Source organism: Onychostruthus taczanowskii, unplaced genomic scaffold (assembly GCF_017590055.1).
Source record: "Onychostruthus taczanowskii isolate IOZ18803 unplaced genomic scaffold, ASM1759005v1 scaffold43, whole genome shotgun sequence".
NCBI classification, from domain to species: Eukaryota; Metazoa; Chordata; class Aves; order Passeriformes; family Passeridae; genus Onychostruthus; species Onychostruthus taczanowskii.
The window spans coordinates 1,963,232-2,100,507 of record NW_024501792.1 but is presented as its reverse complement, the minus strand read 5'-3'; the positions used below and the strand labels follow the sequence as shown (position 1 = coordinate 2,100,507).

Sequence of the window (137,276 nt, the reverse complement as noted above, 5' to 3'; positions counted from 1 at the left end):
CCACGCTTTGCAAAGGGACAAGCTTTGCCTTCCACTTTCCCTGCAGGGAAAAAAGTGACTTGCATCACTTTTTTTCGCCCTTAAAGCACTGCAGAAGCCTCCTTTTCATGTCACAGCGGGATCCTGAGGAGTGGGAAGCCCCAGGGAACAGCAGTGGTTACCAAAACCACCATGGGATGGAGCAAGACCTGCCCAATCCTTCCCCTGAGGGCAGGCTCAGCTGGAGGATGAGGAGGGAAGCACATCCCTGGTCCCTGCCAGCCTCACTTTGGCACAGCCCTGCTCCCACCTGCTCAAGATGCAGATGCAGGAGGCTCTGGGGTATCTGTGCTGCTGGGATCCCTGAGAGGGAAAGGCACGGCAGAAAGGCAGGATATTCTTGTTCTGCCTGTACCTCATCTGCAGATTTGGCCTGGGAGGGGAGTGAAGAAGATGAGAGTGGAAGGGAGCAGATTCTGCAGGAAAATGGGGCGGGTGCATTCAGCTTTGAATGAATTGTGCAAAACCTCGTAATTTGGGATAAACCAGATTTATCACGAGGCGGCATGAAAGGCTCTGCCTGGGGTTGGCGATTTCACAGCGCTAGATTGGGAGTCAGGGAGTGATTAGAGATGGTAAACAGTGAGGGAGGGGGGAATGGGAGAAGTGCCAGGAGAAAATAAAAGAGGCAGGTGGAGGAGGAACCTCCAAGAGGGTGTGCAGGGCCGTGCGTGTGGACGTGTGCTGGCAGGGGACCAGGACACAGGGAGAGGCTGGGGCACGTCTGCAGGGTCAGGATACCTGCAGGAGGGAGCAGAGCTATGAATGAATCTGTGCTTTTAGGGTTGCAGGCTGTGGGAAAGCCAGCACAGCCCCAAAATGCCCAAGGACAGCGGTGTGGACACTTGAGGCTGCAGGGGTGGGTGTAGGGGTGTGGGGGCTGCCTGCAGTGCTTTTCTCTGAGCACTTTTGGGGTGAAAGTGAAGGTATCAAAGCAGGAGAGTGTTTCAGGTGTGTGGGTGAAGGCAGATGTGCTCTGCCGGTGCTTTTGTGCCAGGTGGATGCTCCGTGCGTGTGTGAGAGGCAGCAGGAGCCAGAGAGAGGTGGAGGCACGAGCCAGTGCAGGAGCAGAGCTGTGATTAGTGTCCGTGTCAGCAGGGCCCATTTGCACAGGTAGAAGGGGAAGTTTCATTGCTGCAGACAGCAAAATAATTTCTCTGGGTTTGCAGGGCAATTACCGGGGTGCCGACGGTGATGATTTACACCCAGCGCTTGCGTGAGGCAGTGCTGGGCCTTGTATACAAGGCACATTATTGATATTGTAATAAATTCTGCTCCAAACAGGCAGCAAGGAGCAGGAGCGAGCCCAGGAGTGGGAGAAAGGAAGGGAAATCCATGGAGAAATCACCTCCTGTGGGAAGGAAGCAGGAGAGGAGTGAGGCAAAGTAGACAGGATAGGAACGAGGAGGTAAAACTTAGTCTGGCTTCCTCCAGGAGCAGGGGAGGTGCTGAGACACAAAATTCAGGGGGAAAGAGCTCTGCAAGGTCTAGATTTAGGTCTAAGGCTGGAGCTGGCATTGCTAATTTTCCTAAATGTCCAAACTCCGGGTCCAGACACGAAGCAGAGGCTCCACAGGATGCGCTGCTTTCATGCCAACAACTCGCCACTGCCATCTGGCCACCGAGGGCAGGACAGAGGTGACCTCCAGCCCTCTGCTCCTCCAGCCCCCAGCTTTGCTGAGCACTGGAAATGCTGCTGCAGCCCCGTTGCCCTTCATTCCCCTGATCCCTGGGGCTGAGGGGCAGATCAGGGAGCCGAGCCCTGGCACAGGCCCGCGCAGCAGGCCGAGATAATCGCGGAGCGAACAAACCCTTCCAGCAACAGGCACTCAACCAGCTCATTACAGGGCCATAAACTTCTAAAAACGGCTCAGCCACAGCTGCTAGGTGGCTGAGGACACTTCCAAACAGAGAGGAGAGGAACACTTTCAAATTAAACACCTTTTGCACCACTGCCGTGCGGCGCAGCCATTTTGGAAAGGGGAGAGAGAGAGACTGGGGAGCTGTTTTGTTTGGAAGAGACACCTCTCTCCTCTCAGAGAGGCTCAGCAGATGCCTGGCTAATGCTGGCACTGAAAGCAGCCCCAAAAGTGAGGATTAAAGTAACTCCATGGGGCAAGGAGCCAGGATTCTCCTCACACCATGGCTGCTGGCACCTGGTGATCCTTATTCCCCCCTGAGCCACAAGCTCTGGGCTATCCTGCCTTCCAGGCTTCTCCCATTATCATCTGCATGAAAGATGCCTGGGTAGGAACGATCAGACAAATTGGATAATATTCCATTCATGCAGTCCTTGCTGATAAGCCTGCTTAGTGAAGGAATACCCATAAATATTTCCATGCCAAAGGAGAGGATGCCTTTAGCATCTCTTAGACCGTGTTACGATGACAAAATCGTGCTGCAGAGGTAATCTGCAGTGCCAAGCTGTGCAGCCAAGCCTCGTGTTAAACCAGGCTCTTCAGCACTCCACAGTCCCCACGTTGGGGCAGAACAACAGTGACATTCCCCTGTGGCCATGCCTTTGGAGTTTTGGCTTTAAAGCCATTCCTTCTGGGTATCTCCTTCCCAAAACCCCAAGTTTCAAACCAAGGATTTTCACTCGTGTTCCCCAAACCTGAGTTTGAAATGAATCCCAAACTCTTGGGTTAAAACAGCTCAGGTGCATTGTAAGGTTTGAACTCACTGACCCGACCCCAGCTAAGGGAAGTGCTGGTCCCAGAGGGGTTCGGTGGAAGATCAGAGCAGTGAGATGCTGCTGGGAGCAGCCCCAGTGAAAGGGGCAGTGCCTGGGAGTGCTGCCAGCCAGGGCTGGGTCACTCAGCTCTGCTTTTGGGGGAGCAGCGCCTTTGGGACTTTTGCTTTGATTTGGGATTTTACCTGACTGATTATTTCATTACCTCCCTACCTCCTTCTTTTTAACTGTTTTTTCTTACTCCCTCCCCGTTTTCTTACTCCCCACCTCCCTCCTCACCCTTTTCTTCTTTCTTCCCCCTTCACCCCCCGTGTCCCGTCTCACCCCTCACCATCTGCACGGACCCTCTGTCCTCACCCCGACTCCTCCCTCGTGTCCCCCCCACCGCCTTGCTGCTCTCTTCTCTCCAGAACCCTGGCAACAAGGACTGTGATGTCCAGTATGCAGAGCTGGACACGTCGGCTCTGGCCGCGTCACCCAGCCCTCGGAGCTCCATCCATGCTGGCGGAGACCTAGTCGAGTATGCAACCATCCAGCCCAACTTACGCTAGCGCATGTCACTCTAGGCCCTTTCCCCTCAGATTCTGGCCTCAAGGTACTCGCCACAGCACTCTGCCTTCCTCACTGCACCCCTCAAAGTCACCTCTGCCCCCTCCCTGCATCCCTGCCTCCCTCCAGAGCGCTGCCTCTGCCTCTGTCTGTCCCTCCCTGCCTGCTCTCTCTCTGTCTCTCTGCTGCCCTGTTTTGTTTGTTTTTTTTTTGGGGGGGTGCTGCCCAGAATGCTTTTGCCTTGCCTCTCTGCATGCTCTTTTTGCTGTGTTTCCCTTTGCTTCCTGCAGCCAGGCATGTGGGACGGGGGGAGAGGGTTCATGGCTTGGTGGCAGAGCAGGGGTTTGCCCCCCTGCTCCAGGTGGGTTTGAAGTTCCTGCTCTGGTTCAGGGGATTTCTGCAGCGCCTGTGAGGAATCAGAAGTCAGAGATGCTAAGAGGGCTTTTCCAGGCCAGGACAAGGAGGGGAGGGAAAGGAAAAGGCAATGATTGAAAGGGAAATTTAAAAAAGAAAGGCTGGTGTGCATGTGGAAGCAACTCTAGAGAAGATGGAGCATATGTGCATGTGTGAAAGAACAAGGTGGGAGAGGATGTGACAGAATATGGGAACACCTAAAGGTTCCCACGGCTGAAAGACTCCATGGATAAGAGACAGGCAGAGAGGGACTGTGCATGTGACAGTGACAGGGCTGGCGTGGCGTGGGGCTGGTGCAGGTGGCAAGTTTGGATGCCTGGGAGAGAGGGAGAGATTATTTTCCTTGGTGTTCTCCTTCTCAAAACTAGACACAGACTGAGCCCTGTTCTCTGGACTTTTTCAAGTGTCACCAAAGTCTTTCAAGCTCAGGTCCTGTGGCAGGGAGTGATTTGGACTCCATTGCTTGTTCTGGACCATCTCCAGTCTGAATGATGATTTTTTTAGTGTAAAAAACACTAAAACTGGGGTGACTTCAGCTCTTCCTGTGCTCCTTTGCCCCATAACCACAACTTTTTCTCAGTTATTAAAGCCACCTGAAAGGTCAGGTCCCTGAAAAGGAGAGATCTCTCCTTTCCCACCTTTGCTGGATGATTCCAAGAGTTTTTGGCCGAGGAAATGCCACTGGTGCCCCTCTCCTTGGCTCCAGCTCTCCCTCACTCCTGTGTATTCCTGAGTTTGTGGTGACTCCAGGTTCTGCCTCGCTCCTTCCCCTTTGTTTTGCTGCCTTTCCAGCAGCAGGAAGGATCTCTGGGTTTAAAGGAAGGGAAGGGAGAGGAGAAAAGGCAGACAGTGAATGGAGAGATGCTTTGCAGGTCTTTGAATCCCTCCTGGTCACCCCAGGCATGTCAGAGGAGACTCAAGAGGAGCAGGAGCTCGGGGCCAGAAAGGGATGGCTTGGAGGAGATGAAGGCCTTGGATCATTGGGAAGGAAGGAAGGAAAGGAGGATAAACAGGAGGAAAATGGGATTTTTATAAAGCCCCCCTGGACAATCCTGATCAGCCAAGGAGCTCCGTGGGTGAGGGTGCAGCACACGCTCCCGGGTGCGAGGTGTGCAGCGGCTGCTCCAGTTTGCTCTCTCCCTGTGCTCCCTGGTGTTCCCGTGCTGGAAGCAGCCCTGTAGCTCCCCTGGTGTAGCCAAAGCCCTCCTAGGTGAGTGTCTGCAGCAGCCTGGGCCGGAGCAGATCCGTAACCTCTCTCTCTTGCGGTGTCTCACCCACTCCTGCTCCCAGAATGAGGATCAAGGTCTTCGTAGACGTAACGAGCGAGAGTGGACAGTAAGTTTGGGTTTGGTTCTCCCTTTCCTCTGTCTCCTTGTGGGCATCTGTTTGTCACTGCGCCCCCAGGCACTTCCAGCATCCTCTCTGGGATGAGAATTCCAGCCCTGAGGAAGGGGTGGTTGAAACCAGCCACTCTCTGTCTTCGCCTCCCGTTCCCAACAGATTCTTGGGCTGCTCCCACTGCTCCCAACAAGGCAAGAGCTCCCTAATCCATCTTGGGAGGTCTCGCCTCGTCCTCCCCAGGGTGGGGAATTTTATTGTCAGCAAAAGGACAGTAATCCTCCAAATCCAAATTTGGAAATCCTCCCAGTCTCTCTGAAGTAAAAATAAAGCCAGTCATATGGTGCTTTGAAGGTGTAATCTCCCTGCTAAGACACACCACAGATCAGGGCAATTTAATTTTTTTATGCTTTTTTAATTATTTCCTCCCCCTTCACTTGCCCACACTCCAGCTCTCCATTTTGCTTGGGAATCTCTTGTCCCTGTTGCAGCAGGAATAGCTGGAAACCATCAGACTTGGAATCAAGAACACAACAAATCAGTGACCAGGGTTCAGATTCCCATTTCCAGATGGCAGGAGAAATAAAGCAAAGAGGTCACTCCTTATTAGCTTCCCATTTTTAAATGAGGATATCAGCCCTGCCTTGACTCCAGAAGGGTGGAGAGGAGGATTTGGGAGAGAAACAGCCAGGAGGGAAATGTTTGGGATGATTGATGGTGTGAGATGCTGTAGGAACATGGACCAGGTAGGTACCAGAGGCAGCAGGGGAAAAGCATGCTCGAGAAGGAATGCAACGTTCTGAGCAAGATTTCTGCATAATTAATATTTGCATGTGTCTGAATGCATCCCTCACCACAGGTTCTTGGTCTGTATTTTGGGAATTTCAGCTCAATCGTTTTATTTCCTGAACCCAGGGGTGAGTCCCTCTGTCCCACCTGCCCTCAGTTCTGTCCTCACAGGAGCCCAGGCCCAGGTTCCTGCTCATCCCTGACACATCAATGCTCATTCTTTACTCAGCACAGGGATTATCCAAGAACTCCATCACAGACAAAGCACCAAACAGAGCAGGAACCTGCCTAGAGATCCCTAAAATCACAGCCATGCTTGGAAGTGGAAAAATAACTCGAATACCCCGAGCAGGGAGTTCAGACCCAGGGGAGGAGAGGATGTGAGGCTCCCAACACCAGGAGGAAATAATTCTTTCTTTGGTTCCCAGTGTATTTTCTGTCCCCCAACACCCTCAGCCTCTGCCCTGGCTGGTGCACAGTGTGACAGCAGCTTTGTGCTGCTGCTGCTCCTTCCTGGCCATCAGCCTGTGCTGCATCCCAAAATTCCAAACCGACAGACGAGGGAATAGTCAGGGTAGTGGCAGCCCAAAATTTCAGGAGTTTTGAGCAGCAGGGGCTTTTTCCCAGCCAGGAAAACACAGGTGAACACATTCCATAAGTACAAAAATGTGCTTGTAGGGAATAGTCAGGGTAGTGGCAGCCCAAAATTTCAGGAGTTTTGAGCAGCAGGGGCTTTTTCCCAGCCAGGAAAACACATTCCATAAGTGCAAAAATGTGCTTGCCATGAGCTTGGCCAAGCAGACAAAACCATTACCCGTCCAACTCTCACCTGTAAAATCTTCAGATTTCCCAAAAACCGTAGCAGAGAAACCCTCAGGTCACTGAGAAGGAGTTTTTCACTTTCAGACCAGTAGGAACTCATTATTCCAAGATGATTAAAAGTACAGGACATGGTCAGCTGCCTCACACCTCCTGCTACCCAAAGAAATGTTCTGCAAATAGAAGAAAAGATGGAATTGGGTGTGGAGGGATGGAGAAGGGTTGAGTTAAAGTCATGGCAGAAATGAAAGCTTCCTAATTCAATCAAATAAAGCCTGTTTAAAGGTAATCTGCCAGGCTGTCTGAAATGGAGAGATTGCTGACATCCCCTTTAATCAAGCTCTTGGAAATAAAACTGAGAGGGGAGGATGTAACCCAGATAATGAAGAATTGCATGGAGTCATGCTGGAGACAAAGGCAAGTGGGAGAAGCCAGGTGGGGGAAGGTGGTAGAATCATGTGCCAGTTCAATTTAATTAGTTCATTATCCCTAATTTAATTTCAAACTTCGTTAAAGATAAATTAGATTGGGGAGAAGTCACAGTGGGACTGGGGAAGGAAGTCAAAGGGCACCGGCTGCGAGATGTGTTAAAAAACACCAGGCTGGTTTTGTTCTCCTCCCTTTTGCCACGCTGTAAATGAGATCAGGGAACAAAGCAGGAGCAAAGCAACTCCCAGCTCAGGTGCTGAGGAAAGCTAAAAGGAGACAGGGAATTCTCTTCCTTTGGCCCTGACATTCTCCAGCTGCCCTGCCCTGACCCCACCTATGAGGAGTGAGCACAAAAGAGGGGCCAGCAAGAAAAGAAGGATTTGTTTGCACTCACCTGTGCAAACAGAAGTGCTGACAAAACTGCACTGGGTGTCTCTGGCAATGCCTCAGGGGCGCCTGTCTCGCAGCCACATTAACTGGGAGATAAGCAGGAAGAAAAATGCCCTGCTGACCCCGTGTATTGTCACAGACAGCCTGTAAAAGAGTGTCTCACAGCCCCTTTTGCTGCCACCTGATCACACCCAGCTCAGCTTCCACTTAGGCTAACCGAGGATCTCTCCTAGGAGACCTTTCTGTCCATCAGACCTGCACACAGCACTAGCAAATCCTCTGCTTTTCTCAGAAAGCACAGAAACTTCCCCTCCCACTTAATTGATAACAAATTACAAGAAACTCCCTTGCTTGCTTTGTCTTACTAAATTTCTGTAATTAAGACAACTTCCCTTTCAGGTTAGCTTAACCCAGAAAATTAAAGCAGGAGGAGAGCATGGCTAAATAAAGATTTTTCCCCCTTCCAGGTGTGGAAAGGGATTGTATTGAGTGTGACAGTTCTTAAAAGTAGATTGTACAGGGAAAGGACTTTACATGTCCCATGATCCCTGTACGTGAGCCCCTTTTTACCTCTTTTTATCAGCAGAACAGCAAACATTTATTTAAGGTTAAGGTAGAGTTAGTGAGGCTTTTTCATGGCCCCTGGCTTGGGCTCCTCTGGTTAAAGAGCTCTAATGCTGCACTTATCCACATTTTTACTTGGCAATTAAAAGGCTTAAGTGGAAAAAAAATGTGGGAACGGCCCACCCAAATTTAGGATCCCAGCACAGCAACTCCACTGCTGGCTTTTAAAAGCTCAATCTGTTGGATAAACAGTTTTGCCAGTGGAAGAGAAATGAAAATGAGGTTGACCTCAGCACTGCTGCTGTTTTCCTGGGGCTCAGGCAAACTTTCCCTCACCGGGCTCAGCCAGACTGTTCCCAAAATTGCCTCTGTGCCTCTCCCAGCGGTATGAGCCATCATTAAATTATTGTCAACACCTTGTTTTCTATAGGATTTTGGTTTTTTAAAGCATCCTGGTGAAATATTCATCCAGGAGCTGGCAGCAGATGAGCCGTGAGTGGATTGTTCTGTTCCTTCAGGCGTTTTCTCCTGAGGGCCAAAGCCTTGTCCTTTCCACTAAACTGACTGTTCCTGGGATTTTGAAAGGGAACAAGGAAGGGCTACAAGGGCAAGTTGCTTGCTTCAAACCACAAGCATCAAAACGTTTTCCAGCGCTGCTTCCTCCCTCTTGGAGAAGAAATTATCTCCTGGTGAGCGTCCCTGAGCGCAGGCTGGTTTAAAAACAAATGTCCATCCTGCTTGGGTCATCCTGCAGGGTTTCCAAAGCAGGAAAGGGTCTGGGAGCAGGGAGGAATCCTTCCCATCTGCTGCCACCCTCTGGGGAGCCGCAGTCCTGGGATGTGGGAGAGATGCTCCCTTGACCCCAGCAGAGCAAAGCATCCACACCCAGAGGGAAAAGCACGGGGCCGACAGAGCAGGCTCGGGTTTGCAAGTGATTTTATGTTCTCTGTAGTTGATTTGACTCACAAAACCCACCCCGAGGCTTCCCGGGGAGCTGTTCACACAGGTAAAGCCCAGCACTCCTGTCTCACACATAAACAACAGGCACAGTAAGCTTATTCTGCATCCCAAGCCCCAGGTAGGACACACGTGCCCTTTAAATGGAAGAGCACAGGCCTGGCTTGGATTAATGATGTCTTCAAGCACTGCTTTTCCAAAACTCAGGTCAGAAAGCGTAGAAATAAACTGCCCTTCCTCTGGCTGGCTGCTTGTTTAGTCCAGAGAGCAGAGTATTTACAGACAAGGGACAAACCATGCCCAATCCATACATATTCATCAACGATCTGGGTATTTCAGGCAGAGAGACGGAAACTTTGCAGCGTGAGGATTTATCACCCGGGTTTCCATTTTCCTGAAGCAGCGAGCTCGGTAAACTAGTTAATATTCCATCCTGCTTGCTCTCTGTGTGTCTCAGCAAGGAGCTGAAGAGCTGTGTGTGTTTTCCGGCCGTGGATCCCGGAGTTTTCACCCGTTGACTTTTGTCTCTACTTGCAGAACTTTGGAAAGTGTCACTCAGAGATATCGAATGCGAGTGATTACCTGACCCGCTGTTACTCACATGAAGATCGATATCTGGAGAAGATCCCTCATGTCTATGCCCCCTTGTCAGACCTCCCACAAGATCTTTATCCTCACCATTCCGACATCTCCTTCTGCTGCCCACCTCCCGGCTCCCGGGCTCCTTACATCTGTCCTAAGGAACAGTATGTTTAAAGTGTCAACACTGAAAAAAAAAAAAAAAAAAAAAAAGAAGAAACTCATGGTTTTCACCTCTCCTGTCGCTCAACAACCAAGGCCTTCCAGCCCTCCCCTCCCTTTGCCATTGCTCATTTTATTGATTGGTTTTTAAACCCGGGTGCAATTGCCATGATTAGTTCCAAGTGTCTGCCTGGCTTGCTAACGCTCAAGGGAACACTCTGCCTTCTCCCACGTCCTCTCCAGTACCTGCATCTTTCTTTTCTCCTCCTGGCTCTGTGTGTGCATGTGTCTGTGGGTGACAGCTGCCCTGTGGTGGATGGGATGTGCCCAGCCCAGTCCAGTGTCCGTAGCTTTTCCCCTGTGTCGATTCCTGCGCTCTCCACACATGTGGATCATTCCCAGCCCTCGCTGCAGCTTCTGTGAGGTTTTACAGCACAGCCAGTGCTCAAAGATGAGCCTGTGGCTTTTTATGTCTTTTTTTATGGTTTTTTTTTTTCCCTGCTCCTTTTCCCCCTTGGAAGTGGGGATAGCAAATCCCCGTTTGTGAAGAGCTGAACAGCCAAGATTGCTGAACCAAATCATAAGATGCTTATAACGAAAGATGCTCAAAACCGACCTAAAAATAGAGATCAGGACTTGGTTTAGGCAGTTTGTTTCTGTCCTTTTCCCTTCCTGCTCCCACTCCCAATCTCTTGGATTGACTCTTTTAAAGGGGACATATTTTGGAGTCAACACATTTGGAGAAAGCATCCTTTAAATAACAGGTCTGATAACCTGAAACCCAAAGGAGAAAATAATTATAAAGGAAAACATTCTCTCTAATTTTCCTTCCAAAGCCTAACGTGGCCCCCCACGAGCTTTTCCCCCTTCTCTTCCTCGCATCTGTTGATTGGAATTTTAAAATTAACTCAGGCAGAATATAAAGAATAAATCAGGATTTCAGGTAATCTCCTTGCTCTTAATGAAGGATAAAAGCCAATAGAGGAATTTGGCCTTTTAACTTTTATAAAAGCATCTTAGTTTTGGGACTACACCTTTTTTTGATATTGGAATGTGTGTGGGTGTGTAAATCCAAATGTGTACATTCCTGTGACCACAAAGTGTTTTAGAGAAGGGAATTTATCTCCACATCACATTTGTGTTCACTTGTATTAGAGAAAAAAAAATAAATATCGTTATACACTTCAATGTATATAAAAGCAAAGAAGAGGAAGAGGAGGACAAGGAATGAACATCCTGCCTCGGAGCTTGGTTTCAGGGATAACTCCCACCTGTTTCACCCATGGCATGGAAGAGGTGAGGCTGGGATGGTTCTGAACAAAGGGATAAAGCTTTGTGGCCAGAGGGCATTTCCTTGGCTTTGGCTCAGGGAATTTCCTTTGCTTTGCGAATCTGGCATTCTGCAGACACTCTAATCCCTCTGGAAAACGTGAGGATGCTCGAGCTGAGGGCATGTGGGAGGGAGAGGTGGGCACCACACCCTTACCCTGCTGCCCAGGCACCCAAAACCTGCTGGGACAGGTGAGGAATGAAACTCCCAGCAGGTGACAGCTCCTGGCAGGGGACGTGTGACCACACAGGTGTCCCAGCCCAGCTCCTGCACCGAGCTTATCCCGTTTATCTTTGCCTAGCTGGATCTCAGCAGCTCTGCCTGTTCCCTGCCCTTGCTGTGTCCCTGTCACCTCGTCCTGCCTGTCCCTGCTGCTCCCCACATCTGGCTCACGCTGCTTCCCTGCAGGCTGGCAAACACCTCTGGGTGTGGGAGAGGGGGTTTACACCCTGCACAGCCCCGTGGGGGATGACACCACGTGCATGGAGCCCCCAGAACGGCAAAAAACACCCCCAGCTCTTCCCAGCCCTTCCCCAGTGCCGGCTGCCACTCTGTGCCCGAGCAGGACAAGGTTTGTGGGGGGAATTGCTGCTGCTGGAGAGGTGTTTTCCTGCTGGGAGGTGGCCTCACACTGAATGACAGGTGGGTGCATCAGCTGAGCCAGCTGGGGGTGCCTGGCTGGCTGAGGAGTGGATGAAGGGGAATTTTTGATGCATTTTTTGGCCAAGCTGGAATGGGCGGCAGCAGCTCTGCCACGTGCTGGTGCGTGGAGCACCCTCGTTCCCAAAGGATCAGGGGAGGATCACCAGGACACAGCCTTAGAGCACTCCACACAACTTTTCAATCCCATCCTGCCAGTCCTGACTGAGGCAAAGCTTTCTGGAATCATTTGTAGTCACATTTCCTCTGCCAGTCTCCAGAGGATTCAGCCGATCGTTCCCTCACACCAAAGGACTCCAGTGCTCCAGGTCTCTGTTCAGAAAATGCATTTTTCTCTCTGGTTTTCTCCCCAAGACACCTTGGGTTGCCACAGAGCTGGAAACTGGGTGTGCTCTGAACTGAAGGCACAGCCCCCACAATCACCCACGCTGAATCTGCCAAATCTGCCTTGGCTCCCTCTCTTTGGAAAGGTGAGGAGGTGCTGGAAGCCCCACGGGTCTCTGATGTCCTGGAATCAACCCAGCACCACTGACCATGAGGAAAAAGCAAGCAAAAATCCATTCCAAGCTTCCCTACCTGCATGCCTGGAACAGCAGAGCGCTGCCTGTACTGTGGTTTGATTTTCACCTGGTGTGGTTTCAGAAAGATCCAGGAATTTAAATGAGAGGTGGAATATGTTCAGGTCTTCAGATACAAGAGGAAAGAAGCCAGACAAAATGATTGCTTGCCAGAGGAGGCTGAGAACACGTTGCAGGTGGTTTTCTCTGCTGCCCATGTCTGGGACAAAGATGCTTTGATGAGCAAGGGGAAGGCAGGGATACAAACTGCAGCATTACAGAAAAACTCTGCTTGCCTTGAGCAGCTTTGAATCTGAGCTGCCCACAGAAGTCTGCCACAAAGGGTTTTACTGGGCTTGCAGCAAAGCAAAAGGATTTCAATCCTCCTTGAAAAGGTAAAAGGCAGGAGAAGCCTCAGTTCAAAGCACTAGTTTGACTTATGCCAGCACAGGTATTTAGTCTAGGAATGTCTTGGTTTTCTCTGCCTCTCCTGAAGAGCTGGTTTGATTTCAAAAAGTGGCAAGGGGGACTCGCCGCAGGACACCAAATTCCTCTGCGCCCTAGGAAAAGGGGGAAACCCTGAAGGACGACCCTGAAGTAAGAAATAGTGAGTCCACTGCTTTGGTTTTACAAATCTGTGCTCGGAAATGGTTCTGATTCAGGGCTCTTGTTCCTCTCTCCCTTTCCCTACTGTCACACAGTTTGCCCAGTGGCTCTTCCCAAACTTCCCTGCGCCTGCTGCCACGGGCTAAATCCTCACTTTGCTCCACGATAAGGCTGCCCATGCTTGGGGGGAGCTTGCAGGTGCTGGAATCAGGACCAGGGGGAGGTGTTCTCCTGCTGACACGGTGCCAATTGACTTTAAAGATCCCTGCTCTGGAGACTGAGCCGTCCAGCAGCGCTGCTGGGCGTGGATCACTGAACAAGTCCAGCTGTGGAAACTGCTGGAGTGGGATCCAGTGGGCTGGGAGGAACTGGTGTTGTAGGACAGAGAATCATTTAGGTTGGAAAGACCTCTAAGATGGAGCTGTTCTTCCTGTTACCGGGGTGAAATGTCGCGGGTTCTGTTCCGTGTGTTGGTGGCACTGACACCAGAGCTCTTGCAGATGGAAAAGACTGATCACAGAACTTAAATAAAAGTGAGCTGAAGAGTTACAGCAACTTCTGTCCTGCCTGTGGGGCCTGTGTGGGGTGTTTGGTGTCTGCCTTGCTCCCAGGGCTGCCTTCTTGCTGATTTGTCCTCCACATCCCTCACCCTTTGCACTGCACCCCCAAAATGCACCCACAGGCACTCCTGCCTTCTCCCAGGAGTTCCTGCCTGTTCCAGAGGCTCCTCAGGACTGGAATAACCCACTTTTCCTGCTGCATCCCTCCCGGCCTGCAGCACAGGACCCAAAGGTAAGCAGAGGAGCAGAGGTCAGTGACCTCCAGAGCGACGGCTGCTGCACTTCCCTGCCCTGGTTCTGCTCCCAGAGCAATCAGGCTGCCCAAGAAATGCCAGCCTCGCTTCACTTTGCTTGGGAATCCTCCTCCCAGCCTCCCCCTGCACGTGGGTGGGACAGATCCAGTCACAAACACCCAGTCCTCGGGGCCAGCAGCTATTTAGAGAAAGAAAAGGGGGGGTTCCTCCTCCTCCCCAGCCCACCTCTCATGCCACGCTGATTTCCTGGTGCAGGCACTCTGTGCTGGTTCCAGAGGCAGGGAGACAAACAGGGTGTGAGCCCAATCCAGCTGAGCACTCAGAACTTCCTCAGGAGGTTCCCTATCAGACACAGTTGATCAATAAACCGTTTATTGGTGGCATTTTTTTAGCACTAACTCTGAGAATGAAAAAGCCCCAGGATATTTCTTACCCACAAAGCTGCACTGCACAAGGATGGAGCCTCTGGGTAAAAGCCCTTTGGAACAATTTAGCCACAGATTTGGGGTTAAATTGAGGGATGGGGCATAGAGAGAGGGTGGAGGGTCTGAATGCACCTGCACCAGCAGCAGCCAAAGCTGGTCATGGCTGGGAAGGGTTTATTGGGCTGTGGGAGAGGAGCTGACACAACTCTGCTGAGAACTCCAGAGTTTCTCTGGGCTGCTTCTCAGAAATATCAAGGAGAGAGAACATTCTCCTCAGGACCAGGATATCACACAGGATGGTGGGAGCAGAGTGCTGGCAATGCTCTCCTCAGTCTGCACACAGACAGGTTTATCCTGCATTTCTGGATCCTGGCATCTCCCCCCAGGACTGTGTTTACTTCCCAGGAAGGGGAAAAGAATCTGGATTTACCTCCTGCATGGCAGTTTTTAAAACATTTGCCCACAGACTGCCACCAATGCCCATCTGAACGTGGTCCATGGAAGCTGAAAAGTCCCACCAAGACCCAGTGTGGCATCAGAAACACCTTGCATAGGTGAAAGCTGCCCACTCCAATGGGGCAGCTTTCCAACATCCATTCCAGCTCCTTTTTTATTTCCTCGTGGCTGGCAGGGTCAGCACTGAGTTTTGTGGTCCCTTTCTCCAGTGCTGAATGTATGATCAGTGCCACAGTCAGAACAGAAAACTTCCTGCTGGGCCATTTTATGGCTGTGTAGAAATTTATGCATCTATTCATATGTATAAAACTAAAATACAGCTCTTGGACTGCACTAAATATATCAAACCCATCAAAAAACTTACACAGGATAAGTAAATTGATACTTATGTAGTGTAAGGTGAAAAGCTGTTGTTTTACCATCTAATTACCTTGATAAAGATATTTTCTCCTAGAACTGTTGTTTTACCATCTAATTACCTTGATAAAGATATTTTCTCCTAGAACTAAAAAAAAAAAAAAAAAAAAAAGGCCCCATGGAGGGTGGAGAATATTCAAATTCAAGGAGGAGCTGCAAATCCAAGGCCAGCACAGGAAAGGGCTGCACTGAAGATTTCACATCCCTGCTGCAAACAGGGCAGGCTGAGCTCTTCTTTTTATTTTTTTAATTTTTTTTTTTTTTTCCTCTACTGTCATGGTCTATTTTCTTCCCCTTTATGGCAGATGGGAGGTGAGGTTTTAAAGGCTGCCAAGAATGCATCCAGCCCTGCTCCTCTGGCGGAACAGCACCATAGTGGGAATGAACTTTTTCTCCAAGCTTCCTCCCACCCCCAGCCTCCCCTCCCCCTCGTCATCCAGGCTGGAGTGCCATCATTTTCATATCAGTACTAATTACATTAATTATTCTCCTCAGCATAAAACTCATTACGCTGGAATTTGCGGTTCATTAAGTCAGAGGCAGGGCTCTTCCTCGGCGCGGTGTTGTGGGGTCAGGATTATTTCTGTCCTGGCTGGGGGCAGCTTCTAATCCGTGTCTCCCTTTAAAGTGTGACCAAAGCCGTGTGTGCCACCTCAGGGCTGTCACAGCGGGCTGGGGGTGGCTCTGAACCCCGGCAGGACTGGAAAGGTCAGCGGGGCTGGTGTGAAATGTGGTTTGTTCCAGCCCAGGTGAGGGGAGCAGAGCGGAGCAGCCGAGGGAGAGCTCGAGGCAGGGCGAGCCAAGGTGCAGCTTGGTGCTGTGGGAAGAGGTTTGTTCACCAGGAGATCCAGCTCCACACCTGCTGCAGAGCTGCCTCTGGAAGTTGCTCCCAGCACAGGGCACAGAGGATTTTCTGCCTGGGCTAAAGCAATGTGCTCAGGGGACTGAAATTGGAGTGAGATTTGAGGGTGCCACGGGCTGGAAAGGCCATGCAGGCCATGGGGTGACAGCAGTGCTGTGTGTTCCCCACGTCCCTTTGCCAGGCTGGAGGGTTTACCCAGCTCAGGGGTTTATCCACTGCACCCCCTGAGAGCTGGAGGTGACCAGCACTTCCACTCTCCTTGGGTGATGGTGTGGAAGTGCTCCACACCACCTGGATGTGGTGATGGTGTCACCTCCTGCCCTCCCAGGGACACCTCTCGAGTTACCCAGCACCTGCCCCTCTCCTGAAGAGCAGCCAGGAGAAAGGTTTCACTGATTTTGGAGAGTAAAACCCGATGGGAGGGGAGGAGGAACAAGGAGAAGCTGCAGATGCCCTGCTGAGGTTCCCCAGCCCAGGAGCTGGAGGGACGGGCAGCATCACTTCCTAAGGTACCTGACCCCAGGGAATCCTTTTCCTGAGTGCAATCCCTCCTTCCCACGCGGCACAGGTGCCTACCACGCTCCCTAATTACTGTAATTAAGCAGTCACGCTGAGTGATGTTAGACACAGGGTTCAGAGTGGTTACAGCCCTGCAGAAGATTAAACCACCCCCAGCTCCAGGGTCTGAGCTCTTCCCCGTGGTGGTGGTGATGGGTGAGAGCAGCAGGCTGTGCCATTTGTCACGGCTCTGGGGTCACAGCATCCTGTCACTGCCTGTGCCCTCCACATCCCTGCAGCTCCCAGAGGTGCAGGGCTGGCTGCCACAGTAGATGGGAAGCCCTGGAAGGGTAAACTCCCTGTGACTGGCACAGGGATGATGCCTGCGTGTCTATTTTGTCATCTGCCAAGAGTGAGGATGTAAATATGCAGCTGGATTTGTGCAAGTGCAAAGTGCTGTGAGCCCATTTTCACTTTATTTATCCAGTACTCACCATTTTCTCTCTCTTCTGGTCTCCTTTAGGAAACAATTCTGAGAGTAGGCAGTAACCAGGTATGAGCACGGAGCTCAAACCCATTTCCTCACGGTTTAACATCAGCCTGATTAGCTGGGAAATGGCCTTTCCTAAGGCACAATAGCAGGGCACTAAACCGGAGACAACCTTTTCAATCCCACATCTGCATTCCCTCCCTCCCCAGCCTCTCCTGTCCTGGGGGCACCCGGTGTTGGCAGTTCTGTTCTCCCAGTGCAGGAGACAGGGGCTCGGTTCGTACACAACTGGCACCTCATTCATTCCTCTGCGAATGTGAAAATCAATAGTGTTTATAGAACCCACGGAGGCCCTCCCATCGGTCACTGTCCTTGTTAGGTCCATTCCTGGCTGCCAAAAGATCCTTTCAGGAGGAGATTCCACGAGCTGAGGAAGGAAAATAATGATCCCCATGTCTTTAATGAAGCCTGAGAAGTCTCCAGGCCTCTGCTCTCGCCCAGAGCAGAGGGAAAGAGTTCCTTGGTAATTTTATGGGATGGACTGGTTTTTCTCAGAATTTTGCCTGGATAGTCAAATTCTGGTGCTTGGTTCAGCTCCAATTAAGCTCAAAGTGCCTTCTCACACATGCAAGGACGTGCATTTCTCCAGCAGATGTTCAATGGTTTCAGCCCTACTTGTGCTTGCAGATTTTGTGGGCACAACACTGAAAGCCAAGCTTGGGCTGTCCCACAGCACCAGAGCTCTACATCTTTTTTATAATTATTATTATTATTACTATTAATATTCTTTTTCTATTTCCTGTGCCTCTAATTTTATCTCTAGGAAGTATCCTCCAGCCAGTGTTGGATGTCTGTGTCGTGCCTGTGCTAGGAACAATTCCAGCCCCGTGGTCAGCTGCTCCAGCTGGGGATGTTCCAGGGGTTTGTACAGCTGTTGACTGCTCCCCTTTCCCATCTGTTTCTCTCCTCCCTGACTCATCTGTCCACTCCACCATTCCCAGCATGGCAGCACCACCTGGAGCTGTTGGAGAAGGGAGTTTAGCAGAGCAGGGAACCCAGGCTGAGCTCTCCAGTTTGCAACTGCTCTTTTTTTTATTTAAATATCTTTTTTTTTTTTTTTTTCAGTGTTTGCCTCCCGAATCCCACGGAATAGTTACTAATATTCCATCCCTGCTTATTGATGGGAAACCAGCTGGAGTGTGATTGCTTGTTATATCTCAGGGCCTGCTGATAAATGTTGCTGCTGAGCTGGCCATTTCCCAGCTGCCCAGGCCCCAGATCCAGAAAACTTCATTTTTCTTTTCCCTAAAAAACCCTAAATGGATGGACAGCGCATTCCTCTGGATTTACACCCATCCCGAATTGCCTCCTGTTCTGAAAGGGCTTTTAGGCACACAAAAAGCTGCACCTTGCTGGCTGTTCCAGGGCTTTTTCAGAGTAATTTCAGCTCTTCCACAGCTCCATCCCTCTCCCGAGGGCAGCAGCATCCTGACATATAAAGATAGCAAAAAACCCCCAGAATTAACCCTTTTTGGTAGCTTTTACCACTCTTCAAGGCACATTGAAGGCTTCAATGACACAGTTTTTAAGAATTAAATGCAATGTGGGATTTAATATGTAAGTTCTTTGTCCTTCAGCTTCTTCTCTCTCTTTCTATTGGGATTGGGTTGGGATAACCCTGGGGCAAGGAGCCCAAAAATGGCTTCAGACTCCCTGAAAAGAGGGAGCTGATCCTCCCCTGGGCAGGTTTAAAGATGTGACTTGGCTTTTCATCACCAGGACCATCCACTTTTTCCACCTGCTGATCCTCAGGGAGCAGCACAAGAGGTGAGCAATGCTCCGAGTCAAGCCCAAGGGTAGGAGAACCCCACAGGAATCAGCCTCTGTGCCACTCTCACTCATGGGGAGGAATTTATAAAGGCAGCAAAAAAACCCTTCGCAGCTCAAATTTATTCTTTTTCTTTCTTTTTTTTTTCCTCCCTTTTTGGAATCTTTTTCTCCAACATGATATGAATACAGTCACAGAGCTCCTCTGAATATTTAGATTTTTTGTTTGAGCACCGGATTCCTCTGTTCCCATTCGCTCAGCTAATTACCTTTTTCGCTTGCTTTTGCTCTATTTTCACAGATCTCCTGGTTTATTTATATCTACCTATCTATAATGATTTCAGAGCCATTACTCACAGCAGCACCAGGAAACATTACATTTCCCAATTTACAATTGCAATTATGATATCCGTCAGAAACAAATGCAGCTGCCTTTAATTTTAAGCAATATTTTGATCATTGTAATTAAAAAAAGAACTTATGGCACTGCACACATTAGAGAAATTAATGTAATTTCCTGGCTGCCTTAAAAGGCATGTAAATAGTGGTCGCTGGATGAGAGATTTAGGGGAGAATTAACCCTTTTTGGTTGCTTTTACCACTCTTCAAGGCCCATTGAAGGCCTTAATGATACGGTTTTTAAGACTTAAATTCAATGTAGGAATTAATATGTAAGTTCTTTGTCCTTCAACTTCTTCTTTCTCCTACTATTCTCTTTCTGAAATTGCTGGTTATTAAAGGATTTATGTGCAAACAAGACCATTTTCCTGTCACTGCTCATTTCAGCTCGCCTGTTTCAATGTGTGGGGACAGACGAAATCCAGTTGCTGATATTATAATCATCGCCACAATTGCATATTACAAACTCAATAACAAACTCTGGCAGATCCCAGGTCTGTGTCTCGCTGTGCTTTACAACAAGGAGGATTTACAGCCTGAATTTGGATTCATGGCACAAAAAAAGCGTCTCTGAGGGAAGCAGGATTCACATGAACAGGCACAGAACATCCTTTTCATGGAAGTTGAGGCTCATTCAATTAATTTTAATGTGCTGCTTTAGCCATGAAAGGTGCAAGTTTGACTTGTTGTTGTCTTAGCAGCAGGGGATTCATCAGTGCATTGCTTTTCTCCTTGTGTTATTTGCTGTCTCCTCTGTTCCTTTGGCCACTGGGTGCCTTTCCCAGCCTGGGGCTTGTTCTGCAGCAGTGAAATGTTAATAACAAGCACGTTATTGCCAAAGTGGGCAAACCTGGGGTTCTCCCAGCTTTCTGTCCTTTCTGAGAGTCTAAAATAAACGAGGAGGAGAGGTGACCACAGCTCTTGTAGTGGACAGGGTTTAATTGTTGTTCTTATCACTGCTTGTGTTGTGATTTTTCCCTGCAGAACCTGTCTGGCTGGTGCTGTACCAGTGGGAAATGTCCCTGTTTTGAAACTCCTAACGACAAAAATGTCAGGGAAAGGGACATTCCGTGGGATCAGCAAACACACAAACAGCCTGGGAAAGTGTGGGTGCTCCAGAATCACGCTGGATGAGCTGGGGGAGAGCAAAATGACACCAAACTAAATGATCTCATCACAATTCCCTCTGCTCTGCTTCTTATTTCTGCAATCTGGTAACTGGTCTGACCACAGATTTCTATCAAGTCCAAGATGATCTTGAGATAATTTGATGTCTGTCAGTAACAGGTCAGGAAGACAAAAACCCTTTTTTTTTCTCACTCTAGGCACCCAGAGCTGCAGAAGAGAGACAATCCTATTGCAAACAGAAAATTTAAGTGCGAGAAAGGAAAGACTGGCTCCTTTTAGGAATTTTCCTTCAGGTCAACACCTCATCAGGGTGATCACATTCTTAATTTCAGCCTGGAAAGATCAATCCAGTTGAAGGAAATCAAGCTGCAGTCAGTTGTCTGCACATCAGTGCTCTGAGCATGGAGCAATAATCACTCCCTGATCAGAACTGGCTTTGCCATTATCTGCCTGGTGCTGGGCTATGATATATGAAGCAATTTTGGCTGCGACAGTTTCTGTTTTGTGTGCAAGCAGATCCTGACTGGTAAAAACTATACAGAATTGTTTTGGGCTTTTTTTTCTTTTCCCCTTTGTGCTTTCTTTTTTGCCTTCTGAAGGAGTAATATTTTAAACTAAAAGGAGTTTTCAAACCACAGCGACTATCATTCATCTTTACAGTCCTGGGGTAGGAACAATCTCTTCATTAGACACTGGATTTTTCACCATTACAGCACTATCTGAATGCATTTATTCAGGCATTTATTAGAAGTTACTTGATGGGGTGCAGGGAAGGAGAGGACTAAATTAAAGCAAAAGGGCTGTGTGCGTAAACACGCCTGTATATTCTAAGTGGAGAAGTCCATAAAAATATTCCAACTTAATAACAGCCATAACTCTGGGGCTCACAGTGAAAACACCTCACTTGCTGCAGTGATAAAGGGAAAAAAGGGGGTTGGCCCATCCCCATCTGCCCAGTGGGTTTTTATCCAGCTGGGGCTGAGGAAAAGTGATTTCTCTTTAAGTGTTTAATCAGCATCCAACCCTTTGTTCAGGGACAGCCTCGTGTGTCTCAGGCCATGATTGTCTTGTTGGCTGCACTTTGTTTTGGGAGATCTGCAGGCAGCCAGGATTGAAGTGGAACAGGGTTTGATCAAGCCAGGCTTTTGCTTTTAGGATTCCCCAGGCCTGGGCTGTGCTTTGTGCTGCAGGGGTGCCTCGGGGCCAGCTGATCAGAGGCTGGATGTGGAAATTCAGCTCACACCGGGATTGTGGGCAGGTGGAACTGGCACCACCTCATCAGCATGGCAGGGTAAACCCCTCCTGAATCCAAGGCAGCAGAAGGGGCTCACTAATGGAACAGAATAAACCCCAGGAGATCCTGAACGGGGATGTGAGGCACCAAGCAATTAATGCTGGGAAATTCAGACTTTATGGGCAGGTCTTGTTGTTTTCTTTTTGTTCAGAAGCCGGGTGAGCTCACTTTACAAACCAGAATGTGCTGAAGATGGAGAACCTTGCTCTCCCACAAAAAAAACCTCCCTTCTGCACCCTGCTCATCTCCTCCAAGCCTGCTTTTCACCCACACTCCCCCTCCCACCCCTCTTGCTCCTTGTGTTTCTTCTCTTGGCTAAAGCTCTGTGCCAGCAGTGCCCATTTCCCCCAGAGTGCAGGAGCTCCTTCATGGGGTGCTGCAGGTTCCACTCCCAGGAGATCACACCTTTGACTGGAGTCAGAGCATTGCTTTCCCACCCAACATCGTGCTTGGAGCTTGGCTGAGGAGATCAAGAAGCCTCTCCCCCATTTCTGTGCATGTCACACCATCATTCCCAAGTTAGTTCTCCTAGGATGCCTGTGAGGCTGCTAATTTTAGAGGATCTATCACTGTTTCTGGGTTTATTTTGATTCCCCTTCTCACTTTTATTAAAACAGACAAGTCTTCCCTGCATATTCCAGAAGGCCGCTATGGTTCCTCAGTGGAGATTTGTAAAAACTAAAAACCAAAAAGGAGGACCATTTCCATCCAAATACTCTTAAAAATTTAACAAAGCAACACAACAGCTCACAGCTCAACAGGAGCATTTAGTCTTTTATGCTTAATTTCCACTGTGAATCTCTCCCTCAGAAGTGTGCTGATGTAGCCAACTGCACAGTGAAAATGCCAGACTGAAAAACAAATGCAGCGCAGGCATTTGGCCTCTCCAAAAGATAGCAGGACATAAAGCAGGATTATGATCCCAGGATGCAATAAAAAGAGATAAAAAATTCAGAAGAGATCAAAGTAATTTCGGAAGCAAATGAAACATTTACATGGGAATCAGACCTTATAAATGGGAAGGGAGCAAATGGGATCAGCTTGGATTAGAGTCAAGGAGGTCTAAGGGCAGATGTGTCTCAGGAACCTTTTTAGGTGTTTGGAGCATCCTCAGAGCAAAATCAGGGCCAGGAGGAGGAGGAGAGCTGAGCTGTGGAGGTCACTGAGGTGCCCAGGGAAGGGGGAATGGGCTGTGAGTGGGTGAATAACTAGGAAAGGTCAGGTTTGTGGGAATAGCAGGTATTTATCTGCAGTCACTTTGTAGATAAACAGCCATGAGGATACCTTTTGCAGCCTAAAACTTGACAGACACACCCAGAGGAGGGAGATTTTGAGCTGGTCCTGGCTGGAAATCCTTTGTAACCCCACCCCAGTCAGGTGCTTTATCTCACCCAGGAGATAAAGCAACACTTCTCTGCTGCAGCTCACACTGGAGAGGGACTGGGAGAAAACAAACGGATTTCACGGTGTAAATTAAGGAAACAGCTGTTCAAGTGACACGGGTGAGCAAAGCCGAGCAGTTGGAGATGAAAATATTATTGTAACCATCTTTCAGCCTTTCCTTTAGGAGCCCCAGGCAGATGGAAGGGTCAGCATTCCCCGTTTTAGAGGCGGCAAATTAATAGCTTGATCCTGAACCAGCAGCCAAGGGAAAGGAGGGACAGAGTCTGTGCCGAGAGAGGGAAGGAAAGCAAAACGAACACAAAGCAGGCACAAAAGCGAGAGGAAATGCAAGTCTTTGGAGGAAGAGCAGCTCTGTGTGAGGGGTGGCTGGTCCAGCAGGAGGTTCAGCAGCTCCTCAGCACTGTCTGTGCACAGATAGGGCTGCTCAGCATTGATGGATGGGGGGTGCTGGCAGCGGCAGCCCAGCCTCTGGAACAAAGCCCTTTGACAAAGTTGTTAATTAGATCCACACCTTATCACCAGCACGGACTCTCCATCTATTTCCCCGCATGAATTGGGATCATTCCCAGAAGAGACACAAAGGGGAGAGCAGAACCTCGCCCCCAAAGCCGGCTGTGATCAATTCTCATTTGCCTGGGACACGTTCCATGTTTTTGTCTCACCTGACAAGGGCTTGGAGAAGCAATTTTTAAATGTCACAGCTCATGACCTCCACCTCTCCTGCCTGCTTGCAGGATTCATCCTTGCTCAGGCTGGGGAGTGAGGAAGGTGCAGCAGCCCTTGGGAGAAGGTTTCAGTTTAATGCCCAGCATGTTCAGCTTTGGATCTTCTATTGAAATCAGGGAATTTGTTAAGCTGATGAGGGAAGGCTGCAGTAGAGAAACACAATAGCAGAGTGGGATTAGGCCTGGAGTAAGTGTCTGTACTTCTGAGGATTAATGAGAAAACTGCAATGGATTTTACATGGTGAAAAGGATTCGCTGAATGCTTTAGGTGAAATGAAATTAGTCCCACTCATGCTCTCTGAGCCTCCAAGCAGGAGAGGAGACTGGCACCCTCCCATCACGTGTAATAGCCAGATCCCCTCCAGCTGCTCTTCTTTATGGAAAATTCCACTACAACTCTGCTGGCCATTTATTTCCATTTAGGATGGCAAGCCATGCTCCATCTCTGGGCACAGAGAAATCCTCATGAAGCCAACTGTGTCCAGGCACTCCGAGGTTCCCTGAGGCTGATACATGGTGAAAAGGATTCGCTGAATGCTTTAGGTGAAATGAAATTAGTCCCACTCATGCTCTCTGAGCCTCCAAGCAGGAGAGGAGACTGGCACCCTCCCATCACGTGTAATAGCCAGATCCCCTCCAGCTGCTCTTCTTTATGGAAAATTCCACTACAACTCTGCTGGCCATTTATTTCCATTTAGGATGGCAAGCCATGCTCCATCTCTGGGCACAGAGAAATCCTCATGAAGCCAACTCTGTGTCCAGGGACTCCGAGGTTCCCTGAGGCTGCAAGTGAGGGGAAACACTTGCCTCAGACACTCCAGATGCTCCAAATCCTTGCAGGAGAGAAGGCTCAGAAGGACAGGCCCTGAAATGGAGAGGGAAGAAGGAACATGGGTTCTTCAACACATGGGGAAAGGTAGATGGAATAAATCAACATGTGGATGGATGAAATCATCCCAGGGTCATGCTGGCACAGGAGAGGTACCAGGGAGAGGCTTCCCAGACCCCTGATGGAGGGCACAGATGGGGAAAAAGAGACTTGCTGATGCTGGAGCATTTACACTGCCCGGAGCTGCTGCTCCTGGAAACAGAGGAAGCCACTGAGAGCATCTTGGACTGGCTCATGCCTCCTGTGTGTTGCCTTCCAGTCCATCATTCTGTCTAATTAGGCACCTCTGACACACAATTAATCCTATTTGCCTGCCGGCTTTTTTTATCTTTCCTTCTGCTTTTATCAGGCAGAGAATTAGACCCTGCTGGCATGCAAAGTGCACTGCACAGACCAGGCTTTTCAGGGGGATTTGGAGACTTTTCAGAAGGCAGAACCCATGATCTTAAAAGTTTGTTAGGAATAATTAATTTCTTTATCTTCTCTTCTTTTTCTAATCACTGAGTGTTGATTTCACCTCTGCTCAGTCAAGCAGAAAGGCAAAGATGTGAGGGTGGGTCAGAACTCAATTCAAGGCTGCAAAGTCCAATAAATCTCAGTTTTCAGCTGCTTCCTTCAACTTGTCCACTGTCCCCATCCCAGGCTTCACCTGGAAATTCCACAAACCTTTAGAGCTGCACTTTCAGGCCACAATTTCTCTTACCAGGAAAAGTGGTGGGGACTGAGATTTTCATGTCCCCTTCTCACCCTCTGAAAGGATTGGTCTCACCAACCTCCAAGAAAGAGAAGGAAAAAAGAAGTTAAAATTCTTAAACTCCCAGCACGATCACTTTGGCAATGAGACAAGTTAAATCTCACTCCTTCCTGGGATTTCCCCATGAAGTGCTTTCCCTTTAACTGGGAAAGAAGGAAAATCTGTCTGCAAGGTGAAGATGGACTGCAGATAAGGTCTGGTGACCACCAATCTTCTTCCATGCACAGGTCAGAGGCAGAACAAAGCTTCCAGAGAGCCCAGTGTCCTTACCCTGGGAACAGGGAATAGGGATACATTCCCTTTTCATAGATATTAAACTCCCTCCCAAATCCATCCTTCCAGGCCCCTCTCTCTACCAGCTTCATACATCTCCAAATGTGTATTTGAATATGTATTTAAATATGAGCTTCACCCTCAGCCATGTTTTTGTTCTCGCTGGGAGCAAGGCTGAGAAGGTTGCAATAATAAGAGTTCTACACTTGTTTAGGAAATGAAGAGGCAGGAAAAGGTCACGCTGCTCCCCCTCCCTGTTACCTGTTCAGCAAGAGCTGTCTTCCCCAGCCAGCCCCAATTCCAGCCCTGCTCACAGCCACCCTGGGGATCACTCCCTGTTAGTCCCTCTTTGTTCCAGCAGGTTTTTGATTCCTGTAAAACAATGATTAACAAGACACTTCTGACTGAGCAGGTACTGCAGAGAGCTGCACCTTCCCCACCAACTTCCTCTGCTGCCTTTTATATATCACACTGAAATGTAATTATCTTCACGGTGCAGGGTGTAAATCAGGGTGTGTGTCAAGACGATTTCCCTCAGGGTATTATTTTATTGCGTAATAATATTTGACACAGGGCTTAGAGGTGCTGTTACCTGCCTAATCGTGTGAAACAATTTCATGTGCAAACAGCTGGTAAGTGTGAAAACTACCATAAACCAGCTCCAGGAAATGCTCTGCTTCCCTTATCTATTCTTGGAGAATACCCCCTGGCACTGGTGTTTCCCCATCAGGCTGGGAGGAGCTGCTCTGCCCTCACACAGGAGAATCCAGCTCCATCCTCCCTCCTTGGTGTCCAGAGGGGAGCAGGGAATCGGGGTCTCCATCTGTGTCAAACCCCTCAGGCCAGAAGGGATGAAGTTAATTTGGAATAATTAATTGGTTGGGTGTGTTATGTCAGAGAGGAAACCCTCTGTATCAGGGATGTTGTCCCAGCCTAATCTCACAAATAATCTGGGAGGGAGAGGTTGGGGTCTCACCCTGCTCGGGTACAGAATTTTACACTCATTTTCCCTCAACATCCATCATTTGGGGTTGGTGTTTCACTGCTCTTTGTCCTAAAAGGGGACACGAAGGTCCCGAGAGCTGCAGGGACAGGTCAGGCACAGGGGGCACATGGAAAAGCTCTGGGAGTCCAGCTGGGCACCCAAAGTGGAGCTGAGGCTCTCAGTCCTTATTCACAAACCTGTGTTTTCCTGAAGGCTAAAATAAAATCCTCCTTCACCTGGGAGCACAGAGATGAACCCAACCCAGGCGTGACATCAACACGGGAAATTTAAAGGGGACAATTCATGCAGGAGGGAAGTGAAGATCTCCAAATCTGAAGTGAAGATCCCCAAATCTGAGCCCCCCCCCCCTTTCACTTCGGGAGCTTTGTGCTGCAGAAAAACCCAAGTGCACGGGCAGAAAAGCTCAGAGCAGAGAGGAGAGCTCAGAGCAGCCCTGCCCTGCTTCTCCTCAGCACAAATGGGAGACTCTGCCTCGGGGAGAGGACAAAGGAGAGGCAGAGATGGCAATCTCGGGACAATGGTGGTTATTTATAAGGCTTTTTTCGTGCATTGGAGATCATAGCCAAAAGGCATCTGCCTGAGGTCTGAATTAGTCAGAGTGAGGTTGGGAGGGGAGGTGGGCAGCTGCTTGAAATCACCAGCCTCCAAGTCACTATTTTTTTTCTCCTCAGGGTAGCTGGCATTGTCAATGATGGTTTAACCTACTTACGATAATAATCCCTGTAATAAAGGCATTTTTTTAAAAAATCCTTTAGCCCAAATTGTTGCATGGAGGGGCATGGGAGCTGCTGTGCAGGGAGGTTCTGTGTGGGGCTTGCCAGGGAAGAGTGGTGAGCCAGCTATGTTGTGTCAGTTTTTAATACACTCCCAGACCACCACCCCCTGCCAGGCAAGAAAATTCCTTTCCAGGAAAGGATCTGGCAGGGGCTGTCCCTTCCCCCCAAAAAACGACCTCCTCCCTGTGGATTAAGGCATTTCACATCTGGAGCAATATTAGATCATCGAGGTTTCTGATGCATCCTGAAAAACCCCTAATCCTGGCCACCATCTGGCCCCAAGCCCCTCTCCAGCTGGAGGGTCCCCTTTTGCACACCCAGCCACCTCGGTGCCAAAATGCGTGACCTGGTGGCAGCAGCAGCAGCGGCCTGTCCTGCTGCCTCAGGTGCCAAGGCAGGCAGGTGTGGTGCCAGGGGTCCAGTAAATCTCAGGCTCAGCTGCCTGATCCCGAGGCGGGCAGAGTTCCTGGATAAACCATTCTGATCCTGGGAGCAGCCCTCTGGGATGGCTCCATGGCTTTGTGGCCAAGGTCTCCCAGCTGTCTCAATTTCACAGAGACCTTCAGAGGCCACGGATAGAGCCAGCCTTGTTCTTTAGCTTTGTTTTGTTGCTAGTCCTCAATACAAAGCCCTTCTCTCTCTGCTCCCAAGACTTTTCCTTCTGCAGACCAGGGCTGTCCAGCAGCACCACCAGCACCATCAGACCTCCTAAATCCATTTAATGAGGTGCAGAACTCACTGCTTCCCTGACTCCCCCTTTAATAAGGTCCTGGCTAAACCCTTCCCTGCTCACCCACTCAGAACGCTGAGGAAACCTGAGCTGCTGAAGCAAGGCTGGGAGGAATGGACTGGAACCTGCTCTCTCCCAGAGCTTTCCCCCCAGCTCAGGGTAGCACAGGGACACAGGAGTGGTGGGTTTTTTGTGTGTATTTACCAGATATCTGGGTAGTGAGTCACAGGGAACAGCACGAGTTGCGCCGGACGTGTTGGGAACAGCGGCAGGGCTGGCAGGGAAAAATCCCCGGGCTGTGCCTGGCTGTGGGCAGGCAGCGAAGGTGGGCACTGGGGGCTGTGTTATCCCCTCCCTCTGCAGCCTGTCATGCGCCTGGACATGGCACACACGCTGCCCTGCATCCCTGTGGGCTGGGTGAAGCTTTTCCACGCCAATCCCGGGTGAGGGTGGCAGGGACACCAGGGGGATGCGGTGCTATCCCGGCAGGTTCCAGCTGGGCTGTGCCCGGTGCACTGCCTTACCCAGGATAGTCTCAGTGGAGGCTCAGACTTGGTCCGATCTCCCAAGCCATTCCCAGCTGCTGCAAGCCAAGCAAGCTCAAGTGATTTCAGCTCTTAGTGATTATCAGCTCGGTGTGATTATCAGCTCTTTTGCTTGCTTGTGGCCGTGGCAGCAGACGCAGGGAGAGAGAGGAGAAGCGCTGTATAACGTTCCGCAGGATTCTTTATTAGGGTGTCCCACGAAGGTTCTCAGTGACAGCTCTTCTCCCAAACCAGGCAGAATTAGGGGTTTTTATACCCTACAGAGGTTTTGAAAACTGTCCAATAGAAAGGGTCAGGGAAAAGTGACCTATAGGCTTACAGAGAGATAAGCAGGGTCCGAAAGGTGGAAGAGAGGGGCTTCTAAGGCCCAGTCATCGTGACTTGGCATTTCCTAGCTCAGGCTTCTGACCTCCAGGAGGCCTGGCAGGCCCTGGGCCTGCTACAGTGCACCCTGAGAGTGTCATCATCGTGACTTGGCATTTCCCAGCTCAGGCTTCTGGCCTCCAGGAGGCCTTGCAGGCCCTGTGCCTGCTGCATGGTGCCCTGAGAGTGTCATCATCGTGACTTGGCGTTTCGTGGCTCAGGCTCCTGACCTCCAAAGAGGCCTTGCAGGCCCTGGGCCTGCTGCATGGTGCCCTGAGAGTGTCATCATCGTGACTTGGCATTTCCCAGCTCAGGCTCCTGACCTCCAAGGAGGGCTTGGAGGCTCTGGGCCTGCTACACTGCACCCTGAGAGTGTCATCATCGTGACTTGGCATTTCCTAGCTCAGCATTCTGACCTCCAAGGAGGCCTTGCAGGCCCTGGGCCTGCTACACGGTGCCCTCAGCCAGTGACAGCAGAGGCAGCCCAGGGGCTGTGCCTGCTCCCCTGCCCAGGCAGATCATTTCCATACTGAGTGCTCTTATTCGTGAGGGTGCTCAGAGGCTTTTATGGAGCTGCAAATCCCAGCTGCTCCAAGCAGGAGTGAGCCAGCTGTGAGCCAGGGAGAGATTTCCCAGTGCTGGAGCAGAAATTTGCTGGGCTGCCATGGGATTAACACAGGCAAGATGACAGCAGCTGCATGGATGAGTCCTGGGAGGGAAGGAGAGGAGCCTGGAACATCCTGGGGCTTGTCCTGGTTATTTATCCTTCCATCAGAAAGGAGGGCTGAGGTGCAGGCTGGAAAATCCTCTGAGGGGTAAAGGATGATTTAGAGCTCATGCTGGAGGGACTCTGCAGCACCTGGCACACGGCACCTGGGGGGTGACACCACGAGGGATGAGGGACAGAGAGCAGGAGCCTTCATCTCCATCACTGGAGCAACAAATCAATTGTTTTCTCCCTTGGAGGGCCACTGAGGAAGATGATGGGCGTGGGAAGCAGCCGCCCTGGGCCAGGGGACAGGAGGCAGGGCACGGTGTGTGTGACAGGCAGTGGCTTTGAGAGCATTCTGGAGCCTGCTCAGGCTAATGCAGGGTTTTATTCTAAACCATCCATGAAACACAGCTCGAAAATTGCACTTGCTATTGCTACCTCAGCCACTACAATCAAAGCTGAAATGTGTGGCTCAGAGAGCTCTGAGAAACAGCCAAAAAAAAAAAAAAAAAAAAAAAAAAAGGCAAGGGAAAAGGGAAATGGAGGGAGAGCAGTGACTGCTGATGCCAGGGAGGGGGACAGGGGCTCCCCAGGTCTGGGGGGCTGCAGAGATCAAAGGAAATGAGATGTACAATCAATAATAAAATAAGAAGCAAGAGCAAATCTGCCTTTATTTGCATGGGGAGGGAACGATTTTGGGGGTCCTGTTAATTATGTATAAATCGTGTGAACACCAGCAAAATAGTTGGTGCTCCCTGTAAAAATGGCAGCATTTATTAAGTGCTGCAGTACAAGCAGCTGGGTCTCATCATTGTCCTTTTGCCCGGGATTTCAGAGGGGAAAGGAGCAGTGTTTGCTTTGAACATTACTGTCAAAAATGAACATTTGTACGTTATTTCACAAGGACACGACTGTGTCAAAAAAAGAGGTGGGATGTGGTGACCCCAGAAACGTCTGGAGCAGTAACAGGGTCTTCCCCTTGCTGTTGTCACCTGAATTCCTGGGAGCCAGGAGGGCTCACACCCAGGCTGTGCTCTCAGCTTTGCTGTGAGCTCATCCCCAGATCCAGGGCTGTGGGAAGGGCCAGGAACAGGGAACAGCCTGAGGGGACAAATTCAGTGTCCCTGCAGGAGCAGGGAGAGCTGGCAGGTTCAGCTTTGGAGCCAGCTGCTCAGACAGCTGCAGGATGGATTACTCCCAGCTCTGCCCTCAGTCTGGAGGCAGAGATAACAGACTGGTTTGATGTCACAGACCACAAGCCCTGCCTTTCCCATCCTCTGCATCCCCACATTCCTCTGACCTGCACACCCTCCCCGGCTGCCAGGCAGATCTGAGCTATTAAAAAGAGGATCCTAAAGAAATCTGGCAAAGAATTTGCTATCTCAGCCTCGCAGCAGAACAAGATCTGGAGCTGAGGGATCATCTATCAGAGCACCCAAAGCATCCCCCAAAGAGCAGCAGCCACCCTCTCCCGAGACTGATCTGAGGGGAAGTAAAACATCTGTGGCAAAGCAAGAATTTTGTGTCTTTCACTCACTTTCCACACGCTGGGATGGCCCAAGTGACAGCACAGAGCCACGAGGGCTTGAGAAAAATACATCTGAGCAGCTGTGGTGGTCATTTACCCCAGCAGCGACGGGGTATGGGCGTGATGGATGCTGCTGATCATCCTCTGCAACACTGAATTGCCTTTCTAGATGAGAGTTATCAATTTTGCTGCCATAGCAACCCCAAAAGTCACCTAGAGGGCTGCCTGGCTGGGAGAGCAGGGATGGTTTCTGTGTGAGATCAGGGAGAAGTCAGGATTTCTGGGGTTCTGGGCCCAGCTGGAGGGTGTGAGAGCCCAGGGACCAAGGCAGGACAGTGGGGGCACAGAAGAGAGGAACCAGCTCTGAAAATGGGTGCTGGTGTTTCACAAGCCAGCAGCTTCCCCAACATCTTCCCTTCATGGGTCCCTCTTGTGTAGAGGTTAATGACACTGAGAGCCCCTGTCCTTTTGCCACAGTTCAGTAAAATCTCTCCGAGGGTTCAGGAGCTGTAGAAGAGGACAAAAAAGCCTTTTCTCACTGATGCCATATGTGGTGTGATCCCATATCTCCATTTCCTTGGAAAATCAGGCGAGAACTGGCACACTCCAACCATTTCAGTGCTTTTCTGTGAATGTTTTCAAACCCTGAAGTTTAGCAAAACTACCCTTTTCAATGCAAATAGCTACAATTTAGCTAAATAGTGATTTTCCAACCAAAGATTTCACAGAAATTTTCCCAGACAGCTGTAAAGAACAGCTCAGAGAAACCAGGGTTTCTTTCCTTCATTCTGCCATTCATATATTGCACATTTTAAACATGTTCCTGTCTGTCTGTGAGCTGATGTCAGCTTCTCATTCCTACCAAGCGTTTGAAGTGTATTAATTTTATTGAAAGACCTTGTCAAAGCTGCCTCTGTGTCCCCATCTAGGATGCTGGCTCTGCAAAGCCGTTTTATTTTCAGTCTGACCCAGTGAGCACTGATTGCAAACAACGATTTCTTCTGCTTTCGCATCCTGTGCGTGCCGCCCTCCTTTTTGTTTGGAGTTTATGGTCACTGGCTCTGGGTTCTGTCATTATTTGTCTTTGTTCTGTGTTTTAACCTTTGTTAGAGACTCAGCCATTGTGCAATCCCTGTTCAGTGACCTATAATATCCTAATTTAGTTGGCATTTTGATCTGGGTGAACAATCCACTGTAAGGGAGGCTTCTTTCCTTTTCTGTTTCCCATTCCTTTCAAAAGGTCTTCTGTGTATTTCTTCACCCTCTTCACACCCCACTCTGTGTTTCCTTGGGTTGTCTTTCACCCTTTCTCTCTTTTTTTGTTCCAGATCAGCCTCAGCTCTCACCCCTGCTCCTCTCCCAGATCCTGCTCTGTGCTGTGGCACCAGGAGATGCAATCCAGTTCATCCTCTCAGGATCAGCCTGAAAAGGAAACTGCTCCTCTGCTGAGGCTGAAAATTTTGTCAGCTGGTGGTGGATGAAATAATGACACTAAAAACCTCTGGGGAGCAAAACCCACCCACGTCTAGGACCAGCAGCGAGTGCCTGTGGTGTTCACCATCACAAGACGGAGTTTGGAGAGTTTTTAACAAAACTGCTTGGTTTTGTTACGGGAGACTGAGACAAAGGAGAGGGACTCACAGGGTTCTGGACAGCTCCTGGCACTGCAGCCCTTCCCTGGATTGCCACAGGATAGCAGCACAGGGAGGAACCTGGCAGGATCCTGTCCCAGCTGTGCTCAGCTTTGTCACAGAGGGCCCCTAAGGACAAGGAGCTGGAGCTCTCTGCTCCTCTCCTGCCTCTCCCGGGATCCCCAGTGGCTGAGATCCACTGGGCTGCTCCTCAGCCTCCTCAGGGCAGGGCTGGTTTGGAGCCTGAGTGCTCAGAGCAGAATTTCTCCCACTCCTCCTGTCCCCACTGGCTTTGGGTTCCTCTCTGATGGATTCCTGTGCCAGGAGACCCCAGCTGGGAGCTGCTCCCAGGGGAAGGTGCTCACATTTCCCCTGGCCCTGGGGACATGAATATTGCAGGGCCCGGGAGCCAGCAGTGAGCCAGGGGGGCTGTCCCTGCTAATTCCCCCCCAACACAACATCCAGCACCTCATCACCACTGCAGACAGGCTGCTGGTCTTGGTGGAGACACCTCAGCCACAGGGCAGCAGCAGGGCAAGGTGGGGAGATGGGTGGAGAATCAGTGCCTGGTTCTCTCAGTCTGGCCAAAGCAAGAGGAGCCAGCATTGTTCATCTTCTCAATATGGCTGAGATAATCAGTTTGGGAAAGAGGTAAAATGGCTGAATAATTTAAATATGGGTGGAGTGCTGTAATTATGATGGCAGGCTGCTTGTCCTGTTAGGGCCATGTTTAGGGATCCTAAACTCCTGGTTCCTAAAGGAACAGCATCCCTGTGCTTGGTAGGTGTCAGTGCAGCCCTCTCCTTCCTCCCCTCCTTGCATCCTGCTAAAATAACAGCCCTGGGCAGCCACACTCAGCTCTGCTGCAAGCCTGGGGATGCTCCAGTGCACACACCCAGGAGGAGGAAAACACCCTTCTGGCAGCCCCTAAATCTCTGCTGTCCCATCTCTGCATCGTGGCATGGTGATGAGGACGTGAAAGAGGGAGATAACACTGAAAGGGAGGAAAACAAGGCCTGCTTTTCTCTCTCTCTGCTGTTTGGAAGGAAAGGCAGAGCGTGGCAGGACTATCAGATCTGTCAGCACGACAAGTGGCAAGGGGAGGGAAGGGAAATGCTATTGTACACCCCATCCTGGGGCTGGCTGGGGGAAGGAGAGGGAAAACAGAGGGAAAACAAGCCGGTGTGTTCGACAGGGAGCCAGCACGTTTGCTATCAAAATGGAAATGCAGCCTTTTGTTGATGGAGGTGTATCTGCTTCCCATTGTCTCCCGTGCCAGCCCTGTGAAAAGCTCCTTTGATGGCTCCGTGTTTGTGCAGGGGCTATGAAATTGCTTCGGAAGACAAAGGGAGTTGGTGCCGTGGGTAATGAAAAGGAGGCGAGGGCTCCGCTCCTCTCGCCCGGCAGCGCAATTTCCCCCGGAGCAGCTGTCAAAGGTTCGCTGAGAAAATTGGAAGGCTGAGGCAGGATGGGGGGCCAGTGATGAGCAGAGAGAGTGAGAGGCTCCTCTTTTGCAGGGCTAATGTGGCCATCTGCTCTGCTTCAGCTGGTCTGCTCCAGCCCAAGTGCTCCCAAGCCCTGCGGCCGCTCATTGCCCGCTCGCCCTGTGCTGTTCCCATCAGCAGTGAGGACGGGGCCAGGAGCTGTCTGCCACACGGTGCCACCACCTCAGACACTGCCAGCAGCTGGGATGGGACCTCCCCTGTCTGGGGAAAGGATGGGAATCCTATCTGGAAGAGCCCGAGGGCTGCGCATCTCACTCCTTTCCTCGCCCTGCTGATCACCAGTGGGGGCACCGGGGGTGGAGTTGCATGTAAACCAGCAGTGTCTGGGGAAAGGATGGGAATCCTATCTGGAAGAGCCCGAGGGCTGCGCATCTCACTCCTTTCCTCGCCCTGCTGATCACCAGTGGGGGCACCGGGGGTGGAGTTGCATGTAAAGCAGCAGCAAACTGAGAGAGAGCAAGTTTAGATGAGATATTAGGGGAAAATTCTTTATTGTGAGGGCAGCATGTAAACCAGCAGCAAACTGAGAGAGAGCAGGTTTAGATGAGATATTAGGGGAAATTCTTTATTGTGAGGGTGGCCAGGCATTGCCCCATCCCTGGAAGTGTCCAAGGCCAGGCTGCATGGGGCTTGGAGCAGCCTGGGACAGTGGAAGCTGTCCCAGGGAGTGGAAGGAGATGAGTTTAAGGTCCCTTCCAATCCAATCCCAATCTGTGCCGCAATTCTACAATTCTGTGATGAAAACTGCAGGGATAACACATGCAGGAAGCACACCAGGCATTGCAAAAACACCCAGCAAAGCTGAAAAAATGTTAGTACCCAAAGCACAGCCCAGCTCAGCTGGACACTCCACCAGGCAGCAGCACTGCATGGCCCAGTCCTCTGGCTCCTCACAGGCTCACTGGAATGTGCTTTTCACCTGGATTTCTCCCTATTTACCTGCTCCTCACCCTCAGTTCCTTGCACAACCTCTCTGAGGGGTCACACAGTGTCCCCCCCACCCCTCCTGCCTTTCCCCCACACCCTGCTCCACCCACACAGAACCTGGAGCCAGGTGTGCGTGTGGAAACCCTCTCTGATCACACACAAATTCTCATTAACTAATGGTGTTCCTAATAGGAATGGGTGTCTTTCTTCACCCCTCCTGCTCGGCTGCAGAGTTTAATGGCTCAGTCATGCTCAGCCGGCCTCGCTCCTTTATCTGCTCAATAAAGAAATGGTTTATGGCACATCCACGCCTCGGCCCGAGCTGGCAATTTCACACAGGCCTTATCAGCACTTGCACACGCTGTAAGGCCGCTGGAAATTAGACGTGGGATTCGCATGTCTAACAACCGGGGTTAAACGCTTTTTTTCCCTTTTTTTCCCTGCTTTTCCCCTCCGCTGCTCCTTCTTCTCCCCTCCCTCCCTTGTCTCACCGGTTACAGCTCTGACAATGGCTTTTAAAAGGATAGTCTTGCCTGGCTTCTGGTAAAAGATGTTAATTTATTGTAGTCGCTTCTTTATTTGATTATTGGTTTATTAAAACTGCCAGGGGTGAGAGCGTTTCTCCTCAACAAATCCTTTAATCTGTTACCAGCTCTGTGGGCAAGACAAACACGAGTGGCTGTGGCTTTTTGGGTGGGATTATGCTCCCTTTTCATCAGGAGGTGGGAGCACAGCGATGCAGCCAAGCCAGCGTCCCGTGCTGTGCACTCAGAAGAAGGGAAGGGCTGTCCCCAAAGGCAGCAGCCGTAGCTGTCACACTCTCCTCTCAGCCTGGACACACTGGATTTCCATTTGTTCAGCTCACCTGCATCCTGAAGAGCTCTTTGGCAGTGTGTGGTGACTCCCTGAAACTCTCTGTTTCAGCCTGCCTGGCAGGAACCCTCTGCCTTCTGCCCCCCAAAGGGCTCCTGCACCTCATTTTTTCACCCCCTGCTCCTGTCCCATACCTCCCCTAGAAAAGGGGACCCTGCTCTCCCCTGCTCATTCCTTCAGCCCTCAAACCCAAGTATCCCCCAGCTGCTTTTCCCCTCTTGCCCAGAATTTATCTGGATGTCACCGCAAGTGCCTGTGGTGCCTGCTGGGGACCGAGGTGACTCCTGCAGGTGAAGGTGGGGCTGGTTTTCCTCAGCCTGCCCACACAGCCACGAAGCCCATCAGCATTCACAGCCAGCCCTGCCGTGTTTGCACTCAGGGCTGGAGTTATTGCAGCAAATCCAGCCCTGCCTGGTGCATCCCGGCCCCAAGGATTCATCCAGCCTTGACTCTCCCCTTCAAGCATCCCCTTCATCCCTCTCCACTGCACATCCTGATTTTCCTTCTGCTCTGCCTTCCAGCTCAGCCCCAACAGGGATATTTTCCCTGTGCAGAGATGTTTTTTTTCCAGTGGCAGCAGCTTGTTCCAGGCTGCAGTTCCTGCCACATAAAAGTCAGCAGCAGCAGAGCAGAGCGATTAATGACAGTGGTTAAGGTTTTATACAGAGCCTTCCAGTCTAAGTGTTGCAGGGCACTTAGAGGGCTGCATCAAAACACAGCCCCAGGGTCCCTCCAGAGACAGGAAAAGAGTCCCCTGGGCAACCTGAGCTGCATTAGTGGCATGTGGGAAGCTTTGTCCAGGACCTGGGAGGGCAAGCAGAGGGGAAGGGTGACTCCCTTCCTTCTGAGCTGGAACAAGGCACTTCAAACAGCTTTAAAATCCTCACTTGCAGGTCTAAAAGTGACACAATTTCAGTGATTTGGGTTTTTTGTTGTTGGTTTTTGGTTTGCTTTTTTTTTTAAGGAATTGCTATTATTGTAATTCCTGGATTCTTTGGGGAAGGCTTGGGGCAGATTTAATTTGGCTGAGGGGGGAAACAGCCCCTAAAGAAATTGCTGGACCTGCAACTTGAACTCCAAGAACAGGAGAGAGGGGAAAACCTCCCAGCATGTGCTGAACTCCCTCCTGTTCTCTCCTTGCTGCTTTTCAACAGAAAGTCACCTTCAGCACTGATGGCTGGGACAGGACAAGGTGCTTGTGGCTGGAATTAAATCAGGTTTTATCCATCCTGGGGAATCTGCACATCACCAAGGCTCCCACGCTCAGTGATGCTTCTGAAATGTCTTCATCACAACTGTCTCAGCTGACCTGTAATTTAATTTTCTCCCTTTCTGTCTTAGACCTGTGCAGTTGCATCCCTCTGCCTTTCACTGGAGCAGAATCACAGACATCCAACACCTCCTGCCAGCCTCTGAGGGAGGGGATTCAATGACTCTCCTGGATAACTTGTTCCTCTCCCCTCTCATTAAAAACCTTTCCCTTTGACTTCACCTGGATTGTCTTGCTGCATTTTTCCTCTCCCATTCATTAAAAATAAATAAGTGATGAACCAAGCAGTTTTCCTGCCTCCCTTGCTCCATAAGAACTTTTGACATCGTCCACAGAAAATGAACCTCACCCAGAACTTAATTTTTTGTTCCCAAACAGGAGACACTTGAGATTAAGCCTGAGACCCAGGAAAAAAAATTGCTTTGCACATGTAAATAAGGGGCTTTTATGCAAGATGTTGATTATAAACCTGGATCTGTCCTCCCACAATGAAATGGTGCCTGAGGGCATTAAGCTCCTGCTCACATGTCAGTGTTAGGGCAGAGAGGGCTGAATAATTCATCAATAATCCTCAAATTTGGCTTCCCTGCCTGTCTGGGAGCTCTGTCTCTCCCAGAATCCGTTCATTAGGAGAGGTAACTCATAAAAATGGCAGAGGGACCCCAGGTGGGAAGCCCTGCTCGGAGTGGAAGTTTAGAATTTGCTTTGCTTTGCATCAGGAATTAGCTGGGACAACTCCAGCAGGGAAATGAGAGCTGTTTGGTGTTGGTTATGCTGCTCACATGGCTCTGGCTGTCTCCTGAGCAGCTCAACTCAACCCCTGGAATGAGTTTCCTGGGTGAATATCACACTGGATTTCCATAAATGTGCTAAAACATTGCTTAAAAATTTGCTTCTCTCAGTCAGGCTGATCTATCCCTGTGTCCATCTGTATAATTTTATTTCCACAGCACCCATCACTACTCACTCTTCCTCAATCTAATCTTCCTCATCTAATTATTAATTCTTCCACTGGAATGCTTGCTGCAAGTTCCCATCAAAAGCTTCAAGATGCAACTGGAGTAAATCAGTTGAAAAATGAAGTGAAACAGATATAGTCTGATTTTCCCTACACTTAATCCCAGTTTTCCAAGGCCTTTTAAACTTTTGACCAACATTTTCACATCCAGAAAGGGGTGGGAGACAGAGAAATGAAAATAAATGGGCATTTAAGTTCACTCAGACAAAATTCCACTAGAAATGGCAAAATCTGATGGAAAGGAGAATAATTTGGTGATGATCTTCAGAGCAGGAGAGTTTGTGAACCCCCCAGACAAATGTCAGGAGACTAATCCTGGAAGCAGCCAGGGAAAAGAGTGGAACAGTTCAACTCAGGAGGCAGGAGGTGTGATAATACCTGGGGACAAGGCACTGGAAAAAGAGAGAAATCATCTTGAGAAGGATGCAAGGAACCTGTGCAGGGAAAGGATCACTGGGATCATTCAGGGAATGACAAAATTACAAGACAAGGCATTGCTATTTTTGTCCAGGGGAGACTGAAAGGGCACCAGATGCAAAAGGAGCAGAGGGAAAAGGAGGAGGGAAAAGGAGAGGAAAGAACAGGAGGAAAAAGGAGAGGGAAAAGGAGGAGGAAAAAGGAGAGAAAAAAGGAATTTCAGCCCTCAGGACCAAGGAGGGGGCAGTGACAGGCAGGCAGCAGCCAGGAATTGTCTCCTTTTCCCCACCAGCCAGAGATTATCAGAAGTGGGAGATTCCAACATCATTCTCCATGGATTTTAAGCCTTGCCCAGCTAGAAGGGAGGGAAAAGCAAAGCCCATCTCTGTCGGAGACTTTGCAAGAATGAATCACTCTTCCCTCACCCCGAGCGCGCCGCTGTCTCCTCCAGGTGACAGCTCACGTGGGAGGATAAATACAAATAAAGAGAGGGAAGCTGCAGCATTTTGATGACTCATGTAATATTCATTTTGAATTAGTTTGTACATGACTCTATTAAAAAAAAAAAAAAATAAAACCCACGTGTGGCCATTTAAAAGGAAAAAAAAAAAAAAAAAAAGCAGACATTCCATAAGATTTTTAGTTTGTTGTTTTTGCTGTTTGTTTTTTTTTTGTTTTTTTTTTTTTTTTTTTTTGCACGCTCCAATTTGCTGCTGGCAAGGAGCAGCATTCGGGTCTTTTATGGGTATTAGTTCCATAGAGTATAGCAGGAGGCAGAGGAAGTTTAATTATGATTCACTGAGCCACATTGTGGGTATGTTTTAAAGCCACTTAATTAGTGTAGAAATATACAGCTGTAATTATCCTGAAATATGGCCTAATTAACCTATCGAAAACCCATGCACGTGGCTCAGGAAACTTGGAAGCATTAATAGTCTATTAATACACCGGGGCTGACAGCCCATCACGCTCACATTTGGGAACAGGAACCTCCTCCCGTGACCTCCCATTGAGCAGAGATTCCTGTGGCAGGTAAATCCTGCTCTTTCCTTGTGCTGGAGCTGCTCCTGCCACAATCTTTGCGTGTCAATTGGAATAAAGCTGCTGTGATCCTAAAGCTGCCGACCATCCAAACCTGTGTTCTGTCCACATCCTCAGTGCTGAAATTCATCTCCAGCCCTCAGCAGACATTCCTGCGGGCTCGGGGTGTCCCTTCAGCTCCGTCACTGTCCCCTCTCCGGAACCAGGAGCATTAGAGCTGCAGTGGGGCATTCCCTGCTGGATGGATTCCCAGCCCTGCAGCAGAAAGGAGATAATCAGGGAGATAGCTAAAGCACAGCCCAAGCAGAAAGGTGATGGCCAAAGGTCTTGTGTTCAGTGCTGGGTGTTAAAGCTGATAAAAGCCGGGAAAACCAATTATCACTCCAAAGGCACCGTGATATCCAAGGCCAGGGAATGCCCGAGGCCAGGTTGGACAGGGCTTGGAGCAGCCTGGGACAGTGGAAGGTTGGGATTTAAAGTTCCTTCTCACCAAAACCATCCTGTGATTCTACCACAGATCTTCCCAAACCATCTCAGAGACCCAAAGAATCAGGTATTTGCCCTTGGAATGCTGCTTACAGGAGTTTTTACAAAGCAAATTAATGCCCTGTCCCTTATTCCATCATTTTGTAGATGAGGAAACTAAGGCACAGGCTTGGAAATTTAATTCCCTGACTCTGCCTTCCTTAGGCCCTGCTCCAACAATCAGTCCACGCTGCTTCTTCACTGGGAAAACTGATTTTAACAGAGCTTCATCTTCCAGGAAGGAGCATTTATTGCTTCCACTTGAGCTGAAAAGACAGTCCCTGGATTGGCAGGGAGGGGTGGTGAGAGGGAGAGGGAAAGGCAGGGAGGAAGCAGAGGTTCTCCAGGCAGAGCACACCACCAAATATTCCAGCAGTGTCTTCATCCTCTTGGTGATCAAAGCAACCGAGATTGAATCCGGCTTGTAATCATCCACAGGGTAGTTTGCTTAAAATTCCCCTAATTATGGAAGTGCAGAAAATTACTGCTCCATGATGAACTGAAGAGGAAATTGAAGGCTCCCACAAGCCAACTGCTGCCACGGTGGCTTAAAGACAAAGCAGGAGGGAGGTTCAGAGGGAAGAGAGACAAAGAAATGCAGGTGGGAATGGGCAGGGAGAGGAGGGGAGGACCAAGGGAGGGAGGGAATTGTCTCTCTCTTACATCTCTCTGGGATGCCACCAGTTCTGGAGAGCTGAGAGAGGAAGAGGACACTGAAATGCAGCCTTGCTGAGCTGGCCCTGCCACTTCCCCAGCAATTGTGACACCTGACACTGCCACAGGCAGCGTTTAGACCAGAGCTTCTGGCTGAAACCCAGAGAACTCATCTGAGCACCATCCTGCCTGACATGCAGGAGTGGGGCATCTCTCTGGATAAATAATCTGTATTATTTTCTCTCAGAGTGCTCTTGCAGTGGCAATTCCTCATGAGAGGTGACAGCAGGTACCACGGAGGGCTCAGCTGAGTCACTTAGGGACAAGGGGCTGGAAGAGGCTGTTCTGTGTTAACAAGAGGTGTTCTCTTCCAAATTTACCTCCACTTTAGGGCAGCCCTGAGAGCAAGTCCTCTCCTTGTCCTCTTCAGACAAGCCGTGCCCGGGATCCTGATGGAGTTGTCTTGCTCTGGATGCTCTGTACTGAGCGTGAGGGGGAATTCTGCTGCCTCCATCTCTCTCAGGAGCACACACAGGCTGTGATTAAGCAGAGCACTTTGCTTACTTAATATCAGTGTCACTCCCAGAGCCCCGGAATGAATGAGCTCAGCAGTGCAGAGCAGAGCCTGAGCTTCCCTCAGTCACAGGCGGCTGCTTGGGCTCCATCCTCCTCATCCTCCTCCTCCTCCTTCCAGCACAACACATCAAAAGCTGCCTACAGGAGTCAAATCATCCTCCTGGGAATGCCACCCCCATCAGAAACCAGTGCTGGGGCGGGAAAACACCACAGACAAGTGTAATTCATCCCACCCGTGTGCTTCTACTCGAATAAACCCTGCGGTTCTTTTGAGATAAACAACCACAGACAATAAACACCGAGCCAAAAATGGGTATTTTTGCAGTGTGGCTCTTTTCAACAATCTCCAGCCACAGGGAGTACCTGTGTTGATTGGAGTTCAAGTGGGAAGGGACCCCAGGGCTGCTCTACCCAATCTTCTGCTCAAAGCTGTGTGGGGTCAGAGGAAGTCACCCAGGAGGAGGAATTTAGGTTGGATATCTGGAATAAATTCTCCCCTGAGAGGGTGGGCAGGCCCTGGCACAGGGTGCCCAGAGGAGCTGTGGCTGCCCCTGGATCCCTGGCAGTGCCCAAGGCTGGGCTGGAGCAGCCTGGGGCAGTGGGAAGTGTCCCTGTCCCTAGCATGGAGTGGGAAGGGGGGAATTGAAGGTTCCTCCCAACCCAAACCATCCTGGGATTTTAAGATTTGGTCCAGTTTGGTCCTGAAAACTTCCAAGGGTGGCAGTGAGCAGCGCCTCAGGGCAGTGGTGAGGAATTTATGGGCTCAGGAGGCACCAGTGGGAGAGGAGGAAACTGAGATTTGGTGAACGAGCAGCAGAGCAGCCAAGGGGGTTTTGCAGGAGAGTGTTTTGTTCTCCTCCACCATGAACACTGGCCCAGCCAGAGCCGCCCAGCAACAACACGAGGTCTGAGCCTTGCCCAGGCACCCTCTGCCCCACCCTGGCTTCCCTGGCACGGGGTGGCACAGGACATTTGGCTGCTGATGGCTTTGCCTAACGAGGGGATTGCAATTAGCACCTCGGTCCTGTCTCCTGTTTGAGCACTGCGTGAAATGGAGCAGGAAAATGATCCAGAGGAGTCATTTGTGCTGCTGTAGAGGGGCTGTGCTCCTGCAGAGCAGCGTCAGACTTCATCCACTTTTCAGAGCACAAAGTCTTCCATCCTCTCCTCACCTTCCCCTTCAGAGCTCTGCTGAAATCCTGCGTCATTCCTTTCACCTGAAAGGGTCTTCCTTCCCATCCCCTTTCCCTAATTCTAAGCAAAAAATGTAGTTTCCCACCGAAAAGTGGCTTTAATCTCTGCAACACCATTTTCATGTCCTCCAACACTTACAAAAAGGGAGTTAAGCACTGACCATGTGAGAAATTCTCTTTCTCAAGGAGGAGCAGTGGCTGGCCAGGATTTAAAGCTCTGCAGTGGAGCAGAGTCTGAGTGTTCAAATTAGCTCCTTCTTCCACTTCAGGTGTAACATTTCTCTTTTCTATCATATTTCATTGTAAATCCAGGTGAACACAGGGGGTTAAATATTTTCCTCACATGCAGTGGCACAGAACTATCCTTCTTTTTCCTTAATCCGGGTGCTTTTCTCCCCCCAGAGTTGTTTATTTCATAGTCAACTTCCAGTATAATTTGTACCTTGTTTTGCATCACTGTAAATCATTTCATTAATGAAAAAAAAAAAGAAAAACCCAAGTCATTATAAAGCAAATATACAAAATACGCAGAGCTAATCTCTCCCTTATATTGCAAGGATTAAATAAACAGAAATATCAGCAGAAAGTATTCCAGACACGTTGGGCTGCCATAAAATCTAGTAGGTGAACTGTTCATTTACATATTCCCCAAATACAATGGGATGACACTTTTGAAATTAAAAACTGATGATACAAATGGCATTTAAAGTTCATTTAATATTATTTGTTAAAATTTCACTGACAAATCTGTCATATGTGAGGCAGATCCTATTACTAGGAGGAGAAAAAAAAAAGCAATTGAAATCCAAACCAACCCCAACACTGAAGGGTCTATTAAGACAGTAGATGAGAATTTGCATTATCAAATAATCCTAACAGGAGAATTTATAAATGGAAATGTAAACTGTGCAGGGTTTTAAATGTTAATTCATCCCCATAACTAGTTTCATAAACAGCTTGAGTGTGTTTCTCCTGGAGACAACGCAGAGATGTTTCCCTGGGGGATTGGGAGTACCCAGACAGCAGCACTTGGGTTTGTGAATAACAGACCTGGAGGCACCTGGGATTTGGGCTGCAGGTGGATGAACCCTGGCTGTGCCTGGCTCCAGCCCCAGCCCTGGTGTGGGCATTTCTGTGTCCCTTTCCCACCCATTCCTGAGTATCACTCAGCATCACTCCCCAGATCCCAAACCCCTGAACTCCTACAGAGCACTGACCCCATCCCTTGGGCTGAAACTTGGAAAATGATCCCACCGCCCAAAAAGATCCAGAGGAAAACTCTTTCATCCTGTTTGAATGACAAGTGGCTCATGCACTGCTTAAAAGCAGCTAGATATTTGAATTTCTTTTTGTTTGTTTATTTATTTTCCCCTCTCATAAATGAGGAAGGGAAGCAGTGCAGGTGAAACGGTGCATGGAGATTAATGTGGTTCATAGCCCTCATAAATATTAACAGGCTGGTAAATGTGTAACCTTATTTCTTTGTCCCTCTGCTCTCATCTCTTCCAAGCTATCTATTTTCACCAGAGAAGGTTAAATAACTTGGTAAATGAGACCGTGGAAAAAGGGGAAGGTGTTGATGCAAAGCCAGTACACACAGAGGTGGGATCAAAGCCAGCCTTCCTTCCTTCCTTCCTTCCTTCCTTCCTTCCTTCCTTCCTTCCTTCCTTCCTTCCTTCCTTCCTTCCTTCCTTCCCAAACAGAATTTTTCTCTTCTCTCCCCTTCCAACAATTCTACCACACAAACTGGTGACTGGGAATGAATGGACTCTTTCATTTGCACTGTAATAAATGAATTGTGGGGAGAAACAGTGGAGGAAAAGCTTCAGGTCTTGTCCCTAAGGGATTTTCCTGGAGGATGGTGATCCCTGAGCGAGCTGGGAGCTTGGTGCCTCAGGAAGGACCTGAGTGAAAAGGGCATGAAGTGCACAAGGGGGTTTCTAACACCAGGATTTATCTGGGACTCCAAGCACTCACAAAATTACTGAAATAACTCTCAGAAAAGCAAATGGATGGAGCCACCAGGCCACAGAAGCCCTCAGAGTCTGGCTGCAGATTTAAAAGTGTTCATGGGTTCTGGAGGGAACCTGGGCGCTCTGAGTGGGGCTGGGGGAGATGGGGACAGGGAAAAGTCAGTGCTGCTCCCTGAGCAGGAGAGGAGGGGACAGCAGGGACGTTCTCCTTGCTGACACAAGGCTCTCCAGCCTGCAGGGGCTTGGGGGTGAGCATCACACCACAGGCTGCCTCCCGTCTCTCCACACTCCCTGCGCGAACCTCTTCTGCAAAAAAAAGGCTGCTGGGGCTGCAGAAACGTGCAGGGTTTGGTTGCACACCCATCTCCGGGGTCATGGGGGATGTTCTCCTCACGTGGTGCCGGTGGTGAGCAGGGAGGGGGATCCTCAGCACCCCAGAGGCAGCACAGGGGCTGGGGATGCTCACAGGCAGGATGGGACTGCAGAAAGCTCTGAAGCTGCAGCTTGGGTTGTGTCTCCTCTTCCCAATCCCTGTGGGGCTGGCCTCAAACCTTGGGCTGGAGTGTGAAAGGCAGAGAGACACAAACACAATTTAGGAAAGGACTGTTCCTCCAGTAATCAACATTCGTGTCCTGCTGGTTTTATTTCCTGTGTCCATGTTTTTCCATCCAGCAGCGCAAATGATGTGGGTTTCAAAGCAATCATGCCATTTTCTGTTAGCTGATCTTTTAATGCCTAGGATTTATGAAAGATGGCACCCTATATTTTTGTGTTTACATGGATCATTGCTGAATTGGAACTCATCCTGTTTCCATGAAAGGATTCCTCCCTTTTTGGCAGAGCAAACGAGTTTGTTTTCAAATCTAGCCTATGTGAAAGATCATGTGGCCATGAAGGAAATCTTGAATCTGTTCCAAGTGGTGAGTCCCACGAAGGCAGATCTGTACCAAAACCTCTAACACTTGCAGTTTCAGATATTTTCAGCAGGGAAAACCCTCAGCTTGGCGAAATCTCACAGAGGAGACATATTTCACTGACATGAGCTTTCCTGAAAGACAAAATTTTGAATTATATACAAAGGAAGGAAGGGGGGGAAAAAAGCAGCTGAGACTTTTTACAGCATTGCCATTGATCAGCTGCCCTGAAAAGCAGCCACTGCTGGGGAGAGCAGAGAGCCAAAAGTCTGCAGGGATGCATCAGGTGAGGATGCAGAAGGGGACTGGGAGAGGAACCCAAAATCAGGGGAGCAGAGAAAAATGGTGCAGGATTTGGACCGTGGCTCTGGGGTTTAACAGGAGCAATCAGATATTGGGTAGAACATCTGCACTCCTCTTCCTCAGTGGGGATGGACTGCTGTTGGTTTTCTTGGTTTTTACAGAGATGGGGTAACTGAGAGGTGTTTGAAAAGATTTTATTCTCTTATTAATCTTGATAAATACAACGATACAAGAAATGTCAAACTCAACACCATTCTATCAGAAACTAACCTATTTCTTAGTTATAATACCTTATAAATGTTTTTCAGCTTATTAACTTGTAATAATACAATAGCAATAACAATGCTACTATAACTATTTAACAATACTATTACTACTTCTAACATAATCACTTATATTTATATATTATATAGCTGAGACTTTGTACAGCATTGCCATTGATCAGCTGCCCTGAAAAGCAGCCACTGCTGGGGAGAGCAGAGAGCCAAAAGTCTGCAGGGATGCATCAGGTGAGGATGCAGAAGGGGACTGGGAGAGGAACCCAAAATCAGGGGAGCAGAGAAAAATGGTGCAGGATTTGGACCGTGGCTCTGGGGTTTAACAGGAGCAATCAGATATTGGGTAGAACATCTGCACTCCTCTTCCTCAGTGGGGATGGACTGCTGTTGGTTTTCTTGGTTTTTACAGAGATGGGGTAACTGAGAGGTGTTTGAAAAGATTTTATTCTCTTATTAATCTTGATAAATACAACAAATGTCAAACTCAACACCATTCTATCAGAAACGAACCTATTTCTTAGTTATAATACTTTATAACTGTTTTTCAGCTTATTAACTTTTAATAATACAATAGCAATAACAATGCTACTATAACTATTTAACAATACTATTACTACTTCTAACATAATCACTTATATTTATATATTATATATAATGCATCTTTCACAGCTCTAATTTTCTAAATTTTTTTATCTTTTTCTAAAACTATATTTTAAAACTTATTAAAACTTATTTCTAGTTCCATCTCTCTCTCAACAATATCATCTCTAGTCTATAACTTTCTCAAGTCAACACACCTTACCTCAGTATTTACATATAAACATACAAAACTATATAAGCTTTCTATCAAATGTTAAGAATTCTTTACAAATCCATTTCTCACAGATTGCACACCACAGCAGAGTCCTGTGCCCCTGCCCTGTGACACACCCTGGATTGATTCCCCTTAATCACTCCTGGGCAATCCATTCCTGGGGGCCTCTCCTGGAAAAATCCAGCGAAAATCCAGAGGCAAAGTGTCAGGGATCCAAATTCCTTCATGGAATTTCCCAGTCCATGTGAAAGTGAATAAGAAAAGGAAACAAGCAGGGAGCCAGGAGGATTTGGTGGTGCTGATGGCCCTCTGAGGGCTGTTTAAATATCCCCGTTCAGCTGCGGGGGTGTTGGCTGTGGCTGATCCGAGGAAGATGATGCTGCTGTGCCTCAGTGAAGTGTTTTATGAGCTCTGCTGGAAGATCAGCTCATGCCAGGCTCGTGTGGAGTGACACTGATTTGGTGGCACCCCGTTCTTGATGGAAAACCCCGTGTTTGTTCCACCTAGGAGGAAATGTTTCTCCAGCAGCCTGCAAAACAACTTCCCTCACCTCCTGGCTTTTGATACCCATCAGACAAAGTTCACAGACAGAGAAACACTCGCCAGCAGCTCTTGGAAGTGTTCAGAAACTGCTTCAGGAGGGGTCTTAGGGGTTGGGAGTGCAGCAGAGCCACCCTGCCTCTGCCAACTTGTAAGCATCTGAATTTCTGGCAAGAGCAGCAACAAAAAGAATAACAAAAGGGGCTGGGCAGGGGCTGTGAAGTGCAGAGACCTTGCAGCAGCTCACAGTTGCCATCCTGGCTCCACAAGCACGGATTCCCATCCAGAAGGAGCCATTGATCGCCGTGACTAATGGGGGCTTTAAGGAGGAGAGCGTGCCAGATCAATATGCAATCCACAGTACGTGAATCACTCCAGCTTTCCCGATTTATTCCCCTCCAAATCCAATGGATGAACAAAAGATAAATAAACAGCCGGGCTGGGGGGGCCGAGGAAGGCAGGTGGGGAGGCAGAATCTCATAAGGGATAATTAACTGGCTTTTATCATTCTAACAAAGCGTTAAGCCAGTAAATCTATGGAAATGGGAATACTCCAGAGGGTCGTTACTGGCATGAAGCAGAAGCTCTGGAAAACTGCTTGTCTTCCTCAAGTGGCTTGGGTTGAAGAGAGGAAAGCCCTGACACTGTCCCTGTATCCAGCCAGGACAGCATCCCACATTCCCATGCTGGAGATTCCCCTTCCCACTGGCCTCTCAGAGCTCCTCCAGGCTGGGGGAAAGCTAGAGGTGCCAAAAAACTGGGTAAATTTAATTCAAAAGAGGAGAAAACTTCTATCCTCTGGGGATGAGACAAGAGAAAATGATAATTTCTTCCCTTTGGGGTGAACAGTGCCCAGCACCAGAGCTGCTGCCCAGCCTGGCACAGGGAGAGATTCCCCTGAGAGGTTCTGGGGGCAGAGATCACAGGGTCCCCCACACCCAGGTCCTGCAGACGTCCCTCAGTGTGCTCACTTTGCACCAAACAGGGAGAGGAAAAAGCACAAAACAATTTTTTCCTGACTGACAGAAATCTGTCTCAAATTGAAGCAAAATGTCGATGTGTTGCCAATTTTCCTCAGATGACCAGTAGAAATGCAGTTTAGATTGGGTTATTCCTTTCCTCCAATAACTTTAGATTGTTCCATTTTGATTTGAAGCTTTAGGGTATTTTAAAGCATTCAAGTTTAAACTTCAAGTGAAAGGGTAAATTTCGACTCAGACTTTCCCAGACTTTGTGTCCTGATTGCATGAGACTGCGGTGCCTTGATAATTTCAAACCGTGTTTTTCCAACTCAGAAAATTCCTCGTGAATGCTTCCAAATCTTGAATAGTTCTGCTACAACAAATGAGCACTTTTCAGTGAAGGACAAAAATGCATCTTGGGGAAAAAATTGCCACTGTGTCTGCCTGTCAGAGGCAATCTCATGCTCAGCATTCTCCTTCCAGTTCTCTCCTGCTTCTAAATCTCCCCTCATTCCCAAATTCAACACGAGAGAGATTTGGGACAGATTTAGGACAGATTCCCACCCTCTGCCATAGGAACAACCCTTCCCTGTGTCCCCGCTGAAAGCAGTGTATTTTGGCATGGGAAAGCCATTAAAACCTTGTTGTTTTAAAGGTTTAAATTTACATTTTAAATCCTAAATTTACAGGCACAACCTCAGGTGTGACTTCAGCCTCCCCAGTGAGCGCTGCACTTGTTTCCAGGGTTCTTCCTCATCTCCCACCCCACCGAGAAGGATTTCCTCCTTTTTCCACAGCCTCAGCCCGCCACATCCCCTTCAGTGTAATGTTTCCAGGGTTCTTCCTCATCTCCCATCCCACCGAGAAGGATTTCCTCCTTTCCCCACAGCCTCAACCCGCCACATCCCCTTCAGTGTAACTCCAGCTGGGAATTCCTGTGCTGCTGGGGCAGCAGGAGGGATTTTGCCGGGGCAGGAAGAGGGGCCGTGCGGCACGTGGCGGGTTTTCCTTTCCGCGCGCGTGGCGACGCTGTCGCGGCTCTCGCGGTGCGCCGAGCACGTGCCTTATCTGCCTGCCCCTGGAAAAGCAACATCACTTTGGTGGCGTTGAGGGCTGCAGCGAGAACAATGAGCTGTGCGTTGTTAAACAAGGCACCAGCCCTGTGCTGTACAAGTGGAACAAGTGTAATCGCTGACACAGGCTCTGAGCGTAATTACGGCTCACCAGCGAGCACAGAAACCTTCCCTGCTTCCCTCCCTCGCCTGTGTTTTATACATCCTGTGTCCTCAGTGAGAGGTTCAGGTTGGATATCAGGAGGAATTTCTTCATGGAAAGGCTGCCCAAAGAGGTTTGGAGTCCCAGTTCCTGGATTTGTCCAAGGGATCAGTCACAGCTCGGACTCAGTGATGCTGGAGGTTTTCCCATCCTCAGTGATTCTGTGACAACTCCCAGCCTTTGAGAAAAGCCTCACTAATCCCAGTGAGCAGCTACAGAACCACACTCTCACCTGCCTTCAATTGATTTTAAAATGGGGAAATGTCATGGCTTGGACCCTCAATGACAGCACAAGGCAGCCCTGTGCTCCTCCACAGCAATCCCACCACCTGACACCCGACAGAGAGGGAGCTGCCCCATCCTCCCACCTGAACACGCCTGAATTTTATTTTATTATTTTTTTAAAGCAAATCCTAAAGCTCTGAAGTCTAATTGCTTCTCTTAGCAGCCAGATTCACATAATGACTACAGTGTTTTGCCACGCTGAATAGCAGCTGTGTATCAGTAATATCTCTGGAGCAAGGTCAACTGCTCTGCAATAAAACTCCATCCTGCCTTTCATATCCCATCAGCACAATCAGAGAATTGGGCTCTTCTCCGAATACCAAATGCAGCAGCAAACTCCAGAAGGAGCTGCCTGTGAGAGTGACAGCTCTGCTTGGTGAGCCAGCACTGGATGCACATTCCTGCTGCTGCCATCCCCAGTCCCTGCTCAGGGCTGTTTCCAGCCCCACTCCAACCAGGTGAGGCTACAAACTCAGCAGATCTCACAACACAGCCAGGCAGCAGAGAGGTCACCCTGACCCAAACTTGGCCAGGAATTGATGGTAAAACCAATTTCCCCACAGCTTTTCACCCTGATCTCCCAAAATCACTCTCCCCCTCCATCCTGTCCCCTGCCCGAGCCAGCCAAACCAATCCCTCCTCGATGTCTGCACTTTAATTTGTTCCTGCTTTCGTCCCTCTTTAAAAAGCAGAGCAATAACAGGGTTAAAAACCCCATTTCAACAGGTTTTCCTTTCCTCTTCCCCCTTCTTAAACGGATATTCATAAACCCCGTGTCTGTTTTCCCACGGCTAATTAGCAGTGCAGATAATAAGCTGGTTTCACGGAGTTAGCATGCATCAGTGTCTCTGCTAACTGGGTTAATTACACAGTGGATGGGCATTTGTTGAAGGCAGGATGGTGAGGATGGGTCTCTTTTTCCTAGCAGGGCTCAGGAACCTGCAGTATTTTCCAGGCAGTGCCACCAGATTTTGCAATAATTCTGATTTTTGCAATAATTCTGATTTTCCAAGAGTTTTCCCCCAATCTCCAGTGCCACCAGCAGTGTTGCTGTGTCCCCAGCTCTGGGTGTCTCAGGTGGCTTACACCAGGGACAATGTCTCTGTCCCAGATGCCACTTTCTCCCAAGAACTGTCAAATTTTTGGTCAGTGAAGGGCTCTGAGCATTCAGGACCTTGAATTCTCCATATCTCAAGAACGAATATACAAATTAATTGTAGACACCAAAAAAAAAGGTGAATTCAAGGCCAGCCTTCAAGGGGTTAAGAGCAACATCTCTGCTGGCAGAGCAGAGAAAGGAGAGATGAATTCTCAGGCTCAAGAGCAATTTCAGAATCCACTCAAGCTTCATGCCACTCTGTGAAATCTCAGTGCGCCTCAACTACATCAGAAATTGGTTTACATTCCCTTCTTTGTGTTTATGAGTTTGTAAAAGCTGATTTATTTTAGTCCATTGTTACTCTAGGATATTATAGCAAAGGCATCTATTGGGAGGAGAAGTAGGGCTCATTATAAAGTTGCTTAAACAAAGTCACTGCTATCAGGAAAGCTGGATCAGAGGGTATCTTATTTTTATTGCACTGCAAGGAGATATCGTGGCAGCAGAGTTAACCAAGGCCTGGCAGCTGATGGGGGAGAGCAGAGCTGTGGTCAGATGCAGTCAGTAGAAAAATTACTTTTCACTTCTCAGAGGACACAATTTCACCTGGAGGGTTTCATTTCTTTCTCCGTTCCACACTTTCACAGTGGCTGTGGTTCCTCTTCTGCTCTCCCTGCTGGAGAAAAGACACCAGGCTGGGTGTGCCCCCAAAAAAATCTTATTTTAACCATAAATGTGAAAGGTTTTGGCCTTCCTGCAGAGCCAGGCCCTGCTTCTCCCTCTGGAAAGCCAAAGGACCCTTCCCTTCTGCTGTGACCCCTGAGCTCCTGCTGAAAATCGGATATTTCACCCCATCCTTCACCCTTCATTCCCCCAATCCCAACCCCTTGGCCTCCCCTCTGCTCCCTCCTTCCCAAATGTTTTTCCCTTGTCTTACCCCACCAAGGAGTTCACAAGCAAAACCCAACTGTGGAACGATTTTAAAGCAATTTTGCAGCTGTGATCAGAGGCAAAGCTCCTACCAGGGATGCTCATTTTGGAGAAATAATTATTCCTGCTTGTAGGGAGAGAGATTGGGGGGAAACACCCCACACTCAGCACTGCCCAGATGGCCTGGCTGGCTCCTGCCTGCATTGCTGAGCTGTCACCACAGAGATGAGTTGTCACTTGGCTGTGTTTTGCCCAGGACACCTGGAGAAGGTTTTCCCTGAAGAAACAGAGGCTGGAAACTCCCCCAGGCACAAGTGGAGTGAATTCCTTCAGCCACGGCTCAACAGCTCCTCTGACACCTCAGCAGCTCCACTTGGGCTGATCTCAGGGGTGGGTTTGCACCAGAAGGAAGAGAATTAGGGAATAACAGCATTCCACACATGCATTGCTGTGATTCATTACTCACTGGTTGGTATAAAAGAGATGGAAAGCGACTTCTCACACAGACAGACGGTGATAGGACAAGGGGGAGCAGTTTTAAACCAGAAGAGGAGAGATTTATATCAGATGTTGGGAAGAAATTCTTCTGGCACAGGTTACCCAGAGAAGCTGTGGCTGCCCCATCCCTGGGAGTGTCCCAGGCCAGGTTTTCATCCTGGGATTCCATGATTTCCTCAGTTATTCTTAGTAATTAATCAGAGTCTCTGAGCCCGCTGGGGAAGGACTGTGTTTGCACAGCACTTTTCTCTGCTCTCAGCTGGCTTTAGTCAGTGCCACAATGAACTGAATCCTTAAAAACTGCCCTGACACATTAAAAACTCTTCTTTGAAAGCAGAGTGAAAAATAACACTCTCCTCCACAGAGCTAAACCCAAATGCAGGCACTTTTAAAACTTCCTTTATAACTTTCTGATCCAGATCTGAAAATTGGCTGTCAGATCAAGCCAACAAATCGCAGCTCTGCCCTTCCTCCCTTAATTCCATGCCAGGAGCTGCAGGAGGAATGAATAAACAGCTCTTGCTTGCCTTCAAACCCTGCACCCTGCACCTTTCCCTCCAAAGATAATCACACACACTCTTGATTTAATAGCTGATTCTGGAGGAGATTAAAGCTGAAAGGAATAGGCCACATATGAGGAGTTTTTATCTGGAGGTAGGAGATTTCCAAGGCAGCCACACAGGCTGGAGGAGTGGACAAAGTTTCCTCTGTCACCTGAAAGAAATGAGGCTTCTTTAAGGAATTCTGGCTCAAAACCTTGGGGATTTTAAGCCTTGCTGGGGCAGCGTGTGACATTCTGGTGACACCCTGCCAGCCTCAAAGCTCCTTGCCAAGGGTCATCTTCAGACAGGGAAACTATTCAGATTAATTCTTCATTTCTTATTCAGAAAAAAAAGTCCCAGTTTAAGAATTCCTGACCCTTGGCTGGTGAATGAGGCGTGAGTGAAAGCAGTGGCGCTGTGGCCGGGTTCTCCTGACACCTCCCTGATCCTTTTGTTGGGTCAAACAGGTTCTGCAGCTCTCTGAGGCTCCAAATCCCCAGAAATAAATCCTCCTACAGAGACCAACTATGCCCAAGCTGGCTCTCCAAGCGCCAGCTCCACACTCTGAGCTGTAATACAGAGAAGACAAACCGTGCACCCATTAGCACCACATCAATATCATTTAAAGCCCCATTCTGAGGAGGGCCTGGCAGTCCTCTTAATGCATTTCATTTCCCTGTGTCTCTGGGTGGACATAAATAATTGTGCAGTGCTGGCCCTCCCCACCCCATCCTCCCAGCCAGACGGATTATCTCTTGTTCTTTCCCCAGATTTGGCTCCAGGATGCAAACACCATTTATGGCCACTGATTGTTCAAAAGGCCAAGTGTATAATGTACCATAAAATGAGATTTTAATACTCAGTGGGAGACGTGAGAAGCTCTGTTTTGTCACAGCGGCCTCTGTTCCCACACTTGAGTGATCCCCAGCTCTTGGAGCTTCCCACTGGGTTCAGGAGAACCTGGAGTGAGGAGAGCACTGATCCAGCATGGGCTTAATGGTTCTGTTTTCTGCTGTTGTTTTCACCACTTTGCCCTCAGATTTTTGCCTTGCAAGGGCTGCCCTTGATCCTAATCCTAGCTCAGACTGGCAGGAACGCTCTGTGCACAGGACAGGCCGTGAGATGAAGGAAAGCTGCACAAATAGGGATGGCAGGCTCAGCTCTGGATTGTTTCTCCCACAAAGCCAAGCTCAAGGATCAGTTTTATCCTCTCCAAGTTGGGAAACCAGCAAAGCTGAGCCTGAGGAGCATACTGCAGGCAGAGGAGAGGAAAATCTATCATGAATTAATCACAATAGGGCATCTTTCCTCAGCCTCCTATAAAACTCCAGTGTGATAATTTAGTGGTGAGAATATCCTCTAATGAGCTTCGAGGAAACTGCAGTTGTCTTAATGGGCTTCTTAATGAAGAATCATTTAGGATTTTATTAACACTGAGGAAAAACACATGGTGTTTGGTAGCTGTTTGGAGCTGGGTGAACATGAATAATTGCTTCAAATGCTCAAACACAAGTGCTCTAATGGGCCCCTCTTTGGTGCTTGAAGGATATCACAGTTTGGGTCTTTGTGAAGAGGATCCAGAAAGAAGATTTTCTGTTGGTGGCTGAAACAGAATTCCCAGTGCTGTGGCAAGTGCCATGGGTGCCATATGGATCCCAGATGTTCTCACAAGTGAAGACAGAGTGAAGAGCCAGGGGAAGCCACCATGGGTGTCAGCTTTGAATCTCATCCTGGGTTTGCTGCAGGTTCATCCAAAGAGCAGTGTTTGCCAAGTGATCCCAGCTTTTCATTTTGCTCCTACAGGTTTTCTTTTATTTTCATGTTTTTCTGACACCACTCAAACTTCAAGCAAGGTCCTGATGCACCAGCTGAGGTGGACCAGGAGAGCTGGGAGAGGAGAAGTTGTCATTTCCCAGGACAATTTACCCAATTAACGGGCAATTAGTTCTGTGGGCATCACGTATCAGCAGTTTGAGTGAATAAAGCCAAGAGCTTCATGCTCTGCAGCCCTTCTGTGTGGGATTTTTCACTGCAGAAAGGCTGAGCTTGCCTGTACACCCCAGTTCCAAATGCCAGCAGCTCATGGGAAATGTTTATTTCTAGTTCTGAGAATGGCTTCAGATGAAGATAATTCCACCTAAGCTATTGTGAGCAGGCAATTATGCAAGGAGGCATCCTGCAAGAAGCAAAAGAGGTGCTAAGACAGGGAATGAAGAAGTTATTTCTCCTTTCCCTAGGCCTAGGTTTGCTGGGGGAACTTTTCTCCCAACTTTCTCTGATCATATCCCTCCATCCCTGCTCCCTGTGGGAGCACCAGGCACCTTCATCTTCTGCTCCTCCATCAGGAGAACTGGTGATGGATTTCTCCTTGATCCAAAAAAAAAAAAAAAAAGGTTTTCCCTAAATTTAAACTTCCTAAAGGACATCTAAATCTGTCCCTGAGAGACCAGCAGTGGGGAAAGACAGAAATAGCCATGAAATTACTGCCTTAATCTATCTGTGCTGCTTACTGTGCAATCCCAAAGCCAGCATTAACCACACAGTTATGGAGTTAATTAAATGGGTGTCTGTGCCCTTACACATAAAAACACAGCCAGGAGGCACCTGCAGCATTCCTTGGATTTCACAGAAATAAAGGAGGCAAAAAAAAAAAAAAAAGAAAAAAAAAAAGAAGGAAGAATGGAAACATTTTGGATTAAGATAAAGAAAGGAAGGGGTGTTCATTTTCTTTCCTGATGCTCCACTTTGATAGATGCCAGGAGCTGGACTCTTGTTTAAACAAGATTTTGTTTTTCCAAGATTTGTGCCTCGGTGCAGTAGAAGCAGCAAGGGAGGGGGTTTTGCCAAATTCAATAGAATCAGTCAATAATGTTTCATTAAAACAGAGGCAGTATCACAAGCTTTTAAGTGTGGACAGTGCTCACAATTTATTTTCAAGCTAGATTTATTCTCCCACTACAGCTGGCAGTAAAATAAATGGCAATATTACCATTATAATTAATCTCTAACCTTGAAATTCTAGTAATGACTGAAAAAAAATAGAAAAAAGGAAGCTATCTTTGAGGGGGAATGTTCTGGGGAGGTATTAAATGCAGGTGGATTTATTTCACATTCAATTAAAACACGAGCACTTCTGTTACTCCATCAGCTTTGATTTGCCAACATCTTGCTCTGGTTTTACTGCAAGCAGAAATTAGGTTCTTGTGTTTCTAATGAAGTCAGCACCAGATTAAAAGAGTATTTACCCAAATAGTTCACGAGTGCTTTGGGCTGCATTTGAATGGCTCCTAATTCACAGCAATTTGAGGACGGCATTCCCTGCAGTTTGTTTGGATTATGGAATATATATCTATATATACATCACATAATATGTGCCTCAAACTTGCAGGTTCCTGCCACAGAGGAGCTGTGGATCTTGCATGGCTGAGTTACCAGCCCTTTCTGTCTGCTTCAAGCACCTTCCTCGGCTCCTTTGGCTTCCCCTGGGCAAATTAACAATCACCACTCAGCATCAGGAGGTTTTTCCAGCCAAGGAAGATCCAGCTACTGCTCCACAGCCTGTGTCTGCTGCACACAGAGCCTGAGATTGGCATGGATTAAAGAAATAAGAATAATAATCTGTTAAAATAGGGTAGGGGAAAAAAAATCAGCTGGCCCAGGCACGTGGTAAGATGTGAGTCATTCTCTGTGCTGGGAAAGGACTTGGAGCCTTGAGAGTGATAGAGAGAGTTTGGAAATTAGGAAATTAGACATTATTTAAGCTTCCACTCTCTCTGTTGGTAATTAATCTGGATTCATTGCTAGACTGAGATTCACTGGAGATGTTCCTCTCTGGTTGTTCCTGGGTGGGCTTCCAAGGGATGCTCACCCATCCATTGGGGTTGAGAGCTCCGTTCATTTTTGGTTCAGTTCCCTGTTGTCGTGCCTAAGGGATGGGCAATGCACCTGGACACCAGTGCAGAGAAACAACACTAACTCTGGATCCAGCAAAAAAAAACCCCAAACTTCCGAAAACGCTGCCAAATAAACCCCGAGGAAGGGAAAGTGATGAAAATATAAATTATTAGAACGAGATAAGAGACAAAGAGCCTAAACATGCCCAAGGAGAGAGGAAATGAAAGGGGGGAAGTGGTGTTCAGTGGGTTTAAATGAACTCCCTGATTATCACAGATTGGCACCACGGATGAGCTGCCTCCCTCGTCAGCTCAGCTCCAACACTCCTCAAGCCCTGCCAGCTTTTTCCAGAGCTAAATTGGTTGAAAGTGGGTTTGTTTCCCCCATCAGCTTGTGCTGATCTCTTTCTACCCCACCTTCAGACACAGCAAAAGAGGCAGGGACAGAATTTGGAAAGAGACAGGTGATTTTTAGCCCAGCATGATGATCCCTTAGATACCATCAGGTCTGCAGGAATCTCTGTGTGCCGTGCTGTGACGTTTCCTTAGGAACATTTTCCTTAGGCATGGACAGGTTCTCCCATCCTACAAGGAAGAATTTATGGAAGTGGAGAGAGTTGTTTTAAATTATTCAATATAAATGTAAATAGGAGAAAGGCTTCCTTTGAATAAATTGTGGTTTTTATGTTCTGCCCTGGAAAAGTGGGCAGCAGGTTAGGATCTGCCTGCAGAATCGAAGGCAGTATTTTTCTTGGTGGTTGATGCAAAAAACATAAATATGCTTTGCATTTTAGAAGGAAGCTCATGAAATATTAAAGCCAAATTCCCAGGTCCCATCTCCTATTGAAATGGAGTGCTCTTCAGGGAGGCTGGAGGATGGCACAGGAAGGCTGAGCTGTGTGTGCAAGGCAGGGAAAACAAAGTGTGGAAAGGGCTGCCTGGGAAGGGAGATGTTTATACAGAGGGAGAGATGGGCAGGGGAAGGATGGATGAAAGGAAATCTGTAATGCCTGTGTGTCCCAGGAGAGGCTCCCCCTCTCCCAGGCCCCATGTGTGTGGCTGGGGGTGGATTCTCCCAAGGGACAGCAACAAAAAAAGGAGCAGGGCACGGAAGTCGCTTGAATTATTCAGTGCTCATAAATTACCTCTCTTTGTCACTGCCTGTTTTATTTCAGGGGAGGGATGAGGAGATGGGGTATGACCAGGAGCCCTGATGGTGTGCAGGTCCTGTTCAGGCAGGGAGAAAACCAAGAACATGATTTTTCAGAAGTTTCACTACTTTTCCGTAGCATGGAGCTCATTTCTTCCCATTCAGAGGATTCAATTCATCCCAAAAATAAAGTAAAAAATTGAAGGGCAACTCTCCAGCAAGGGGTGGGAAAAACAGATGCTCTTGTTTCTCTCAGAGCTCACAGCCTGCTCCTCTCTTCACCCCACAAAGTCCCACAGCCCCAGGGATCTCCCACAGCATTCCAGACTCTTTATCCCATGGAATGAATGAAGGAGTTCTTCTCCTACCCTATAACCAGGAGCAGCTCTCCTGGCACAGAGGCCATGGAATGCAGGTCTGGGAAAGGTGGTTTTGGAGGGACTGGAAAAGTGAGAAGTTCTTGGAGCCAGCTTTGCCTCGATCTAGGAAAACACACCAAGAAATTCAAACATCAGCTCTGCACTGCAGGGCACTGGCAGCCCTAAGGCACCAATGTCTGGTTTCTTTTTATGACCGCCCCACCTCTACCTGAGATCAGCCGTGGAAAATCCAGGCTCTGGGGCGAGCAGAGGAAGAGGAGGATGGCACACAGGCAGTGAGGTGTCGCAGCACTGGTTCACCACAGCAGAGGCACATCCCTGGGCCCTCACCTTTGCCCAGGGGCAGGCGGGGACACCAGAGCCACAAACAGAGCCCAGGCCAGTTAAATCTGTGCCTGGGGAGCAGGGGTGGCAGCTGCAGGGACGGGAGGGTGATTACCAGGGAGCTGCAGCAATCCCTGCTCGGGTGCTGGTTGATTATCAGCCCGCGCCGCCCCCGGGGAGCAGCTCCATGAAAAATGCAGGAGAGAGGTCGTGTGTGACTCCCCGCAAACATCACTGCTGCAAGGGAGAGGGGAAAAGGCAGCTGGTGCAAGGCGCCAGCCCTGAGCCAGGGAGGAGGGAAGCCAGAGCACAGGGAAGGGCTCTGGGAAGGAGGAACAGCCCTTGATGGCTCCAGCCTCCTCCAGTCAGGAAGGGGTGGAGGGGATGGGCACATGTGCAAGGGGAGAGAGAGCAGAGCTGCAAACAGGGCATGCAGAGACTCCCACACATAGGAATATTTATATTTATATCTATATCATAAGTATATATATATAATCTATATATACTATTATATATAGACATTTATATTTTAAATATAATCAATATTCATAAATATAGATAAAATTTATATTTATAAATATAGATGTTTATAAATATAAACATCTATATTTATATTTACTTATATTTAAGTATATCTATATTTAGAGCTGCAAACAGGGCATGCAGAGACTCCCACACATAGGAATATTTATATTTATATCTATATCATAAGTATATATATATAATCTATATATACTATTATATATAGACATTTATATTTTAAATATAATCAATATTCATAAATATAGATAAAATTTATATTTATAAATATAGATGTTTATATTTACAAATATAAACATCTATATTTATATTTATTTATATTTAAGTATATCTATATTTATAAATAACACTATATTTATAGTGTTATTTAAATCTATATGCAGTGCATCTGCGAGTGAGACTCCTGTGACACAGGGCTCTCTTTGGTGACCTCAGTGCAAGCTGGCTGTCCCCAAGGGCCCTGTGACACATGGGAGCCAGGAACAGGGACCAGCCATGGCACTGCCCCACAGCTGAGGCACAAAGTCACACACACACACACTTCTTTAACATGCCTGGAGCAAACAACCCAGCTTCTATTTTGTCTGATTTATTTTCTTCCTTCCCTCTTGAGATAGGCAGCATGACCACTTCAGATATTTCTGGGGCTAAATATGGAATGCAGCAAGAGGCAAGCAAAAATCAGGGTTTAAACATCTGCCTTCCTTGGCTGGATGGGTCTGGGAAATCTGAAAAACTCCTTTGAAAGACAGACAGGAGATCAATTCCGTCACTGCAGTGATGTCCCTCAGCAGGTCACTTTTCTCCAAGGAGATCTGATTCCCAAAGTTTATACATTTCTCAAACACTTTTTTTTTTAATGTACCTACCTACAGCACTGCCAATACCACTGCAGTGATGTCCCTCAGCAGGTCACTTTTCTCCAAGGAGATCAGATTCCCAAAGTTTATACATTTCTCAAACACTTTTTTTTTTTTAGTGTACCCACCTACAGCACTGCCAATAGAGCAGAAAGGAGGGAAAGCAAATTAAACTTCTCATTAGGGCATCTGACAGCAAATATGGACCTGCCACGAACATTTTCATGACATTCAGCACCCCTGAAGCATTTTAAGCAGCACCCCCCAAAAAAAGCCATCAGTTTGATCCCCTTGAATTGATGACAGGGGGGTCTTTGCTGGAAGCTGAGTTTGTATTTACACACAGGGCTGGGGATCCCAGCAGTGCAATCATTTGCTCGAATTCCCCAGGCAAGGGTGGGTAATACATGGCTGTAAACAGTAATGGACAGAGAAATATTGGTGTGGTGCAGAAAAAACACACAGGGATGGCTGCAGGATGGGGAGGGCTCACCTGGGTCCCTCCCAGAACAGCACAGCTGCCCATGCACTTTTTTAGTTTAATCCCAAGCAGGATTCTCTTGGCCCTCAGGTATTAAATTCCCCCTCATTCCTGCAGAAAATCACATTTCTTTTGCCATCCTCCACCCTTGCAGCCACCTTTCCCTGCCATGAGCACGCTCTGAACGCTGGGTTAATGTTAACGCAAACAAAACACCTGATGCAATAAATTCAGAAACCTCAAGGAAATTGTGATGGTTTCCCTGCACTGGGAACTGGAAAAACCTCTCTCCCCACCTGGGATGTGCTGGAAGTGCCCCACGCCTGGCTGGATGCAAGGAGTGCATCACGAGGCTCCTGCTGCCAGCTGGATGCTGGTGTTGCCACCGGCTCAGCACCAATTATTTATGAAAGGAAATAGAAACAAAACTGCTTGACATTTGAAAAGAAATCATTACCACACACTTGTGGCGAATCAGAGCTGGAGTGCTTTAAAGTTCCATGTCCCGGTGCTTAATTAGAGACGAGGCAGTTTATGTTTAGCTCTCATGAAAAATTTAACCCCCCGGATGCTTTCCCTGCTCCCAGCCAAACCCGGCTGCTGGCCCAGCCCCTTCCACTTCAGCCGGGTGCAGGGCTCACCCCCAGCCCAGGGACATCAATCCCAGCTGGAAGCAGCCCCAGGGATGCTCAGGGGAGGTGTTTCAGCAGCTTCAGACCCCACAGGGATGGTTTGGGGTTGAATCCATCAGAGCAGGATCTTGGTGCAGCGAGTGGGGTCTCAGTGAAGCTTTTTCCCTTCTCCCTGAGCCAGGAAAATCCTTGGGACATCAGCCCTGTATTGTCACCACCCTCCCCAGGGCAGGAGCAGCTTTGGCTAAACCTGCCTCGGTTGGTTTTCCCCCCTTCGTTTTTACAAAACACCTCCACGGATGGGGCTGAAAAGATATTTTTCTTTCTTTTCCTCTCTGCCTGACAGATCTTCCTGGCTCACCGGGTAGTTAGAGCCTACTCCTTATTTCGGGGGTCTGCTCTCAGCTGGAGATGACACTGCTCACCTCCATCCCTCACCTCTAAAACAGATGTAGCAGGTGTAGCATGAAGATAAATAGACCGAGCAGCACAAACTGCTCAGATAATGGGATCTGGGAAAGCTTCCACAGCCAGCCATCAGTGTAGCTACAGCTGAATTTCCCTAATCTAGACAAGCCCCTGCTTCCCTGTCCTTCAAACAGCAGTTTTGTTTGCATTTAAAAAAAAAAAAAATCCTTCCAAGATGATGTGGATTGCACTTTTTTTTTTTCTCCCCTTCATGCTTTACAAGATATAAACATTGAGTCTTCTGTTTAAACGTGGCCTCTGGGTAGGGATTCCTGGGAAATTGAGAAGCAGGCCATTTTTCAGATAAATGATTTATACAGAAGATGCTATGGATGACCTGATGCTGACCTGTTTGAATTAATTCCAGCATTTGAGCTTCCATTTCTATTAAAACTCCATTTACCAGGAAAGTGAAAAGGTAATTATCGTCCCCAGCTTTAAATCACTCCACTGCTGAATTATTAAAGGGAAGAATTAAAAATAATCAGGCTTTTTCATTATACTTCATAGACAGGAAATTAAAGGTGTAAGAATGTATTTTTTGCTTGAATTTAAGTATTCATTTCTGAGATTTATGTAGAAATAGAAATCATTCTCTCTGCGTGCCCAGCTCATTTTCTTTATGAAGACACACAGACACACACATGGGGGGAAGGCAAAAAGTAAAAGCCCTCTTGTAAAATGAAAAAATAATAATAATAAAAAAGAATAGAAGGAAGAAGGGATTTAACATGAAGAAGTATAGGCGAGCGTTTTGCATTTTAATACCCTTTTTTCTGCACAATTACACCTCTGAGTGATCCAGCAGAGGGAGATTAAGCCGCTACTAATTTCAGATATACAGTTGTAAAATGCTAGGTTAGTTCTTATCAGGAGATGTAAGAAAATCCGACAGTGTCAGGCAGCAGGAGGGAGCTGATTGCTTCTGATGTCTGCAGACTCACGGGAGAGGCTCAGCAGCTTCAGAGCATTCCAGGGACGTGCCTGCTCCCGGGGAAAGGGACTCACAGCTTTACACAAACCTTCCCAAATCCCAGCCCCTGTGCTCTGTGCAGAGCGAAAATGGGCTGGGAATGGTCGATCAGTGAGAGCTCACACCTTCCCACCTCCCCGGAAAAGGAAGGGAACTGCAGCAGGGAAAGCAAAGCTGGTGCCTGGATTTCATAGCTGGAGCAGGGAATCTAGGCCAGCCAACATCTGTCCCTGGCAAAGCAATCAGAGAAGCTGATATATGATTCAATTGATAAAGAATTAAAGGGCAGAAATATAATTAACATCAGTCAACATGGTTTTATGGAAAATAGGTCTTGTCAGTCAAATCTGATTTCATTCTTTGATGAGATTACAAGTTTGGTTGATAAGGGTAACTGCAAAGATATAATATATTTAGCTGTTGTAAGTTGTTTGACTCTGTATCTCACAACTTTCTGATTAAAAAATTAGTGTTATATGATATCAGCGAAGCACGTGGTAAATGGATTAAGAATCCTATTTCTGATGGAAGGGACTGTCCATGGAGGAGAGAACACTGGAGAGAGAGAGAGAGGCACAAGTGGAGCTTTAACACATTTCCAGCTTTGGACTCAGCTCCCCTCAATAATCTTGATATGAAGAATTAAATTAATCCTATGATTAATCCATGAATTGAATGAAATCCGCAGGAAGCCCGAAGATCTAAGGGGAGGAACATGGCATAAAAAGGGGGGAGATTGCTCCGGGAGAGAACAGGAATTGACTGGAGCAGGGCTGGTGTGTGGACAGGGCTTTCTTTCCCTGGAAAAGACCAAAGGCAAATGCAGAGCAGGCTGAGAGCACTGATCCACCCTCCCTGGAGAGCGGCAGACAGAGCTCAATCCTTTCCGTTTATCACAGATTGAGAAGTGACTTGACTAGAGCAGATGAAAGCCTTTGTGGGGAGACAATAGCAGGTACTAAAGGCCTCGTTAATCTGGGAAGGAAAAAGGGGGAAAAAAAAAAAAAGGAAAAAAAAAAAAAAAAAAAAAAAAAAGAGACAGCCCAATGACTGCAAGATGAAGCCCAAGAAATTCAAATGAGAAAATCAGCCCGGATGCCTGACTGAAATGTGATTAAATACCAAAAACTGCTCAAATTCTCAAGGTCCAAATACATTTAGTCCTGCTGAAACAATAAAACTGATTTTAACCCAGAACCAAGATAAGATTTAACTTGATAAGCCTGGCTTTACTGTCCTCCTGCTCAGTGCCCAAAAGTCTCCCAAAGTCTTTCCTTTTTACCACGTTCTGCACAGAACTTTGACTACCAGATCTCCTGGGCAATGAATTTATTATCCCTTAAACTGAAAAGAACTTACAGACCTTTTAATAATACTTTACATCTCTCCAGGGTTTTCCCTTTTAGGTTCTCAAAGAGCTCTGCAAATAACTATTATTCCTCATGTTCCCACCCCGGGTCCTCCTTTCCATCACACAGATCTGGGAAGAGGCTGAGATGACAGGATTTGCTCTGTGTTGTACATGGTATCAGCTGGTGTTTGATACTAGATGAGAACATGGAGACATTTTCCATCCCTGCTCTGCTTCTTTTGCCTCCAACACCCATCCATCCATCAGCTGGGTGGAAATTTTGATTAAAAATTAGGCAGAGGTGCCTTTGGATAAAGCAGAAACGCAGTTTTGAAACACTGCTGGAAAGGAACACCTTCATTTTTCATTTTAAGTCACAACATGACTTTTATACTATTATCTTCTCAAGGCAAAACTGGAAAGAAATATTGCACTCGCCCTAAAACACTGTTTCTTCCCAAAAAATTGCATTTCACAGGAAAAAGGAGAAGTAGATTTTAATTCAGAGTAAGAAAACTGACATCCCCTGTTGGGATGGATACTGCAGGCAGAGGAACAGACAGACAAGTCAGCAAATAGGTCAGTAGGTAAACAGGGGATGGATTATGCTGTAAATGGATTAATAAATATGCAAGCAGAAAAAAAACCAGACACCTTTCCATTTCCCTGCCCTCCCTTCCCACCACCAGACTCTGTAATGTATTAGGGGAAACGCTGCTGAGGTGTCAGAACAATTTCTATTAAAGGTAATTTTCTAATGAAAAGGTTATAAGAGACTGTGTCAGAGCTAATCAAAATTCAATCTCCCTGTCACCAAACAGCACAATCCTGCTCCAGCAGCTCTGCCTCGGAGGGTTGCACAGAGTGAGGCAGTGCAGCCCCATTCCAGAGCTCCCTGATCCTCCCAGAGCACAGGGAGAAGGAATATTTCACTCCTCAGCAAGCCATGCCCTCTCAGGGAGGAGTTTTTTCCCGTGCCTCCAGCATTTCCCTTAAATTATCCCTCTCGTTCCTTCGTGTCCCTCCCACCCTTCCCCTGCTCCCTGTCTTCCCCAAGCCACCAGAGAGGATTGGAGGCAGGATTACTTATTGATAGCAGCAGCCACCCTCCTAAATCCAGTCGGGGCTGCTGGCTAATCCCTTTAATGAGTTGGTTTTACCTGGCAGCCGAGCTAACCTGCGTGTTTAACTCATGTTCAACTCCCCAGCTCTCCCTTCACCCCCTCCCAGCTGCTGAGCAGAAGCTGCAGAACACGAGATCGTCCTCAGCCCTAAAGTATTTTTTAATTCCTTTAGAGGATACCTCAAAGAGCCCCACAATTATATCTCTCCAGCACCACGAGCTGGAATAAAATAGGTGGGCAGATCCACTTCCCTCTCCATCAAACACCGTTTGAGAAATGCTATTATGACATCCAAGAAGACAATTTGGAAAGGTGCTGCACGTTTCCCTTCCAGTTTGTGTTTCCCTGCCACCCTTGCTGGCAGGAATAAAGGGTTTTTTCCCTCCCTTTCCTTATTAAGATAAAACTGTCACCAGCTTCCCCATTCCACTGGTTTGTTGGGACTTTCAAAGCCTGGAACTGTATTAAATATTCAGTCTACTCCTTTTGGCTACATTTCAGAGCCTGTATCCCTCCCTTTAATTGCTCTGTCAAGAATAGATGAAAGTTTGATACCAAGGCTTTGACTGGGAAAAACTCAAACACTTTGGGCTCTGCTGTTTTATTTATTTAAAGAGGAAATATCGGGAATACTCTGCTTAAATTATGCTCTATGCGATTGCTAAGGACTTCTTTTCTCATTTGTTCTTTTATGCATCCTTCCATTAACTCTTTTCGCTGCTATTTTTTGTTATGCTGAATTATATTCATGGGCCCTCCTTTATCTCTTTCTCTCTTTTGTCACCAAGTGCACAATTCCTCAAACACCTCTACTGTAGCAGTACCCCGCCCTATAATCTCCCGGGAATGCAGATGGAGATTTCCATCCCAGGAGAAAGCTCCCCGGGGCATTGCTCCACCAGCGAGGTGGCAGAAAGCAGAATTTGGAGACAACTTGGCTGCCGGAGATGAAACAAGCACAGCATCCTCTGCAGGGCTTCAAAGGCTGCCTCTGATTCATATGCACCCAAAAGAAGCTCCTTAATCTGCACCACATCACTTCACTCCCCGGCCCACCTCGCTGAACAGGCTGAGCCCTCAACCGTGTCTCCAGGGCTCTTTCCCTCTTTTTGCCTCTCCTGAGCATCTTTGTTCTTGCTCTGAGCACTGCTCCATGCTCCAGCAGTTTTCCATGCACGAATCCAGCTCGCTCCTGCTGCAGACTGCAGCTGGAAGGAGATTTTTTGTTTGTTTGGGTTTTATTTCATTTTTCCTTCTCACTGAGGTCTGGAGAGGGTGGGTGAGCACATCTGTGCCAGGATCAGAGAAAAGGACAGCCCCCATGCCAGCTGTGCTGCCCTCCTGCTTCCTTGGATGTAATTAACATCCCTTCCTCGCTGCAATCACCCCGGCTCTGCCTCAATCATCCTCTCCCAGCAATGAGCATTCCTTGTCATTAGGGCCTTAAAAACCTCCATTATGAGCACGTAAATGGGATGCAGCGAGGAGGGAAATATTTTACCACTCCAATTTCCTGTTGTGCCATTGCCAGCAAGTCCTGATATTATTGCTGAGCATCTCCAAGCTGCACCAGCAGCGACAGGAGCCAGGCCCACGTTGGGCTTGCAACCAGAGTCTGACAACGCAGCAGTGTCAAGGTTTTCCAGGATTTTTCCTTTGAGGGAAGAGTGAGGATAGATGGAGGAAAGCAAAGGAGAGCCTGATCTGCTTCCCTGACCCAACAGGCAGCACAGTCTCGAGGTAAAAGCAGGAAACTGAGCTCCATTTGTGGTACAGGAAGGGAAATCTCAGTTTCTCTGACAGCACCATGCAAGGATTTTGCCCTCCTCGGGTTTTCCTGCATTAACAACGTCTGAGCTCTGGCCCAGCACGTCTCCCCATCAGCTGGTACCTACCACAGGCACTCGGATCTGTTGGATTCTGTCAGCTCCCTTCTCAGCTCTGGCCAAGCTGTCTCCCCTTCTCCCAGGAAGAGCAGGGTCTTGTATTCCAGAGGGATGCTGGCCTCTCCTTCCCTTCTCCACACACAAGAAAACCCCACTGAACCCCTGCCCAGCCCCTCTCCGACGGAGGCACCACCCAGGTGCTGCCAAGGCTCCTTCAAACACAAACTGTTCCCCTCAAGAACATTTCCAATGCAAATACCAGTTGTGTTTGCAGGCACACAGGCTCGGGGGGAAGTGCAGGGGAGAATTTATCCTCCATCTCCAAAAAAAGCTGTGTGAAGCCCATGTTGCAGTTTTTGTCCTTTTCTCTCCCGTGTTTGTGTTTGTTGTAGGGTACAAGGGACACTGGATCCCATCTCTCCAGACAGGTTTTCCACCTCATGCATACAAAGGCCTCTGCAAGCAGAACCCACTGAACACACACAAAATATTTCTCCCCAAGTTGCCTAACAAACCCCTAAAGGCAGAACCTGCAGCCAAGGTGCAGAGGAGAGATAGCAAATCAGGCACTACAGTGCTTTCAACTCCAATTTCCTTGTCCTACCTCCTGATAAGGTGTTGCTGAGACCTCTTCCATTTCTCAGTTCCACTCTAGCATGTGGATTTGGCACTCGTGAACTTTTTAATTTCATAAACCACCGGTGCTTTGCCTTCCCTTTTGCACCCCTGTGCCTTCTTGGAGCTCTCTAAGCCAGGTGCAGCCACCTGATAATTCCCTGTAATGCAATCACAGGGCCTCAGTGCCAGCACTGAGCTGAGCTGAGCCTCCACTCAAGGACACCGCTGCTGATAAAAGAGGGGACTCAAAGTGATGTGGAACTTGAACCACATCACACAAACCCCCTGATTTTGCTGCTCCTCACACTGACATCCTCCTGGCGGACAAAATCCTGCTTGCCTGCATTTCCCAGGCTCCACACATCTCAAAAATAACAGAAATAGCAGCCTTTGGTTTGCTGATGAGTGCTTTATATCCTCAGTGCCCCTGAGGAAAGGGCACACACTGCTGGTGCCTTCCTCGAGGAAAATCCCACCCCTCTTTTTGCACTCAAGTCATCAGGACCAGAACAGGGCAGCTGTGCTCACCCAGCTAAAGGGGGAAAGTTAAGAGAGGTTAAACAGACTTAGGAACACTCTCAGCCTTTTGTGCAAGACCCTGTGCTTAGGGGCAGCCCACATCAGATTAAATCCTCTTTAAGAGCTGCTCTGGCATTGCCCCTGGACCTTTCTGTTTGTTCCCTTGGAGACAAGCCCTGAAAGCTTCTCTAAGAGCCCTGAGTGTTCTCATTTCCTGCCTCAGCTGCCATCCACACTGACCAGTGGCCAAGCTGGGGATGGACAGGGCAGGATAAAACAAGGCAACGGGTTCCTGCAGGGGAAAAACTCCTGTGTTAGCAGCTTGCACCTGCATGCAGACACAAATTGTGATTTGTGTGCTCAATCCCACTCATCCTTGTGCCAAGCACTGCCACGGCTGGTCAGGGCATTTCTGCTGAGATCAGAAGCCTGACGTGGATCAGCTCAGGAGCCCTGACACTGGGCCAGCATGCAGGGGAGTGGAATCTATAGATGAACACAGAGACCTGGTGCAAAGATCCTGATGTCCCATCCAAGGACAACTCAGGCAGAACTTAACACTCACACTTTCATGTTTATGTCCCCATCCTGTGGTCTTAAAGTAAAGCCAACCTTTTCACAAGTTCCCATTGACTGCAAGGGATAGTCCATGCCTGTTTTTAAACACACAAATGCCCTTCCCTGCTGTCTTCCCCAAATAACTTTAATTTCTCCTCGATCAGAAATTAAAGTTCTATGGGACAAGTAGATCTCACTCAAGTACCTGATAAAAGCTGAGTTTAAAAGCAGTAGGTGCCCAGTTCTGTCCTCCTCTGGCCTCAGCTCAGGGGTTAGGAGTTACGATGCAGGAGTAGGAATATTTAATAACAAGAGGAAGATTTGAACCAGTTGTAGAGCCAAAACATCGAAATTGCAGCGCTAATTAGGGGTTTGAGGGAGGTTTACTCTTAAATGGTCATGAATGAATGGGGAGTGGATGAGGGCGGAGCAGAGAGATTCGTGTATGAGTGGGAATTAATAGTTGTAAAGATGAAATTTGGCTTTGTTTTGTGCTTAGGGCTGGGATATGACAAGACTGCCATCAGAGTCTGCATGATTTCAGCCTGTGCTGTGTAAGACTGGCCAATATTCTAAGTTCCCTTTTGTTTCACTTATTTGGGAGAAGATCCATCTATGGCTGTGGAGATTAAAATGGCTTTTTTCCTTGTCACTTTGGGCGCTGATTTTAATCAGGGAGGGTTTTTTCCTTCCCCTTTCACAGCTCCATTTCTAAAGAAAAAAGAACAGCTCAGAGAGAAATTGGAGCTGCTCCCAGGACAAATGGGCCTGACTGGCAGTGCATAAAATTACCACTGTCTCTTCACCTTGCTTTCTGCAATCCCTTTATTAACTAACTGAATCCTCAGTCATTCTCTCTTGCCCAGCTCATTCATTCTCTTTCTTTCTCTCTCTTTACTCCCAGCTAAAAGGTTCATTATCTCATGCTCCTGGGCTGGTAATGCACCCAGACCATGGGACAGAGCAATTACATGTCCTGCAAGTGTCCCCAAGCCACCCAGCTGGTGGCAGCAGGCACCTCTGGCCCTGCGGGGCTCTGTTTTCTCATGGGATGGGACCTGGCTGGGACTAAGGGTGTTTAATTCCCAGACAGAGTGGAATCTTGTCCTCCCGCGGGCAGTGGGAGGCAGGAAGAGGAAACTGGTGTTAATTATTACAGAAGACTCAGCCAGCCCAGGATTTTGCCCCAAACCAATGAGAAATCCCACAAGTTGCTTGTGGGGCTTAGCGAGCTCTTGCTGCTGCCCTTGGAGAGTGAACCCAACTCCCATGATCTGTCGTCTCACCCCTCCTCAGAGTCCTTCAGAGTTCTTCCATCACCTTCCTCATGACTGAAAAAGGGGCCAGTTCTCATTTCAACCTCTAAAAAAGGCTCCAGACACAACCCCCAGCTGTCAGTCAAAGCACACATCCAGGTTTCAGTTCCAGCAGGATAATTAATTTCCATCCAAGGACCAGAGGAAAGGTGTATTTGTTTAATGACTGCATTAACAATTTGTTCTTCTGCTCAGTATGTGTTCTGGCATTTTATTAAGATTTTTTTTTTACTGGGGGTGGGGAACAAAGTCTAATAAAATGTGCTAATGACAAATACCAGCTGTGTGAAGAGGAGACATAAAAGGGACAAGATGATTCCTGGGCTGGATTGTAAAAGGCTCTGAACCCTCAGTGCACAGACTGGGCTGAGGAAGAGCTGACACCACTCCATTCCTAAAACTGGTGGATATCTGCCACTTAAATCTTGCTTATTATGGTCTACCTGTGATGTGATGGGGTCTGAGGGAGCCCAGCCCTCTCCCAGCTGGTGCTGTCAGACATTTCACCTTTTTTCCTTGCACTCCCTGGACCTGGCTTCAACTCAAGGAAAGGAACCAGTCCCACTTCCCCATGCAGAGGCTTTTCCTGCTCTCCTCATCCCTCCTTGCTTGTGCATTCAAGTCTGATGCTCCTGGGCAGTCTCACGGCCACCAGACTTCATCCAGGATAAATTAAAATTTTTTTACTTTCTTAATATTTTGTAGCTGACACGACAATAAATAACTAAAATACCCCTGTTTTGCTGCAGCAAATATTGTTTTACGGGAGATGGAGGCAGATATGACCCTCAATATACTGCCCTTCACTGTAGTTATTTTCTCTTCTCTCTATTATTTGGTGAAGTTTTCTAGAACCATTTATATTCTTCCGTATATCACTTTAAAATCAGAAAGAGCTTTAAAAAGTAAATTGCATTTTTCTCTCATCGCAGAGCCTTAGATTTCTTACTCTTCTCTTCGATTTTTCTTTTTCTTTTTTTTTTTTTTTTTTTTTTTTTTTTTTTTTTTTTTTTTGCTAAAGTAAATAAACAACAAAAATTTTTACAGCACTTTCAGGAGGTTATATTCTGGTCATTTCTCATGGTTGTTTTTCAGTGTTCAGTGACAATTATTACTACAAAAGAACAATTTTTCAAGCCAGGACCTAGAATTTCTAAAGGATTTCTAAAGGATGAAGCAATCAGGCTGCATCCACTTGTTAGAGAAATCCAGGGAATCTCAGTGACCTTGGATGCACTAAGATTTGCACAAGTTTTTCAACTTCTGCACCCCCTGGTGCCCTCAGCTTCACTTGTTCCTGCCAGCCACAGAAGGAAATGCTCCAAACACCTTCTTTCTGGCACTTCTCACAGTTCAGAGTGACTGAACCTCCCTGGTGTTCATCCAGGCAGCGGGAGGATGTTGCTGCAGGATGCTGAGCAGGGACCAGCATCAGAAAAAGGAGAGTTCAGTTTTTGCTCAGCCTCGCAGTGCCTCATGTGGCTGTGGGTAACCCGGGAACGAGCTGGGGTTTCTCCTGCTGATCCTGCACAGAAACCACAGGTGTTATCTCAGCATAATCCAAAACAGGGTGGGACCTACAGGGTAGCTCACCTTTCCTGTCTGCAGGCATCCCTAAATTTTAAAAAGATTGTCCCTCTGGTAACTTCCCCTCATCTCTCATTCCCTCCAAGTAGCTGCTGCCATCTGTTCACACATCCAGGGGTTTTATTTGAAGTGGAAGTCCTTCACCCTTCAAGGAGAGCCTGCCCCATGACACACAGCCCAGGTAACACCTCTGCTTTGATCAACGCCTCCTGCAAGTTCCAGGTGTGTCCCCATCACCTCAGCAGGCTGCAGTGAATCTCAGCACAAAAACAAGCCATGCAAAGCAGAAAGCCTTGTCATCGTGCTTTGTGCCTTGGGATTCACTGGAATCATGGAGAGAAGGGCCTCAGGGACAAAATGCCACTCAATGAGCTCTCTGCTGCCTGATCTGAAGGGCTCCAAGAGGGGAAAAGCAGGAGGTGGAATAGCAACAGGTCAGGGAAGAGTCTGTCCGCTTAAAAAGCACTTGATTTTCAAAGGAAGAAGCATCAAGGACTTTCTTACCCACTTGGTGATGTCAGTTGCCAAAGGAGACAGGAGGAACTGGCTCCTTGGATGACCACAGGTGCCCACACAGTGAATTCAGATGAAAACTCAGCATGGTCCTGCAGGACAGTGGCTGACCACGCGTGGACACTTCTGTCCTTGCAAAGGGGGAGGAGGTGGCCAGCAAACCTCACTTGGGGGCTCTCAGTTCTGCACTGAAAGATGCCCAGAGTTTGTCAAAAGCCTTCAGGAGGAATCACACCCTGAAGACAAACTCCAGAGCTCTCCTTGCTCTTCCTCTGTCTGGTCTGAGTTTGGAATGGCCGCCCCATTACTGCTGGTGACAGGCGTGTGATAACATTGCCATTTCATTAGCAGGGTATTGTTCAGGAGATTGATGGCTGGCAAGCTAAGAAAAATTGCATCTCCCTCTGCAGCTGCCTGTCTCAGAGACAGCATTCATCACAGAAGGAAGGGAGGGAAGGAAAACATACAGGAGTAAGAACCTGATGTATTGGAATTCCACCGAAATCAGCTGTCTGTGGGTGAGGATCCTGAAGGCTGAAAATGTTCCCTTTGCTGCTCCAACCCCAGGAGAAAGTAGAGAAAATGAGGGTATTGAGACCACTCTTCCCAGTCTGAAGCTGCAGAGGCCTCACCTCTCCTCTGTGCTCAGGAATTATTATTATTAAACAGACACTTCCAAAGCAAAGCAAATATTGACATTAAGCAAGAAAGCAAATGCCATTGTGCTTCTGGGTGCTGGAAGAGAGGAGAGAGACAATGAGAAGCAGAAGGAAATGAGGCTCTGGAAAGATTTAGAGAGGCTTAGGTTTGTTCCCCAGCCCTCTCAGCATCTACACACTCACCTTTTGCTGGGATTTGGGGCTTTCTGCTGGAGACAGGAACACTGCAAGTGCAGAGGAAGGGCACACTGTAGTGCCAAGTGTTTGTGACAAAAAAAAACAACCCAGCTCATATTAAAGCTGCAGCCTATCCTGCCACTTCTGGAATATCATCCCTGTTTTGTCTGGCCCTCTCCATCCTCTCGGAGGCAGCTTCTGACGTGGGAGGCCTGCGAGAGCTCCCGACGCGATGAAACAAAAACCACCTCGCGCCTGTACACAAAAAATTAAAACCTCATTTGTGTCTGCTGAGCGAACAAACCACAGCTAATGAAATCCCCTCACAACAGGACGTTACACGAATGAGAACCACCTCCTTCAAAGCACAGCTGGGGACGAGCACAGCCATTCGTGCTGTGCCCCTCCGGAGTCACGGGGTGACAAGTCTTTCATGGCACAGGCAGGAGGGAGCTGCCTCACGCCCTGGCAGATGAGCCAAGGAAGATTTAATTTGATTTTAACAGGGAAAAAACACACACAGACACACAGAGGCACGCAGCAGGAAGGCTCTCCTGCTGCCTCCCCAGGGAGCAGAGGAGCTCTCAGGCACTGCTCCTGCTGAGGGATGGGGAGTTCCCTTCGTGCTCACAACGTCTGCAGCAGGGAGGGGACACTCAGGCACTGCCAGCGTGGCTGTGGGCTCTGTCCCTCTGTCCCCCTGTCACTTGTGACGTGCAGGAGCCCAGTGGGGAGGATTTATTATGGATTAACATCCATGCCAGTGAATCCAGACCCATCTCCAAGGCTTGAATAACCTCTCTTGCTATTGTGCAGGACCTCCTCCTCACCAGCTTCACACATCCTTAGGGAATGGAGTTGGGAGCTGCTGGCATTTTATTAAGATTTTTTTGTTGTTGTTTTTTGGGGTTTTTTTGTTTTTTTTTTTTCCCAGAGATGAGAAGCACAGAGAAATCTGAATGCCAAAGCTGGGGCCAGGAAGCACATCTACACCAGTTTCACTCAGCATCCAGATCTGATCACAGGATCATTAAGGTTGGAAAAGGCCCCCAGGATCATCCAACCTGTGACAGATCACTGAGTGCCACATCCAGGTGTTCCCTGGACACCTCTGGGGATGGGGACTCCAAACATGGCTGGGCAGACCCTTGCAATGCCTGACAACCATTTCCATGAAGGAATTCTTCCTGAATTCTTCCTGAAGGTCCATGACAGCCCCCTGCCAGTCTCCCTTACCCAAAGGCAACCACAGGAGCAGAACCACGTGGGAGGATGGATTGTAGGAGAACAGAGGTGATGCTGAAGGCAATCTCACCCCTGAGGAGTTGCAGCTGTAGTAATTACCAAAGAGTAGGAACAGGCCTGCCCTTCATAGGGCACAGCTATGTCAAATAATGATGGGTGTTATACAAAGAGAGGGTTAGGTAGTTGTGAGGAGACCTGGAGTTTGTTGGCTATGCTGTGAGGAGGAAGGCTTAGGTGGCTGTGCAAGGGAAAGTAAGGCCAAGTATGTGCTGTGAGGGACAGTAAGGGCTGGGTGGTCGTGCCAGGGGCAGGAAGGAGTCAGCTGGCCATGCAGAAGAAAGAGAAAAGGAGTCAGTGTTGAAGGAGCTGCCTGTGGAACTCACAAAGTATGAAAGTCTTACAGTAAGCTGCCTGTGGAACTCACAGAGAGAAGGTATGAAAGTCTTACAGTAAAATAATAAGCAGGTGATGACAGTCAGGTTCCATCCAACACTGACTGGTGCCAAGCACTGATGCCAACAACTGGTGGCCCATATGGGGATGAGTCCCAACAGAACCATGTCCCACACCAAGGGAAAGGTCCCCAAACTGCTGGGGACAGATGACAAAGAATCATCACCATTTCCCACACTGTTTATTTTTCACCCTATAGCAGGTGTAATTTCAAACTGTGCAAGGTGTCTGCTCGCAGCTCTGGCTTTGCAGCAAAGGGCATTTAAAAGTCAAAGAGTGGTTGGAAAAAGATGTGTCTTGTATTAAAAGGATGATTCTCACACTCAGCTGAGCTCAGTCAGGACTCCTTGAGCAGGAGGACAAGAGCTCCTTCATTATCTGCACCCACACAAGTTCAGCCTTTGTGATTTTTTTTTCTTTTTTTTTGCAATATCAGTTAACTTTCTTTTCTGAACAAAATATAAAGTGGCTTTTTTTTTTCATCTTAGAAGTGTCAAGCTGGGATGATTCACCAGTATCTTTCATTCTTTCTTACAGATATGTTTGCTATCATGTCTCTTGTAAAAATTAGCTTATTTATGGAAGCATTTCCTGCGAGGAATTTCAGTTTCATTAAAACAGTTTTCTGATGAGGAAGCAGATAGTCAGAGAATATCTGACCTTACCTAGTGTGTCTCATCTTCCCTCATTAGTACTGAGAAGCTTTTCTGACACAGTGGCAGGAGTGGGAGGGTTGGATTCCTGTGTTTGCAATGATTCTGGCCAGGACTCAAGGAGTAATTGGGGAGACAGGACCCTAACCCAGACCAGGAAGGAAGCAAGAGAGAATTTTAGCACCTTTTCCCTGCCTCTCCTCTCTCTGCAGTGTCAGCAGCATCACTGCTATAGTTCTGCACTGGTTTGCAAGAGAGTTTTTGATCCCCGGGGGAATAACTGTCACGCCCTTCAAGGCTGTGGTTTGAAAAGGTCTAGAAGTGCAAAGAGGAAACAAAGCAAAGACAAGACTTCATCTGGTTCTGATGCAGAGTCAAACCAAGCTATTCATGCATTGCAGTTTCTATCAGCAATCCACATGGAACACAATCCACAAGCACTGACACCTGGTGAGTGTATGACCAGTGCACTTTCTCCATAGAAAATCCTGGAATATTCTGGGGCAAACATGCTCTACCTTTTAAAATTGCCCTTAAGCATCCATAGTGCTGCCTCCCCCTGATGCTTTCCTCAGGAAAGGAAAGCCTTCTTCTGCTAGAAGACTGGCAGAAAGGGAGAGGAAAAAACCTGAGGAACCAAATGAATGCAGATGACAGAGAGTGACCGTGAGGGAGGCAGAGTCTCGAAAGGCTGAATTCACTGTCGGCGCTGAAGGCAGCTCTGCATTGGCTCAGGGAACTGTTCTGTGTCATTCTGCATTGAGCATTGGTGGGATTTTAAGGCTTTCAACCTGGTTTGACACCAGTTCTGCCATTTCCAGACTGGCTGATTTGTGGCAGGAATCCCAGAGGCTGTGCTGAACTGCCTCCCCTCACCCATCTTGTCTTGCTCCTGAGGGCAGCTTAACTAACTCACCTGAAAGATTATTTATTTGGCAGTAAAAGCCACAAATAAAACAGAGCTGCCTAATGAAGACAACTTGGTGACTCTGGCCCATTTTTAATTTTAATGTTGCATGTAATCTCCATTCTGGTCTCTGGAGTTGTCAGTGGTTTTACAGCTCCTGATTATATGAGTGCAGCAGGCAGAGACAGCTCAGTGGAAGAGCTGGGAAAGCAGCATTAACAACAGCCCCAGGGGAATCCAGCCACAGGAGCTGAGGAATTGTCTGCACCATCACTGCAGTGACAGAAAGCACAGGCTAAGCAAGCACTCTGTGGTGGTGTCCTTTTCACAACCTAGCTGCCTGTTTATTTATAGGTATCCAAATAGCTCTGGGCCTGAAACAAGGGAAGAGGAGACTACTGCATCGCCATCCATGGAGAGAGTGACACTTCACTGCGTGTTACAGACAGGCAACTCTTACAGAAATAAAGTGGGTACCAGGGATTTTCCCATGGGTACAGAAAGGAGGGTCAAGCCTGTAGCCAACTTGGGAATCTTCGACTATCCACCACTGTTGACACCTGATCACCAAGGCTGTCTCCAGCAGTGAAGGATCCCACTGATAACAAGCAAGCCAGCCTCCTCTCCAGAGGACTGTCCTGCCAATAAAGCCCTCCAGAGTCATTCACCTCCTTCAAAGAGACAGGCTCAGTACTAACCAGCTCACAGACTGGAAAGTAAATCTATTCAGAGCCAAAGGATTTTCTAACAGGAAGACGAACACAGAGGCAGAAGTTTTCTTGCAGTCATGAATACATGCAAACACGAAAGGCCAGGCACGTTAAAACTCGACACAGCTCCTGTCTGCAGCTCCCTGTCCTCAGCTATTCTTCATAGCAAGCTCTCCAGCCTGCAGGAGCCTGAGGCTCACTCCTTCCACAGCACCATGAGAGACGCCGTCATCTACAGAAAGAACATGGCCTTCTGGTGTGGGAAGAGAGGGCACCAAGGGATGTCTGGAGGGCAAGCAGGCTCTTGGGATTGCCACCACCGCAGGATAACAGGGCTGGGCAGATACAACATGCAGTGCCACAGGGCACAGGAAGCCTCGCAGAACCAAGGTGCCACCACAGCCAACTGTGGCTGATTTGTCAGTGCCAAGTGCCTGCTGCAAAATGACATCAGGAACCTGCCCTGGTGAGTTTTGTTTCCAAGGAAAAAGGGCTGGCGTTCGTATCCAGGGGCCGGTGGCCCACAGTGGCTGGTTGCCTGCTGAAATTCAAAACATTGCAGGATGCCTCCCAGATGCAAGGTGCCACCACAGGCAAGTGTGGCTGGTTTGACAGAGCCAAGTGCCTCCTGCAAACCGACATCAGGAACCTGGGATAGTAAGTTTCTTTTCCCTGAAACCAGCCTTAGCCCAAGGTCGATTTTACTGCTTCAAGTAAGAGTTAGGGTTATGCCTAGGGTTAGGGTTTTGAAAAGCACAAAGCCCAGGGCTCCAGGTGCACTGCAGCTGCAAAGGGCATCCCAAGGGGAACACAAAGCTGCCACAACATGCCTTCCTTCACACCTTTTTCCCTGCAACCAGCCCTAGCCCTAGGCTGATTTCCTGCATAGGGTTAGGGCTAGGGTTAGGCTTAGGGTTAGGGTTTTGAAAACCACAAAGCCCAGGGCTCCAGGCACACTTTGCAGCTGCAAAGGGCATCCCAAGGGGAACACAACACTGCTACAACCTTGCTCCCTATTCTCAACCCCCCACTGCGGGCCACTGGCTCCTGATCTACAATGCCGGCACTTTTTCGTGGCAATCAAAAGTCACCAGCACTTAAGAAGGTGGCTGGAGAAGATGCTTCAGACCCTTCACTTCCCCAGCCCAGGCCTGCAGGCTCTCCCCTGATGCTGGGCCCCTTTTCCTCTTGTGGAAATGGCGCTGCAGTGCAAAGAGTGCTTGGATAAACTCCACAAGCACTGAGCCCCAGTGAGAAAGGAGGGTCTGATCCCCTGGCTCTCCTCCAGGAAGCAGCATGTCAGCCACACAAGATGCTTGTTGAATGAAGAAACTGCCACCAGCTGTGGAGCTGGTGAAAACTGGCCAAGCCATTGACAAATCTTTCTCTGGAGACAGCTGACTCAGAGCTGCTCTGCCTCCTGGGTGTCTCCTGTCATGCAGGCCCCATCACTGCTGTGTCTCAGAATTAGCCAGGAGGGTTTTCTGCCTTCTGAGTTTGACCTTCTAAGGATGTTCAGCATCTTTCAGCATCTGGCCCATCAGGGATGTGACATGCTTCACAGATGTGCGGGGCAGGAGGCACAGGCTTCCCAGAGCAACAGAGACCTCATTCTTCCTCCTTGCTTCCCATTTCTTTCCAGGGACTGAAGCAGATGGGCTGCATGCTCCTTCAGGTCCCAGCAGGGATATTGGAGCAGAACCCAGCAGCATACCCAGGTGACCAGGAATCTCTTCCTACTTTTAGCTTCTCCAGTATGCTGTTGGGAAGCACCTTCCTGCTGCAGCCAAAACACTGGCAGGGTTCTCCATGGATAATGAGCATTCCACTACAAAGCCAGGGAAACCTCTCACTACCCACAGGGGGGGACATGCCTCTCTCAGGTGCTGGATCACTGCTTCTCAGTGCTGCTTAGTTCAGTCCCTGAACACATTTATCTGTCTCTAGCCACAATGGAAATTCCTGTGCACATCAGGGGCTCACCAACCTGGGCTGCAGTTTGGCTTTGTCCCAATTCCCAATGCTAGCCTGCTGGTTGGGCTTCCCAAGAGACAAGAAATAGGCTTGTCTGTCCTCACAGGTAATTAAACCTGGATTAGAACATGATCTGACTGGAATCTAGCCTGGGGAAAATTGTAAAGGGCTTCCCAGAGGTGAAACTCTACAGAGTCCAGGCAGTGCTTTGCCCTTCCTCTGTCTTCTGAAAGAAAGGGGGAAGTGAGAAACCCACCAAAGGTGCTTTGAGAACCTGGACAACACAACACTGCCCAGCACATGCAGTTCTCTGTTCTGCCTGCAGTAATTGAGGCACAAGAGCCCTGACTCTTGCAAAACCAAGTTTAATCCCTAGTTCTCCCTAAAGTTTCAGGTGCCTGGCTTTGCAGGGCTCTCAGGAGTGAGGCTGCAATCTGGATACCCACAGCACCCCCGCCCATGATCAGCTTCCTCCCAGCTGCTGCATAACAGGCCTGAAAACACAGAACCAATATGCAAATCTGACATTTAATTTGGACATGAGTGTTTAATGAGGCTGTGGAGATTCTGCCACTTGCAGCCTCCACATCCTGCAACCTGCAGTCACATTCCTTTAGCTGAATGTGTCCCCACTACACCTCTGGATGCACAGGCATGTGCACATGTTTTCCAACAATTCCACCCTTTCCTCCCAACTCCACATTTTTACCAATCCAGTCTGGAGACCTCTTTTAAGGTGACACTTTGGTTTGGTGGCTCTGCAGCCTCTGAGCCAGGGGGCTGGGGCCAGACATTTCATTAGCTGCTGTGCTGTTTTGTTCTTGGAGACCTGGAAGATGTACCAGGAATCAGCTCTGGCATCTCTGGGATGAAGAGGGAAGGGCACAGTTTGTGCCTTGCAAGGCCTCTCATCCCATCCCATGAGATCTGGGAAATGCTTCCCTGCCAAAACAAGTGGCTTAATCAGGGAGAATGAATCATATCCACTAACCCCAGCGACAAATGAGAGAACAAATAATCAAATGACAAAGCCCAAGAAAAACCCAGGAACTCCTACATGCAGCAAGGAGATACTCCCTTTGTGCCACCTGCCTGAGAGCAAAGCCTTCCATCAGCTCCCAGTACAGAGACTCCACAGTCTTTTTATTTGAAGAGGATTATGGAGCTGCCATTCAGTAAATGAAGTGCCACTCCAAACAGCTGCACTGTGGCCTGCCCTCGTTCAGACACGATGCCTTGCTGGGGCTGCAGAGCTGTAGGCAAAGGCTGCTCCTGGCCTTGGAGCTCTGCAGAACTAAGGAATGCTAGAAAGTGCATGCACAGGAGCCAGGAGAGAGGTGAAGAAGCAAGAGAGTGTCATTTCCTCATTTCTGCTGCTGCCCAGAAAGGTACCGCCCAGGTTTTCTTCTTCAACAGCCTTCTTTTCTCCCAGGTTGCAGCCACAGCACCACACTGCTCCTCTGGCAACTGAAATATCTATCCTGCTTTCCTGGGAGGGGACAGCAGGATGAGTCACTCCCCTCTCCCTGCTGCTTGATATCACAAGTTGCTCCCAGAACCCATTATTCCCACAGTGAGCACAACACCCTCTGTGCAGGGCTGATTGCCCAGAGCCACAGGAGACAAAGGCAGTGAGCTCCAAGCCCCAGCTCCAAGTGTGCCACATTTAATTCCCAGGGAATATGATCCTAAGAGAACCCATGCAACTGGTGAAGAGACAGGGAGACCCAGCCTGGGGCTGGAAGGGGGAAATATGAACTGGGCCAGGGCAGGAGAACATCGGGAAGAGGCAGGAACATGGGACATGAGCTCTGTTCAGCACAAGCAGGCTCTGGGATGAAATATTAATGCCAGCATCCTGAACAGGCAGCAAGCAGCGGTGTCTGAGCTACTTGGCCATGAATAAAAGATGGTCCTGAAAATGGGGAAGAGCAGCAAATTAATTAATCGAAGCAAAAGTCTCTCTGCTCCCATTAACGAACAAGCCTGGAATTCTCCCTCATGCAGCTCAGCTTGGGGAACATGCAGGGGCACAGAGAGGAGAAGGACAGCAGAGGCAGGGTCTTCTCCCAGTGACCTGGGCTCTCCCACTGCCCAGCAGTGCCCGTAAGCTCAAGTTCAGATCCTGATTCAGCTTCTCATCATGTCTGACCTGCCAGCTCTGAGAGCTCAGCCTCTGCCAGCTCAGACTGCTCACCTGTACCTTGACTCCCTCATATTTTAAGTAAGGGGTGAGCTGGGAGCTGAAGCAGGGCTGCCTATTCCTAACACCCATTCCAAGAGCTGTGCCAGGTAGCCCAGCTCTGGGCCAAAAGTGGGGCCCAGCCAGCTGCTTCCAGGTGGGCAAGCAGGAGGGCTATCCCACTGGTGGAGGGCTTGGAGCTGTTCCTGCCTTCAAGAGAAGAAAATCCGGTTTTCCTTCATTCAGAGCTGGGAATTTTCTGTGTGCTGCTCAGTGCTGCCATGCCCAAGCCTAATCCCTAATGCTGCACCAGTCAACTGGGAACAGAGTAGTGGGTCTGCTGCAGATGGAGACACCCTCAGCACCAAGAAATGAATGATCTCCTCTTCTGAAGCCTTGCCCATAAATTATAGATTTTAAGCAGTGTTTGTTTAAAATATTCAGCTTTTCACTTAAAAAAGAATACTCATACACACCAAGAATGGGGGAAAAGGATGGGGGCTGCATTCCCACTTGGAGGAGGAGGAGGGAAGCAGCCAGGAAGGAGAGAGTTGTTTCCTCGACTAATGAGCCAGCATCCCTGGCTGTGGATGTGCGGTCCAACACGTGAGCCACCTGCACTGCAGCTTTGCCTGCCTCCAGCACACAGCTCAGGCCCAGCCTCTGCTTTTCCTCCTGTATCCCCGTGTGCACATCATCCCACAGGCCTCCCTTCGAGCCCACAGGACAATGTTGTGCTTGCAAAGTCAGAGCAAAGATATCTCAAGTATTCTGAGGGAAGGAGGTGAGAAGGAAGGGAAACATCCCCCTCTCCAGAACCCCTACTTCCCTAGAAACAAATTCATTGCTTTGATTAAAAATTCAGCTTTTCAGCTGCCTTGGCCACGGGGCAGATCCACAAAAGGTGAGTTGCAGGGAGCAGCAGCCAAGATACTTCTCTTCAATGAAAGAATGCTCCCCTTCATCTGCACTTCCCAGCCCGGCCAGGCACCAGAGCCTGTACTGCCGCCTGATGGTGAGGAAGAGGCAGGGCCCTGCTGCAGAATGAAGGGATTTCTCCTCTAGGCTGCAGCAGCTCCCAGGCTGAGACAGGCTCTCACTGTCTTCTGGGATGGATTTCCCATGGAAGAGACTGCAGAGACAGCCTTGCAGGAGCTGTTTGCAGCATTTCCTACCCAAGGAAGTTCACATGGATACTCAGATACGTCTTGAGCAGGGTACAGGGAGCAACAGCCCCGTTGTTCAGGAAGGCACAGATCTAACCCTGGCTATCTGGGATTCATCACGGTCGCACCCAGCCCAGAGCTGGCTCTCCTGACCTCAGGTAACTCTGGGATCTCCCTGTGATCTGGGATGGATGGATGGATGGATGGATGGATGGATGGATGGATGCCAGGACCACCAGCCCAGGGCAGTTTCTCCTCCCTTCCTGCCACCTGGGTGATGCTCCAGGCCCAGCCCTCCTTCTGGCAGCTTAAGCACACTCCAGTCTGTACCTCACTCCCTCCTTAGCTGCACCCCCTGTACCCTCAGGAGGCAGAGAACCTTTCTTGCTCTCCATTCCAGGAGACACTGACCATTCTGGCAAGTTCTGTACTGTATTTTTAATAAATTAGCCCCAAACTTCATTTGCATGGATAAAAATAGCATCAGCTGCTCTGCCAAGCCATTTTTCTCTTGGTTTACACATTCATCCAAGCTGCTCTATTTGTCTTTCCTCCACAGACTCATATTTTTCTGGATTCATTTTGTCAAACAAATTGCACAAGCCGGACTGCCCATTTACCCAGTGCTGTTTGATTACAGGGGTTATTTATGAAACAGCAAGACATATGGCATTAAGCTTCTTAATAATAATAATAATGAGAGAAGGGAAGGAGAAAAGCTCTAGAAGAGAGGAGGGAGAAAATGTTTTCTATTACAGACAAAAGCTCCTGCCATCGGTGATAAATTCCAGACACTTTTTCCAGTTGCTCTTGTGCTGCCGGCATGATGAATGGCACAGGCACTCAGCTCAGGAGCGTGGCCACAGGATCCAGGGTAAGGAGGGAAGTGCTGAAACACACAGAGCTGGTGGGGCTGGCTCTGGTGTGCAGGGACCACTAGCCACCAGGCACTTCGCTTGCCAGGAGGTCACAGAAATGCAGACTCCACCCAATTCCCTCTCTTCTCTCTGATGCAGTTGCTTATTCCTGAGGAGTTTGGGACCACTCCATTCAGCACATGCAGAGCCCCGTTGGCTCCCTGAAGACATCCTCATCTGACCTGGCCATCCTGGCTCTGATGGTGACTCACTGCAATTCAATCGAAAGTTCTGTCACAGAAAGATGCTCAATTAAGGGCCTGGGAGACCTTGAAAGCAGAGTCATTTCTGCAAGAGGAAGGTAATTAACTTTTTAATCAGTGGGCACTGATCTGAAGGTCTAGTGAAAAGAGAGAGAAGCAAACTCACTCCCACAGACTCAGAGCAGAGCCTGTGACGTCACTGGAAGCCCAGGAAGGGCTGGGAACTGGACTTGGTGCACACCATCCTGCAGAGCTGCTCCATCACCTCATCCTTCTCCCTGATGTTGTTCCCCAGGGGCAGAGGCACCTTCACCTCTGGGCTTCCCTTCTCTCCTTATCCCAACAAAGGACAACACACCAAACTTCCAATCAGAGCAGCATCAGTGTCTGGAGATAACTTCTCAGCAGCCCAGACTCCCACACTGTTCTACAGGGAAGGTCCTGGCAATGGGATAAAGAAGCTCAAGCACCAAGACTAAAGGCTTTCCCTGGCACTTGCAAATGTCCTGTAGCACCAGCCTCACCTCCTGGTCTCGTGTTCATCAGCTGGCACAGATCAGGGTGCCAGGCAGGCAGAGTTAATCAGGCCTCATTTGTGATTACAATGAACTCCTTCGTTTCATGGCCTGGCATCCTAAACCTGCTTTCTAATTCCCCAAGGCAGAGGGATTTACACTTTCAATTTTATGTCTAGTTAGTTAATGGTCCATTACTGTCAAAAGGATCAGTAGCTAGAAGTTAAATCCTGCAGGATTTATGATAAGGAAGAACCAAAGGCTGCAGAAGAGCACATGCCAGAGGGGGCACAAAGAACATTGAGGGGTTTTCAGGTCCTGTGTTGTGACACTGGTGACAGAACACTGCTGGTGACAGCTCTAGAACAAGGCTCATCCCAACACTTTTCCCTTACACACTGTACCAAGTTTCTGCCTCAAAAACTCAGGGCATAACAGCAGCTTTAGCAGGACTGGAATGGTTGGCCTTGTCCATGTCGAATTCCTGCCCTCTCCCCATCAAGACACTAAAAGGGCTCCACTCCCTTAGCAAGATAAAGGTCTCTGCAGTACACATGAGCCTGCCAATAGCCAAAAATGTCTGTCTGTTCTGCTGCTATCCCTGAGATCCACAGTGGCGCTCCTGTCAGAGCAGAGGTGTTAAAGCAGCTACACTGAAAGGTCTGTCAGCACTACAGAGCTGGCTGTGCAGGGGTTTATAAACCTGCCCATAAAAAATCACTCCAGGCTGGAGGGTAAACAAGGTCCCCAGGCCTTTGAATCAGAGAATCATTCTTTTCTTTTTATTTTGTAAACAAGGAAACAATTTTTTTTTCCTGCTGGCTGAGGTTTACTGAGTGGTAAGTGGTGCCAAAGAGAGAGTTTGGCTAGACGGGGGACTGGAAAACATTTAAGTGATCAATGGACAGTTCTTTGTTGTGTTTAGCAAGGGGCTGGAAATTGTTTTGTAGGTCAAGGTAGTTTGAGCTGCAGCCAGGCAGGAAGCACTGAGGAAGCACAGCACTGAGGTCTACAGCCGTCCAGACAGGGTCAGATGTTCACACCTGCAGAAGATGGACATATTAGGCTTGGAAAAACAATCCAGGAGCGCTCCCAGGTCTAAGCCACTCACTCCTTCACCACCACACACAGATGTGTGCCAGCAACATTGCTGGTTCTTAAAAGCCTGCGACAGAGAAGGGAGACTTATAATTTATTGAATGACTCTACCAGTCCAGCTTTCCAGTGATTCTATTCTCTTTCCCTGCCATCAGTCTCCATTAGAGTCTCCCTTACCCCTTTAATGCAACCATAAAACTTGGAGGAGCCCATGGCACACTCCAAGCACACTACTGCCAGAATTCAGAAGTTGTTTTCATCATTTCAATCTGCTAAACTGCTGAGAGATCAGCAGATTTTAACTTTTTTTAATTATTATTCCCATCTACTTTCCATACAGCTGGGAGTGCTTCTCCCCACTGAAATCTCCACTAAAGCCCCGCTTCAGTAAGTCAGGCCTAAGAGTATGTACACAAAATAGAGCTGTGCAGCTCACAAAACTCACTTTCACCCCTCCTATCTATCCCACCAGGGAACACCAACCTAAGCTCTGAAAAGCAAAAATCGTTAAAACATAAAAAAAATAAACCAAAACCCGCCCTACGAACGGCCTGTATTCCATCAAGAAAGCACAGGACTGGTGGGTTGTGCAATTTGTTTTCACCTACAAGGAATTCTCCCTGTGCCCGCTGCACCTGCGAGCACCAGCCCAGCGAAGGGCAATGCTGCGCTCTCGTGGTTCCCAGCAGGATCAACACCCTGCCTTCGCTTCTCCTCCTCATCACTCCTTTTGCTGCTTCCACTCGGAATTCCCTGGATGGAGACGCCCCACGAGTAGAATGTCCCTTCCAACTCAAAACCATTCTGGAATTCTGATTCCCTTGCATCTCTCCCAAGCAAAAGCAATCCATGTATTATTAAGAGGAAGAGGCTGGCTCCATCAAATCATTGCTTTGCGTGAGGACACATGGACCATCTTTGTTGGCCCTTCACACTTGATTAATTCATATTTACAACGCTTTGCTTCATCTCAGTGGAGCTTCATGTGATTTATTTCCAATATATATTCAGAAATGCAGCCCTGGCCTGCCAGCACAGAGAGGAATTGCATGAAAAGAAGCTGTGGGTTGGTTCCTAGTGTTTGTTTACTCTTCTTGTAGTAAACAGCAGGTTATGTTGTTTGTGGTGCTTAGTAAATCCCTGCTTTCTTAAGTGTGTGTTTTGCAAGAAGAGCCTTCCCCCGTGTGTGTAGCATGATTATAATAGCAATGTTTTCCTCTGGTTTTCATCTAATTCATTCCCTGCCTTTCTTATTATTACTATTTCTTTTTATCCCTGCCTCTGATTGACACCAACAGAATTTTCTGGTTTTCCTTTGGTTACAAAAAACTTGCTTTAAGGTTTTTTTTTTTTAAATTTACTAACGTGTAACCTTAGAAATAAGTAAGTACTATCAGTAAGTCCTTCAAGTTAAAAAATATTGCTTTTTGGAGTGTCTTACCCAATGTTTTTTAACTGAAATCTGAATCTCTTCAAAACAGATTCACAGTATTAAAAAAAAAAAAACCAAAACAAACCATGGCATAAAAAATTCTATTCCCTGGAAAGAATAAAATGAAAAATCATGTCATAACTGACTGACACAAACACCTTCCACTCTTCCAACAGTAAAGGACTATATAAATACAGTTTATGTTCATGTGTAAATAACCATAGTAAATAAGTCAATCCTTGCGACAAAAAGCTTAGGAACATACTTGTTCCAAAGGGTTTTAAGACAGCATATGAACTTCAATAGGAATTTTGGGTTTTTTTTAAAAATAATCTTATGCATTTGTTTTAGGACTTGAAATTACTCAGAGGCTTCGGGTTTAGCAGTGCTGGAGATTATTGGCACTGAAGAGAAAAGCAGAGGAGGGGTCTGTGGGGGTCACCAGGGCCAGTGGGGTACCCTGTCATTGAGGGGCTTCAGGGGTCACTGACGGGGAATGTGGGTGCCCCATTGACACTGAGGGACAGAGAGGCAGAGGAAGGTTCCTGGAGTGTCCCTGGGGCGCTGTGAGGAAAATTGGGTGTCCCGAATGTCACTGAGGGACAGGCAGGTGCCCTGAGTTTCTCTGAGGGCTTTCGCTGAGGGACACGGAGGGGCAGAGTGGGTGTCCCGAGTGACGCCTTTCGCTGAGCAGGTGCCCCAAGTTTCTCTGAGGGCTTTCGCTGAGGGACACGGAGGGGCAGAGTGGGTGTCCTGAGTGTCGCCTGGCTGCCCTGAGGGACATGGAGAAGGAAAATGGGTGTTCCAAGCGTCGCTGAGGGACAGGCAGGTGCCCCAAGCTTCGCAGCGGGCTTTTGCTGAAGGACATGAAGGGGCAGAATGGGTGTCCCGAGTGTCGCTTGGGTGCCCTGAGGGACATGGAGAAGGAAAATGGGTGTTCCAAGCGTCGCTGAGGGACAGGCAGGTGCCCCAAGCTTCGCAGCGGGCTTTTGCTGAAGGACATGAAGGGGCAGAATGGGTGTCCCGAGTGTCGCTTGGGTGCCCTGAGGGACATGGAGAAGGAAAATGGGTGTTCCAAGCGTCGCTGAGGGACAGGCAGGTGCCCCGAGTTTCGGTGAAAGCTTTTGCTGAGAGACACGGAGTGAAAGCGATTGTCCCGAATGCCACTGAGGGAGAAGCAGGAGCCTAGAGTGCCGCTGGAGTGCGGGGACCGTCACCGACAGGCCATGGCGGCGCCCTGAGGGAGACGGGGCGGGGCTGCGCCGCCGCCGCGCCGCTGTTCCCGCGCCGCAAGGGGGCGCCTCCCGCTGCTCCCCTCAGCGCCCTCAGAGCCGTCGGCGTCGCCGTTCGTGAGGGGTGTGCGGGCCGGCGGCGCTCCGAGCGGCTGGAGAAAGGCCCATCTTTAGAAAGGCTGTGGTGGTCTTGTCTCTCAACCTGTTTTTTGTTTTTTACAGCAGTTTTATTGTTACTGGAGAAAGCCTCTTTATGTCAGTATTCACGAAATCCTTCTCTTTTTTTCTCCCCAGGAGTAGCAGCTGTGACTTTTTTTTTTTTTTTTCTTCCTCTATCTTCTTTTCCCTCAATAAAATGCTTTTTCAGCCTCTGGTTTACAATTTTTCCTACACCTTCTTCTCTCATGCGTTTGCACTTGTCCTGTATTTCTTTAATGTTTTCCCCTGCAGCTGCAGATTGTGATGTCATGAGGTGTTTATCCATCCTTGGCGTTCCTAAATGCATATTTTGTTACCATGTTTTGGTGTCCATTACCCTGCTAGGCTGACATCTTATGGGTAGATTTCTGTGAATTATCTGAAAAGAATATGAGAGTGAGTTGTAATCAAGTGCTGACTGGCAGGATCTCAAACCCCTTAGGCATAAATGTTACAGCAGATGCTGTGTAGCTTCTGCTTTGGAACATGCTCCAGCTCCCCTAGCCACAGGGAGACATTTCTTCTATAAAATACAGAAGGTGTTTGCTCTTTGCAATGAAGATTTCAACATTTAAGGGAGATTTATTAAGCATGTGTTGCCTTTTCTTGTTTATTCCTGGTGTTCCCAGCTGTGAATTCCTCAGCAATAGGAGAGCAAACTCAGCAAAACTTGGTTTTACTCATGTTTGTTGTGCTTCTTGACCAAACATAAAGAATTCTCCATGTGGCAGAGCCTCCACTTGCTGAGTTTTAGGTACTGTAGATAATAATAACTAATAAAAATGTAAGTCATTGATAATAACAATAGAAAATAAATAATTCATGATAATGGATACTAAGTAATAGCTGAGAGAGATGAGTACTCACTAGCACAGTTCCTTGCGTGCCTGGGTAAATTCTCACTGCTACAATCCTGATTTTTTTTTTCCCCCTTTAATTTCTAACTTTTTTCTAACATTAGGATTCTCCTTTCTAAATCTCAGTGCCTCTTTATGACAGTGCTGTCTCTATCCACAATCTCTCCTACACTAACATTTCAAAGCAGAGGGGTTGGCCTGGACTAAAAATAAAAAAATAAAAAAAATTAAAAAAAAAAAAAAAGAAAAAGAATTTCTTAAGGGTGTTTTTTTTTCTGTGGCAAAACTGCTCCCCAGGGATGTGAAGTGACCCACTTGCTGTCCCTGAAGGCAACAGTGGAAGGGATGGAAGGGATGGGGGACTGGGGCTCCAGACACTTGTGGGTTCTCCAGCCTAAGCAGGAGTAGACGACAAAGGGGTGTTGAGCTGCCTGGGAAGCACTTGAAAATCCCCCCTGCTCCAAACAATTTGCCATTACGGACTGGGAAGAATCCCTGAGTGGCCATGTGCTCCAGAAGAGGTTGATGTGGCTGGAGGGCTGCTGGTGTTTGCGCTGTGATGCCAAGAAGGGAAAGAGCAGGGCTGGCTGAGTGCCTGGAGGAGCCACAGCCCGGTGTGGGCACGCAGGGCTGCCTCCTCCTCTTCCTCCTCTTGCAGGCATTCGGGTGTGGCTGGGGCAGGAGGGCTCCTCAGAGCAGGGAAAGCCCTTTCTCCCCCGGCCCTGCACATGTGCCATTGTCCCTGCTAACAATGGGGAGAGGCGGGAGCGCTGGAGCTGATGACACAAACCCCAGGGCAGGAGCAGCTGGTGGCTGCTCAAGGGAAGCTCTGTCTGTGCAGCCACAGCCACTGCCCTGCCAGCACTGCCCGGGTCCTGACAGCCTCAGGGTAGGACTGAGCCCTGTGCCGTGCTAGAAAGGGGCAAAACTGCCTTTATTTATGGAATCATGGAATATCCTGAGTTGGGAGGGTCGTTGAGTTCCCACAGCACAGCTCCGACAGCCCCACCCTGTGCATCCCTGAGAGCAGTGTCCAAACACTCCTGGAGCTCTGGCAGCCTTGGGGCCCTGACCATTCCCTGGGGAGCCTGGGCAGTGCCTCTCCATCCTCTTCTCCTAATATCCAACCTAAATCTCCCCTGGCTCAGCTCCAGCCATTCCTGCACCTCCTGTCCCTGGTCATCAAAGAGCAGAGATTGGTGCTGCCCCTCAGGAGGAAGTTGTAGACTGTATTTAACTGTGGACTGGATTTAACCTGCCTCTTCCCACTGGCTCAGAGCACTGGGAGACCCTGCAGGCAGCTGCTTCCTGTGGTTCTTCTGCAGTGCTATCCCTAGGAACCTGTGTGGTGAGAGTTAACCACCCTGGCCTAATGGTTCCTTCATAAATAAGGAATGTTAATAAATACTTTCTATTCCTTAAGGCCCAGCAGATAGGAAGAGAATAATCAAGGAAGCTATTTCCACTTTCTGTAACTTGCATTAGTCATCTCTCCTGAGACAGAGGGGAAAGCATGGCTGGGGATGGGAAGCAGAAATGGTGCTGTGCTCTTCCTCTGTCCAGCACCTCCTGGAGGCCCCCAGCAGCATCTCCTTTCCAACATGTGTAAGTTTCTGTAAAACAAAGGGGCTTAAGGTTTGTCTGGGAATCAGTTCCCTCCTGGGGCTTCCAGTGCTGCACATCCCGTATCAGTCCCACAGGTACTCCCCATTTTAAAGGGAGTGAGGGTGGTGGTGTCACAGGTGTTCAGCAGGTGGCAGAGGGGAGTTTCACCACCTGAAGTGGCACCTTTTCCCAATTCTAGCTCTGTCCATGTTCACTCCTCCAAAGAGCCGGTGGGATGTGGCACCTTGCAGAGAGCTTGAAATACAGGCCCTGTGGCTACTGACCCTGCAGGTAAGGTCTGCAAACTGAGCCAGGATTTACCTGCCAGACCTGCCTGGCTCAACGGGCAGAGATGCCTCTCCCGCCCGCAGGGATGAGTCTCGCTCACAGCTCAGCAGAGATCAGCTTTGCAGGGCACAGTGCAGAAAGCAGCTCTCCCAAAAAACCCAGCCCCTGCCGAGAACTAACAGGATGTGATGGGAGGCGGTGAGGAGGAGGCTGGAGCAGGCAGCCAAGCACCCTTCCCACTCAGTCTGGAGAGCAGATGGAGCAAACTAAGAGCTCTCTACCTCAGTCAACCTCCTCTTCCAGGCTGAGCTGGCTCCTCGTGTCCTGGCTGGCTCCCACAAGGATTCCTAAGACTTGCAAAGACATTTTAGTGGCCTTGAGCGGGAGGCGGACAGAGATAGTCAGCTCCTCCTCCAGATGGATATCAGGCTCCAGGGACAATGGCTCTGCTCTGTTTTGGCAGGACAGCTCCACTGCTGGGTCTTGTCTGGTGGATCCCAGTAGGCTGGGAAGGCAGCAGTGCAGGTGAAGCAGGATTTACTGGGGAGGATCCTACACTGTAGTGAATGCTCAGTGCTGGCAGCCTCCCAGAGAAGCCCCTTGACAACATTCCCACTTTGGGGCACTCATGTGATGACTGGTTGTGAGCACAGAGCCAGGAGCTACGAGGCAGCTCCAGGATAGAGTGTGCAGCAAACAGGAGGAAGGGAGGGATGTTCCTGCTGGCAAGTGTGTCAGTGCAGGGCTGGAGCTGATTGCTCACAGGCACTGCTTAGCCCTCATCACTGTTAGAGATCTTCATTCTCTGGGGTTCTCTTTATGCAGGACACAGGCACAAAGCAGGTACAGGCCGCCAAGGCTGGGGTTCTGTGCCAGCCATCTCCTTTGCCAGGATGATGCGACCCCAAGCAGTGCTGCAGCAGGAGTCCTGCCTGCCCCTGTTTTCCCTGGCTCTGTGCTACCTGCAGGAAGCAGGGGAGCACAGTCTCCTCCACCCCTGCTCTGTGCAGCACTGCCACAAAGCCCAGGGGCTTAATATCTGGGCCGTGCTACATTTAGCATCTGTGGGGCCTCACTGGGCTCCCAAGGGCCATTCTGTCCCTCCAATCAAGGGCACAGCTCTTCTGCAGCCTCCCTTCCTTGTCCCTCAAAGATGGGGTGGGAAGGGCCTGGGTTTGGCTTAATGCAGTGAGGAGCAAACCCTTTGCAGGCCTCCTGTCTCTGGGGCAGGGGCTGAGCCGTGAGGCAGGTGAGCATCAGTCACTCCTTGGGCTGTGATCTCTGCAGCTCTACCACTGATGTTGCAACTCCTCAGCTCTAATGGCCTTGGGGAGGGTGTCAGGGGTGTCTCCACAGCACGGCTGCCCCCAAGTCCTGTTGTCCATGTCCTTACATCGCCTCTCCCCAGCAACTGGCAGCGTGGGAGCAAATGGTTGCTGTGTGAGCATTGTTTTGAGCAGGACCCAGGGTGTGCTGCTGTGCTGTGATTCATGAGCAGGAGGAAAAGGGAGAGACTCTCCAATTCCTGTGTTTGGGATAGGCTGAGGGCAGGGCAGAAATGTTCCTCTTGGGAAGGATGTGCATCCATCTTTCTCCTAGAAGGGTGTCGCCTGCAGCAGGATGTCCTTGGGCAAGGCCAGGTTTTAATTGCTGCAGCATCACCAGACACCCGAGTCATGATGCCCCTCAGAGCCTCTGCTCCTAGCCTGCCTCCTGCAGCTACTGAGCTGTTGGGAGCAGGAACACCCACATGCCCTGGCTTTCTCTCCAGAGAGGATCCAGGGGCAGTTTGGCTGCTCTGAGCTCCCAGGGGAGCTGTCTGTGCCCTGCTTCTGCCTGCTGGTCTGTCTGTCCTGCCGCATCCACTCGTTCCTGCTGGTGTCTGCGCTGCTGTGCTGCACTGTGCCTGTTTGGCTGCCTCCTTGTCCCTCTTGCTGTCTGTCTCCCTGACTGACACCTTCCACTGCAAACACTGCCTGCCCTCCTCTCCATCAGGTTTTCTCCTCCCCACTCCTTTCCTCTGGCTGCTATCCGGAGGCCTCTGCATTAGGTGTGACTTGGGTGCTTTTCTCTGGTTTAGGGATAGCAGCCAGGCTGCAATCTGCAGCAAAAGGGAAAACCTCTGCAAGGAGCCTCCTGCAAACACGTAGGCAGGACAGTGGCTGCCAGCACTGCCCAGATACTGCACACTCACGCCTGCCTCTACAGCCAAAGACTGAAAGGAAGCCCAAATCTCTCGCAGTGGGACTTGGGCTACTGCATGCCTCTAGAAGCCAGTAATTGGAGCTTGAATTCCCTGGTTCACTGTGCAATAGCTGCAGTTGAGGGTGGGGATGCGGAGGAGACGCAGCTTATGGAGATGTGAGGCTAAATGTGAAAAGGACCCACGTGTGAGTTTGTGTGTGTGTGTGTGTATGTGTGTGTGTGTGGTTAAATGTGCTGCCCCACATCACAGCTGTGTTTGGATGTAGACCTTGTGCTTGCAATATTTTCCCCCCTGACAACAACATTGCAGCATGCCTCATGTCTGTCTCTTTGCCTTTGCATCCGTCTGCTCCCAGTCTCGGTATCTTTCCCTGTTGTTTTGCCATGCCTCTCCTCCCATCCTTAGCCAGCCCTGCCAGACTGAGCCAGCAGTGTGGTGTGTCATGCTGCCACAGTGCCTTCAACACCCCACTGCCACAAGGGTCAGCTCTTTGCCCTCCTCATGGCAGTACACTGGGACCCTGCTGAACACTCCCAGGGCACCACAGGCCCCCTGGCCAGCTTGGGGGGCTGTCCCTGTTTGGGCCAGCACACCTGCAGCCCATGTAGTAAGCAAGCAGCCACAGCCAAGCTTCTGTGGAATTAGCAAAACCCCCTGCACAGCCAGCTTGCAAAACCTCAGCACTCGAGTGTCACCTGGGATCAGGTTCTGCTGGAGGAGAACATGACTTTTATATCAACTTTCCCAGTGTCAGCCCTTTTAGCAGGGCCCAGCCAGGGCTGTGGGAGGAGGTGAGGGCAGGGCAGGCTATCCTGTGTGTTTCTGTGCCTTCCTGGGATACCTCTGGACCCAAACTCCCAGGGAGAACAGCTCCCTGCTGCTGCCTTCCTCTGCTGACGTGACCTTGACAAAGACCAGGGAAGAGGTCTTGTCCCAGGCTGCTTTCTGGATCCAAAGCCATTTTGCCTGGGCAAATGCAGCTCTGCTTATCCCATTTCCAAACATGCTGATGGGAGCCTGTGGGGAGGAAAACCTTGCTGTGTCCTCATTGTCACCAGACCTGGGCTGAAAACTGAAGGTCCGTGTCCAATGCCATCACAGACAGAGCCTGTAGATGTGACACTTGGGGCCATGGCTTAGCTGTAGATTTGGCAGTGTTGGGTTAGCAGTTTGACTTTATGGTGTTAAAGATCCTTCCCAAATTAAATGATTGTGTGATTCTTTGATTCAGCATTGTGAATCATTGATTCACAATTATTTCCCACATGGAGGAGACCTGTGGTGACCTGGTGCAGAGTGGCCTCTTGGAGCACCTGAGCTGAACTCATTTGGTGGCAGAGGATGATACCTCTGCCCCCTCCTCAGCAAAGCCCACACCAGGCTCCTTTCCCCCTTCCCAACCATCCTCCTTTCCCAGCAAAACACCTCCCACGCTGCCGGGGAAGATGAGGGTTGGCAGCTCTTCCGCAAAATGATGTTCCCATGGCGATAGGGATGTGTCGCCCTTCCTGGGGAACATAAGGGGGGCGAACGGCACCTTCCGCATCAGTGCGCGCCCCTTGTCCGGGGCGGGGGCGTCCGAGTCCCGCAGAGGCAGGGCCCCCCCGCACCGCCCCCCACCGCAGGGCCGGGGGCCGAGCCTCAGTGACGCCTCCCGGTCCCCATTCGCTGGGTCCGCCCGCCCAGCCCTGCCCAGACTGCGGGAGCGCCGCGCCCACAGCCCGCCGGGCAGCCCCGGACAGCGCCGGCAGCCCCGCAGGCAGCGGGCAGCACCGGACAGCGCCCGCAGGTAAGCACCGGCCGCCCCGCAGCGCCCCGCACGCTGCCGGGCCGGGAGCAGCCGCTGGGCTCGGGGCACAACGCGGGGCTGCGGGCGGGGGAGGGTCCGCAGTGGCCGGGCGCCGCGGTGGCACCGGGGGCATCTCGCCCCTCGCCCGGGGGCTGCTCGGTCGGACGGAGCGCGCTGGAGGAGGGGATGGGCTCAGCTTCTCGCCCCGCTGCCGGTGCCCCCCACCCTCGGCTCGGGACTGCGGCATTCCCGGTGGGCGCGCCCGTGCGCACGCCCGCACCGCAGCCGCGCTCCCGCTCTGCGCTGCTGCAGGGGGGGAGCTCGCCCACCCCGAGCCCTCCTGCCCCTCTCGAGGGTCGCCCGATCGCTCTTCCCTGCACACCGCGTCCCCGTGCACCCCCTTTGCTGGCAGCCACCCCCCGGCACAGCCAGGATCCTGCGGCTCTGCGTTCCGTCAGCCCACCAGCCTGGCTCTGCACGCCCCCGTCCCCATCCCCGCAGCTCGTTTGTCACTCTGAGCCTGTCATGCTGTTGGGCACAGGGGGTAGGTACCACCATGGTGTGACCCCGAGCAGGTGGGGACCACGCCAGGAACTTTGCCCTCTAAGAGCTGGAGCCCCGCAAATGCCACCGTCCCCCGAGCCCTGTCCCTACGCCAAACCCCTGGGATCATGCAGGAGTGAGAGTTACCTGGCTTGCTCTGCTCCCAGCACTGCTGGCAGGAGAAGAGGGGTCCAAGGGCTATCAACCCAGAGCCTAGAAAATCTGAGTGTTTGGGCACATAGGTGGGAGGAAAACCCCCTCTCTGGGAGCTTGGATTTTCTGGAGGAAAGCCAGGCTATGACCTAGATAGTGTCCCAGGACATTCAAAAGGGAGCAGATTAATGCTGGGAAATGACAAAGCAAGGGATGGAGGGACAGTTTCTAGGAATCCAGAGGTTCAAGCATTTACCCCATTGGCAACCTCTTGGGTGTCAAGATCAAAGAGAAGAGAATTTTTCCTCCTGGCCAGGGGTTAGGGTTCTGGATAAAGAGACTTTTCAGAGCTTCAGGGTGAGCAAATGGGTTTGGTATTTCCTCTCGGAACGTTATATGAAAAACCCAAAAATTGTGAAATAGAAAAATGTAGCTGGCTGTGGTACAGGCAATTCCTAGCTCTTCCCTGGATGCTTTGCTAGGCTCAGAGGGAGCAAACTGAGGGGCTGTTGTCCCCTCTGCCAGCCTGGAGTTATGAAGGGCTGGCTTATCAGCTCCCCCTCTTGGACCTGGCCCCACACGGCCAGCCTGGAGAGCTGACTGCAGGACGCTTGGTGTGTCCTTCAGCCCGGCTGCCTCGCTGCTCCCCCACACTGTCCCTCCATTCCGCATGTCTGCGGCTGGATTCCCCACGCGGCTGCTTGGCCAGGCTGCAAATCTTTAATTGATTCCTTGTGGCTGCATTGGGCTAACTGGAATCAGCAGCCCTGGTGTTTGGATGGCACATCACGGGCCCCTTACCCACACACGCAGCCTGGAGAGAGACAGGCATTGGGCAGGGACTCAGTGGATGCTGCCACCCAAACCCCTTCCACCCCATGGCCAGGCAGGCTGAGCTCAGCTCCTGGAGGCTTTGTGCCATCTTTCGGTGGTCTTGGCTCACTGTCCAGCTGCTGTGTCCCTCTTCCTCACTGCTCTTGGCCCCTTTCCCTCACTGCATCGCAATGACTCATCCTTGCTGAGCTCACCCGCTGGAGCTGCTCAAGAACTGGCAGGGCGGGCACCCACTGCCCCCTAAGAGGGTCCCTCAGCTGGCAGCCCCTTCACCATGAGCCAAAGACCTCTGGTCAAAGTGTGCGGGCACTGGGGTGCAGCCTGGTTTCACCTATCCAAACCTTGGCTGGCCATGGGGCAAAAGGGGGAGGAGACTGGACATGCAGGCCTTGCTGCAGGTCTGGCCATGCTCATTTAATGTCTGCTGGGGGGATCTGGACAAGGGAAAACAAAGTGTGGATGGGGCATTGCCTGGGCATGTGCAAAGATGATGCTGGGCAGACACACAGCGCCTGCTTCCCCAGCTGGGTGCAGTGCCAGCCAGGCTCTGTGCAGTGAAGCAGACACTGGCGAGGAGGAGCAGGCACTAGAGCATCATCTATGCAAGAAGGGCAGCCTGCACCACCGAGTGCCCACACCCATGGGGCAGGGCCTGGCTAACTGCCTCTCTCTCCCCCTGCCCAGGTTCCCCTCTCAGAGACAGCCCCCCCGGGCACCTCAGCAGCAAGATGAACCCCACTGTGGGCATTGCTGTCATCCTGACAGGTACATCCCTCCCTGCTCCCTGCTCAGCCCACACCAGCCTGGAGGCTGTATGGGCACCCCCAGATCCCTGTCCAACCCCCTCCTGCCTCTCCCCAGTCCTCCAGGCCGCCAACTGCCAGATGATCAAAGACCTGAGTGCCTGCCTGCTGGGCCAGAACCTGCGCGTGGACTGTCGCTATGAGAACAAAACCGACAACCCCCTGACCTACGAGTTCAGCATCACCAAGGACAACAGGAAGCACGTCATCCACAGCACCATCAGCGTCTCCGAGAACATCTACCGGAGCCGAGCCAACGTCACCATGCACAAGAACCTGGTGTGCCTCCACCTGCAGAGCTTCACCACCAGCGATGAGGGCATCTACATGTGCGAGCTGAAGGCCACCAACGACTACACTGGCAACCAGATAAAGAACATCACTGTTATCAAAGGTGAGACAGGCAGTGGCACCTGGCCTCAGTCCTTCCCACCTGCTCTGACCAGCAGAGAACACCACAACTCCCTGTCCCCGGATCCTCCCTGAGTCCATAAATTATGTCCTAACCCTTACATGCCCTTCAGGTGGGTTTCATCCCACAGATGGACTCACTCTACCCCATCTCACAGTGCTTTTCCTGCCTCTCTTGGGTCCCACCTCGGGCACATTGCCTAGATATCCTCCCATAGAGAGGACAGTGGGGATCCTCCACACTTGCATCCCACAGGAGCACTCCTCCAGATGCAGAGACCTTTGTGTCACCTGGTGCCCATCCACTTGTCACCTCAGTCAGGCACAGGCAGGGTTATGCTTCTCAGGGTCTCAAAAAATCTTTGCTGCTACATGTTAGGAGGGAAACAGGCCAGGATGGGGCGTGCTGCATTGCAAGAAGCTGTGTTCCAGTACCATTAGAACTCCCGAGGGATTTCATTGCCTCTCTTCTCTCCCTCCCCATTCCTTCTCCTCACAGACAAACTGGAGAAATGCGCCGGCTTCAGCCTCTTGATCCAGAACACCTCGTGGCTCCTGCTGCTGCTCCTTTCCCTGCCTCTCCTGCAAGCCGTGGACTTCGTGTCCCTCTGAAAGGCGAAACACACACACACTCACAGCGCTCGCACACACACGCACGCACACACTGAGCACCCCAGCCACCCCGCCTTCCTCGCAGCCCCTGGAAAGAGAAGCTGAAGCGTCTGGAAGCCGTGAAACCTCTCTGTGTTATCTCTATTTAGCCGTATATTAACGCTAACCACCATCCTGTGCCGAGGCCCACCATCCCATGCACACACGCCCCGCTCCGAAGCATGGTGGCTCTGCTAGGCAGCGTTGCTTCTCCCATCGCGCCTCCCCGCTCCGTAGGCTGGCTGGTTTGCTTGTGCTGGGAGAACTGGAGGCCTCAGCCTCGCTTGTCCCATCCCTTTAACTCTTGGGGTTTGCCTGTTCTCAAGTCTGGGGAAAGACAGCTGCATTGGCAGGTAAGAGAGAGGGGTGATGCGAAAGCATGCAGAGGGTGCCCATGGTGGGTGCTGTGCTTGTGGTGGGTGGTGTGCTGTGGCTCCTGGAGGTGACAGGGCTCTTGGTGTCCCCACCCACCCTGCCTGCCACCCAGGTGACTTATTCCTCACCCTGCTCCTCTCACCTGAGCTGCCACGGCTGGGAGAGGGCACAAAATTACTCCTGTCTCAGTGAGCAGGGGAGCCATGGGATGCTGCTGGGCCTGGCAGGCTGGGGGAGGAGAGAGAGGAGCAGGTCTAGGAGACACCATGAAGCCCCCCTGCCTCCTTAGGGCTCCTCTGGGGCCCTGGGAACGGGCTCAGTGCAAATGTGCTTCGGCATCAAGTTTTTCCTAATCTGTTTCTTACAGCTGAGCTGGAAGTGAGGCCTCCTCCAGACACCATCTGGTTCCTTTGGGCTGCCCGAGCCAGACATCACTCGCTCTCCCTGGGGACCAGCCCTTAGCTGTGACGAGAGAATTGCTGCCAGCACCAGTGGAGGCAAGCAGAGCCTCTCTGAGCTAGCCACAGCCCCACTGCCTGCCCCAGGGCCCTCAAAGCTGCACCCCGGCTGGCTGGTGGGGAGGGGGTTCCCCCCTGGGAGTGTGACCCCAGGGTCTCCATAGGGACTTCCCGGCACTGGCACCTTGTCTTTCCTAAGGGAACATCTGGGGACCCCAGTCCTTCCTCATAGAGAGGCAGAGCAGTCTTCCTCAAATCCCACCATGCTCCTGGGAGGAGCCTGTGTGCCCCCTCCCTTCTCCCTCCTACCTTTCAGCATTTCCCTGTCTCCCTTTAAGAGCAGCAAAGGACGGAAGGGCAGCCCACAACCTCGGTAAGGCCAGGATGGTGCCAGGGGTTGGCGAGAGCAAGGACAGGGATGGCCAGCACAGCTCAGATCTGCTGCCTGGATGCCCACGGGACCCCGAGGAGCCTCACTCAGGGGAGGACACAGGGAAAGGAAGAGGCAGGCAGGAGCATCCAGGTGCATGGGGTGAACCCCAGCTGTGAGACCCGTGCAGCCCGGGCTGTGCCACCACGGCTGAGAGCAATACACAGCAGCTGCTCCCCACTCCTTGCTCCTCTCCAGAGCTGCTTCCTACCCCCGTGCCCATCCCCTGCCCATCCCTGCCTGCTTGCTTGCTGTCTAGTGCTGCTGAGGCCGTGCCCAGCTGAGGCCTGGCTGTGCCCAGCTCCCTGGGCGTGCTGGCGAGCGCCGGGGCAAGCGCAGAGCCCAGCGGCAGAGCGCGGACGCGGCTCGAGTCTCATTTTTTTGTGAACATTTGTAGTTGTTTCCACAGCTTGTCGTCAAAGAAATTCTGTTAAGGGAATAGGAAAAAAAAATGGGAAAAAAAAAAGAACCCTATGAAAAGCAACAACAACAACAACAAAAACCACCTTACCATCCAGGAGTGTTCCTCTGTCTGCACAATAAAACCCTACCTAGGTTGTGTGTTGGAGCCACAGGCGCCCGTGTGTGCGGCGGTGGGGACAAGGGCTGTGTGGGGCTGGGCACCAGGACCCTGCTGAGGGGTACAGCTCTCCAGGCAACCCTCCTGTGCCTCCAGCACCCCAATGTCTGTGGGAGAGAAGCAGGCAGAGGGGCAACGTTCCTGGGCAGAGCAACCCCCTCCTGCCCAACTGGACCCAGGCCCTTTGTCCCCATCCCTGTCTCTAAACCCCCAGCTCCATCTCAGAGGCCACCTACTGCCCACAGTGGCGGCAGGGAGGGAAAGCAGGGGACCAGGTCTGGTGCTGGCCCATCCGTCCTCCGGGGAGGGAATTGCCAGGGATGGAAGTGGCCATGGGAGCGGGGCTGGGTGTGCACGTGTCCCAAAGCTCCTGTGCCCATCATACCAGGGTCCTGCTGGAGCCCCCGTGCCCACACGCTGCCTGGGGGGCTGCCAAGGGCTCCCGTGTCCTCTGGAGCAGCCATACACTGCCCTGCCCAGAGTCAAGATACCACCCTGGCACCAGGAGCCACCAGCAGGAGACTGCCACCACCCCTTAACACCATTGGTGACCCTGCGCCACCTCCCAGAGCGACGCCCCGACGCGTTCCCTCCCTGTTTAAGGGCTGGAGCCAGACGGGAGGGAGGGAGGAAGATGCCACCCTAATTACATCCCTCCCCATTATCCCCAGCAGGTGCTCGCTGAGTCACGGCCACGCAGGTGCCGTGGGCTGGGCGGGTCAGGCGTCCCGGAGCGGCGCCCCGGTGTCCCCATGGATCCATGAGGGGTGGCCATGCCACGCCAGCTGCCCCATGCCCACCTTTGCTGAAGGTTTAGGGGGCTCTTCTCCCTACAGCTCACCCCACAGCGGGCAAAACCCAGTCCAGCTGCTCCCCTCACCCTGATTCTCTACTCCAAACCTTGCTGGCAGCCACGACCACCCCTTTTTTGTGCCTCCCTCCCCCCACACCAAGTCGTGTGCCCCCCCCTCCCTCCCTTAACCCTCCCTCTATCCTTTCCCTCCTGGACCTCGACCTCCCGCCACAAATCTCTCCCTTCCTCACGCTTACCCTCCGTCCTCCTCCTCCATTGGCACAGCCCCCGTGCCCCGCAGCCTCCCCTCGCGGCACCCCCTTGCCGTGGGCCACCAGCCCCCCCGGGTTGGCGTCCCCTTTAAGCCTCCCCAAGCTGGAATGCGAGAGGAGCATTTCAGCGCCCTGTGAGGTCAGATAAAGACACTATATTTATCTGGCTGGTAACCTGAGCCCTGAATTTCTGCGGTGGTGTTTTTACGTGGCCCCACAGCCCTCGGGCTCGGCCCCCTCCGGCCACTGCGCTCCCTCCCAGGGTGGAGGGGCTGAGCCGGGGGTGTCCTGTCCCCTGAGAAGGGCTCGGCTGCTGCCCATCTCCACATCGCCCATCTCCGGTGCCGGGGGAAGCTCCCCAAGGAGGCAGGATCAGCCCCGAGGGCATCACCGAATGCCTGGCTGGTCGCCCCTCGCAGTGCCCTGAGCAGCCATCGGCCACCCGCGCCACATGCAGGTGAGTGCAGGTGGGGACACCGCCCCGGGAGGGGGACACGGAGACAGACAAAACTGTCCCATTCTTCCTTCAGCTGGATAACACCACGGGGGAGAGGTTTCTCTCCAGGGAGAAAGCTCTGAGTTCACACACAAAATCCTGGCTTTGAGCCCTCCCTGGCACTCTCCTTGTCCCCCGGTGTGGGCAGAGCACCTGCCCGAGGGTCCCTTCTTTTTTTTGCCACCCACAGACCTCAAAGCAGTAACTCATGCCCTGGGTCTTACGTCAGGGTCCCCGGTGGGTTTGGGGTTTTGGTGCCCGGGGGGTGGCCCAGGAGCAGCGAGCAGCAGGTTCTGCAGCAGGGTGGGGATGTGTCAGCAGCACAGAGCGGGGCCAGGGCAGTGACTCCCGGCCGTGTGGGGTGAGCTTGGGGGGTTCTCAGGCCCAGGGCTGGCAGGGGAAGGGCCCTGGCCAGGCTGGCCCAGGCTGGGTGAGTCACCTTGGGCAGGGCCTGTCACTTTGGGGGGTGGGAGTGGTTGGGGGCAAGTCAGGAGCTGGGCTGTGACAGAGGCACTGCAGTTCCCATCTGTCAACAAGGGTCACTCCAGTCCCTTCCAGGGAGCAAAAGATTCGTGGCACATTTCCCCCAGGGCTGCTCAGGGTCACCCTTCCTAGAGGGAAATGGATACCTGGAGGATTCTGTGCCTTGTTTCCCTTGGGGAATGGGCAGGAGGCTGTCCCACCCCACTCAGCTGGACACAGAGCCCCTCAACCCCAAAGCACTTGTACCCTGAAGCGTGCAAAGTGCCTCACACAGGGTCCTCTCTGTGCCTCCACCACGGCAGAGTCCTGGGAGCTCCCACGTAACCTCCAGGCTGGGACATTGTGTCTCAGGGGACAGGGGACACAGCTCCAAGCCTGCGTAAGCGAGAAGCAGCTGTGCTGTGACACCTTGGATGGAGCCAGCGCTGTGTAAGCTGAGCCGAGCCCGCTCTGGGGCTCCGTGGCCACCGAGGGGGACAGCTGCCACCAGGCACGGGCAGGACAGAGGGGACACCTGCCACTGGGCACGGGCAGGACAGCAACTGGGGACAGAGCAGGGCTCTGCTTCTCTGCCTCCACAGTGAGCGTTTTGCCTCCTCACTTTGAGCTGAGATTCCCAGGGAAGGCCAGGGCAGGACTGCCCAGTGTCCAAGCAGCCCCGTGGTGTCCCTCTCCCATGTGGTGGCACCGCTCCTGTGTGGCCCCGTGAGCGCAGACCGGACATTCCTGTGCCTCAGCTTCCCCTGACACCCCGGGAGGATGATGAGGGTGCAGGAGGCCTGACTCAGCCGTGCCGGCCCCAGGGCTTTGCCAGGCAGCAGGAAAGCTCAGCACAATGACGGGTAGGGAGGGGCCAGGCAGCCCAGGAAGCGCTGGGAGGAACCGGGGTTTTCTCACACCCCCTCAGCTCCTCTGGCTCCTGCCACGCTCCGCTCTCCCGCCGCCCTGGGGTCTGCTCGGATGTGACATGGGGACTTGGAAGCACAGGCAAGCCTGGCAGATGTGACATTCCTCCATGGTAAGGCCTCTCTTCCCAAGGAAGGGATAGCTCCCGTGTCTGGGGCCGGTGCTGCTCCTGACCCTGCATCCCTCCATCGGCTGCTCTGCATCCCCAGGGCAGGTGCTGCCCTGTGGAGACCTGTCCTGCTGCCAGGAGCTCCTGCAGCCCTCCTCTTCCCAAACTGGTGCTCTCGTGATGCTGCTGGTGCCAGGAGAGAGCGTGGGCACCTGGCAGGGGATGATGGCGTGGGGCTGTCCTGGCACTGTTCCAAGCCAAGATCATCTCTGCTGGCGAGGAGGATGGGGAGCAGGGGCAGCCGCTGTGCCAGGCTGCTCCGTGCCCCAGCAGGGCAGGCAGCCAGGCATGTGCTCCCTGGGAGCCCAGGGGCTCCGTCACTCCCATCCTGGCACTCTAGTGCCAGTCTCTTGGCTGGGGTCCCACTCCCTGTGAGTGAAATTCCCCGCTGTCCATGTCCAATCCTGACTGGCAGAGCCCCGCTCCTGGTGAGGGGCGGCCGCAGCCAGGCTGGGAAGAGCCGAGCCGGGTGTTTCGTGGCGCCCTTGCCCGGGAGCAGATTATTCACCCTTCAGCCTCCGTCCCCAAACAGGTCTGTGCGCTCCACCTCGTTGCTGCTTGTAAATATTTCCCTCTCCGCGGTGGGATGGCTGTTCCCTGGGCAGTTAAAGCAGCTCCCGGGATGCAGCCGGCTGGCTGCAAAGCCAGGCTGCCCGCCAGGAGCCCACCGGGGCTGCCTGCTCTCTCTCACCACCCCCTCCTAGAAGCGTTCCCGGGGCGTTTCCACCCTGAGCCTGAGGGGCTCTGAGCAGGAGGCTGTGTCCCCCAGGGCCAGGCTGGCAGTGACCCGCGGTGGCTCCTCGTGCCGCGATCCAGCGCCCGTCCCCAAGCCCGGGTGCACCCTCGGTGCTGCAAGGGACGGGCCAGGCACAGACTCCGGCACCTCCTGGCTTGGAGCCGGGCCAGAGCCCGCCCCGGCTGGGCTGGGAAAAGCCTTTGAATCAGGGTCATCTCCCGGGTGACTGGAGACTCTCCGAGCCACATGAGCCACTGTCCTGCCAGGGAAGGGACACCAGTCATCCCGGGAGCTGAGCACCGGCAGCACCAGGGCAGAGGAGCTCGGCTGGGTCCTGCCTGCCCTAGTGCCACCCACAGCCTCAGCACAGGTAGGGATCCAGCCATCAGCCTGCCAGCTGGGCTGCTGAGGGCAAATTCTCCTCCAGCTCCTGACAGCCTGTGTTTGGGGACTGCTGGCTGCCACACTGCCCTGTCGCTGCTCCGGGTTGGCTCTGTGAGTGCTCTGGGGGCCTCTATCCCTGTCTCTGTGTCCTCCTCTCCTGCCCTGTGTGGGAGCCACCAGCTTTCTGTGGGGACCGAGTGCTGGCTCTGCCTGGCTGGCAGGGACACGGCTGCCACCTCACCAGGAGGACACTCGGCTTGAGTTACTGATGGGGGCATACGGGGCACAGCCATGGCAGAGAGATGGGAAAGCTGCTCAGATGCTGGCCTTGCCTCAGTTTCCCTCTCACTGAAATGCCAGCCCTTTGCCAAGCCCCAGCACTCCCTGTGAGTAACCAGGGGAAGGTGCTGGTCTGGCTGGATTGGCCCATCCCAGCTGCCTGTCTCAGCCAGAGCTGGGCCTGGGCATCATCCTGTGACCAGGCCACTAACTCCCACCTGGAGGAGACACTGAGGATATGTCTCTAGCCCCAAGAGTGGGACAACCATGGGGTGGTGTGGCAGGGATGCCAGGGTTGGGGCAGAGGTGACTGCTGCAGTTCCTTGGTGTCTATGGGGATGCTGGGTGCACCTGGCTGTGCCCTGGGGCTCCCTTCTGTGGTTTGAGGTGCCTGGGGGCATGGGGGTGGCAGTGCCAGCTGGGTCCTGCTGTTCCAGACTGTCCTGGAAGGCTGGCAGGTGGCAGGAGCCATGGCCACACTGTCACCAACAGCCCCTGGATCTCCTCTGTCTCCCGGGATCTCCAGGGGAGGCAGGAGGTGCTGGGTGCCCCGTTGTGCTGAGCAGGGCCTGTGGAACTGATCCCTGGACTCTTCCCTTGCAGCCGATGCCGCCAGGACAGCCTGCTGAGCCCCAGCCTGCAGCATGTCCCAGCTCTCCTCCACCCTGAAGCGATACGTGGACTCCTCCCGCTACGCCGAGAGCACCTACAGCAAAGTGCCCAGCGGCTACAGCTCCTACAGCTCCTATGGATCCACCCTGTCCACCGCCTACGCAGACAGCGACAAAATCGGCTTCAAAGCCAGCTACCTGCCCTCCCCCCGCTACCACCACGCTGGAGGGCTGTCCCCAACCAGTGGCTATGACAGCGGCCGGCTGTACCCCGACCCCAGCATCCGCCTGAGCCCCTCATACCTCCGCACGCAGCCGCGGCCGCCCGGCGCCGGGCTCAGCGGAGGTGCCTGCTACACCTTCTCCGGTACCCCCGGCAGCCCCACGGGCTACCTGCCCTCCTCAGCGCCCCTCAGCCGCCACAAATCCATCAGCCACTCGGACCTGGCGCGGGAGTTCTCGGGGCTGCACACCTCAGACAGCGCCTACCTGCCCGCGGCCGGCGCGCTCAGCACCCGCGCCCGGCCGGAGCTCGGCAACCTGCAGGGTCTCTACCAGGCTGCCACCCACTCCGATTATGTCCGTGGCTACCTGGAGAGCTACGGGAGGAAAAGCCATCACGGCAGTCTCTCCACCGGCCACCTCAGCCCCTCTCAGGCCACCCTGCCACCGTCGGGCACCCGCTGTGGCAGCCAGCCTTGCGAGAGGAGCGATGAGCACTGCGACGTGTCCTTCCAGGACCCCACGGTATGCGGGGCTGCCTGGGGGTGGGGGACACAGCTGTGCTGGGGTGGGGGTGAGGGGATGTGGGCCGTGCTTGTGGTGAGCTGAGGAGCCTGAGGAAGCCGTGCTCTGCCTGGGAACCTGAGTGTGCTGCTCCATGTCTCAGTTTCTGCGTGTGACCCTCTGAGATGCCTTTGCTGGCGCAGCAGTCCCTGCTGGAGCTGCTGAGGCAGCCGTGTGCGGGCGGGAGGGTGTCCTCTGAGGGGCTGTGCTCACAGGGCACGCTCCCCAAGGAGGAGGATCAGCCTGTGCCCAGGATTGTGCCCGCCGCACTTTCTGCGTGCATGTGATAGCAGGTGATGGCTCTGGCCCCATGTGGGGCTGACGAGGATTTCCTGCTGCCTCATCCCAGATAGGGAAGGTGACATGAGCAGGCTGGGCACTCATCCTGCTGGCACAGCTGGTTTGGCTGGTGCTGGCTCTGCTACAGCGACTCGGTGCCCAGCGATGCCAGTTCCCTGGCACCATCCACTGCTGCCAGTCTGGGGCCCTGTGCCCCAGCCTCTGTGGCAGCAGGGGGTTCCCCATGGCACTGCTGCTCTGGGCAGCCCACACATGGTGTCGGGTACTTGGTGCCCCATGTTCCTGTCGGTGCTGCAGCGTCCCCAGAGCCCCAGCTCAAGCTGGGAGCAGGCACCGCACACTCAGCCCGTGCAGGGGAGCAGCCTGGTAATTTTCCACTCAGGTTTCCTTCCAAGATCTGGCCAGGCTCTGCCTGCATTGTCTCCCGCTGTCTTTCCAGTCACCCTCCATTCCCCCATGGTCAGACCTGCCCTTTGCTTGCCTGCGTCTCTGTCCCACTGCCATCCGCCGAACCACAAGAAGTCCTGTCCTGCTCACAGGGAAGCAGAAAAGAATCCCCCAGCAATTTTTCCCTTTGAAGCCAGTGCCCCGACATCCCTCCCTGTGCCCCTTCCCCAGTGCCTTTCCCCACAGAACCACTTTCAGCAGTGCCCTGCCGTGGTGTGGAACCCCTTGTGCCCACCTGCCTCATGCCTGGCCCCCAATCCTGCAGTGAGGGAGCAGGCTGGGGAGTCAGGGGAGTGGAGGATCAGTGCTGTGGAAGGGAATTCCTGCCTCCCCCTCCCACACCAGGCCCTACTGGGGGGCACCAAGGGGGGATCCAGCAGCTGCTGCAGCCGCTGGCTCCCACTAAAGCCGACACTGCCATTGCAGGGTCCCCACCCCATGTGCCCACACAGTGCTGTGTGGGGTGCCAGCCTGCTCCCATGGGGTGCCTGTGGGGCAGCAGGGACTGTGCAAGTCCCAGCCCACAGTCTGCACGTGAACACAGCCTAGGCTGATGTGTGGCAAAGGTGGCAAAGGGTGCTGGGACAGACATCCATGCCAGGGCAGGCCGGGTCAGTGACACTGGCTTAGGTTTCCTCAATGCTTTGATGGGCACACCTGCTATTTTCCACTGCTGTGGTTTATTCCCTCCCTTTCCCAAGCCGGGAAGCAAATGTCCCGATCATAAACCAGAATTGGGTGCCTGCGGCCGTGCCAGGTGCCGGAAACAAGCGCAGGCTGCAGCCCCGGAGCTGCCATCTGTTCTGCCCCATTGCCCAGCCCCGAGGGCAGTGTCAGCAGCACCCGCTCCTGACGCAGCCAGGCCACAGCGGGGCTGGCCCCATGCCTCCTCCCATCCCTTTTTCCACCTCTGCCTTCTGCCTCTGTGCCACAGAAACCGCCATCCAGAGGGGTCTGCAGCCAGGAGTGAGGGTGTCTCCGTGTGTCCCTCTCCTCACCATCACTTCGTGCCTCAGTTTACCCTGTAGGCAAAGGAAGGTGTGTTGAAGGTGTGAGGCTGTGCCTGCGGAGCTTCAGGGCCATGCTGGCTCCTGGGAAGGGCAGTCTGGTGAGGGGCAGGGCTGGAGCTGTGCCGGCCCATTAACCACCCCGGGTGTACATAGGGTCAGAAGGCCAGGGCCACCCACAAAACCGCCGGCAGCTCTCCGCAGTCCCATCCTGAGCAGCTGACGTCCCTGGCCCGCAGCCAGCGCTGGCTGGCCCTGCCTGCTGCCGCGGTGCCAAGCAGGCCTGTGGCAACCTCTGCCCACGGCAGAAGGTCACTGCTGCAGAGGGGCCAGCTGAGGGCAGGGACCTGCTCTGGGTGATGCCATCCCACCGAGTGTCCCCTTCTCTCACCCTCAGAGCCTGCGTGCTGCTCTCTGGCTGGAGGGGAATTTGGTCCTTGGCCCGGGGCACTCGATGTCACCAGGGCACGAGGTTCAACACGGGATGTGGCTGATCCGCCCTCTTGCCATGGAACCGGCTCAGCCAGCACGGTGCATCCCCGTGGGGAGAGCTGCCCCAGCTCCCTGCACAGCGCTCGGGGCTGGCTGTGCCCATCCTGCCCCCGCGGTACCCACCGATGCTGACAGGCCAGGTGGCAGGAGCCCTGGATTTTGGGGAGCTGTGCCACAGCCTGGAGGCCCAGGCTGTGTCCCTGGGCATGGCAGGGCACCCAGGCGGGGCAGTAGGGTGTGTGCCCCGGCGTGCACACCGTGTCCCCGTGTGTGTACGCCATACACAGCGCGGGGTGTGTACATGTACACACGTGTGAGCACGCGCAGGCCCCGGTTACGACAGCCCTCCCGCTGTGATGCAAAAGAGCCCTGCAGATGAATAACGCTGCAAGATGCCTCCTCAGATATTTTTGCTGGTGCCAAAAATAGTCTCCCTCCCTTCCTCCCTCCCCTCCCTCCGTCCCCAGCCAGCCCCTCCGCTGGCTGTGCCGAGCTCTGCTTGACAGAGAGGCTGCATCTGCAGCCAGCAGGATTCAGCAGCCCCTGCCTCTGGATGAAGGTGTTTTGGGGGCTCCAGAGGAGCAAAGGAGGCTCTGATTAGAGCCCTCTCGGTGAGGCTGGAGGCTGTGGCTCTGTCAGAGCAGCCCAGCCGCACTCCCTGCCCTGGCTGCCCGTGGAAATTTCCCTGAGCAGGCAGAGAAACACCTGGGCACGCACAGCAGGCGCAGGGCTCCGGCGCTCGTCCTGCCGCGGTCAGAGGGGTGAAGCAGCGGGAGACGCAGGACTAGGACGCAGGACACCCGGGCTCCCTGCCAGTCTCCGCATCTGCCCTTGCTGCAGGAGAAGAGTTGGAGCCCTGCCCGTGCCGTGCCTCAGTTTACCGAGGGGAGACACCAGGTGGGGTCTTTGCTCCACGTAGGAATTGCGGGGAGTTTTTCCCCCAGCGCAAGGCACTGAAATATCCTCTGAGCTCAGTGCTAATGCATCCCCCAAAGAGGGGGGTTCCCCCAAAACAGGTCCCCACTGCCTGGGAACCTGGCATTGACACTGCAGGAAAGGCACATGCCCGGGAGCCCCACAACCCTGTCTGGTAGCCCGCAGCCCCTCTCTGGATACGGCACCCCCTACACCCACGCCCTGTGGGACTGTCCCACTTTTACCAAGGCAATTTTGGCGAGTGACCCCCAGCTGGGGAGCCCTGCTCCCTGCCCAGTGCCTGCCCGGAGCACAGCGTGCCCGGTGTCGGACTGCCGGTGCCACCAGCCCTGGGCACGCCGAGCTGCGAGCAGGGGGGAGCTCTGGGGGGGGCAGGCTCCTCCGGCTGCCGCCTCTCCCCAATTCCCCGTTGCCCCCGCGGTGCGCGCACGGTGCCGGTGTCGGGGTACGGGAGCGCGGAGAGCCCCGCTGAGAGCGATGCTGAAGGGGCACCGCTGCCCCCCGCAGCCCCCCGGAGCCGAGGCGGTGTCGCCGCCCCGTTCCGGAGCGTGTCCCCGGGGCAGAGCCGCCCCTCGCGGGCCCCCCTGGCTCCCGGCGCTCTGTACCACGCGGTGCGCGGGGGCTGGCCGTCACCGAGCCGTCACCGAGCCGTCACCGAGCCCGGCTGCCGCCTCTCCACCCATTTGATGTCAGAGCCGCTCAGGTGCCGTCAGCCCCGCAGCCGGCACCGGCTCCGGCCCCGCACGCCCAGCACGGGGGGCTCCGCGCCTGACCCCGCGTCCCCGGCTGCAGCCGACCCCGGGTGAGGGCAGCCCGGCCGGTGTCCCCTGGCTTCCCCCTGCCCGCGGCTGCTCCCCGCCGTCCTGCGGTGCCCGCCGGGGCCACCATGAGGGACTCCTACACGGTGACGCTGCCCGAGGAGCCCCCCGCGCTGCCCGACCTTCACAAGGACCTGCGGCCCCGCACCTCCATGCCAGGGTCCCTGCTGGTCTCCACCTTCGTCGGGCTCGTCCTCAACAAGACCAAGGTACGAGATGCCCGCAGCCCCCACCCCCTGGCTTGGGGGCAGAGAAGGGAGCACCCCCTGCCCACCCTGGGGAGCGTGGAGTGCCCCGTGCCATCCCCGTGCCCGAGGATGGGGTGCCTGGGGGTGGGTGCCCTCCCAGCTGCCCGTGGGGACGGCGTGTCCCGGTGTCCCACAGGATGGCAGGGAGCAGGTGAACTGCACGTGTCAGGACACCTGGGTTCCTCTCCCAGCCCTGCCCTTGCGGTGACCTTGGCCAGGTCCTCGTGTCCCACCACAAGGAAGGGTCTGCTGGCCACTCTGAGCCCCTTGGCAGTGCCATGGGAGTGAACTTGGCTGTCTCCCCAGAGCCACAGTGCCGGGACAGATCTCTCCTGCAGGGATGGCAGAGCAAGGGGCAAGGAGGGCAAGGTCTGAGCACTTATGTAAGTCTGGCTGCTCTGGTTCTCCTGCTGCCCCAACAGGCTCCTGGCATTTGGAGCTGGATGGGGCAGGATGGTCAGGATCTTGTCCCTTGTCCCCATCGCCTGTCCCTTGTCCCCGTCCTGCGGTGCAGCCTCGGGGAGTCCCCAGCCGCGCCGCGTGAGCCAGCTCTCCTTCACCGCCTCTGAGCATGTCGTGTCCTAGATAAAGCCCTGTACGGGAGAGGGGGATTAGCTGGAGTTGAGTCACCCAGGGGAGGGAAATCCAGAGGGGGAAATAACACCTCGGTGCACACAGGGCTTGTGCCACGCTAGGGGAGCACCTGACACCCCCTCCTCAGCCCCAGCCCTCCCCTGGGGTTGTTCCAGGCTCTGGGAGGACAGCCTGGGAGCTGGCTGTGGTGGAATGCAGGATCTGTGGGGACGTTTGAACCCACATGGGCAGGACTGGCCGGTCCCTCCTGGCACACGGCAGGAGCTGCCCAACCAGGGCAACTGGACAAGCATGTCCTGGTGGGGATGGCTGGAGCACACTGGGGCAGCTCCTGGGGGGTGCTGCTCACCGCTGGCACTGTGACCTTCCCTGGGGTAGTAGAGCAGAGCCTTGGGGCTCAGATCCTCCAAGGAATGGATGTAGGCTGTTGGGACACAGGCTCACCTCTCCCACTGCCATCTGCTCAGGGACCAGAGCCAGGCCAGCTCCTCCAGCCGTGGCATGGCACTGACCTGTCACATCCTGCTGGCACCCTGTGCCCAACTGAGCCTGCCCCCAGCCCAAGAAGGCACTTTTGGACAGCAACCCCCTGGCACTGACAGCCATGGGCAGCCACATCTGGGGACACCCCTGTGCTCTGGGCACTGTGGGGGCACCCCATGGCACAGAGGGCAGCCGGTCAGTCCGGCAGAGCCGCGTGTGCCCACGCAGGGCGGCCAGGTCCCCGCTGGTGCTGGTCCCTGCCATGGTGGGTGATGCCTGCACCGTCGCTAAGGAGCATGTGTAACTGGATCTGGGTTATTTTGGGCTGCTGTCAGGGCTGGGTGCTCAGCACCTCCCACACACACACCAGCTGCTGCTATTTCAGAGCTGCTGGGCCCCCTCCCCTCCTCTCGCCTCCTCTCCTCCTCCTCAAGCCTCAGGTGGGCAGCTGGGGTGTTTGCCTGAGGATCCTTAAATCCTGGGCATCTGGGGAAGCACCATCAGCAGTGTGCCCCTGCAGGCCCTGTCAGACCCCCACCCTGCTCGGGGAGGCTCATCCTGCTGCTCCCCAATGCAGGGCTGGGAGCAGGACCCCTGGGCTCCCACCAGTGCCCCCCACCAGCATCCTGTCCTGCATCCCCCTGGTGATGGCTCCCCTAAACCCCTCTGTGCTCTTGGTCTCTCCAGCAAAGAGCGATGATGGTTCCCAGCCCCAGCATCCAGCTGCCTGTGCCCATCTTTGCTTTTCCCAGCTCAGGGAGCACCTGGAATTGCCACCCCATGGCACAGGTGCAGCACAGCCAGGGCTGGGAAGGCACCACTGGGCACACAGCCCTGTTCCCCGGGCTGGCTGTCACAGGGCTGGGCTTGCACTTTCCCAGGTGGACTTTATCCTGCAAGACAGCTGTGCCAAAGCCTGGGCTGCGCTTGTGCAGGGTGTCCTGGAGGGGATGGACACCTGGCATGAGGCAGGCAGGCAGTGACAGGGCACTGTGCTCCTCCTGCAGCATGTGGCAGGCACAGGGCACTGCCGTGCCCCAGTGTCCCCAGGGGAGGCAGCCTGACCTGCAATCCAGGGCATGGGGCAAAAGCGTTGCCAGGCAGGGAGAACTTTGAGCCCTGTGCATAGTCCTGGGCCAGCAGGACAGGGCAGGCCAGCCATGGTTTGTCACCAGGCCCTTGCCCAGAGAGCTGCTCGGTGCTGGCTCTGCCCATGATGTCACAGCGGGATGGGGCCTCTCCTTGCACCTGAGGGTCTGCTCCACGGGCAGGACTGTGGCACCATGGCCTCGCTGGGCTGCCCACAGGCATGGCCAGCCCGTCACCCTCCCAGCACTGTTCCCTCTCTCTGCAGAGCTCCAAGGCCGTGCAGGGGCTGACCGGCCTGCGGAACCTCGGCAACACGGTGAGTGTGTCCCCAGCCCTGTGGCTCACACCGGGCACATCTGTGGGGCAGGGGGAGCCCTGTCCTTTCACCTCACCCCCAACACCCCACCCTGGCAGTTCCCTGCACCCCTCTCCCCACGGCGCTGCCTGGGGAGAAGCTTCCCCTGTCCTGTGCCCAGCCCAGGTGTCCCCCTGCCACGGCCTGCCTCCCTCTGCTTCCCGTTGCCATGGTTTTCTCTTCTGCCTCCCCCAGTGCTTCATGAACTCCATCCTGCAGTGCCTGAGCAACACCAAGGAGCTGCGGGATTACTGCCTGCAGAACCAGTACCTGCGGGACCTCAACAACAACAGCCGCATGCGCACGGCGCTCATGTCAGGTAACTGCCCAGCCTGGCCCCTGCTGACTGCGGGGGCTTCCCTGCAGCAATTCCTGCAGCACATCCCTGCGACGCCCCGCATGCTGCAGGACCCCCACCCAGAGCTCCATGCTCCTCCTTGGGCTGCCCAGCCAGTGGAGGATCAGGCTGAGAGACCCCAGAGTGTGGCCCTGAGCTGTCCCCATGGGGGGCATGGCCGTGCCACCTCCTCTGCTGACCTGCCTCTCTGCCTGCAGAGTTTGCAAAGCTGATTCAGCTGCTCTGGACCTCATCCCCCAACGAGAGCGTGAGCCCCTCCGAGTTCAAGACGCAGATCCAGAGATACGCCCCACGCTTCGTCGGCTACAAGTAAGGGGGGGTGGCTGCAGGGTGGTGGGGGGAGCTGAGCCCCCTGCCGCCTCTCACTGGCCATGCCCCGTGTCTTGCAGCCAGCAGGATGCACAGGAATTCCTGCGGTTCCTGCTGGACGGGCTGCACAGCGAGGTGAACCGTGTGCTGGTACGGCCCCGGGCCAGCACCGACACCCTGGATCACCTCCCGTAAGTGCTGGCACCGCGCAAGCCCCAGAAGAGTCCACTGCCCGCAAGGCCAGCCCAGGGACAGTGACCTCACAGGTCCCCCTGGGCTGGGTGGCGGGGCTGGTGTCCCCCAGGCCATGCTCAGTGCCTGCTGTGTCCCCATCCTTGCAGTGACGACGAGAAGAGCCGGCAGATGTGGAGGAGGTACCAGGAGAGGGAGGACAGCCGCATCAGCGGTGAGCAGGGCTGGGGGAAGGGAGGACAGGCTGGGCTGGGACTGAGGGGGGGATCAGGGCTCTCACCCTGCTCTGTCCCACCCCACCAGACCTCTTCGTTGGGCAGCTGAAGAGCTCTCTGACCTGCAGCGAGTGTGGCTACTGCTCCACGGCCTTCGATCCCTTCTGGGACCTGTCCCTGCCCATCCCCAAGGTGAGGCAGCCCCAGCCATCCCTGTCCCACACTGCCTGTCCCACGCTGCTTGTCCCTAACCATCACTGTACTCCCACAGAAAAGCTACGGGGAGGTGACGCTCATGGATTGCCTCCGGCTCTTCACCAAAGAGGACGTGCTGGATGGGGACGAGAAACCGGTATATGGGGCAGGGGGCTCCCTGGGGCAGGCTGGGCCCCCTCCCCTCTGTGCTTGTCTTGCCAGGACTGTGGGCAGTGCCCTCACCCTCCTGTTTGTGCTGTTTTCTCCCACAGACGTGTTGTCGCTGCAAAGCCAGGACAAGATGCACAAAAAAATTCAGCATCCAGAAGTTCCCCAAGATCCTGGTGCTTCGTATCCTTCGGGCAGAGGGAAAGGGACAGGGGCTGTGGTGGTGGGCAGAGATGGGTTATTGCAGGCTCCCCTTTGTCCCTTTGGCTCCTTGACGTGACCCTCCAGACCTGAAGCGCTTCTCTGAGGCCAGGATACGAAGCAGCAAACTCACCACCTTCGTCAACTTCCCGCTGAAGGACCTGGACCTGCGGGAATTCGCCTCGCAGAGCTGCAGTGAGTCCCTCTAATCCCAGCCCTGAGCTCCTGGGGACTCCTGGGCTCCTCAGCTGGTGGGGGGCAGAGGCGTGAGGGGTGGGAGGCATGGAATCCAGGGGAGCTGCTGGCATGGTGGGGGGCTCTGTGCTGGCACTTTGCAGGGCTGAGCAGCACCCCTGCTCCCCACAGACCACGCCGTTTACAACCTCTACGCCGTCTCCAACCACTCGGGCACCACCATGGGGGGACACTACACAGCCTACTGCAAGAGCCCCGTGTCCAGCGAGTGGCACACCTTCAACGACTCCCGGTGAGCCTGGGGTGGGACAAGCGAGCAGGGACCCCCTGCTCAGGGCATCCCAACCCTGCCGCTCACAGCTGTCCCCTTCCCCTCTCTGCAGCGTCACCCCGATGTCCTCGAGCCACGTGCGCAGCAGCGATGCCTACCTGCTCTTCTACGAGCTGGCCAGCCCGTCCTCCCGCATGTAGCCAGCCCTGCCTCCCTGGGGAAGCCCTGGGCCACCCCTCAGAGCCGGCTCCGCCAGGGTTCGGGCGTTCAGCCCCCCCAGAGCAAGGGGGAGGCGAAGAGGAGACACCCCCGAGGTGGCTGCAGAGGGAGGCTGGGGACAGCCAGGAGCAGAGCCCGGGCAAGGACATCCCAGCTCCAAACTGAGGAGGGACTCGTGACAGGACAGGGCTCAGGCAGCTCAGGCGCCTTCTGATTGCTGGCATTTGGTTTTTACCTCGGGGTTTTAGTTTCTTTTTTTATTATTTTTTTCCTTTTTCTTTTTTTTTTTTCTCTTTTTTCCTTTTTTTTTTCTTTTTTTTTCTTTTTTCTTTTTCTTTTCTTTTTTTATCCCTCTTTTTTCCTTTTTTTTCTTTTTTTTTCTTTTTTTTTTCGGTGTGTAATAAAAATCCTGAGCAAGGGACTCTACAGGAATGGGGCCACCTGTCCCATTGACTCAACCAGGACCTCTTCTCCCCTGGGACAGCACCCAGGAGAGCCTCACACATCCCTCCTGACCTCTTGCCACTCCTGTATCTGCTTGGCCGTCCCAGAGGATCCATGAACTGCTCCCGGTCTCCTCCCAGCACTTCCAAACCTCCTGGCAAAGGACTCCAGCCCTCCGTGGCCTCCGTCCTGTCTCAGGCAGCACATCCCCTGCAGCTGCCCCACACACACTCCTCAAAGCAGCCTGAGCCCAGACTCACGGACAGGAGGGAGGAAAACATTTTGTGGAATTTATATGTATTTATAATGGACTTCGCTTCAACCTGGAGCCCCCCGCTGCTTCCTGCCTCTCCAGGGACTTGTGCCGGGGCTGCTCCGGGTAGGTTTTTACCTGCCTCCTCATACGACGGTGCCTTAAACCATTTAGGGGAGCGGGGGGCCGCGGGGGTCACACAGAGAGGGAGGGGAGGAAGGTGGCTTTCCGGGACCATCTGCAATCGGGGCTTTTTTCTCCCTGTGATCAGGAGCCCTCCTGGGTGCCCGGGGACCCACCCTGCTGCTCTGTCCTCCAGCTAGCAAATGCCAGTGGCCTTTTTAGCCTTTAATTTATTCTCCTCCCCGTCCTGCCTTGCCTGAGGTGCAGCGGGAGGAGACACGGGCACCATCCCAGCCCTCGAGGCAGCTCCATCCAACCCACACCCGGCCGGCTTCGCCCTCGCTGCCTTGCGGGCACGGGCTGAGCGCTGGCACCAGCATCCTGCCCAGCCTGGGGCATCCCAGCGGGGCTCAGGGGGGGCAGGATGGGAAAGGGGGGCTGCCCGCGGCAGGAGCTGGGCTGGGGCAGCGATGCTGCTTGGCAGGTGGCTTGTTTACTGTGTAAGCAAGACGGGTGGGAAGTGTCTCATACAAGGGAGACTCGTGCAGGAATAAATCTGAGCTTGAACAGGGCGCTGGGTGCGTGTGTTTTGTCTCTGGGTGGTCTGGCAGGGGGTGGGGAGCTGCCGCCGGTGGAGCCCCAGGGGCACCCATGGACCAGAACAACTCAGGGCTTGCCTGCAGCAAGGGAGATGTGGCTCCAGGTGGCAGAAGGAGCATTTCCAGCCCCACGGAGCTCCCCGGTGCCCGCACTGTTCCCTCAAAACCCCTGAACAATGGCCCTTTTCTCCCCTGCTTAGGGAAGGAGACGGGCATTAAGGGGCAGCAGGAATGCAGGTGGCAGGGCCCAGGCACCCAGAGAGGGCAGGAGGGACATGCTCAGCCTGGGGTCCCCAACACGGCCCCTTCAGCGCTGCCCTGAGCAGTGAGGAGCCTGCTGGAAAACCAAGGTGCCGTGTGGGGACCCCAGCAGCGGGGTCTCTTGGGGATGGGCTCCCAGCGGGATGGGTGCGAGCACTCGTTCCCCTTTAAGACGCTGTTTCTCCGTGCCAGAGCCTGACCTCGGCATCCTCAGCTGAGCTGGATTAACGGGGCGAGGGGGAAGGGGCCTGCGGAGGGGACTGGGGCTGCTGCTGCCTCCCGGGGCTCCCCGCACTCCCGGCGCGGCGGGCATGGCCCTCGGGTGGGCTCCGGCGCTGGGCTGCCACGTGTAGAGCTGGCACTGCCACCACCCCCGCCCCGGAACCCATGGGGGCAGCTGGGGAGGAGCGGGTGGTGGCGCTGGGGGGCACAGGGCACTGGGCAGCGTTTTAGCCAGGCTGCGCCGGGAACCTCCTGCTGCCATGAAAGACTTCACCGAAATCACGCTTTGCCCCGAGGCTCTGGACGGTAGCAAGGTAGGGCTGGGGGTGTGGGCGCTGCTGATGGTCCCCGCGGGTCCCCCCGCGGGTCCCCAGGGTGCCACCCGCGCTCGCTGTCCCACAGACCGAGTTCTGCAACCCCGTTTTTGAGGGCGAGGAGCCCCGGGCGGCACCGAGCGCGGAGCACCCGCCGGACAAGGATGGGACCGGCCCCGCACCGCGCCGGGACGGCCTCGGTACCAGCCTGGGGGTTTGTACACACCCCTGCCCATGGGGCTGCAGGAGCGGGGTGCTGGGGCTGCTTGGGGACACATCGGCACGGCGGGGACGCGCCCAGCGAGGGCTGAGCCCGCCGGGCAGGGAGGTGCGGGAATGGCTTAGCAGCTCTGCCCGCTGTCCTCGCCTCCAGGCCAGCAGCTGTGGGCACAGGTGGGCTGGAGGTACCGCGCCGACTGCAAGTTCACCTGGCTCTGCGTGGCTCTGATGAGCGCCATCCTGCTCTTCCTCATCGCCCTCCTGCTCGGCATCGTCATCCACCGTGAGTGCCGAGCCGGGAGGTGGCTGTCACTGGGGTGGGGGACACAGAACCGGCTCACGGTGGGAGGGGGGCACCCACAGCACACCCCCTGTCTGCCCCTGGGGGGAGAGGGTGACCCCATGCACAGGAGCAAGGGGGATTTCCTTGTCCGTGGGATGTGTTCCAGCAGCGCGGGATCCCCTGGGAGCTGCACACCTGTGGGTAAGGTGGGAGCACAGGGCTGGGTGGGCTTCCTGAGCCCCTTCCCTCCCCGCTGGGGCTGAGCAATCCCTGCTCTTCCCTGGGCACAGAGCTGACGTCCCCACATCCCCCCGGCGCCCCGGCCACGGCCCTGCCCGCCCGCGGCACTGCCACCACCGCCACAACACCCATCCGAAGGGACCCCCCGGCCCCCAAAACAGCTGCCACCCCAACCGAGAGCGGGCTGCCCACGGCCCGCACAGCAGCACCGGGTAAGTCCCGAGTGGGGCAGCGTCTCGGGATGAGGGTGCCCTGCTCCAGCTCATACCCACGCTGTTTTCTCGTTCAGCCTGCGGAGGGACCCTGCGGGGCCCCGAGGGCTCCTTCAGCTCCCCCAACTACCCCGGCCCCTACCCCCCTAACGCCCTCTGCATCTGGCGCATCGAGGTGAGCGCCGGCCTCGCCATCCAGCTGAGGATGGAGACGTTCAGCGTGGAGAGCACGGCCTCCTGCCTCTTCGACCGCCTGGAGCTCTACGAAGAGCCGGGCACCGGCGGCACTGCCCCTTCCCCGGCTCGGGACAGCCCGACCAGGTAGGGCTCCTCACACCTGGGGAGCGTGGCAGTGTGGGGGCAGCGAGCGGTGCCAGCCCTTGCTGTGCCCCCAGGTTTTGTGGCAACGTGCCCCCCCCGACCTTCAACACCGACTCGAACCGCCTGCGGGTCACCTTCGTGTCCGACAGCAGCGTGGGCGCCCAGGGCTTCAGCGCCCGCTACCGCGCCGTGGCCCCCGCCGAGAGTGAGTGCCCCCACCCAGGGCACTGCCAGGGTCCCTCCCGGCTGGCAGGGAGTGGGGACAGCCAGCGGGGAGGGGAGGGTGCCCGGCGGAACCCCCCCTCCAGCCTGGGTGTCTGTGGCTGCGTGCAGAGAGCTGCGCCTGGGACGAGCACCTGTGTGACCGCGGGCTCTGCCTCCAGCTGGGCTTCGTGTGCGACGGCTTCCACGACTGCACGGACAGGAGCGACGAGGCCAACTGCAGCCTGAAACACAAAGGTGGGAGGGACAGACCCCCACCCGCAGCCCCCAGCCCCCCCCGGCACCGAGGATGGGCCGGGAGCGGGGAGATGGAGGGAAGGGAGAGGGGCAGGGGAAAATCTGTGTGTGTGTGCCCCCCTCCAGAATGTGGGGGACCGCTGACCGCCTTGGAGGGGCACTTGTCCACCCCGAACCACCCGCAGCCATACCCGCACCAGCAGGTGAGAGAAGGGGCGCTGTGGGAGCACGGGGAGGGCGAGGGTGGGAGGGGAGGAAGGCAACCCCGGCCCCGGGGAGAGCTGGGGGTGCCCCTGCCCAGCTTCACGGGTGTCGCCGGCTGCCCCCCCGCCCCGCAGCTGTGCCTCTGGCAGATCTCGGTGCCCCTGGGCCACGTCATCGACCTGCACTTCCACAACTTCAGCCTGGAGTCGCACGAGGACTGCAGCTTCGACTTCGTGGAGGTGCACGACAGCGCGGGCACGGGGACCGCCAGCCTCATGGGCAGGTACCCGACACCCCCGGGCCTGCTGTGCCACCCTGGTGACACAGGAGCCATGGCTTACCTGGGGAAACTGAGGCACGGGGCTGGATGGTGGGGAGGAGCCACCAAAAGGCAGGGTTTGGGGAGGTGCTGGTCAGCCCCCTGACCCCATCTCCTGTCCCATGATCTCGGCAGGTTTTGTGGCCACCAGCTGCCACCCACCCTGACCTCCTCACGGCACGTCATGACCGTCCTCTTCGTGGCAGACGAGGGAGTTGCAGATAAGGGGTTCTTTGCCACCTACCAAGCCCGCAATGCCACGGAGAGTAGGTAGCTAAGCGGGGGCACAGGCTGTCCAGGGTGGGTTGTGCCACCTCCATCCTTGGGAGGCTTCAAGGCCAGGCTGGATAGAAACCTGGGAAAAACAGCTCTTGCTCCAAAGCTGGCCCTGCTTGGAGCAAAAGGCCCTGGGGCCCCTTCTCACCTGGTTTAGTCTATAACCTTACAGCCCTGGGCATGGGACCTGGGAGGGATCACCTGCACAGAGGCATCATCCATGACCTGAGGGCTGCCCCAAAAAACCCAGGGAATTTGGGATTCCCTAAACTGCATCTGCCAGATCCCCTGCACAGTGAGGAAGCCAGGGGTGGTCAGCATGGGAACACGCTGACTCCCAGCCATGCCCTGCCCTCTCCCCTTCCAGAGACCTGCAGCCCTGCGGAGTTTTCCTGTGGGAATGGCGAGTGCCGGGCGCTGGAATCTGTGTGTGACGGCTGGCACGACTGCCCCGACGGCACTGACGAGCTGAACTGCACCGGGGTGTCCTATCCTGCCTTCGGTGAGTGCCACCACCCCTGGGTGCCCCGCCCCGAGCCCAGCTGGCCCCGGGCACACGCTGGCAGCCCTGCCGCTGGCACAAGCGAATCCCCTCTCCCTGTGGCAGGGTCTGTCTGCGAGCCCGTGGAGGTGGAGATGTGCCTGGGGCTGGGCTACAACGCCACCTCCTTCCCCAACATCTGGCTGGCCATCCCGGACCAGGAGGGAGCCGCCGAGGTGCTGCAGGACTACCAGGTGAGCTGGCCGGGGGCTGCCCGCGGGGCTGTCCTCAGCCTGCCGTGCTGGGCTCACATCGCTGTCCCCGCTGTCCCGCAGACGCTGATGGAGCTGGCGTGTTACCAGCACCTCCGCCTGCTCATCTGCAGCCTCTTCGTGCCCAAGTGCATCCCGGACGGGGGCGTGCTGCAGCCCTGCCGGGCCGTGTGCCTGGCGGCGGAGCTGCGCTGCCGGCAGTCCCTCGGCCTCCTCGGCATCCTCTGGCCCATCAACTGCAACATCCTGCCCGACTCCAGCGACCCCGTAGAGTGCTTCCAGCCCTGAGCCGGCGAGAGGAGAGCAGCAGGGGCTGAACCACCCTCCCCACCCCAAATGTCCCTCCTGTGCTCTCCCTGTTGTAAATACCCAGCTGTTGGGGTGGCCCCTCAGGTGCCCTGGGGTCAGGCCCTGTGCTCAGTGCTTGCCGTGGTGCCTGGATGCCACGGGCTTGCCCAAAACTCCATTTCCCTAGAGAGCAGGTGACATATCCCACAGGGAAAGGCTTGTGCTGGAGGGGCACGAGGGAAAGGGTTAATGCTCCCCAAACAGAGCAAGGCTGGGCAGAGGTGAGCCAGGCTGCAGGGACAGGAGCCCAGGGCTGCCCGTGTCCCACAGCCCCAAATCCAGCAGAATAAACAGCGTGAGCAGCTGACAAACCCAAAGGAGCAGGTGACTCATCTGGGGTCTGTGTGGGGGTGCTGCCAGATCCCAGGGAAACTGAGGAATGGCTGGAGGGAGGGAAGGCAGGGATGGGGCAGGGATCTGAGCAGGGATGGAGGGGCACAGGGGAGACTGCAGGGGAGAGTGGGCAGCTGGCTGTGCCCTCACTGGGCAGGGGGCTTGCAGGGTCCCAGGGAGACGGATGGGTCTCACAGGGGTTTCAGTTGGTGGCCCCATGGTGTAGGGAAGGGATCCTGCACCACCAAGAGTGGAAGTAGCTCTGTTGGCTGAGCTGGCTGAGCTGGCTGTGCTGGCTGAAGGCCACCCTCGTAGCCACAAGCCTGGCAACACCCATGGCCACAAACCAGTGTCCAGCTGGCCAAAAACAACAGTCCCTTCACACCTTAGGAGAGAGGTGGCTTCCTGCCAGCACCCAGCCTGGCCATGGGCATCCAGGTCTGGAAGGAACATTTGGCAATGTCCCCAGCTCCACTGCAGGCTGTGGCACGGGGAGGAGAGAGTGCCATTGTGTTTCCCACTACCCTGAGCATGTGTAGAAATCCCCAGCCTGGCTGGGGTCTCTGGGGTCAGGACCCACTGGTGTCAGCACCGCTCTGCCCCCATACCCAGCACGGACCTGCCACTCCCAACCAGCTCGGGGGGTTTGAGCCCCCCAGCTCCTTCTCTCCCTTCATGTCCCTGTGCTGCTGGGCACAGGGACATCCCCAGCCGCAAGCCCGCCCTCTGGCCAGCGTGTGACCGTGTCCCTTGGACGCACTCGGCGCTGGAACGAGTTTAAGGCGAGCTGGGAGCGCCTCGAAAGCTTCGCCGCGTGCTCCGCAGTCCCCGGGGCCAGCCCTGCCTCCTGGCACGGGCACAGCGCTGCTCTGCCCGCCCTTCCACCTGCCCTGCACGCTCAGCCCAACGTGCTGGGACTGCCCAGATGGATCCTGCGCCTTCCCCTGCGTGCTCCCAGGGCTGGCACTGCCAGGCAGTGTGTGTTCTGCCATCCCTTTGCCTCAGCTCAGCTGCCAGTCAGGGCACCCGCACACCCTGAGAGCTCCCTCTCCTTTCTGCCACTCCATCTCTCTCTGCCTTGCTGGATTGCTCTCCTCTTCACCCTTTATCTTGTTTTCTTTCCCTCTGCTGCCTGTTCTCCCTGTTTTCCTCCTCTCCACCCTGCTGCCCTGGTGCCCAGCCCTGTCCAGCTGAGGAGGTTCCCATCCTGTGCCTCCTCTCCCTCGGTTGGGCTGTTTGCAGTGCTCTCCCTTCCCCCTGCTTACAGCACTTCCGACATCATGGGATTATTTTTCTTTTTCCCCTTGTCTTGTAGCTTTTGGCTCCCAAAGCCCTTGATTTCCTTTGGAGTTTGGGAGGAGAGACGTGGGGAGGAGGGGGGGTGGAGAGGCTGCCTCTCTTAGGGCCTTCGTCAGAGCCAAGTGGCCAGGAAGAGCCTCAGCCCTTCCACAGCGGCGAGCAGCGAGGTCCCAGACAGGAGCACAGGATCACAGTGAGTGGGGATACCCAGCCGGGGGGAGCTGGGACTCCCTGGCTTCCTGGCTCCGGCGCCTGGGCGGAGGAGAGACACTTTTCTCCTCCTTTTCCTCTTTGTTGCCGTCGTGGAGGGGGAAGAGAGCAGCTCCTCTGGGTCAAGGCCACGGGGAGGGGGCCAGCGCTGGCCCTGGGGCTCAGCCCTCGCTGCGCTGCTGTGGGAAGGGCTGGGGGCAGCCCGGGCAGGGGGGTGGTCCCGGCAGCGGGGGGTGGTCCGGCGCGGCCGGGGATGCTGCAGCCGGCCGGGGGTGGAGCGGAGCCGCCGGCAGCCGGGATGCTGCCAAGGGCAGGGCCACGACACGGCCCCGCGTTCTCCGGGCTGCCGCCCCCAGAGGCAACAACCCCACCCCAGGCACGCTCACCAGCCCCCAGCCCCAAATCCCCCTGCCCGTTCCCCGCCGTAGCTGGGCACGATGGGGGCAGTGCCCACCCCAAAGAGCCCCCAGCCTCACACACAAAGCCACTGCCACAGCTCCTGCCCTACACCCACGCCCCACACACGTCCTGAGCTGTCCCGGGGCTGCAGGGTGCTGTGGTGGCACACGGGATGCTGTGGCAGGTGCAGGCAGCACCGGGGCCTCGCTGAGAGGAGCAGCCCAAAAGGTAAAGGGAAAAGAAGGGGGGAATATCCCCTGTTGACCCCCCACACTCCCTGTCAGGCACCCACAACCCTCTTCAGTGTGGTCCCCAGAGCTGTGATCCCTCTCTGCCCCGCCTCCAGGACAAGATGAAGCAGCTGTTCCTCCTCTTCCTCCTCGGGCTCATCACCGGCTCCTTGCAGATCGAAGACAACAAGATCCCTGGGCTGTGCTCAGGGCAGCCGGGCATCCCGGGGACCCCGGGCCTGCACGGGGGCCAGGGTTTGCCAGGCAGAGACGGACGAGATGGCCGGGATGGAGCCATGGGGATGCCAGGGGAGAAGGGCGAGATGGGCCCTCCTGGTAAGAAAGGAGAGATCCCAGCTGGGGAGGGGGATTTGCCATTCCCTGCCCATGGGGAGCGTCCTCATGCCAGGGGGTGAGTCCTGCATGCTGGCACAAATTGCCAAACAGAGAATGAATCCTGCAGAAGTGCCCCTCCCATGCCACCACCACCCCTTGGCCCTGCCTGCCGTGCCCCTGTGTTCTGCAAAAGGCAGCAGCTCTCTGTCACTGGTGAAGCCGCATTTGTCCCCATCCCAAATGCCACCCCACCCTTCCAGCCCTGCTTTAGGAGGGACCACCAGGAATTGTATAATCCCTGCCCTGGCTCCTGGGCTGGGCTTTCCCCCAGCCTGTGAGTGTTCCTCCAAAGATTTGTTGATGCTGGGCTGATTACACACCCATCCCTCCCCACGCAGTGCCTAGCTGTGGCAGGGAACTGGTGCAACTGGGACTGGGCAGGAGGGGTGGAGGAGCTGTGTTGGTGACTTAGAGGTGACCCTGCCCCTCCTGCCTACCCCAGGAGTGCCCGGTCCCCGCGGGGAGGTGGGCAGCCCCGGCGTGGACGGGCTGCACGGCGAGAAGGGCGCTCAGGGCGAGTGCGCCGTGGCTCCTCGCTCCGCCTTCAGCGCCAAGCGCTCCGAGTCCCGCAGCCCTCCCCTGGCCGACCAGCCCATCCTCTTCGACGTGGTGCTCATCAACGAGCAGGGCCACTACGACCCGGCCACGGGCAAGTTCACCTGCGAGGTGCCCGGCCTGTACTACTTCGCCGTGCACGCCACCGTGTACCGCACCAGCCTGCAGTTCGACATCATGAAGAACGGCCACTCCATCGCCTCCTTCTTCCAGTACTACGGCAACTGGCCCAAGCCCACCTCGCTCTCTGGGGGCACCCTGGTCCGCCTGGAGCCCGAGGATGAGGTGTGGGTGCAGGTAGGGGTGGGGGACTACATCGGCTTCTACGCCAGCGTCAAGACGGACAGCACCTTCACCGGCTTCCTCGTCTACTCCTACTGGCAGAACTCCGCCGTGTTCGCCTGAGCCAGCCCTCGGCTGCGGGTGGGGCCGGGCAGGTGCCCCTTCGCAGCCCCCAGCGCGGTGGGAGCCGGGGCAGCGCGACCCCTGCCCCGTTCGGGGCACAGAAACGCTCCCTGTGCCATCGCGGGGGTGACGGAGCCCCCCTGGAGCAGCGCTGGGTCAGAGCTCGCTGTTATTTTGGGCACCCCCAGGGCAGGGCAAGCCGGGCTGAGTGGCCAGGAGCCCGTCCCGGGGGTCCTGCCCCATCCCTCCCCTCAATAAAGGGCTGCTCATCTCCGCGTGTGCCGCCTGCCTGCGCGCCCCTGCGTGCCGCGGGACCCCCGGGGGCGGAGGGGGCTGCGCAGCCCTGCCTGGGGGCTCCGGGCCGGGGCCACCGTGTCGGGATGTCCCCGCAGGGCCAGCGAGAGCCGCTAGATGGTGGCATCGGCGTCCTTGAGTCGTGAGCGCAGCGCTGCCACCGCCCCCGGCACCTCCCCAAGGCTCGGGAGCACCCCCGGGGTCCCCCCGAGGACCGAGTCCCGCCGGATGGGAGGGTCCCCATGCTGCCAGGGCCACCCCGGGGGGAGCGGAGCCGCGGGTCCGGGGCTGGCCCGTCAGTCCCAGAACGGGGCTGGCCGAGCCCCCCGCCCCAGTGTGAAAGCGGTGACCCGCCGCTGGGAAAGGTCGCTATTTTTAGCAGGGGAATGAAGAGCTTCCTCATTCCTTGCCCAAAATAGGTCCCTGAGGGGATCAGCCGGGGAGGGGGCTCTTGGCCAGCGGCCGAACCCCTTAATGGGCTTGGGACTCTGCCCTGCCCGGCTGTAGGGTGCCAGCTGGGACCGGCTCTTCTGGCCGTGCCAGCGGGACCTTGCAGCGTTCCCCAGCCCTGGAACTCCGAACACAGCCGGACAGCCACCCCTCCTCTGCCCCGGATCCCCCACTGCCCCCCATGTGTGCCGGATGGGCCCCCAGGAGTACAGCTGTGCCCGTCGGGATGAGCGGACCCCGTGTCCCTGCTCACCGGGGGCTGCAGCAGGATGGCACCGCATGCCACCCAACAGGGCCAGTGCCACCCCTCTGCGGCACTGAGGACCATGGGCACACCACTGCAACCTGCCCGGGCCACCCCCAGCCCGTGGGGACGTGTGGAGGTGCTGGGGGACACCTCCGTGCCCCTTTGGGGGGCAGAGGGGCTCCGCTGCAGCCTCCCCCCAGCCCCTCGGGCAGCGCCGGGGGCGGGTGTCAGCGGAAGCCTCTGTTTGGGTTGGAGATGGCTTCTTCTGTAAGCAGAGCTGCTCAGGAGGCAAACGACACCGCCGCAGAGCAGATCGATGGCTGTTCTGGGAGGAGGAAAGCGAATTTCTGGAAGAGGGGGGTGGGGGCTGGGAGCATTCCCTGGTCCCTGGCACGATGTGGGGGAGCGGGCTCAGCACAGGCAGCCACGGCAGCTCCTGGGCTCTGCTTCCTTTGGGATGCTCTTGGCTGTGTGGACACTGTCTGGGATCAGGGGGAGCCCTGTGAGAATGTGAGGGTGTCTGCTGCTGCCTAGGGAGGATGAGGAAGAGGGCAAGGAAAGGAAAAGGAAAAAGGAAGGAGAGCCACAGGAGACTTTGACAAGTTCCTAGTAAGCTCCAGGTGCTTTAGATGAGCTCTGCCAGCTTCCCTGAGTTAGGAGAGTTTGGAGACCCTGCTCCAGCAGAGCCCAGGCTAGGGAGGGACCAGCATCCCTCAGCCAGGGCAAGAGAGGAGCCTATAAAAGAGCCAGGCTGAGCCCACAGGTGCTGAGTGCAGCTCACAGAGGCAGCAGTTAGGTAATTTTGTCATTTCTTTTGAGGTTTTTGTGGTTGCTTTGTGGGTTTTTAGAAACAAAAATAAATGTCAGCGCCTCTTTTCAGAGCAGCACTCGTGTCCTTGGCACTCCAAGGTCACCTGAGGAGGTCAGCAGGCACCAGAGATTAAAGAGATCAACTGGGCCATGTCTGAGGCCCTACAGCTGCACAGGGCTTATGGTGTCAGAGTGTGGAAATGCCCCAGAGGTGAAGGGTGGCCTGGTGACTCCTGGCAGCAGCAGGATGGCTCCTGCTCCACCCAAAAGTTTGGTTATGGCCCAGGTTCAGAGGCCCCATGGCTGCTGAGGGACAGGGAACACTCCCAGACATCTTCAGGACTGCTGACCTGGTAAGGAGACCTTTAACCTGGGCATGGCAGGGGAGGGGACAATCCTTGCTCACGTGGGGGCGGGGTGGGCAAGAAAAGGACCACAAGCCTGGATTTCAGGAGAGCAGACACTGGCTCCTTCAGGGATGTCCCTGGGAGAATCCCATGGCCTGGAGAGGATCAGCTCCTCCAAACTCAGGTCCACCCCCACGAGCAGGGCTGAGAGGTGCTGATCAAACCCTGCCACGGGCTGCTCAGAGGGGCAGCAGAGTCTCCCCCCACGGAGACACCGGCAACCCTGCTGTCCCCAGAACCGAGCAAGCTGCTCTGGGCTGGGTGACCTCGGTGTCCCCGAGGCTGCGAGGCACCGCGGTCGGGGAGCTGCTGAGGCTCCCTGCGCTGGCTCGCTAATGAGAGCCCAAGCTGGAGCCGGCAGCAGCCCGAAGGCTCCCCGCGGTTCTGCTGCAGATCCTCACCTGCTCCCTCCCTGCCGGCCGGGTATCATTCCCGCTCCTGCTGCGCCGCATCTGCGCTCCCCGCCGGCGGGCAGACCGTGCCTCTTGTCCCCAGGCTGTGGCGAGAGGCTCATTAGGGAGGGGGAGTTGCAGCTGGGCTGATAAAGAGATTTTTTTCCCAGCGCCTGGGGGCTCCTGCTTTCAGCGGGCTGCCAGAGCCCACCACCCCGGTGCTCCTAAACTGGGCAGCATCGCGCTGCTCTCTCCTTGGGGAAGGGTCTGGGCACTTTGATGAGCTGAGAGCAGCCAGCTTGGCTCGTGTGGGAGCCTCCCAAGCACGTTCTGCAGCAGGGAACACCCCGAGGAGTCCAAATCTGTCCTGGAGCGGCCCGGGCTGTGCAGCCCTGCACCAAACCCGAAGTGCCGGGGCGGGCAGGGCTCACCCAGCTTGTCCATTAGCACGGAGGTGGTTGCATTTTCCTCCTGCAACTGCGGGCTGCTTGAGCAGAGATTGAGCCAAGTGTGTGCACGATGGCTCCCGGGGGAGGGCCGTGTCCTGCACATCCTGTCCTCTCTGGGAAAGCTCGGCTGCGGTGGCCTGAGGTGGCCGAGCGCCCTTCCCATCCCCTGCCGGGGCTGCCTGGGCAGGGCAGGACAGACATTCCCTGCCGATCCCACCCTCCTGCCCCCTCTGCAGCCTCCCCAGGTGCCCAGCCAGCCTCAGGTCACACCCTAGGAGCCAGAGAAGTGCCTCAGTTTACCCAGTTATCTGCCAGCACTGCCCTCCTGCCTGTGCCTGAGCAGATATCTGCCTCTTTCTGGCCTCCCAGCAGCTCCCATCTCCCCTCTCTTGGTTTCCATCCTGATTAAAATGAGCCACTTTGCTGGCATGGCCCTGCCAGGGCAGGGCAAGCCAGGACTCCTGGAGTCTCTGCCCATCAGAGTCCTGTTTTCCAAACAATTTATGAGGATGCTGGGGAAGCAGAGAGTGCTTAAAAGCACAAAGCAACCTGCCAGGAGCTCAGCTCCGAGCCAAGGAGCTGCAGGAAATGCATCTGCTCAGTAACCCTGAGCCTGCCACAGCCTTTCTGCAAGGCAAGACCCAGCCCCGTGCTGCCCCCATCCCAGGGACAGTCTGAGGCATCAGTGCAGGAACAGGAATGAACATGTCCCATTCTGCCAGCCTGGAACACACTGGGAGACCCCAGCCCCTCCTCCCTGTCCCCTCGTGTGGTGTATTCACAACCATCTCCTCTCACTGTGGGTGGGCAGAGCAGGAGTTGGGGGCTGCCAGCTCTAAAAGCCCACCCAGAGTGGATTTGGGTGTGAATTCACCTCCTGGGTGCTGGATTTTCCCTGGCTCCAGGGTATCCCACAGCACTGCTGGTCTGGAGGCAAACACCCCCGAGCCTGCAGGTGATGTTGAGCCTTTGTGGGGAGTGATGGGCTTTCCATGGAGCCCAGGGGTGGATAAAGGAGGCACAAACACACATTTCCCCCAAAAAATCCTTCCCAAGAATGAGGCAGCGCCCAGCTTCTGGTAAAGGAGATTTTAATCTGCTCAGTATCTAGTCCATAGTGCAAAGAGTTAAACTTAAGGCAAAGCCTTCTCTTATAAACAGCAAACAGGCCCTAAACAAACAAGCGTGACTGCTATCATAATAATAACAATAGTAACAAAAAAGGGGTTAAGGGAACAAACTGCACTTTTGGGGAGGTGTCCTTTCCCCCCCAGCCTGTAACTCATGTAGGGAACGTTGCACCCCCTGATCCATGAGCTGGTCCCAAGGGAATGCTGCTGCCTGTGGCAGGGCCACAATCCCACTCCTGAGTGACTCCAGCTGCAGCTCCCTGACTGCCCTGCAAGTGCCTGGGACAGGCCAGAGCCTGGGCTCACACTCCTCTGCTGAGGGTTTGGCTGCTCCCAAGTGCTGGTGGCTGGAGAGAGCCAGCCTGAACAAGGGAGGTGTGTGGGGAGGCACAGGGACAAGAGCTTGAGCAACGGGGAGCTCTGCATCTCCTTGAAGTGGAGTGGAGGCAGCTGAGAGCCCTTCTAACACCCATCAGTGCTCAAAAGCCTGGCTTGGCCAGGAATCCTTCCAGCTCCCAGGAAATGTGGGAGCAACCAGCCCTGGCAGTGCCTTTCTGGGCAAAGCCACTCAACAAGAAGACAGTTCCTTGCTAGAGCTCAGCTTTACAGCTCAGAGGCATCTCCCAGCACAGCCTGGCCTCTCTGCTGCCTCTGTTTTGGCTTAAATTGCTAATCAAGAAGGAAAACAGAAGGAAAAGCATGCCAGCTGCCCTCAGGCTCTTGGCTTGCAGTCCAGAGTCAAGACTCTCTCCGGTCTGGCTCCAGCCAAAATTGGCTGTGGCGTGTGGCTGACCTCAGGCAAGCAGCTGGAAAAGGAAAAGCTTTTTAGTGCAAGGCCCTCTTGCAGCCCAGCAATTTCTTGGAATGGTGCTGGATGCCCAAGCTGGGATGAGCCACCTCAGCCCTGCCCCAGCCAGGATGGGATGCACTCCTTGGACTTCAGGGGACACTTCTGAATGGAAGTGGCTACACTGGTGACAGACAACGAGACAAAACAAAGGTACAGCCCTGCCCTAACCCAAGATATCCGTGGTCCTGTACTGCTCCACGCACACAACTGCAGATCCACAGCACGGATGTGCAGAAACTGTGCCTGGAGCTGGAATGTCTGTGAGCTCCCAGGAGCTTTGGGGTGTTCCCTCTCCTCCCAAGGAGTTCCTCCCTCTAGCCAGCCCAGCCTGGGAAGGAGCCAGCAAGCTCTGGAGCGACCCTCCCTGCTCCATGGCACTCTTAGCCTGCAAATGTGTGGGTTTTGGAGAGGATTCTCCAGCCTTGGCTCAAATCTGGGCTGCTGCTGCTGCCAGGGCTGGGAGCTCTGGCTGGGGGGCCACTCCTGAGTTCCCCAAGCAGCACCACCAGCCCTGCAGAGGGACTGATCCCTCCAGCCTCCCCGTGCGGGTAGCCTGACGTGTGCTCGCTAGTCTTGCATAGGTGATGCATGGAAGCAGCAGCAGCACTGAGCTCTGCAGGGAGCTGAGCCCATCACAGCTCCACGCTGTCCTGGCAAGAGAGATCCCTCGAAAAGCAAAGCCCTGGGGTGATGAAGTACCCCAGAAACCCTGTTCTCCAGCTGAGAGCCAGGTTCAGCAAACACTAAAAAACTCGAGTGTGCTCCTGGCTCTCCCTGGGCCTTGCAAACAGGGCACTCCTCCCTTTTCCCATGGAGCTCCTCCACTTTGATGGTGGCAGGAGGAAACAGGCCTGGATGCAGCCTGCCAGGTAATTTTCTAGTGAGACCCTGGGAAAAAAACCTCCCTTGCCTTGCACCAGCCCCTGTGATTGCCAGGAGGGCACAGCCTGTAACCTTCCATCAGCTTTGGCTAGGAGGGACCAGAGCATTTTTCTGCGCTCTGCTTTGGATCTCAGGCTGCAGGCTCGAGGCAACGGGCCCTGAAACAGCAAAAGTTGTCAACAAAAAACCAGGTAACTCTTCCAGCCCGCTGCAGAGATCAGTATTGTGCTTGCTAGCAAGAGCTACAACCTAGTTAGGCAGCAAATGTGACCAGCAGACAGCCCACAGCGTTCTGCCCTTCCAGCACCATCCACAGTTCTTTGGAAGCTGCTCAAGGCAGCCCTGGGAAGTGCAGACAGGGGTGCCTTTGACCTCCAGGGAAAACAGCCCAAGCCCCCCGTGGGCTCACAGGTACACGTTGAGGGTCTGCAGGATCACCTGGCGGCACAGGGGGCAGTTGCGCTGGTAGACGTCCTGCTGCAGGAGCACCTCCGTGCACTCCTGGCACAGGCACAGGTGCCTGCAGGGCAGCAGCAGGACTGTCTTGGTCTGGTCCTGGCAGATGACGCATTTCTTACGCTCCTCTTGCTCTTTCAGCAGCACCCAGGGGTCGTCGTCAGCTCCCTCAGCGCTCCCGCCCGTCGCGTCCAGCTGCCGCTTCCTCGGGGCTTTCCACCACGACGCGCCCGGCTCCTCCCTGGATGTCTGGGGCCGCTGCCCTGCCCCAGCACGGCTCAGGGCAGGCCGTGGCCGCGGCCCCTGCTCTGCATCCAGCTGCTCCTCCAGCTCGGCCAGCAGCTGGCCCAGGGTCACCCTGTCGGCGGCCGGAGCTCCGGGAGCGCCCACGGCCCGTCGCTGGTCGCTGCCCTGGTTCCCCACCCTGCCTCCCTGGCTCCAGTTGGTCACCTGCTGGATCCAGTCCACCAGCCTGCGCCAGGGCTGCGAGGTCACGGCCACCCCCAGGGTGAGCACGGCCACCTGGTAGAGCCGCCAGGCGTCCCGCTGCAGGCGGCGGAAGGAGGGCAGCGCGTGCAAGTAGCCCAGCAGGTAGCCCGTCAGCGTCCACAGCAGCCCGGGGTTGAAGGCGAAGGCGCTGACCAGCACGATGAGCAGCAGCAAGCCCAGGCCGTAGACGTTGACGAAGAAGACGCTGATGAAGAGGTCGGCGGCGGAGCAGAGCAGCTCGAAGGCCATCTGGCAGGGCGACCACAGCAGGATGGACACGGCGATGGCGCCGCTGGACACGTGCGCCAGGAACGCCGCCAGCAGCTCGGCCACCCTCACCACGGGCCCGGCCAGCGAGTCCCAGAGGGCGGCGAGCAGCGTGAAGAGGTTCTGCGCGCCGATGAGACACACGTTGACCAGGCTGTTGACCAGGTACATCAGCAGGCTGGTGCCGATGGCCAGCGCCTCGCACAGCTGCCGGCCCAGCGCCTGCCCGCAGCCCAGCACGGCGCCCAGCCCTCGCTGCGCCAGCTCCCGGCCCCGCAGCGCCACGTGCGACGCCAGGTGCGACGCCAGGTGCCCGGCCGCCCTCATGCCCTCCATGGCCCCGCAGCAGCCGCGCACCAGCACCAGCGCATCCCAGCACGCCACCGCCGCGGCGGCCGCGGCCGCGGGCAGGCTGGAGGCCGCGGCCAGCAGCCACAGCAGGGCGGACACCAGCGAGGACACCAGGAAGAAGTTGAGGTCGAGCACCAGCAGCAGCAGGTCGAGCAGCAGGCGCAGCCCGCGGAGCAGCGCGAACAGCACGTCCATGCTCCCCGCGGGGCCGTACGGCAGCTCAGCCGCGGGGCCCCTCCGCCATGGGCGCAGCCATCTTGGCACCCGCCGCCGTGCGCCGCGCGGCCAATCAGCGGAGGGGGCTCCGCCCGGACTCGCCGCCCATTGGTCGGTTCGCAAGATGCGGCGGGGGCGCGGCTTCCAGCGGGGGGCGAGCTTGGCCACGCCCACTGCCGTTCATTTAAAGGGCCAGTAGCGCCCGTTGGCCCGGACCGTTCGCTCCTCCGCGCCAGAGGTCGGTTTTTGCAGTTTTTTTACCTGCGGAATGAAGACTGTCGATGTAACTCCTGATCTGTTTGTGGAAGTGGATCCCCCTGATCGCTACATAAGGAGGAAAAGCTCATGGCACAGGGACACTTTCCAATATCCCGGATTGATCCAACCCAGTCCAGCCTGGCCTTGCGCACTCCCGGGGATGGGGCAGGCACAGCGCCCACAGGGACACTTTCCAATATCCCGGATTGATCCAACCCAGTCCAGCCTGGCCTTGCGCACTCCCGGGGATGGGGCAGGCACAGCATCCCTGGGCAACCTGTGCCAGGCCCTGCCCACCCTCACAGGGAGGAATTGCTGCCCAATATCCCATGTAACCCTGCCCCCTGTTAGTGGGAAGCCATTCCCCATGTCCCACCAGTCCCAGAGAGGGCACAGGGATGCCCAGGGGATGCAGCAGCTCTGCTCTGGAGACAGGCTGGGAGAGCAGGGGGTGTCCAGCTTGGAAAAGAGAAGAAGGATGGGACCTTGGATCCCCTTCCAGTGCCTAAAGGAGCTCCAGGAGAGCTGGAGAGGGGGTTTGCACAAGGGATGGAGTGGTGGGATGGGGTTCGGGAGCCAGGGCAGGCACAGTGCGCAGGATGGGCAGGGCTTGAAGCCAGCCCCTGGTTCCAAACAGCCCGGGGGATCCCAACACCCGCAGTGGCCATGCATGAGAGGGGCGTGTGCCAGCCTGAGCCCTGGCACAGGGAAGGTGTGCACTTGCCAGCAGGATCCCCTGGGCCTGTTTGGGACAGAGTCAGCCCAGGGTCACCCGGCCAAGCAGCTTCCTGCAGGAGGTTTGAACATAAAGCCATGGCCATGGCTCAGACCAAGGTTACAGCCCTGGAGCAGGTCCTGCCCTCCCTGCTGGATCCCAGCCAGGGCGTGGGGCTGTCAAAGCCTTGGCTCTGCCGTGCCCCAGGGGATGGTCCAGCCCTGCTGCCCTGAAGCTGATGACAAATTCAGGAAAATGCAGCCCTAAAGCCCGAGGCTTTTTAAGGAAGGAGAGGGCGAGCAGCGCTGATGACCCAGGACAAAGCCATGTGCAGCCCAGGGGGGCCGAGGAGGGAAGCACCACACCCCGGGCAGCAAGGCACGAACCCCACAGGGAGCGGGGGTCCCCTTCCTGCAGGTGATTCCCTGAGCCGGGCAGGGGCCACAGAGGCACATCCCTGTCTGTCTGTCCGTCCGTGCCTGGGCTCTGTGGCGCTGTCTGTCCCCGCCAGCCCTGCCTCCCCAGGGAGCGCACGCCCGTGACGGAGTCAGGATGCTTTCAGCATTTATGGTAATGTTTGGATTTCTCATCTCTCTCCCAAACAGGAGAAGGGAAAAGAGAGCCGAGCCAAGGGCTGGGCGTGCTCCGCTCGTTCCCTGCCTCCGGCTGTGCACCTGCCTCACCCTCCCCGCTCCTGCTGCCCGCCCATGCCCTGCCGTGCCCGGGGCACCCTGGTGGGCTCCCCACCGCCCACGGGCCGGGGGGGCAGCGCCTGCAGCGTTCAGAGCTCGTTTCTCCCGAGCAGGGCTTCTCCGTGCCCCGCGGGATGCAGGGGAGCCCTGCCCGCTCTCATTCCGGGAGGATGTCCAGCTCCAGAGCTTCCAGACCTGCAGGAGAGAGGCACGGGGGCGAGGAGGGTGCAGGGGGCTGGGGACACCTGGCAGCAGTTCGGGCTGGGACGGCGATTCAGCTGGAACAGAGCGGGGCTTTGGATGGAAACCCTTCCCGGGGCTTCGGATGGAAACCCTTCCCGGGGCTTTGGATGGAAACCCTTCCCGGGGCTTTGGATGGAAACCCTTCCCGGGGCTTTGGATGGAAACCCTTCCCGGGGCTCTGCGGGGACACAGAGCTCCCCAGCACGGTGCCTGGCAGCCAGGCTGGGGGTGGCACCCCTCCTCACAAGGACAGTCCCCGCTGTCGATGCCCTTGCTGGAGGTCTGGGGTGCCCCCCCAGCCGTGCCCGTGGAGCTGCTGGCAGCACACGGGGTGTGCCCCCCTTGTGAGCCCCCTCCCCTGCTCAGCCTCACTGGGCACGGAGCTCTGCTGCCCTCGGGGACCACCAGAGCCCCCCCTGAGGGTGCCCAGCCAGCACGAGTGTGGCTCCCTGTGGCAGCCCTGCCCTGCTGAGCTGGCACCGAGCCCGGCCGCGGGGCTGCTGCATCGCGGCTCCATCGCCGAGCTGCCCTCCCGCTGCTGAGCTCACCCCAAAAAACAGCAGGCAGAGGACGCCAGCTCCAGGGCTGCCTCAGCCCTCGCCGAGTCCTCCTGGATTCGTCTGGAAGCAGAGGGAGACAGGGAACAGCTCCAGGGCTGCGTGTCCCGGTGCTTGAGGGATCCTCTGGAGCCGGGGGGGATTCCCTTCTCCTGCCTCCCTTGCTCCTTGGGCACATCTCCAGGGAATTTCTGGAGGGTGGGTCCTGCTGGCATCACTCCAGCGCTCCCAGTATGCTCCCAGTGTTCCCAGTGCTCCCAGTGCACTCCTGGTGTGCTTCCAGTATGCTCCCAGTGCTCCCACTGTGCTCCCAGGGCTCTCCCAGTGTGCTCCCACTGCGCTCCCAGTGCTCCCAGTACTCCCAGTGCACTCCCAGTGTGCTCCCAGTGCGCTCCCAGTGTGCTCCCAGTGCTCCCAGTACTCCCAGTGCACTCCCAGTGCTCCCAGTGCACTCCCAGCGCTCCCAGTGCATTCCCAGCTGCCTGAGCAGCAGGGACCATGCCCAGGGTGCCCTCCCCTGCAGGTGCAGGGCGTGTGGCAGCCCCGAGAGCCGGGCCGGGGCAGGCAGCCCGGTCCTGCCGGGCTCTGCCTCACCTCGGGTGCCCCCAGAACACCCCTGCCCGGCGCTGGCAGCCCGAGGCGGCTCCTGCAGCCCCGTGCTCGCAGCCCAGGCGGGAACAATGGCTCATTTCGCTGCATCCGCTCCGGAAAATCCCCCGGCCCCTCTCGGGCTCCGCTCCAGGATGCTGTGGCTCACTCTTCCTCTGGCCTTGGAGGGGCGGCTGAAGGATCTCCCACAGCACGTACCCCGCGGGCAGGGAACACCCCGAGGCTGCTGGGGAGAGCCCTCAGGAAGGATCTGGAGCTGCAGGGAGCCTGGCCCTGCGTGCCCAGCAGCCACAACCTTCCCTCACCTTGCTCACCCTGCAGCCCTGTGCAAGAGCAGGAGCGCGAGGGCTGCTCGCCGTGTTTCTGGAGGGCTCTGTGTCTCCCCACGACGGAAGCTGGGATATCTATCTCCTCCTGGAGCCTGGCCAGACAGCCCTGGGAAAGGCAAGTCCTCTTCCATGGGAAAGTCGTGCAAGAAGAAATCGCTCTTTGGCCAGCCCAGCCCCACCGTTCCCCAGGGCCCTGGTGGGACTGTGCCCTGCTTGCTGCCTTATCCCACTCATTCCTTGGTTGCCCCCATCCCTCTCCACAGGGAACCTTTCTCATAGCTCTCCAAAGGGATCCCCTGCAAGGGGGGCTCCCCCAAAGCTGGGCCTGCCAGGGGCTAATCTCTCATTAGGCTTTCTCGCAGATGATCCTAATGAGCCATCCCGGGGGAGCCCTGCAGACAAAGCCGGGAGGAAGAGATCCCTGCAGGCAAGCCCAGGGAGTGATGCTGTGTCCCCATCCCGGCTCCTCCTCCCTTCCTTGGCAGCAGGGAGCAGGAAAAGCCGGGTGACAGGAGCACAGGGCAGGGCTGTTCCCCCTGACCGCTCCTCCGGGCAGCCGGTGGCGTTGGCAAGTGCTGGATGAGCGTGGCCAGGACCCCACAGCCAGACCCCACAGCTGGCCCATCATCTGCCCCATTGTGCGGGGAGTGCCCAGCCCTGTCCCGGCCGGCGCCAGCACAATGGGGCCATTTTCCGGCCGGCGCTGAGGGAGATGGACTCGGAAGTGCTCCCAAGGAAAAGGGCGGTTTATAAATAGCTCCTGCCTTCCCCCGGCCGCCCCATCAGCGCCCATCCCCAAATCCTGCCCCTCGCTCCGTGCCCGCAGTGCTCCCAGGCTGGGAGAGCAGCCTGGGACACGGACGTGACGGGCCCGGCTGAACGTGTGTGAGCTGGGCAGGACGTGGCTGTCACACCCTGTCCCAGGGCTGCACCTGCTCCGGGCCCTGCGGCTCCTGTGCCCCAGGATGAGCAGTGACAGCCCTGGGCAGAGGGCTCCTTCTCCCTGAGAGCCTTGGCCGTGGCTCTCAGCTGGATAAGGTTCTCCCAGGCGTGCTCCAGCTGTCCTTGTCCATCCACCCTGCGCGCAGCTCCCGAGGCAGGGAGCAAGGGAAGCTCCACAGCCTTTCCTGTGCACCACAAACCAGTCCTCAAAGCCAATCCTGGAGCCCTGGGGTGCTGCTTGTGTCCTCTGTCAGCAGCACCATCATCAGGGCAGGATGCTGAGCTCTCTGCGTTGGGCTGGGTGACCCTTGCCAGCTCAGCTCCTTTTTGGGGCTTTGCCACTGCTCTGCATCCGCTGAGCCCCGGCCACCCCCGCACAGCTGCTCCAAAAATCACGCTCCTCTGTGACAGACATCCAGATGTCACCTTCCTTTCCCCCCCGTTGAAG

The 137,276-nt window shown here is 53.6% G+C and overlaps 5 protein-coding genes and 1 long non-coding RNA gene across 19 annotated transcripts; 4 read left to right on the top strand and 2 right to left on the bottom strand.

Annotated features, from left to right (window-relative positions):
• Positions 1-84,926: 84,926 nt before the first annotated feature.
• LOC121340930 lies at positions 84,927-101,283 on the bottom strand. 3 transcript variants are annotated; one of them, XR_005953369.1, is made up of 5 exons: positions 101,160-101,282; positions 100,041-100,216; positions 98,051-98,223; positions 85,873-88,505; positions 84,927-85,209 (listed from the first exon to the last, which is right to left on the bottom strand). It is a non-coding gene; the product is annotated as an uncharacterized LOC121340930 (long non-coding RNA). The 3 variants fall into 3 exon arrangements; XR_005953370.1 differs by lacking the exon at positions 85,873-88,505 and having other exon boundaries at positions 101,160-101,283; XR_005953368.1 differs by lacking the exons at positions 85,873-88,505; positions 98,051-98,223.
• THY1 (Thy-1 cell surface antigen) lies at positions 94,537-100,097 on the top strand. 3 transcript variants are annotated; one of them, XR_005953367.1, is made up of 5 exons: positions 94,537-94,871; positions 97,086-97,166; positions 97,263-97,598; positions 98,115-98,619; positions 99,009-100,097. XR_005953367.1 is itself a non-coding variant. In XM_041414041.1 (4 exons), the coding sequence occupies exons 2-4, from the start codon at positions 97,130-97,132 to the stop codon at positions 98,225-98,227; spliced, it is 486 nt and encodes a 161-aa protein (XP_041269975.1). In that variant the 5' UTR covers positions 94,537-94,871; positions 97,086-97,129; the 3' UTR covers positions 98,228-100,097. The 3 variants fall into 3 exon arrangements, 2 of the variants coding, with proteins under 2 accessions (XP_041269975.1, XP_041269976.1); XM_041414041.1 differs by having other exon boundaries at positions 98,115-100,097; XM_041414042.1 differs by lacking the exon at positions 94,537-94,871 and having other exon boundaries at positions 95,951-97,166; positions 98,115-100,097.
• A 120-nt stretch (positions 101,284-101,403) lies between the features above and the next one.
• Positions 101,404-115,236, top strand: USP2 (ubiquitin specific peptidase 2). 2 transcript variants are annotated; one of them, XM_041414038.1, is made up of 13 exons: positions 101,404-101,631; positions 105,231-105,985; positions 112,704-112,754; positions 112,989-113,112; positions 113,349-113,460; positions 113,541-113,651; positions 113,802-113,866; positions 113,956-114,059; positions 114,139-114,219; positions 114,335-114,413; positions 114,519-114,626; positions 114,798-114,918; positions 115,010-115,236. In XM_041414038.1, the coding sequence occupies exons 2-13, from the start codon at positions 105,272-105,274 to the stop codon at positions 115,095-115,097; spliced, it is 1,758 nt and encodes a 585-aa protein (XP_041269972.1). In that variant the 5' UTR covers positions 101,404-101,631; positions 105,231-105,271; the 3' UTR covers positions 115,098-115,236. The 2 variants fall into 2 exon arrangements, with proteins under 2 accessions (XP_041269972.1, XP_041269973.1); XM_041414039.1 differs by lacking the exons at positions 101,404-101,631; positions 105,231-105,985 and adding an exon at positions 109,011-110,233.
• A 48-nt stretch (positions 115,237-115,284) lies between these two features.
• On the top strand, positions 115,285-121,562 carry LOC121340927 (membrane frizzled-related protein). Of its 4 annotated transcripts, none has more exons than XM_041414036.1 (13): positions 115,285-117,332; positions 117,421-117,532; positions 117,706-117,834; positions 118,125-118,286; positions 118,364-118,607; positions 118,682-118,812; positions 118,941-119,066; positions 119,193-119,269; positions 119,405-119,553; positions 119,725-119,855; positions 120,233-120,367; positions 120,473-120,600; positions 120,682-121,562. In XM_041414036.1, exons 1-13 carry the CDS (start codon positions 117,279-117,281, stop codon positions 120,904-120,906), a joined length of 1,803 nt encoding a protein of 600 aa, XP_041269970.1. In that variant the 5' UTR covers positions 115,285-117,278; the 3' UTR covers positions 120,907-121,562. The 4 variants fall into 4 exon arrangements, with proteins under 4 accessions (XP_041269970.1, XP_041269969.1, XP_041269968.1 ...); XM_041414035.1 differs by adding an exon at positions 118,004-118,035 and having other exon boundaries at positions 117,421-117,546; positions 118,941-119,269; XM_041414034.1 differs by having other exon boundaries at positions 118,941-119,269.
• A 102-nt stretch (positions 121,563-121,664) lies between these two features.
• On the top strand, positions 121,665-125,054 carry C1QTNF5 (C1q and TNF related 5). Of its 2 annotated transcripts, XM_041413860.1 has the most exons (3): positions 121,665-122,791; positions 123,554-123,773; positions 124,276-125,054. In XM_041413860.1, exons 2-3 carry the CDS (start codon positions 123,560-123,562, stop codon positions 124,791-124,793), a joined length of 732 nt encoding a protein of 243 aa, XP_041269794.1. In that variant the 5' UTR covers positions 121,665-122,791; positions 123,554-123,559; the 3' UTR covers positions 124,794-125,054. The 2 variants fall into 2 exon arrangements, with proteins under 2 accessions (XP_041269794.1, XP_041269795.1); XM_041413861.1 differs by lacking the exon at positions 121,665-122,791 and having other exon boundaries at positions 122,803-123,773.
• A 3,862-nt stretch (positions 125,055-128,916) lies between these two features.
• Positions 128,917-135,976, bottom strand: RNF26 (ring finger protein 26). 5 transcript variants are annotated; one of them, XM_041413960.1, is made up of 3 exons: positions 135,543-135,939; positions 134,940-135,011; positions 128,917-132,744 (listed from the first exon to the last, which is right to left on the bottom strand). In XM_041413960.1, the coding sequence occupies exon 3, from the start codon at positions 132,460-132,462 to the stop codon at positions 131,110-131,112; it is 1,353 nt and encodes a 450-aa protein (XP_041269894.1). In that variant the 5' UTR covers positions 132,463-132,744; positions 134,940-135,011; positions 135,543-135,939; the 3' UTR covers positions 128,917-131,109. The 5 variants fall into 5 exon arrangements, 2 of the variants coding, with proteins under 2 accessions (XP_041269894.1, XP_041269893.1); XR_005953360.1 differs by lacking the exon at positions 128,917-132,744 and adding an exon at positions 133,373-134,343 and having other exon boundaries at positions 134,940-135,139; positions 135,543-135,976; XR_005953358.1 differs by lacking the exon at positions 128,917-132,744 and adding an exon at positions 133,373-134,426 and having other exon boundaries at positions 135,543-135,976.
• Between the last annotated feature and the right edge of the window lie 1,300 nt (positions 135,977-137,276).

What these genes read in the sequence shown, in the direction of transcription:
- THY1 (XM_041414041.1), top strand. Translation starts at nt 97,130, where the DNA reads ATGAACCCCACTGTGGGCATTGCTGTCATCCTGACAG. An exon ending in CATTGCTGTCATCCTGACAG is followed by an intron (nt 97,167 to 97,262) that starts GTACATCCCTCC and finishes GCCTCTCCCCAG; the next exon opens with TCCTCCAGGCCGCCAACTGC. An exon ending in GAACATCACTGTTATCAAAG is followed by an intron (nt 97,599 to 98,114) that starts GTGAGACAGGCA and finishes TTCTCCTCACAG; the next exon opens with ACAAACTGGAGAAATGCGCC.
- USP2 (XM_041414038.1), top strand. Translation starts at nt 105,272, where the DNA reads ATGTCCCAGCTCTCCTCCACCCTGAAGCGATACGTGGACTCCTCCCGC. An exon ending in CCACGCTTCGTCGGCTACAA is followed by an intron (nt 113,461 to 113,540) that starts GTAAGGGGGGGT and finishes CGTGTCTTGCAG; the next exon opens with CCAGCAGGATGCACAGGAAT. An exon ending in GACACCCTGGATCACCTCCC is followed by an intron (nt 113,652 to 113,801) that starts GTAAGTGCTGGC and finishes CCATCCTTGCAG; the next exon opens with TGACGACGAGAAGAGCCGGC.
- LOC121340927 (XM_041414034.1), top strand. Translation starts at nt 117,279, where the DNA reads ATGAAAGACTTCACCGAAATCACGCTTTGCCCCGAGGCTCTGGACGGT. An exon ending in AGGCTCTGGACGGTAGCAAG is followed by an intron (nt 117,333 to 117,420) that starts GTAGGGCTGGGG and finishes GCTGTCCCACAG; the next exon opens with ACCGAGTTCTGCAACCCCGT. An exon ending in AGCCATACCCGCACCAGCAG is followed by an intron (nt 119,270 to 119,404) that starts GTGAGAGAAGGG and finishes CCCGCCCCGCAG; the next exon opens with CTGTGCCTCTGGCAGATCTC.
- C1QTNF5 (XM_041413860.1), top strand. Translation starts at nt 123,560, where the DNA reads ATGAAGCAGCTGTTCCTCCTCTTCCTCCTCGGGCTCATCACCGGCTCC. An exon ending in GGGCGAGATGGGCCCTCCTG is followed by an intron (nt 123,774 to 124,275) that starts GTAAGAAAGGAG and finishes TGCCTACCCCAG; the next exon opens with GAGTGCCCGGTCCCCGCGGG.
- RNF26 (XM_041413959.1), bottom strand. Translation starts at nt 135,637, where the DNA reads ATGAGCCATTGTTCCCGCCTGGGCTGCGAGCACGGGGCTGCAGGAGCC. An exon ending in GTGTTCTGGGGGCACCCGAG is followed by an intron (nt 135,140 to 135,542) that starts GTGAGGCAGAGC and finishes CCCACCCTCCAG; the next exon opens with AAATTCCCTGGAGATGTGCC.